General features: G+C 42.7%; 4 protein-coding genes and 1 long non-coding RNA gene across 7 annotated transcripts; 3 read left to right on the top strand and 2 right to left on the bottom strand.

Moving 5' to 3' along the window:
- Positions 1-18463: 18463 nt before the first annotated feature.
- LOC134574571 (oocyte zinc finger protein XlCOF7.1-like) lies at positions 18464-51618 on the bottom strand. Its single transcript, XM_063433696.1, has 5 exons — positions 51408-51618; positions 27292-27438; positions 25460-25648; positions 23731-23854; positions 18464-19808 (listed from the first exon to the last, which is right to left on the bottom strand). Exons 2-5 carry the CDS (start codon positions 27367-27369, stop codon positions 18610-18612), a joined length of 1590 nt encoding a protein of 529 aa, XP_063289766.1. The 5' UTR covers positions 27370-27438; positions 51408-51618; the 3' UTR covers positions 18464-18609.
- A 14-nt stretch (positions 51619-51632) lies between these two features.
- Positions 51633-74165, top strand: LOC134574583 (gastrula zinc finger protein XlCGF17.1-like). Of its 3 annotated transcripts, none has more exons than XM_063433711.1 (2): positions 51633-51831; positions 72262-74165. In XM_063433711.1, the coding sequence occupies exon 2, from the start codon at positions 72509-72511 to the stop codon at positions 73655-73657; it is 1149 nt and encodes a 382-aa protein (XP_063289781.1). In that variant the 5' UTR covers positions 51633-51831; positions 72262-72508; the 3' UTR covers positions 73658-74165. The 3 variants fall into 3 exon arrangements, with proteins under 3 accessions (XP_063289781.1, XP_063289779.1, XP_063289780.1); XM_063433709.1 differs by lacking the exon at positions 51633-51831 and adding an exon at positions 65242-65485; XM_063433710.1 differs by lacking the exon at positions 51633-51831 and adding an exon at positions 65817-66013.
- A 23664-nt stretch (positions 74166-97829) lies between these two features.
- On the bottom strand, positions 97830-113499 carry LOC134574576 (oocyte zinc finger protein XlCOF8.4-like). The gene is made up of 6 exons (XM_063433703.1): positions 113363-113499; positions 102777-102822; positions 101708-101859; positions 99392-99580; positions 99200-99275; positions 97830-98947 (listed from the first exon to the last, which is right to left on the bottom strand). Exons 3-6 carry the CDS (start codon positions 101783-101785, stop codon positions 97836-97838), a joined length of 1455 nt encoding a protein of 484 aa, XP_063289773.1. The 5' UTR covers positions 101786-101859; positions 102777-102822; positions 113363-113499; the 3' UTR covers positions 97830-97835.
- Positions 113500-113684: 185 nt separating this feature from the next.
- On the top strand, positions 113685-120362 carry LOC134574597 (uncharacterized). Its single transcript, XR_010085469.1, has 3 exons — positions 113685-113806; positions 119166-119248; positions 119406-120362. It is a non-coding gene; the product is annotated as an uncharacterized LOC134574597 (long non-coding RNA).
- A 1127-nt stretch (positions 120363-121489) lies between these two features.
- LOC134574809 (zinc finger protein 501-like) lies at positions 121490-123037 on the top strand. Its single transcript, XM_063433875.1, has 3 exons — positions 121490-121621; positions 121724-122010; positions 122107-123037. Exons 1-3 carry the CDS (start codon positions 121490-121492, stop codon positions 123035-123037), a joined length of 1350 nt encoding a protein of 449 aa, XP_063289945.1.
- Positions 123038-128989: the final 5952 nt, after the last annotated feature.

Here is a 128989-nt window from a genome sequence, read left to right as displayed (position 1 = left end):
AGTGAAAACACACACTAACCCCTCAAAGTTTGTGGGGGTTGTACATGAAAAAAAATATATAAAAAAGAACATAAAATAGTGCAATATTGTATATAAGAAATAAAGTGACGTTTATACAGTGAGTGAAAATAAACTCACAATTTTTAGAGCCTTTTATATGGATATAGGCTCTAAACACTTCAGTTTCTGTGCCTTTAAGGTAGGCAACCGTACCCTTCTTGTATTGGTAAATTCCTTTTATTCCTCACAATGGTTAATGTAAAGGAAAAATATAAATAGGAAACTTCTGGGTGTAGTATTTCAAGCTTTGGTATAAATTGTATCCCAAATAAAGTATAAATAGGTGCTCACCTTTTTTTAGTCTTTTAGTAACTGGCTCTACGTTTGGAGACTTTGTGTCAATTTGCAGTGTGACACTACTGTAATGGGTCCTCTATACTCTGACTGAGTACATCCGTTGTAAGTCTCCCAAATCCCAAGTGAAACAGTGATCAGAGCCCTTGGTTGTGGACAGCAGATCTTTGTCTTGAGAAAGTCCTCCAAAGGGGACGAAACGCGTAGACGAACTGTTGTTCCGTCTCCACTGATTCTCAACCCGGCTTTATTTACGGTCCGGGAGGGATTTTCGGCAGCTGTTGAATTTGGACCCGCACCTCCTATCTCGTGGTAGGGAGTTGGCGTGCTCCTCTTACCTTACACGAAGGTCGGGTGAATAGGGTAAGTTGCTCTGACTTACTCCCTAGGTTTTCAACTCTGGGAGATTATTCACAGCGGCACCCTCTACCCCAACCTAGTTGTCTGGCAGGTTTAAGAGCTCCCTCCCCTAGGAACGATGTGTGTGTTTGGGGTCTGATATTCATTTTTTGATGTTTTACATTTTTTAATTTTGATGTGCACAGTCCTTTGGTTTTATTTTTATTTTTGATACACTATCAATATTAGTGTTGGGGGCCCCACACTGTGTATCTTTGAACTCTGGTCTGGACATATACTTTTGTGGTAACATCAAAATTTCTTTCATTGTATTTATGTTTGATTCATTTTATTGTTTATATATGTATAAATAAATACTTTGTGTATATTTAAATTTTTTATTCAACAGCTGCTACTTTGGAGTTTCATTTCTAGTGGTCATATTTGATTTGGAGTGCTCACATACCATTGTTGGTTTATATTTTATTTAGTTGTTTAGTCGCTCCTTTGTATGTGACGCAGCCCTCTTTATTATTTTATTTTTCCTCCTTGCACAGAGTTATTGTGTACTCCAATTCAGTTTCTTTTGAAGTTTTTTTGTATTAGAGCCCTTGGTTACCCAAACATCAGCCATGACTTCATGAAGGTACAACAGTAATGACTGTCGTTTATTTTGTCACACATGGTTTTACAGGCACAGACCCCTACATGGGTCTCCAACACCAAACAACAGGGATTTCAATCCCAAGAAGCTGATTGGGGCTGGAGGAGGGATAAAGCAGCTGGTTTAAACTGGGCTGACAGTGTCCATCAGACACGCCCTGCTGGGACAGGAAAAGGAAGGGGGAGGGGTAGAGGCACAGACAAGCAATATATTTAGAAAAAGAAAAATATATCTCCCCCCATAGAAATAGACAGACCTGTGGCCAGACCCATGTCGGGCCTGCAACAAGTCGGTTCGTCACAACTACCCTCTCCTGATCCAGGAGGCAATATGGAGATGAAGATAAATAGGTTTGTAGAATTTATTTCCAAATATATTAAAATTAATAACAATAAAATATAAATTACAAATACAAATATACAGTGTTAAATAGTTCTCTTTATCCTCTCTGTTACCAAGACGCAATTTCGGCTTTATCAATCAGTATTTTCTCAATTTCCTGTTGTCCGTGTTTCGTGCATTCGAATTGCCCGCCTATTTCCCTCATTATCCAATCGTACGTTGTTTGCTCAGGTGTTCCGTATTCATACGGGATGCTTTTCACATGACCTGACGTCCTCCTCAGCGCAAGCCGTTATTGAGACTTCCTGTTCCCTTATTCAACTACTAATTCAAAAGTGCAATTGGTTCACGGCAAATCTGTCCACATTTCTGTTTAACATCGGCTTTTGGAACTACCATACCCATAATTCATCTGGTGTGTCATAGCGTCATGCTGCTTCCGGGTGAAAGGTTTACATCCTCAATAATGATCATTTTAAAAACAATAATCTAAACTTTATGCATTGTTAAAATGTCCAAAGTATTGTAAATACTATATTTGAAGAGTTTAATTCGATATAGGGAGTACAGGGAAATACTAGATGAAGGGAGGAGTGATGTGAGTTTAATGGTGTGTTTAGATAAAAAGGGGTGGTGCACATGAAGGAAGGAAAATAGTGAGAGGAGATAAAGGAAAGTGCGAGATGAGTTAAGATGAAAGAAATGGGAGATCAAAGTCTTTATTAAGCCAGTTGTGTATACACAATTCCCATGTTATGTTTATATACACAGGAAACTTGTATACACAATTTTAGGAATTGCACAATAAAAAAATATATTGCAAACAAATACACATGCTAACACACAGACACAGATATACATTCCAGACACAATCTGGCATACATATACACATACACCATGCCAGACACACTATGATTGTGTGTGTCAATATTTGTGTCATTTGCATCTCTGCATTAGTGTGTTTACATGTGTGTGTGTGTCTGTGCGCATGTATTTCTGTGTGTGTCCAAAAAGGCAACATGGATGTAATGTGAAGACGATATGGTATGTCATTGTAATGTGGTAACATGTACAATATACATGGAACAACATGTGTACAATATATATATATATATATATAAACTGCAAATATCCCGCACTCAATGTACCGGTCTTGTACTTGCCTCGGTGCTGCCTCAGCCTTCAATATATACAAATGGAAAGAGTGCACTCGAAAGGTCTTCGTAAAAATATAAACAATTTATTGTGCCAAACTTCAAAGACATATAAGTCGACGTTTCAGTCCTCGTAGGAATATTTTTACGAAGACCTTTCGAGTGCACTCTTTCCATTTGTGTATATATATATATATATATATATATATATATATATATATATATATATATATATATATATATATATATATATATAATAAATATCCCGGCACTCTGGGTCTTTAAATCCAAAATACATTTATAAATGCTTTTATTCCATCAAGTTCGACGTTTCATTTCAACTTCTGAACTTTCATCAGGACAGTTAACAAATCTAAATTGCAAAATAAGGTTATTATAGACAAGGAAATCTTATCTCCTGTGTGCAGTTCTTTTTTTTTTTTTTTCACTTAAGGAGTGAAAGGGAGATTTAAAAATTCAACCTGTATATTCTTCCCAGACAGGCTTTTAGGTGCCAGGCCATAAAAGGACTGACTGTGCTGTAAACTAGCCTTATCGGTTGGTTTTCTGGAATTTAGTATATTAATCAGTAGGGAAGCTACTGTGTACAATAAACAAGCTACTGTGTACAATAAACCAGCTAGCAGCAAGCCCTCTCTGCCCCACCAAAATGATTTTGTTAAATAGTTTTGGAGCATTAGTTGTTTGACTGTCTAAAAGTCAGGAAAGTAGATGGATCCAAGAGTGGTCCTTAGTGCTTTGTTTATTTTCCCAGCCTGATATTCAATTTTATGTTTAGGTCAGTCCCTATTTTGGGGATACATAAGTACATAGTCCAACGCATAAATTCTATGTATCATATCATCTTTGATGACATCTAAGCAGTCTAAAGGCATAATCATAGACTGTAGAATATAATGAGATCTCCCTTGGCCCCAGGCTCTCTATTATGTTATGTTAATATTCATAGCTCCAGCAGACAAAACACAAATAATTTATGCAATGAAACAAAAACCACTCTATAACTTTTACATTCCGGAGACAATTTACAAACTGAGAGATGGTGAAAGTACCCCTGATAAATACCTTGCTCTTTGCTGGTGGAATAATCAAGAATTAGCCACGTTCCTGGGGAATTTGGCACTTACCTTATTGTTTTCAGCATAACGTCCCCATCCCAAACATTAGGTGTTCACCAAACCTCCCTAATTTCTTCACCCTACCAGCTGTCCTCCCTTGCCCAGCTACCACCTAACTTCCCCAAAACCTGCCCAGCCTACCACATGTAATGAACATGCATTGCATTTAGTAGTCTACATGCATATGGAACGTTACCTCCTTAAAACCTGTCCAGCCTACCACCTAACCTCAGTAATATATCCCCAACCAACCAACCAATTAATACTTCTACAACATACGCACCCGGCCATCACCCTGATCTAAAAAAAACAAAAAAAACATGATTGATCAGACCGGGGAACCTTCTTTCAGGGGTCATCATAGACTAACAGCATTCTGGTACCTTCAGGGGGTCATCATAGACTAACAGCATTCTGGTACATTCAGGGGTCATCATAGACTAACAGCATTCTGGTACCTTCAGGGGTCATCATAGACTAACAGCATTCTGGTACATTCAGGGGTCATCATAGACTAACAGCATTCTGGTACCTTCAGGGGTCATCATAGACTAACAGCATTCTGGTACCCACAGCAAAAATTACATCCTGGGCCCACTGAAGACCAAGGCACATGTAGTAAGTAACGTTTATATAATTGTGTGTATTTCTTTAGTTGTAGTGTTATGGTACTTTTTCAGTAAACCAAAATGTTTAAATGTCTATCTGTTCCTGTCCAAATTAAAGAGAATTGAATTGCGTATATACGCTGAAGTAATTCAGTCTGACACACAGAGTTCAGGTTAAAATAACTTCGAGGAAATTTATTGGCAAGTGAAGAATCAGCGGGCGCGCAGGCCCTTTTAAGAGACATTTTCGTCATCATTGATTATCAAGATATCAGTAAATAAACATCATTAATTGGATTAATTGTTAAGTGTCTGGATTAGTGTCCACCTATTATTATAATTAAATGGCTCAAAAACTAAGTGGTTAGTTCCGTGTCCACCCACCAAGAGGTGGTATTGTTCTGGACACGGGTGGGGACAAGGGGGGTCTTGAGCATCATTTTACACGGTCTGTGATCTCAGATCTCGTGGTTAGGTGCAAGGTCGCTTATGAATAGAACATTTCATTACTACTGTGTTCTCAAGGCCTTTAAATTATACTATGTTGCGAGTTAGGGGAAACTCAACAGTTCCTGGGTTAGTCATATCCTTATGGAGAATACAGTCTTTGTCTATTGTATTAGATGTGCTGAGAAATTCTGTCATGTAATGTAGTTTTCATATGGAGAAGTCAGGTTATGAGGACAAAATGGAGGATTTGTCACAGTATCAGGTTAATACGGAGTTAGCAGAAACAACAATATATGTGAACACAACCCAGTGAAGAAAATTATATATACCGTATATACTCGAGTATAAGCAGAGTTTTTCAGCACATTTTTTGTGCTGAAAAACCCCAACTCGGCTTATACTCGAGTCAGAGTCTGTATTATGGCAATTTGCATTGCCATAATACAGACCGGGGGAGAGGGGGGCTGTCAGAGCTGTACTTACCTGTCCTGCAGCTCCTGTCAGCTCTCTCCTCCTCCGCGCCGTCCGTTCAGCACCTCGGTCAGCTCCCAGTGTAAGTCTCGTGAGAGCCGCGGCTCTCGCGAGACTTACACTGGGAGCTGACAGAGGGAGCTGCACAGACCGCGCGGAGGAGGAGAGAGCTGACAGGAGCTGCAGGAGAGGTAAGTACAGCTCTGCCAGCCCCCCTCTCCCCCCCACTGAACTACCAATGACACTGGACCACCAGGGAAGGAGCCCCCCTCCCTGCTATGTATCAAGCAGGGAGGGGGGACGAAAAAAAAATATAATACAAAAATAATAATAATAATTAAATAATAATACAAAGAAAAAAAAATAATATAAAAAAAATAATAATTAATAATATATTAAATGCCCACCCCCACCAACACATACACAAACACACACTGCATCACACACACTCACACTTCATTCATATACACACACTGCACTCACACACACTGCATTCATACACACACTGCATTCATACACACACTCCACCACACTGCATTCATACACACTCCACCACACACACACACACTTCATTTATACACACACTGCACTCACACACACACTGCATCACACACACTCACACTTCATTCATATACACACACTGCACTCACACACACACTTCATTCATATACACACACTGCACTCATTATATACACACACTGGAAATAAATATTCAATTAATATATATGCACACACACTGCACTCATACACACACACACACTGCACTCATACACGCACTGCATTAATTATATACACACACTGTAAATAAATATTCAATTAATATAATTTTTTTAGGATCTAATTTTATTTAGAAATTTACCAGTAGCTGCTGCAGTTCCCACCCTAGTCTTATACTCGAGTCAATAAGTTTTCCCAGTTTTTTGGGGTAAAATTAGGGGCCTCGGCTTATATTCGGGTCGGCTTATACTCGAGTATATACGGTATGTGATTCAAAGCAAACCAGGACTTCCCTTAATGTTTCAGGTGAAGTATCCCGATAACTCCCCGAAGACTTCCTCTTGTCTTCAATAGATATATGCACATAGATTAGGGGAAAATCTGCTAAATATAAATACAATAAAGAAACATAGCGTTTAACTGTGTGGGGACTGGCCGTGCATGGTGACAAGCCGTTTGTTTTTTACCTATATGTAAGTCATTAAATACTTTTTTATTCAACTCTGGAAGTGTACTACATTCGTGTATATATCTTTTTCTTTTGAGATACATACATTCTGCTCTGAGAGGAACATGTGAGGAGGGACAACAGATTGGACACTGAAAGATACCACTCAAGGCTTTTTTAATTCTGCAAATCTGTGAGTGACCAATTGTAACTTTAAATCAGTGCCAGTCCCCACACAGTTAAACGCTATGTTTCTTTATTGTATTTATATTTAGCAGATTTTCCCCTAATCTATGTGCATAATACGGAGTTAGAGCAGCAATTCAATACAAGTTCAATAAGATTTTTTAATAATTCTACATCAGTCCCCCCTATGAAATGTTAAATTCTAAGAGATTAAAAAAAAAAAAAACTTTATTTGTTAATACCAGAAGACGTGTTAGCCCAAAGGCACAGAAACCCCGTGGCCGCTAGCTAGGTGTTAATGCAAAGTGCAAGTCTGTCCCTAATTTCTGACCCTACTAGGCTAACTCATCTGTCAGTATGGCTCTCGAACACTTCACACCCATGGGTGGCCCATGGCAGCTAACCCACCACTTCTCCACACGGGGCCTTTACCATTCACTGACAGATGCTGTCCCTAAGGTGGTCCCTTCCTAGAACTCTCGCACTTTATCATCAAAAGGGATAGATTGCAGCGGCAAACAGGGTGAGTTGAGATCCTGGAAATCTTGGTCATCAACTTCAAGATGTGTGAAAGTGGGTGCCGCTTGGTCAACAGTCTTCGTGAAGGCTTTCTTCAGACAAGGGAAGACACAACAAAAGAGAAGAGCAAAGATAAAAAGAAAAATTAGTATTGCCATACCAATATGCATAAAAGCCTTTTGCCAACCCGTCATCCAACCAAACCATCTGTCCCAGGGATCTTTTCAACTCCTCTGAGAGGTAATTTAATTTTGCTATGGCTAATGTAACTTTACCATTAGGGCCTGTGTTTTCTGGGATGTAGGTACAACATGTCATGGTGTCGGGCAAAATTTTACATACCCCTCCTTTTTCGGCTAGGATTATATCTAGGGCTATTCTATTTTGGAAGGCCATTTGGGATGTTGCCTGTAACTGTTCGGCTAATCCCTGGAGGGCATCTCTGGTGTAATTAACAAAACGCTGTTGATTGTAATAAATGTAGTTTATCCAGTTTAAGTTCTTGTTTGCGGTAACTATGGTAAAAAATTGATTCAAATCCTGCAGCAACTTCATCTCTCGCTTTAAACTCATTGGGTACCCCCCTAGGCACCCCAATGGCATCAATATAAATGTGAGGGTCAAAACTTCCTTTTACTGGGGCTTCGCGCTTAACCTTAGTGTGGCTGGACTCATGGGTGTTGAGGTGTGTGTCAGAGATAATGTGTATAGGCATAATGGCCTTGGCCAAAGTACACTCCCCCCACCACTCTATGTCCATTCTGGATCTTAGCTGTAAATCTCCACACAACCAGTAGATATCTCCCAGTGACCTAGTGTGCTGCTGCAGCAAACGTACAGGAACAGTTCTATATGTAGCACAATAACCTGCGGGAAAGTTACCCACAAATTTACCAATCCCATCGTGCTTGGCATAGCAAGTGTAGTTACCTTTATATATGGTAACACCATGAGGAGGTCTTACATTTTTGGCTAGAAGAGGATACTCCGCTGTCCATGCCTGACATAGAGACCTGTTGAAATTATATTGGTAGGCAAAAAGACTTAAAATACAATTTTCTTTGTCTACTGGCAGGGTTAAAGGTACAGTGCCCAGATGAGGCCGGGCACCACCACACACATAGCATGCGGTTCTGTTATGTTTGTTGGCATTATATTTCATCCATTCTAACCATAGGTTAACATCACTAAAACCTGTTTCAGCGGCTATGGTATCTTCAAAGGTGGGGTTAGCAATGGCCATCATGTCCTTAAAAGGACTGGATGTGTGGTTTTAATGGGTTTGTGACCATGTGAGTAGCTCCTTGCCACTCAGGGGAATTACACATATCTTTAAGGTAGAAATGCCCTAATTTAGTATAGGAACCCTTTTTCCAATACATTCCCAATACATACTGGTCTGCATCTGTTGGGCTTGGATGCTCAACATTAAGAATTAATTTCATTGGTGTGCCTCCTCCAGGCTTTCTCAGAGTCATTCTTTGAAGGAGGGACCTACCATGATCATCTACTTTAGATAAGGCACTTTTTGGCTTGTAACCCCAGGAAGGCCCGGCATTCCATCCCGCCGCCCCCCAATGGCCACAATTGTGCCCCCATTGTTTGTCAACTACACAAACATATGGGTCTTTTACATGAGGGATATCTCTATAGATATTCTGGATATGTGCTGTAGAGAATGGGCATTCTACGATGTCCCAATAATCAAAGGTATAGGTAGCCACACGGGTACATGATGAATTATACCAGAAAGTGTACCCACTAACATCTTTGGTGATGGCTACTTGCTGGGCCTTAATTAAACTAATTAAGGAGACAATGTACCAGAGGTACATGGTTGTGCGGTATCTGCTTCCTCTGGGGCAGGAGACTTCTTGCAGTGGGAAGCGTGGATCCAATGTGACCTGCCGGCCAACTTGACGGAGGTTGCGGTGATCAGGAGAACTTGGAATGGCCCGTCAAATCTTGGTTCCAGGGTATTTTTCCGCACGAACTTCTTAACCAGAACCCAATCTCCGGGAAGCAGGTTATGGGTACCTGTGTCCAAATCAGGATCTGGAATTGAAGAGAAAACTTGGGCATGTATTTTGTTCAAGGCACTTGCAAGTTCAGTTACATAGTCTACTAAAACATCTGATTGAAGCTGTAACTGCTGTGGATAATAACAACCTAGCCTGGGTGCTGTCCCAAATAGAATTTCATATGGGGATAACGAGTGCTTCCCTCTAGGTGTGTGCCTAACGCTGAACAAAGCTATTGACAGGCTTTCTGGCCAGGGCATCTTTGTTTCTTGTGACATTTTTAACATTCTGGCTTTTAGAGTGCCGTTCATGCGCTCTACTTTACCACTACTTTGTGGGTGGTAAGGGGTGTGGAAGGCTAGGGTCACCCCCAGAGCAGTCCAAATTTCTTTAGTCACTGTTGCTGTAAAGGCTGGGCCTTGATCACTTTCAATGACTTCTGGAAGTCCAAATCTACATACAACGTCTGTAAGTAGACGTCTTGCGGTTGTTTTTGCAGTGATATTGGCCACAGGGTAGGCTTCTGGCCAGCCTGAGAACATGTCCACTATTACTAGTGCATATTCATGAGACCCACTCTTGGGCATTTGGATGTGATCAATTTGAATTCTCTGGAATGGGTACATGGGTTTTGCTAGGTGCTTTGCAGGCACCTTGATTGGTTTTCCTGGATTGCATTTTGCACAAATGACACAGGCCTTGCAGAAGCTGTTGATCAAAGTTGTGATTCCAGGTGCTTCATAATACTTTTGAATGAGGGCGGCCATTAGGTCTTTTGACAGGTGTGCAGGCCCATGTGCCCATTGGACAACTGCTGGGTATAAGTTTCTTGGAAGGCAAAATTTAGAATTGTTGTAGTAAATTCCGTCCTTTAGGACAGCTCCTTTCTTCTTCCATTTCTGGATTTCTTCAGAGGTAATTGCAGCTTGTTGTTCTCGCAAAATTCTTAGGTCAGTAGGAAGAGTTTGCAAGGTAAAGATAGGAACTTCTTCTTCTTGACCGGACACTTCTTCATCCACTTCCTGCAAATCTCTGGCCGCTTGCTTAGCAGCCTGGTCAGCTAAATGGTTGCCCTTAGCTTCATCTGACTCCAACTTCCCATGTGCCTTAACTTTCAAAACGGCCACTTCTTCAGGGAGTAGGAGGGCATCCATTAGTTCTTTGATTGCAGAGCTGTGTTTGACTGGTGTACCGGCAGTGGTAAGAAATCCTCTTGTCTTCCAAATGAGGCCGAAGTCATGTGCCACACCCAGAGCATATCTTGAATCTGTATAGATGTTGGCACGCTTTCCTTCGGAAATTTTGCATGCTGAAGTTAGGGCTTGCAATTCAGCTTCTTGCGCAGACATTGCTGGCGGTAAAGGTGATGACTTGAGAACTTCCTCTGTTGTGGTTACGGCATATCCTGTGTGATATTTTCCTTCTTCATCAGCATACCTTGAACCATCCACAAACAGAGTAAAATCCGGATCCGGTAACGGATTCTCATGTACAGTTGGTAAGTGTACGGTTTCCATTTTCATCTGTTCAAAACAGTCATGAGGAGTTTCTGGGTCATAGTCATTTGCTATAACCAAGTCTTTAAATTCCTCTTCCAGGAAATGGCGTGGCCATGCTTCAAGAAGATCAGTTGCTGGGTATTTGGCGATGCCATTTTCCTGTAGTTGTGATTCATCCATGGTGGCCCACAATTTTGCCATAGGCCCAAGATCATTCCATGACCTTGTTTTCAACTTGGTAACAGGAATATGTGGAATAGCAGTATCCCAATGGCGGTACAGGTAATTGATTTCTGGGGGCAGTTGGATTAGGACCATGCTGTTGCCTTCAGAGTCACAATAGAAATCTTGGGCAGTGAGTTTTACTTCAAACCAGTGGTAAAGCTCATCTTCATAGCAAGGTTCAGGAGTAATGTCTGGTTTGTACCATATGGTACAGAAGGCATAATCCGGGCCTTCACAGAGAGGTGTCTTGTCTTTGTAAAAAGTTAAATGTGGATGCATTTTCTTGATACATCCACAGAGAAGGTAGATGTAGGTTTCATCTGAGACAAATCCATAGTAGATACCCCCCTCAGGGAGTGGAAGAAGAGTGGATGGGTTAAGAACTTGACATCTTTGTATAGAAATGTTGTCAGGCAGAAGAAGATGACATTGCAGACGCAGGTGTCTAGCGGGAGACACGTGCTTGAGCTGGACTTGGTTGATAATGGCAGAGATGTCATGAGGGGCCAAAACAACCAAAGGGTGGCCAAGGACCAGGTCTGAGGTTCTTTCAATGAGTTCTCTTGCAGCAAAAACTGCCCTAAGACAGGAAGGGGTCCCTCTAGCCACAATGTCCAGTTGGCATGAGAAATATCCAATAGGCCTCTGCCGGCCTCTTAAGTCATTAGTTTGGGTAAGAACTCCTGTAGCATGGCCTAGTCTTTCAGAGACAAACAATTTGAAAGGCTTGGTATAGTCTGGTAGGCCCAAGGCAGGAGCAGAGACAATGGCACGTTTAAGAGATTTGAAATTGTCCAGAGCTTCATTGGTCAGGCCGAATGGGTCTGACTTGAGTGCATCATAGAGAGGTTGCATAAGCAGAGAGGCTTCTGGGATCCATGCTCGGCAATAGGAAATGAGGCCTAAGAAGGCATGAAGAGATTTTGAAGTCCTTGGGGGTGGGATGTCCAGAATTGCTCTGACTCGGTCCCGAGTGAGATGTCTGGTACCTTGAGATAGGCAGTGTCCAAGGAAAATTACTGAAGGTTGACAGTACTGCAGCTTGAGGAGTGAAGCTTTACATCCTTGTTCTGCCAAATAGCAAAGTAGATCAATTGAACACTTTTCAGTAGTGGGTATATCATCTCCACAAAGTAGCAGGTCATCCACATACTGGAGTAAAACAACTTCTGGGTGTTCAGCTTGCCATGGGACAAGGATGGTACACATGGCTTTTGCAAATTGACTTGGAGAATTTTGTGCCCCTTGGGGCATGACAGTCCATGTATATTGTTGCATTTCATGAGTGAAAGCAAACAGGTATTGGCAGGATGGATCCAGTGGAACACTGAAAAAGGCATTAGCCAGATCAATGACTGTGAAATACTTTGCAGATGGAGGGACTCCAGAGAGCAGAGTATTGGGGTTTGGGACAAGAGGGGTGTCCAGGACAGTTGCTTCATTGACAGCACGGAGATCCTGAACCATCCTGTACTTTACAGGCTCACCTTTTAGAGTATTTTTCTTTACAGGAAATAATGGAGTATTACATTCTGATTTGCATTTCACTAGAGCACCCTTCTCCAAGAGTGCTTTGATGTGAATGGAAATGGCAGCAGCTTGTGCTGGTTTTAGAGGATATTGTGGTTTTCTTGGTAACTTAGCTCCTGGGATAAGTTTTACCACCACAGGTGAAACATTTAGGTGACCTATGTCCTCTGGGCCTGAGGACCATAACTTAGCAGGCACCTGTGTTTTCAACATATCTGGGAAATTGGACCTTGGTTCTGCTGCTTCCCTACGGGAATCCTCTAATTGCAACATCAGGGGTAGGGAACACAAGGCTGAGGTGTCTGAAGCAGATAGAGGTGTAGACATTTCTACCTGTCCATTTGGAGTGAAGGTTATAGATGCCTGTAGGCGTGAGAGGACATCAGCGCCTAACAGGTTAATTGGGCATGTGGAGGATACTACAAAACGAGCAAGTAGGCTTGTCCCAATTCGCAGAGGGGTTGTTAAAGGGTTATGTCTTGGTTGGCCATCCACTCCAAGACAGGAGACATCAATATTTGACAAGAAGGATGGGTCTGGCAGGTCTTGTTCTCTCAGAACACTGCGGGCTGCACCTGTGTCAACAAGAAATGTGGTAGGTTGGCCTTCAATGGGTAAAGTCACTGTGGCAAGTGCCCCCCGCCCCCCTTTATCCCCTGTAGACACTGCCATGACAGGGGTTAATGACACAGGTTTGCCAATTTCCTAATCATCTGGTTCCTCAACAATTGGAACCGTCTTCTCGGCCTTAGGGGCCGGGACAGGCTTGGATTGCTTTCTGGGCTCCCCTGGTTCTCTTCTAGGTTCGGGACAGTCACTTCTATAATGTCCTGTAGCCTTGCAATTAAAACAAGTCACATCCTCTAGCTTGACACCCTTGGTGCCAGGGGTGATGGGAGTGGCACGGGCCACCATGAGGGGAGCTGGATTGGGTCTTCTGGGGGTCTGTGCAGATTCCAAACCTCTAGCAACTAGGAGTAAAGTATCCAGAGGAACAACCTTATATTCAGGGCGTGCAGCAATGATTCCCTTGCGTATGGAGTCTTTAACACCTTGGACAAATGCACCTGACAGCATTTGTGAATGAATTTTGTCAGTGAGATCAAATCCCAAATCTGTAAACATTTGATACAGTCTTGCATGAAACCTTTCTACTGATTCTCCTTTGTCTTGCACAACATCAGTAAGACCAGCAGCTTGATCTGCAAGTTTATCCTTAGCCCAATCTTTTAATTGATTGCAAAAGGTGACTCCGGAGGGGTAATCAACATCACTTGTAAGCAGATCTGTACTGAGGTGGCGGGCCATGCTGGGCCAATATGCATCCCCTGCTTTAATAGCACAAATGCTCAGTAGGTCACGCCAGGCGGCGGAATAAGTCTTTTGAATCTGAACTATCCCTCGGTAAAAAGGCATAGGCTGCTTTTCTGGGTCAGGGAGAGATTTCATTAAAGCACTAGCTTGCGTGGGGTTAAAAGCAACATATTTAGGAGGGGCCTGTTCTCCCCGACCCTGATGGCCGAAGGGATCTTCAATAGAACGGTGGGCTCTCGCAGCCTCCATTGAACCCTGAGACAGCCTGTCATCCTCTTCCTCATCTAGCTCTATGAACTGGGACCTTCTGCGTGAGGGGAACACCTGAGGAGTCAGAGCCGGGGGATAGGAGGGAGCCCCGGAGGCAGGAGTTGCCAATGAGTCAAAACCTTGGGATCGGTAATCACCGGGAAGCACCGGCATCAGGGGTGCTGTATGACTGGGGGCCGCCATATTGGAGGTGGGGAAGGAAGCTGCATTGGGGTTAAGGGAAGAAGCGGCGGCCATGTTGGATGTGGGCACATCCGGGGCAGACTGTACCGGACTGGGCATGACCGGAACCTGGGGAGTGGCCTGGGGAAAGGGGTGTGGATAATTTGGATAGGGCATGGACATGGGGTATGGGAAGGGGTATGGCCAAGCCATCTGGGTGGGGGCTGGGGCGGAACCTGGAGTGGGCAGGAATGTTGGGTAGGGATTAGCAAAAGGGGTGGGAACCTGGGCCGTGGTCGGGGCGGGCAAGGGAGAGGATGGAGAGGAATCAGTAGAGGCGGGTGAAGAAGGAGGAGCCGGAGTGGGATCAGCAAGATGGACAGTGGCAGGGGAGGAGGGGTTAGCGAACTGGGCAGATGCAGATGGGAGGGAAGGATTATCAACGGAGAGAAAATGTGAGGAAGGAATGGCAGATGAGATGTTAGCATTAGACACAGAAGGTGGCTTGGGGATGGATGAGGATGATGGGAATGTTAGGGAAGGAGAAGGGGAAAAGTAGGATCCATCAGAATTTAGGACCGGGCAAACGGGAGAGGTGACGGGATGGGGATTGGGAGGATTGGGAGTGGGATACATAGTCAGCTGGCAATCTCCCATTGCTGACTGGACCTTTGGGATAGACATCCCCCGGGCGCCATTTTGGGGCGCTGGCTGAGGAAGAGCCCCAGCAACATAATTATTATGGTACACAAACAATTTCACACCCTTGTGAATTATTTCTTCCTCAACCCAACCTTCTTGCTGAATAGCCTTCGCTACTCTGTACCATGCTTCAGCTGTTTTTAATAAATCATAATTTGCAAGCTTGCCTTTCTTCTCCATCAACAATCTACGCCAACTTTCTGGTTGTAATCTACCACATGTCGGCACAGCAATTTTACAAACTTTTGCAATCTTTTCAACACCTTTAACCATCTCCTCACCCTCTCTGTCATCAACTAAATCACATGCTAACCAGCCCTTGCTGGGCTTACTTAAATCCTGCCCCATAATCCCTTTTCCCCTACACCAGCGTCCTAGATATAGGGAAAGATAAGGAAAATTGAACAGGAGCGTCTACAATGCTCGACTGCCACCTGAGAATTGTGGGCCCTTCTCAAGTGCGTCTTCCCAAAACGTAGACTAGTCACTGAATCCGCCTACCCGGGGTGGTAGACACGGATTGGAGCGAGGTGAGAAGTGTGTGACCAATCACTTCTCTTTTAAGAGGAATGGGAGTGGATAGTATAATAGTACAGGAAGTGTAGAAAAGGTAAAAGGTAAGGAAAAATCCTTAGAGACAGACACAGGAGTTTGAAGGACTCCTAATTAAACAAACAAGACAACAATACAATTGAAATACAGTGCATGCATCACAGTTCAAATGAAATCAACAGTAATCCCTTTCCTTCTACATGTGCTTACTCCAAAGTCACCTCCCTCAACCTCGTAATGTCTCCGCTCGGAGAACGACTTCCTCAAGTCTCACTACCAGCGGCCACAGGAAACAGCAATCATACCCGAATCCTGTCTAGCCTCCCTAGTTACAGCAGTCCACTCAAAAGTGTCCGCCTCTATCCTCACTCTCGTAGTGCCCCTATAAAACCCACTTTATAAGTCCCACTACCACGTGATGCGGAAAACAAGCAATGCCTACTTGAATCCCCCCAGGAAACAGAGTCCCCTGCCACAAGACTAAGTCCCCTACCACAATTAAATAATCAGGAAGCCTCCAACTCAACTAGAGCCGGAGGGTCCGGGTCAGGAAGCCCCCAACTCAACTAGAGCTGAGGGATCCGGGTCAGGAAGCCCCCAACTCAACTAGAGCTGAGGGGTCCGAAAGCGCACAGTGAAGCTAGCTAGGCTATCAAAGTGACACAAAAATGGATCACAGGAACAATGATTCTACACAGATCCCACAATTCCGGAAACTTCTTTTTCCATACAGCCACAGCCACGAGGCTCCTAAAAGAAGCAAACAGGCAAAGAAGACCCCCAGGAAAACTTCCACAGGTCAACCCCCCTTTTTCCCTACAGCCACAGACACGTGGCTCCTAAAAGGAGTAAAACAGGCAACAGGACTCCAGGCAAATCCCCCGGGTCCACCCCCCTCCTTTATCCCAAAAAGGGGAAACAAACAAACACAGGACCCCCAGGCAAACTACCATGGGTCCACCCCCCTTTTATCCCAAAAAGGGGAAACAAACAAACATTCAGCCCGGGCAACCATACTAGACCATGCCAATACAGACACACCCAGGTAACAGATAGACTAAATGCAGGTAATAAATGGGTAATAAGACTCCGGGCAAGATATTACCTGTCTTTGATGTCCTCCCGGGAAGCAGTCACAGACACGTGGACGGGTCACTCAAAGGGGCCGGAACATACCGGTGGCTCTGCAGAAGTCTCTACCGTGTACCTGGAGGTGATCAGTCTCCTTTCCTTCCCCCCGGATTCCTCCGTCCAACTCTGTCTTCCTTAGGACGGCTCACCGGCCAGACATAGCCCGGAGTCCCTGTTCGGGCGCCAAAGTTGTTATGGTACTTTTTCAGTAAACCAAAATGTTTAAATGTCTATCTGTTCCTGTCCAAATTAAAGAGAATTGAATTGCGTATATACGCTGAAGTAATTCAGTCTGACACACGGAGTTCAGGTTAAAATAACTTCGAGGAAATTTATTGGCAAGTGAAGAATCAGCGGGCGCGCAGGCCCTTTTAAGAGACATTTTCGTCATCATTGATTATCAAGATATCAGTGAACAAACATCATTAATTGGATTAATTGTTAAGTGTCTGGATTAGTGTCCACCTATTATAATTAATTGGCTCAAAAACTAAGTGGTTAGTTCCGTGTCCACCCACCAAGAGGTGGTATTGTTCTGGACACGGGTGGGGACAAGGGGGGTCTTGAGTGTCATTTTACACGGTCGGTGATCTCAGATCTCGTGGTTAGGTGCAAGGTCTCTTATGAATAGAACATTTCATTACTACTGTGTTCTCATGGCCTTTAAATTATACTATGTTGCGAGTTAGGGGAAACTTAACAGTTCCTGGGTTAGTCATATCCTTATGGAGAATACAGTCTTTGTCTATTGTATTAGATGTGCTGAGAAATTCTGTCATGTAATGTAGTTTTCATATGGAGAAGTCAGGTTATGAGGACAAAATGGAGGATTTGTCACAGTATCAGGTTAATACGGAGTTAGAGCAGCAATTCAATACAAGTTCAATAAGATTTTTTAATAATTCTACATCAGTAGAACATGTGAAAGTTTATGTATGCATGTTTGTATCCGTGTTTGAAATCAGTGTGAATCCACTTGCGCACTATGGTGTAAAATCATGTGCGTTTCTGCATATAGCGTGTCTGAAATATGATAAAATATAAATACAAAAAATGTGTTTAACATGAAAATATTTTACATGAAAAATGTCAGCAAAATTTAAAGTGAAAAAATAAATAACGTATGTGAGAATGAATAAATTTCTCTCTCACAATTCATTTCGGTATTTAAAAAGGTAGTTCAGCTGTTCACTAAAAAGTAAAGGCACATATAGCGTAATTTTATAACAGCTTTTACTCAAAGACAAATGCATTTATGCAACGCCTCAATATGTGTGAATACAGGGATGTATTTGACCAGCGTGTCAGGGTGTACGAATGTAGTTGTGTATTTATGTAGAGTGCCTCTGAGTGAATACAGGGCTGTATTTGTGTACAATATCCATATGTGTAAACATCGGGGTATTAAAAAGAACCCGTATTTTTATCTCTGCCTTTTTCTCTCTCTCTCAATTTCTACACTTTGACTTTTGCTATATATTTCTTTCTTATTGCTATATATTTCTTTCTTATTGAAAATCATAATAAATGTTTTTTTATTTCATTTAAAGTAAAAATATTTAGCTTTTTGTCCTTAAAGAATTAAGCAGCAACGATCTGCACAATTACTCTATTTATTAAATGCTCAGGTACGAAATGATAACATATTGTTTTAAAAAACACTCTCTGAAGAGATTAGCACAGTTACTGCCTTCTCTATCAGTTCTGGTGTTAGTTCTTTGCTCTACTTACTTCCTGAGGTGTACTGACATTCATAACATTTCATTAGAATTTACAACAAAATCACATAACTCATTCAAGATATTAGCTATATCATCTTGTGTGAATCTTCAGGTGTTTGGTTAAATTTGACTTATTAGAAAAACATTTCCCACATACATTACATTCGAAAGGTTTCTCTCCTGTGTGTATCCTCTGATGAGTAACAAGATTTGATTTTGCATTAAAACATTTCCCACATACAGAACAAGAGAATGGTTTCTCTCCTGTGTGAGCCCTCTCGTGTATATCAAGATTTAATTTATGTGTAAAACATCGCCCACATACTGAGCAAGAAAAGAGTTTTTCTCCTGTGTGAATTCTCTGATGTTTAAGAAGATTTGGGTGATTGCTATAACATTTCCCACAGTCAGAACATATATATGGCTCGTCTCCTTTTCCAAATCGTTGATGTGTACGAGGAGCTGAATCACTGTATAAACTGTTACTGTCATCACATTTGATTAATTTTTCGCTTTCATTAGATTCCCAACACATAAAATCACCAGAGGACGGTTTGCCAAATTCAGATAAGGCTAATTTCTTTACTTCATGAATCATCTTCTGTTTATTAAGACATAAGTTACCAGTGAAACCATCCTGACTCTTGGGACATCTGAACATATTTGTTGTAGTATGATGTTGTGGGTGAGATTTAGAACTTAATCCATATTCTGTGAATGTATTTTTCATAGGTGTGTAAATGAGATTGCAAGCACCATTTTCTTTTCCATTGGAATCTGAATCCTTCTTCGTAGCAAAACATCTTTTCTGTGTATGCTCCCTAGGTATATACATCTCTGTGTCTGTGCATTTCCCTTCTTTCCATAAGTCTGGTTTCTCCAGAACATGAGTTGATGTGTATTTTGTTTGTGTGTATATGTCATTAAGATTCCCTTCTTCACACACGGCTGGCTTCTCCTTGATATGAACAGCAGGGTATTCTGTCTCTGTATATCTGTCAGTGTCCGTGAGATTTCCATCGTCACATAAAGCAGATTCCTCTTTGTTACGAATAGCTATATAATCTGCCTCTGTATAGATGTCAGTGTCTTGGAGACTTTCTTTTTTGCGTGAAGCCAAATCTGTGCCTACTTTTCTCAGAGATCTGCTCAGCACCATCGTCGGGTTACACACTTTCAAACATTTTTCTCCCAGATCATTTTTAATAGATTGTATATCTTCCTTTAGAAAATCAACTGAAGAAATAGGCGTGGGGAATTCTTTATATGCATCATTGAATATGGAGCCATCTATATAAAGCATAAAGTTCTATTTAAGGTTTTCATTTAACAATAAAAAAAAAAAAAAAAAAAGGTAATTTATTTTTGAACCACATATCTTTATTAATTACAAATCTGCATTCCTAATGTTATAGGGTCCCTGTCCCTACTCTTTTTTTCAGGTTCCCCCTCTAGTGCAAAAAAAAAATAAATAAATATATACACACATACATAATTAAAGTTTTACTTACCTTTTTTTAAGCTCCAAGACACTCTCGTAGCTGCTTACCTCTTCCTCTCCCACTATGTAACGAAGAAGGCATGGCCTTCTCTACGATAGTCCAATGGGACCTAAAGCTCACGTGCCGTGAACGTTGTATGAATCCAAACTACCCACTGCAAAGCATCGAATCAGTGCTTTCCTATGGGCTTCCCCAACATGTAACCAATTTTTCATTTTTTAGGCCATAATAGCTCAAATGGAAAGGTTCTCCAAATCAGCTGAATTCTCAGTTTGTTGTACACAGAATAACATGTTATTTTGTCAGGAGTGGTGAATCCTGTGAGATTAACCCCTTAACACCGCAGCCAAATGTACAAGTTGTGAACGAAACAAAATGTAAACAAAACCTGGCATTTGCGCTATATGTCTGTCAAACCATAATTCACCTCTTTCATATTAAATGCACCCCCCTTATTATATAATCATTTTATTCAGGGGAAACAGGGCTTTCATTTAATATCAAATATTTAGCTATGAAACATAATTTAATATGAAAAACATGGGAGAAAATAAGATTTTTTTTTATTTTTTTAGTTCTACATGACATTTTAACTGTCAATGTCATAATACTGTTTGCTTTTACTGCAATAAAATACACATATTTGTATTCAGCAAAGTCTCACGTGTAAAACAGTACCCCCTATGTACAGGTTTTATGGTGTTTTGGGAAGTTACAGGGTCAAATATAGCGTGTTACATTTGAAATTGAAATTTGTCAGATTGGTTACGTTGCCTTTGAGACTGTATAGTAGCCCAGGAAATAAATTTACACCCATAATGGCAGACCATTTGCAATAGTAGACGACCCAAGGTATTGCAAATGGGGTATGTCCAGTCTTTTTTAGTAGCCATTTGGTCACAAACACTGGCCAAAGTTAGCGTTAGTATTTGTTTGTGTGTGAAAAATGCAAAAAACGCCAATTTTGGCCAGTGTTTGTGACTAAGTGGCTACTAAAAAAGACTGGACATACCCCATTTGCAATACCTTGGGTTGTCTACTATTGCAAATAGTATGTAATCATAGGGGTAATCTTCATTCTTGGGCTACCATAGGGTCATAAAGGCAACGTAAGCAATCTGGCGAATTTTAATGTGAAAAAAATGAAACACAAGCCTTATATTTGACGCTGTAATTTTTGAAAACACCATAAAACCTGTACATGAGGGGTACTGTTGTACTCGGGAGACTTCGCTGAACACAAATATTTGTGTTTCAAAACAGTAAAAAGTATTGCAGCAATAATATCGTCCGTGTAAGTGCTGTTTGTGCGTGAAAAATGCAAAAAACTTCACTTTTACTGGCGATATCATCGTTGTAATACATTTTACTGTTTTGAAACACTAATATTTGTGTTCAGCGAAGTCTCCCGAGTAAAACAGTACCCCCCATGTACAGGTTTTATGGTGTCTTGGAAAGTTATAGGGTTAAATATAGTGCTAGCAAATTAAATTCCTTATACTTTCGGCATGGGTTGTCAGGCAGGTCCCGCTAATTGTAATTAATTAGGATACCTAATTATGTAAAATTATTACATAAATATATGTGTAGAATTAATATATGTATATATATATATATATATATATTTTTTTTTTTTAAATATTTTTATTTATATATAGGTATATATAGTGATATATACGTATATATTTATGTATATAGATATATATTATTTCGTTCGTGTATTTTGATATAAATATATATATTAATATCACAATACAGTTAGAACGAAATAAAACACATCTATATATTTAATATTTTATTTTTTTACGTATTTACATATTTTTATTTTTTATATTATTTATAAATATATATATAACAATAATTATATATATTTAATCAGTATCAGTCTACGTGTAATTTGATATTAATATATATATATATATAATTATATATATATTAATATTAAAATACACCTAGACGGTGTATGTGTATGTGTGTATATGTGTATATATATATATATATATATATATAATATATATATATGATCTAAGTATATATATATATATATTTTTTTACACTTTTAACTTTATTTTATTTTATTTTCAGCCAGCAGGGGGACCAACTGTCATTACAGTTGGTCCCCCTGCTGGCAATGCCTGAGCCAGCTATACCGGCCATGTGATTGTGAGGTCCTCGCAAGGACCTCACTCTCACATGACCGGGAGGGACCGGGGGAGGCAGATCTGCCGCGGGGGGGCTCACTGGGAGTGACCCCAACCGCGATCGCCGGCGTGGGACCACCGGCGACCGGGTAAGATAAAAAAAAACGGCGGGCGTATATTTACGTCCTGCGGCGTTTAGAGCCGCTTTTAAAAGGACGTAAATATACGTCCGCCGGACTTAAGGGGTTAATTGTGTTAAGTATCCAATTCCTAAATTCTTTTGAAGTTAGGGGTTGAGGTGAGCGTAAAGATTTCAGTTTGACTTCTCTGGGAAAAAAATAATTTACTTTCAAATTCCATGCAATTCACAATTTAGTTAAATGTACAGAAAGCAACAAAACAGCTTTAGCTTAATGAAAGTGTTGGTGTATAGAACATGCCTCTGCAGTCTCACTGCTCAATTATCTGCCATTAAATGATTTTCTTTTATTTAATTGCTGTTTATGCAGCCATAGTTACACACAACCCAAGGCCCTGACTCTCACCACCTAAATCAAATTTCCTTTTTCATGTTTAATGATGTAATCATATATTACAGAATGGTGTGTTCACATTAGAAGATTGTATCTCCTACTCTGTTAATTAAACTTTAATCACTCACAGTAGGCTCTTGTAGGTAATAAACAGAGCAGAAGATAAGAAATTGTAAATTAAACATTCTGTGCAATAAAGGAGGCAAAATAAAAAATGATATATTTTTAGGAAGTGTATAGTGAGGCTGTGTGGCTAGGGCTGCATTAACAAAATGATTTGACTCTTAATAGTTAATTGAGCAATGAGTTTGCAGGGGCATGATTTATACAACAAAAAACAAGTTCATAAAGCTAGTTGTTTTTATTTTTAGAATATCCCTTTAATACACCAGTTAAAGGGACACTCCAGGCACCCAGACCACTTCTGCCCATTGGAGTGGTCTGGGTGCCGACTCCCACTACTCTTAACCCTGCAAGTATAATTATTGCAGTTTTTTATAAACCGTAATAATGACCTTGCAGGGTTAACTCCACCTCTAGTGGCCGTCTACTAGACAGCCACTAGAGGGCACTTCCTGGATCATAGCACAGATTATCTGTGCTAGAGCGTCGCTGGACGTCCTCACGCTGTGTGAGGACCTCCAGCGTCGCATTTCAATGCTTTCCTATGGGGAGCGCTAATGCGCATGCACGGCATTGCCCACAGTCTCGCCCACCGGCCAACGCAATGCAGAGGAGGAGCGGCAGCAGAGGAGGAAGCAGCGACGAGGGACATTTTTTCACCCCTCCAGCAACCGGGGATTGGGAGGTGGGACCTGCAGTGCCAGGAAAACGGATTGTTTTCCTGGCACTGGAGTTTCCCTTTAATTCAATTTCCTACATTTTGGAGCTTTCTCCAATGTTATACTAATATAGCATCAGTAATAAGGAATTGTTGATATTATATCTTTATTGGTTCAACAAGGAGTTTGAACATAGTGCAGCTATATAATTATCTTACATAAACACACATGTGAGTATCTGAACATCTTCTTACCCATTGAGATGTGTGTCTGGTGATTCTCCATCATCACATCTTTGTAGAGATCCTGGTGTCCTTCTAAATATTCCCACTCCTCCATGGAGAGATGGACAGTGACATCCTCACACCTTATAGGAACCTGACACACACAATGATACAGTCACCATCTGTGGCGAAATGCCTTTTGTCACTGGATTCTTAGGTGACAAGCTGCCCTTTGCCCCTGGCTGTTGGAGGAGCTTGATTGCCAGCCTCCTGCCTCATGACTATGGCCCTGGGTTGTATGGTCCTTTACAAACATTATTTGGGCTAATGGATTTATATTGTGCTGCTGTTTGCCGTTTAAGAACTGCATTGTGGCTTATGGACTTGTATTGGACCATGCTGGCCCTTTAAGAACCGTCTGGGGACATATTGAGACTTTGTGTGACAATGCTCCTTTAAGACTATGTCCCCAGACCTTTAAGACCCTTAAGGACCCATGACACGTGTGACATGTCATGATTTCCTTTTATTCCAGAGGTTTGGTCCTTAAGGGGTTAAAATACATTGTCTATGGCTTTCTCCCACTTGGTTCAGTAAATGGAGCTTACTGAACCAAGTACCACACAGGCGGACCACCCAGAAGTGGAAGTGTGCAGGCAATTTACCTCCCAGGCTGTAGGTAAATTGCCGACCGCTGGGGGGCCGCAGTTCGTGCAAACGAACACGTGGCTGCGGCCATCTTTGTTCATTCGAACGAGGTCAGCGGTATGTGTAGCCAAATTCATGGAACTGAAATCGGCTACACATTTCAACAAACACCGCTGACCCCTACCTTCTCCTACACTCCGTTTTCAGCTACAGAGACTAAGTCCTGTTCGGCAGTTGGAACATACAGTGAGACTAAGCTAAATGCACGAACGGCCCAGTCATTTTTCTGCATGAAATAGACCGACCGCACAGCCTAAATCTATGGAACTGTTTTGGGCAGGAAAATGTGCTTGCAGTCGGTCATAAAGGACTTCCAGCTAACTTTGAACTACAGGAGGGATTTGTATGATTTTTGGTTATGTTTATATTTAAAGTATGCTGATTCTGAATATGTGTGTTTTATGTGAATATGATGCCTATTTTTAAAGTTACAGTATGTATAAAAAGTGTATTTTTCCTGCCTGTAATAATTATATTAACCCATTGTGTTCAGTAATTATATCACAGGTAGATGGGAGGGTTTGTGTGTAATTGCTGGGAGTGTTACAGTAATGTACGTGTTTTATTGGTTGTCCTACAAAACCCTGTGGGCGGGACTGTATGTGTAAAACCTACATAAAAGAAAGTCCTTTGGTGCCAATTAAAGCAGATCATCTTGTACTCTCATGAAGTTTCGGCTCATGTTTGGGGGATTGGAGAACTGCACTCTAGGGATTGCTATAATCACTATACTCCCCAGGGTATAATCACTAAGCTCTACTAAGAGCTTGTTCCTGTTCCTGCTCTCTGGAATTCGGAGAGGTCGACCTACTGGAAGCTGGACCCTGGTCTTGGGTCCAGAGTGGGTGGAGACGGCGAGACCCCAACCATGCTGCGGCGGTTCGTGGGGTCTGCAGTGGTTATGGTGTCAGGTGGAGTGCTTGGAGACCTCGGAAAGCACTAGGAGCATCCGTCGGCGGAAGGTACCCGCTCGGGGTGCCAGCGGTTCCGTTACACCATCAGACACAGCCCTTGGTTTTACTGTATAATATCCCATTCCCAGCAGCCTCACCTCTCCCGTCAGCAGGTGGATGATCTGATTGGTCAGTTCCAGGATCTTCTTTTCATTGTTCCTCTCATGTATCGTTGAGTGAGATGGTGGCACCGTGATGGTGGCCTGGGTCCTACCTGATCCTTCTGAGACACGAGCAGTGCTTCTCTGCATTACATGCTCAGCAATCTTATTCACAATCACATAATCCTATTTAACAGATAGAGTGAGAAAAAACAGGTGAAATTAAAGCATATTTTAATTACTGACTAACACATTAAGACTAACTAACGGCATCTGTTGCACATCATCCCGGTATCGGGTCTCAGTGGAACACAGGCACGGGACAAAGTGGAACACACACGAACATTTCTGATCTAATAACTCCTCACAACACCACCTCCGAGCTGGCCGCAGGGAGGACAATCATTGATCCACTTCAAAACTGCATCCAGAAGATCCTGCTTATCCGATTTCCACCCGATACCATTTCACTCATATCGCAGTGAAGATCCTACCACTTTCAATCTATCACTGATCTAATAGTGATTTTTTACATTTTGTACATTTGGATTTGACAGTACTATACTATCTGAGCCTGTCAGAGATATCACAGCTGTATATCTAGCTGTGATCCTCCTATACAGGAAAACAGATTGCATTGTGACATTTTCCTGGCTACAAAGACTCATTTGTATCAATTTCTCACACTTTTGGACTGTATCCAATTACTAAGCAATATTTATACTGCAGGTCTATTTTATTGCAAACTTCCTATTTTGATTTCTATATATGTAGTGTATTTTAGCTGCATTCACTTCATTTATCTCTAGATATTAGTTGCCTGCAATATACCTTGCATGTTTTACCTTATTTAACCCATTCAGTACTCCACTCCTGATCCTCTACTAGTTTTATCTAGTTTATTTTCATAATGAGGCATAATGCTTACAGCCCTCTTCCTTCTCCTGTCTTGGAGTGCTAAGAAAGCCATTAACGGAACACTATAGTCATCTAAACAACTTTAGTTTAATGAAGCAGTTTTAGTGTATAGATCATGCCTCTCAGGTTTCACTGCTAAATTCACTGCCATTTACGAGTTAAATCACTTTGTTTCGGTTTATGCAGCCCTTGTCACACCTCCCCTGGCTCTGATTGACATAGCCCACATGAAAAAAATAAAATACTGGTTTCACTTTCAATCAGATGTAATTTACCTTAGATACAACTGTATCTCTCTGTAATTGTATTTCTCTGTAAATTGAACTTTAATCACATACAGGAGGCTCTTGCAGGGTCTAGCATGCTATTAACAGAGCAGGGGATAAGAAAATCTAAATTAAACAGAACTTGCAATAAAGGAAGGATAAACTGTAGATGACTTTACAGGAAGTGTTTTGGAATGCTGTGCAAGTCACATGCAAGTGGGTGTGACTAGAGCTGTATAAACAAAGTGATTTAACGCCTAAATGGCAGAGAATTGAGCAGTGAGACTGCAGGGGCATGTTCTATACACCAAAACTGCTTCATTAAGCAAAAGTTGTTTTGGTGACTATAGGGTCCCTTTAAGTTTATCCTGCAATGGCTCATATAGAAACCCAGAGTGTGGAGGAGGTATTTAAAGTTCTTCAGTGGAGACGGTAAAGAACATAGAGCTCTAGGGTAAGAAATTCTCCAAGCTGAATAGCAGTGCTCTAGAAAGGGGGAGCTAATTAAGGTTTTATTGTCTAAATTTCTTAGCAAAACACAACCGAAGTGGAAACGTGTACGCAAGTTGTTGAGCTGAAAAGGATTCATCTTTTGAATAACAATGTTATAGTGTCTGAGATAAAAGCTTTCCCAGAACCCCTCACCTCTCCAGTCAGCAGACAGATGATCTCCAGGGTGAGATTCAGGATCCTCTCAGCCATTCCATTTCTATCATTATTCATTGTTACGACAGCTCAGATTATCCACGGTGGGGGGTCCACATTAATAAGTGATAACTCTTTAATTGACCACTGCAGTTAAGAAGATATATTTTATATTTTACTATGAGCAAAATAAATCTAATGCATTCTAAATAAATCTAATGCATTCATATTAACTGTGGTTACTCTGTCCATCTGCTGTTGGCAAGTTAGACAGGAGTCACCGTGGGCTCATTATGTCAGTGACCATGATAGATTAGATGGAATTTACTGAGAAAAATGAATTCAAAACATTTCTACTAATGTAAATTTTTATTAGTATTACTGCCATTGAGATACATTTGAAGGAAAGAAATAGTGTGCAAGATGGAATTCACCCCCCCCCCCCCCCCACAGAGGGAATAAAAAGGGACACTATATACACCAAAATAACGTTGTGTTAGATAAAGTATTTGCCCCTCTCCTTGACACAGGAAATGGAGCAGACTTAAGCTCCTCCTTTGGTCAAATAAAGTTAAAGGACCAATATAGGCACCCAGACCACTTCAGCTTAATGAAGTGGTCTGGGTGCCAGGTCCAGCTAGAATTAACCCTTTTTTCTGTAAACATAGCAGTTTCAGAGAAACTGCTATGTTTACCTATGGGTTAATCCAGCCTCTAGTGGCTGTTTCATTGACAGCCGCTAGAGGCGCTTCCGCACTTCTCACTGTTAAAATCACAGTGAGAAGACGCCAGCGTCCATAGGAAAGCATTGATAATGCTTTCCTATGAGAATGGCTGAATGCGCGCATGGCTCTTGCCACGCATGCGCAATCAGCCGGTGACGGAAGAAGAGGGAGGAGAGGAGGAGGAGAGTTCCCCGCCCGGCGCTGGAGAAAGAGGTAAGTTTAACCCCTTCCTCCCCCTAGAGCCCAGCGGCTTTCCTGGCACTATAGTGGTCCTTTAAATGTAGGAATAATACACAAGACAAGTAGTTCCTACTTTGTTTACATATATGTTATTATTATTATTATATTTTTTTTTAATTAACACATCTTGCACAGGTCATGATCTTTGTAAGAGATTTAACATACCTCACGTCACACATGATCGTGAGTCCAAACAAAAGAAATGCGTATACATAAGATCACATAAACATCAGCAATATCTTGGTGACAAACATGTCTATATGTAAGATATGAGAAATTAGCATTCATGAGACGTACAGACGTATAACTTTTTCGTTATGCAAAAAAAAAAAAATTCACATAATTCCGGGAAGTTTGTTAACCGTATACATCAGTGATGGCGAACCTTTTTGAGCCCGAGTGCCCAAACCGCAATATATGCCAACTTTTTTTCCCTCAAAGTGCCAACACTGCAATTAAACCTGAATACTGAGGTTTAAGTTTAGAAAAAACAACTTGTACAGTTGTTAAAACTAATTAACAACTTTTGTTTTAAAAGAAGAACACAACAGAGAGTTCAATGATACATATTTTAAATAATGATATCATAGGCGTGCGCAGCCTATTGCATAAGGGTGTGCACCCTAAAACACAAGCACACATGCCGCGTATATATATACACACACACACACACACACACACACACACACACTGCTGTGTGTGTGTGTGTGTGTGCTGTGAGTAGGTGCTGTGTGTGTGTGAAGGTGATGTGTGTGTGAAGGTGATGTGTGTGTGAAGGTGATGTGTGTGTGAAGGTGCTGTGTGTGTGAGGGTGCTGTGTGTGTGAGGGTGCTGTGTGTGTGAGGGTGCTGTGTGTGTGAGGGTGCTGTGTGTGTGAGGGTGCTGTGTGTGAGGGTGCGGTTAGTGTATATGTGTGAGGGTGCGGTTAGTGTATATGTGTGAGGGTGCGGTTAGTGTATATGTGTGAGGGTGCGGTTAGTGTATATGTGTGAGGGTGCGGTTAGTGTGTGTGTGTGTGTGTGTGTATGAGTAAGGGTACTGTGTGTGTGAGGGTGGTGTGTGTGTGTGTGTGTGTGTGTGTGTGTAAGGGTGCTGTTAGTTTGTGTGTGTGGGGGGTGTTAGTGTGTGCTGTAGGAATGTGTGAGGGTGCTGTTAGTGTGAGGGTGCCGTTAGTGTGTGTGTGCTGTGTGTATGTGTAAGGGTGCTGTATGTGTGAGCTGTGTAAGGGTGCTTTGTGTGTATTGTGTGGGGACCGTTTAGTTAATATCCCCCTCCCTTCTTACCTTATGTACGGAGGGGGAACCATGCTGCTGCCATCCCTGGGCACGGGGCTAGAGTTTACTCTCACGAGATCTGAGCATTGCCACGGCAACGCTCCGACCTCGCGAGAGGAACCCGGCGGAGCTGCTGGCTAGAGCCCCCCGGGTCCTCTCCTGCCTCCCTCCTGCCTGTGGGCCAGAGAGGGAGATCTTTGATTTCCCTCACCAGCCCATGGAGGCACATAGCGCAGGCCGCAGGGATTGGGGTGTGCCCAGGCACACCCGGCACACCCCATGCGCACGCCTATGAATGATATAAATAGATAAAATTCAGCTTATATTTATTAGTATCTCCAACAAATGCAATACATACACACAGACTGCAGAACACATTCTCACAGTCTGCTAAATACATACACACACACACACCGTCAGCTAAACACATACACACACACCGTCCGCTAAACACATACACACACACCGTCCCGCTAAACACATACACACACACCGTCCGCTAAACACATACACACACACCGTCCGCTAAATACATAAACACACAGTCCGCTAAATACACACACACACAGTCCGCTGAGTACACATACAGACACATTATATAGGTGGGAGCTGGTTTTATTATTCCTGTTATTATATACAGATTATATAGGTGGGAGCTGGTTTTATTCCACTGTTATTATATACAGATTATATAGGTGGGAGCTAATTTGTAACACTGTTATTATATACAGATTATATAGGTGGGAGCTGGTTTAATTCCACTGTTATTATATACAGATTATATAGGTGGGAGCTGATTTGTTCCACTGTTATTATATACAGATTATGTAGGTGGAAGCTGGTTTTATTCTCTCCGGTTATTATATACAGATTATATAGGAGCGAGCTGGTTTTATTATTCCTGTTATTATATACAATCTGTATATAATAACAGTGGAATAAAACCAGCTCCCACCTATATAATCTGTATACAATAACAGGGGGAATAAAACCAGCTCGCACCTATATAATCTGTATACAATAACAGGGGAATAAAACCAGCTCCTACCTATATAATCTGTATATAATAAGAGGGGGGATAAAACCAGCTCCCACGTATATAATATGTATATAATAACAGGGGAAAAAACAGCTCCCACCTATATAATAACAGGGGAATAAAACCAGCTCCCACCTATATAATCTGTATATAATAACAGGGGGAATAAAACTAGCTCCCACCTATATAATCTGTATTTAACAAAAGGGGAATAAAACCAGCTCCCACCTATATAATCTGTATATAATAACAGGGGGGATAAAACCAGCTCCCACCTATATAATCTGTATATAATAACAGGAGGAATAAAACCAGCTCCCCCTATATAATCTGTATATAATAACAGGGGGAATAAAACCAGCTCCCAACTATATAATCTGTATATAATAACAGGGGGATAAAACCAGCTCCCACCTATATAATCTGTATATAATAACAGGAATAATAAAACCAGCTCCCACCTATATAAATCTGTATATAATAACAGGAATAATAAAACCAGCTCCCACCTATATATAATAAAAGGGGAATAAAACCAGCTCCCACCTATATAATGTGTATATAATAACAGGGACACAAACCAGCTCCCCACCTATATAATCTGAATATAATAACAGGAGGAATAAACCAGCTCCCACCTATATAATCTGTATATAATAACAGGAGAATAAAACCAGCTCCCACCTATATAATCTGTATATAATAACAGGAGAATAAAACCAGCTCCCACCTATATAATCTGAATATAATAACAGGAGGAATAAACCAGCTCCCACCTATATAATCTGTATATAATAAAAGGGAAAGAAAACCAGCTCCTACCTATATAATCTGTATATAACAGGGGAACAAAACCAGCTCCCACCTATATAATCTGTATATAATAACAGGTGGAATAAAACCAGCTCCCACCTATATAATCTGTATACAATATTAGGGGGAATAAAACCAGCTCCCACCTATATAATCTGTATACAATATTAGGGGGAATAAAACCAGCTCCCACCTATATAATCTGTATATAATAACAGGAGGAATAAAACCAACTCCCACCTATATAATCTGTATATAATAACAGGTGGAATAAAACCAGCTCCCACCTATATAATCTGTATACAATATTAGGGGGAATAAAACCAGCTCCCACCTATATAATCTGTATACAATATTAGGGGGAATAAAACCAGCTCCCACCTATATAATCTGTATATAATAACAGGAGAATAAAACCAGCTCCCACCTATATAATCTGTATACAATATTAGGGGGAATAAAACCAGCTCCCACCTATATAATCTGTATACAATATTAGGGGGAATAAAACCAGCTCCCACCTATATAATCTGTATATAATAACAGGAGAATAAAACCAGCTCCCACCTATATAATCTGTATACAATAACAGGGGGAATAAAACCAGCTCCCACCTATATAATCTGTATATAATAACAGGGGAATAAAACCAGCTCCCACCTATATAATCTGTATATAATAACAGGAGAATAAAACCAGCTCCCACCTATATAATCTGTATACAATAACAGGGGGAATAAAACCAGCTCCCACCTATATAATCTTTATATAATAACAGGAGGAATAAAACCAGCTCCCACCTATATAATAACAGGGGGAAAAAAACAGCTCTCACCTATATAATCTGTATATAATAACAGGGAGAATAAAACCAGCTCCCACCTATATAATAACAGGAGGAATAAAACCAGCTCCCCCTATATAATCTGTATATAATAACAGGGGGAATAAAACCAGCTCCCACCTATATAATCTGTATATAATAACAGGGGGGATAAAATCAGCTTCCACCTATATAATCTGTATATAATAACAGGGGAATAAAACCAGCTCCCACCTATATAATCTGTATATAAAAATGATGTAGGATTATTAAAAATCTTTATTGAACTTGTATTGAATTATTGCACTAACTCCATTTTAACCTCACACTGTGACAAATCCTCCATTTTGTCCTCATAACCTGACTTCTCCATTTTAAAACTACATTACATGACAGAATTTCCCAGCACATTTAATACAAAGGACAAAGACTGTATTTTCTATAAAGACATGACTAACTAAGAAACTGCTGAATTTCCCCTAACTCGCAACATAGTATAATTTGAAGGCCATGAGAACACTGTAGTAATGAAATGTTCTATTCATAAGAGACCTTGCACCTGACCACAAGACCTGACATCACTGACTGTGTAAAATGACGCTCAAGCCCCCCTTTCCACCGAGTAAAACCTCATGCTAGGGAAGATGGCGCTTGAGCCCCCTGTCCCCACCCGTGTCCAAAACAATACCACCTCTCGGTGGGTGGACACTTAGCTAACCACTTAGTTTTTGAGCCAATTAATTATATTGATAGGTGGACACTAACCCAGACACTTAACAATTAATCCAATTAATGATGTTTATTTACTGATATCTTGATAATCAATGATGACGCAAAATGCCTCTTAAAAGGGCCTGCGAGCCCGCTCTTGCTTCACTTGCCAATAAATTTCCTCGCAGTTATTTTAACCTGAACTCCGTGTGTCAGTCTGAATTACTTCAGCATATATACGCAATTCAATTCTCTTTAATTTGGACAGGAACAGATAGACATTTAAACATCTTTGTTTACTGCTAAAAAGTACCATAACAATAACAGGGGGAATAAAACCAGCTCCCACCTATATAATCTGTATATAATAACAGGGGGAATAAAACCAGCTCCCACCTATATAATCTGTATATAATAACAGGGGGAATAAAACCAGCTCCCACCTATATAATCTGTATATAATAACAGGGGGAATAAACCAGCTCTCACCTATATAATCTGTATATAATAACAGGGGGAATAAAACCAGCTCCCACCTATATAATCTGTATATAATAACATGGGAATAAAACCAGCTCCCACCTATATAATCTGCATATAATAACAGGGGAATAAAACCAGCTCCCACCTATATAATAAGAGAAATAAAACTAGCTCCCACCTATATAATCTGTATTTAACAACAGGGGAATAAAACCAGCTCGCACCTATATAATCTGTATATAATAACAGGGGGAATAAAACCAGATCCCACCTATATAATCTGTATATAATAACAGGGGGAATAAAACCAGCTCCCACCTATATAATCTGTATATAATAACAGGGGAATAAAACCAGCTCCCACCTATATAATCTGCATATAATAACAGGGGAATAAAACCAGCTCCCACCTATATAATAAGAGAAATAAAACTAGCTCCCACCTATATAATCTGTATTTAACAACAGGGGAATAAAACCAGCTCGCACCTATATAATATGTATACAATAACAGGGGAATAAAACCAGCTCCTAATAACAGGGGGAATAAAACCAGCTCCTACCTATATACTCTGTATATAATAACAGGGGAGATAAAACCAGCTCCCACCTATATAATCTGTATATAATAACAGGAGAATAAAACCAGCTCCCACCTATATAATCTGTATACAATAACAGGGGGAATAAAACCAGCTCCCACCTATATAATCTGTATATAATAACAGGGGAATAAAACCAGCTCCCCCTATATAATCTGTATATAATAACAGGGGGAATAAAACCAGCTCCCACCTATATAATCTGTATATAATAACAGGGGAATAAAACCAGCTCCCACCTATATAATCTGTATATAATAACAGGAGGAATAAAACCAGCTCCCACCTATATAATAACAGGGGGAATAAACCAGCTCTCACCTATATAATCTGTATATAATAACAGGGGGAATAAAACCAGATCCCACCTATATAATCTGTATATAATAACCGGGGAATAAAACCAGATCCCACCTATATAATCTGTATATAATAACCGGGGAATAAAACCAGCTCCCACCTATATAATCTGTATATAATAACAGGAGGAATAAAACCAGCTCCCAACTATATAATCTGTATATAATAACAGGGGAATAAAACCAGCTCCCACCTATATAATCTGTATATAATAACAGGGGAATAAAACCAGCTCCCACCTATATAATCTGTATATAATAACAGGGGCAATAAAACCAGCTCCCACATATATAATCTGTATATAATAACAGGAGGAATAAAACCAGCTCCCACCTATATAATCTGTATATAATAACAGGGGGAATAAACCAGCTCTCACCTATATAATCTGTATATAATAACAGGGGGAATAAAACCAGCTCCCACCTATATAATCGGTATATAATAACAGGGGAATAAAACCAGCTCCCACCTATATAATCTGTATATAATAACAGGAGGAATAAAAGCAGCTCCCCCTATATAATAACAGGGGGAATAAAACCAGCTCCCACCTATATAATCTGTATATAATAACAGGGGAATAAAACCAGCTCCCACCTATATAATCTGTATATAATAATGATGTAGGATTATTAAAAATCTTTATTGAACTTGTATTGAATTATTGCACTAACTCCATTTTAACCTCACACTGTGACAAATCCTCCATTTTGTCCTCATAACCTGACTTCTCCATTTTAAAACTACATTACATGACAGAATTTCCCAGCACATTTAATACAAAGGACAAAGACTGTATTTTCTATAAAGACATGACTAACTAAGAAACTGCTGAATTTCCCCTAACTCGCAACATAGTATAATTTGAAGGCCATGAGAACACTGTAGTAATGAAATGTTCTATTCATAAGAGACCTTGCACCTGACCACAAGACCTGACATCACTGACTGTGTAAAATGACGCTCAAGCCCCCCTTTCCACCGAGTAAAACCTCATGCTAGGGAAGATGGCGCTTGAGCCCCCTGTCCCCACCCGTGTCCAAAACAATACCACCTATTGGTGGGTGGACACTTAGCTAACCACTTAGTTTTTGAGCCAATTAATTATATTGATAGGTGGACACTAACCCAGACACTTAACAATTAATCCAATTAATGATGTTTATTTACTGATATCTTGATAATCAATGATGACGCAAAATGCCTCTTAAAAGGGCCTGCGAGCCCGCTCTTGCTTCACTTGCCAATAAATTTCCTCGAAGTTATTTTAACCTGAACTCCGTGTGTCAGTCTGAATTACTTCAGCGTATATACGCAATTCAATTCTCTTTAATTTGGACAGGAACAGATAAACATCTTTGTTTACTGCTAAAAAGTACCATAACAATAACAGGGGGAATAAAACCAGCTCCCACCTATATAATCTGTATATAATAACAGGGGGAATAAAACTAGCTCCCACCTATATAATCTGTATATAATAACAGGGGGAATAAAACCAGCTCCCACCTATATAATCTGTATATAATAACAGGAGGAATAAAACCAGCTCCCACCTATATAATAACAGGGGGAATAAACCAGCTCTCACCTATATAATCTGTATATAATAACAGGGGGAATAAAACCAGCTCCCACCTATATAATCGGTATATAATAACAGGGGAATAAAACCAGCTCCCACCTATATAATCTGTATATAATAACAGGGGGAATAAAACCAGATCCCACCTATATAATCTGTATATAATAACAGGGGAATAAAACCAGCTCCCACCTATATAATCTGTATATAATAACAGGGGCAATAAAACCAGCTCCCACCTATATAATCTGTATATAATAACAGGGGCAATAAAACCAGCTCCCACCTATATAATCTGTATATAATAACAGGGGGAATAAAACCAGCTCCCACCTATATAAATCGGTATATAATAACAGGGGAATAAAACCAGCTCCCACCTATATAATCTGTATATAATAACAGGGTGAATAAAACCAGCTCCTCCTATATAATCTGTATATAATAACAGGGGAATAAAACCAGCTCCCACCTATATAATCTGTATATAATAACAGGGGCAATAAAACCAGCTCCCACCTATATAATAACAGGAGGAATAAAACCAGCTCCCACCTATATAATAACAGGGGAATAAAACCAGCTCCCTCCTATATAATCTGTATATAATAACAGGGGGAATAAAACCAGCTCCCACCTATATAATCTGTATATAATAACAGGGGGAATAAAACCAGCTCCCACCTATATAATCTGTATATAATAACAGGGGGAATAAACCAGCTCTCACCTATATAATCTGTATATAATAACAGGGGGAATAAAACCAGCTCCCACCTATATAATCTGCATATAATAACAGGGGAATAAAACCAGCTCCCACCTATATAATAAGAGAAATAAAACTAGCTCCCACCTATATAATCTGTATTTAACAACAGGGGAATAAAACCAGCTCGCACCTATATAATATGTATACAATAACAGGGGAATAAAACCAGCTCCTAATAACAGGGGGAATAAAACCAGCTCCCACCTATATAATCTGTATATAATAACAGGGGAATAAAACCAGCTCCCTCCTATATAATCTGTATATAATAACAGGGGGGATAAAACCAGCTCCCACCTATATAATCTGTGTATAATAACAGGAGGAATAAAACCAGCTCCCTCCTATATAATAACAGGGGGAATAAAACCAGCTCCTAATAACAGGGGGAATAAAACCAGCTCCCACCTATATAATCTGTATATAATAACAGGGGAATAAAACCAGCTCCCTCCTATATAATCTGTATATAATAACAGGGGGGATAAAACCAGCTCCCACCTATATAATCTGTATATAATAACAGGAGGAATAAAACCAGCTCCCACCTATATAATCTGTATATAATAACAGGAGGAATAAAACCAGCTCCCACCTATATAATCTGTATATAATAACAGGGGGAATAAACCAGCTCTCACCTATATAATCTGTATATAATAACAGGGGGAATAAAACCAGCTCCCACCTATATAATCTGCATATAATAACAGGGGAATAAAACCAGCTCCCACCTATATAATAAGAGAAATAAAACTAGCTCCCACCTATATAATCTGTATTTAACAACAGGGGAATAAAACCAGCTCCCACCTATATAATCTGTATATAATAACAGGGGAATAAAACCAGCTCCCTCCTATATAATCTGTATATAATAACAGGGGGGATAAAACCAGCTCCCACCTATATAATCTGTATATAATAACAGGGGAATAAAACCAGCTCCCTCCTATATAATCTGTATATAATAACAGGAGGAATAAAACCAGCTCCCACCTATATAATAAGAGAAATAAAACTAGCTCCCACCTATATAATCTGTATTTAACAACAGGGGAATAAAACCAGCTCCCACCTATATAATCTGTATATAATAACAGGGGAATAAAACCAGCTCCCTCCTATATAATCTGTATATAATAACAGGGGGGATAAAACCAGCTCCCACCTATATAATCTGTATATAATAACAGGGGAATAAAACCAGCTCCCTCCTATATAATCTGTATATAATAACAGGGGAATAAAACCAGCTCCCACCTATATAATCTGTATATAATAACAGGGGGAATAAACCAGCTCCCACCTATATAATCTGTATATAATAACAGGGGGAATAAACCAGCTCTCACCTATATAATCTGTATATAATAACAGGGGAATAAAACCAGCTCCCACCTATATAATAAGAGAAATAAAACTAGCTCCCACCTATATAATCTGTATTTAACAACAGGGGAATAAAACCAGCTCGCACCTATATAATATGTATACAATAACAGGGGAATAAAACCAGCTCCTAATAACAGGGGGAATAAAACCAGCTCCCACCTATATAATCTGTATATAATAACAGGGGAATAAAACCAGCTCCCTCCTATATAATCTGTATATAATAACAGGGGGAATAAAACCAGCTCCCACCTATATAATCTGTATATAATAACAGGAGGAATAAAACCAGCTCCCACCTATATACTCTGTATATAATAACAGGGGGTGTCACGAGTGTGGGCTATAGGCCCAGCCGAGACAGTGGGGAGAGTGTGGAAGTGACAGGGTTAATGACACCAGACCCCTGGTTACCTGTTGCTAGTCCCAGCAACCACTCAATTAACCCCTGCAATCCCTTCTACACTAACCCCCTAGTACACACTTTACTGCCACCACCAAGACTTTTAAACCCGGGCGTCTTAGGTTACCCCACACACAGGAGAATTATAGAATCACAGTTCTACTTTTACTAATCAAACACATATAATTAACCCTTTTTGGTAACGTTTTTACCTGAGCGCTCTGGAGAGTAAAGCTCGTAGAAAACAGAGACCCAAGCTGATTAATTAAACATTTAATCTGACAAAAAAGATTCACAGTGCTGAGTACAAAATGCAGAAATAAATGACATACAGATAACAAATTGCAAAACAGTACATACAATAAAATAGGAGAAAACACAAGAAATTCCTTACATGTAGTTACCCTATATAGAATTCTTGCGGGAGTCTTAGATGGTATTGATCTCCTAGAAGTTACTGACAAAAAGAAAAATGAATACTGCCCTCTGGATAGTCCAGCACCCTCATTATATATCTAAACTAGTTATTTCTCAGTGGGCAGACCCCTGGGGGGGAAGAGGGGGTTGGTCTGGCAGTCTATTGCCCACTCTATGAAATTCCTTGTGTCCAGCTCTGGTGATGGCTATCTAGATGTTTTATGGTCTAGGCCTGGTGCAAGATCAAAGACCACAATAAATGCCATCCCAAGGTTTACAAAAAAACAAATCTTAACAAATATAAACACACATCAAACAAGAACTCATGCTTTTGGCATGACACCTCCCCCTTAAGATGGTGGACAGAAAAATTCCGCCACAGGCTGATTTATCTGTCAACCATTAACCTTCTAGTTGCCGAGACAGACCATCTGCATTCCCATGCAAGCTGCCCTTTTTGTGCTGGGCAGTGAAATTATTCTGTTGGAGGATAAGGCTCCAACCTGCACCAGGTTGTGATCAGTCCATACCACTGCTACATCCTCAACAAACATGCCTGATTTGCCTGTTTCAATTTCCCATCGATCTCTGGTAACATCCCTTAAACCACACCCACTGCGCTCATGTAGTAGTTGTAAGGGGAAGAAACCAATGGATTTATGCAGCACTCCCCGGTAAGCACACAAAAGCAGAAAGAACACTCCCAGGATAGATGTGCTCTATCACCACCCATCATCTCTTTCATTTTGGGGTCTATTGGCTGGGCTTGTTCACAATCAGAAATTTGCTTAGGTGTATGCGTGAGTTGTGATAAACTGACAAGGTTCCTGGTTCCTCTAACAGTATGTTTCCCTGCAGCCATCCTTCCTGGACCCACAGGCTGAGTCTGTCCGTGCCCCTCACTTTCACTCCAGGTCATCACACATACCGAACTTTGGAAACTGGCTAAGTCTGGCGCAGAGTAAAGCTCACACACCCTCTGCCCTCCCTCATAGCCTTGCTGTCCCTTCACAGTTTCACCCAGCGCATCACATACATCTGCTTCAGGCACATATTGGCACATATATTCATTCAGCCCCCTCTCGCTGGAAGGCTTTTCCCATACATTTTCACAGGTCACATTTGACCCCCCTTGATCAGATACAGAATTTTGCACACACTCACATAATTTCTTCTCCAAGGCAGGCCATCCTCTCACAATCTCACATAGCCCCTCAGACTCTCCTGCTGCAGCCCTGACCCACTGCTGACTTGGTACCACTGCAACTAGTGGTACACATCCCTTGCTCTTACCTTCCTCCTCTCCCTTACTCTCTGACATCGCAGCCACACAGTATTTTGATACAGGCATATCACTACTCACCCCTATCTCACATTTGGTAGACATCACTGGTTCAGTAACAGGTAGATATTTATCCACACCCTGCTCTCCCTCCCAGCCATCACAGTTCACAATGTCTCCCAAAGTCTCACACAATACCTTAGGTGGAGCAGTCAGCCCTTCTGGCTCACAAACAGTGTCCTGTGGAGCATAGTGACAGAGCATCCTGCCCAAATCATTCCCCAACAGAACATTAACAGGGATATCCTCTGAAATCCCCACTTCCCGCAAACCTTTGCCTGCACCCCAATCAAGGTACACACATGCCAGGGGCACAGCGGGGCGCACACCCCCAATTCCTTTGATGGACATGGTTCTTCCAGGGATTATGTCCTCCGTATTCACCACTTCAGGGCGCACCAGGGTGAATGAAGCTCCAGAATCTCTCAGTCCCATGGTCACTCGGTCACCCACAATTACACTCTGCAGATTATCGTCTTGTTTTCCCACGGACCCACCCACAAGCAAAATTGATGGTGCCCCTCCACGGGCTGGTGAGGGTATATTCCTAGTGGGGCAAGTCCTGCTCAGATGACCAATCTGGTTGCATCGAGAACAACGGCGGGCATCTGACTCACTTGACATAGCCCCGGCTACGCTGGCAGTCGGCGGTGAAGTTCTCACTGCAGATCTTACAGGTGGTGATTGAACTGTAGCTTCTCTCAAGGTCGAAGTAGCAGCTGACACCAGTCCACGCCTGGATGTGGGTGCATGGATGTCGGCATAGTCATCTGCCAGTTCTGCAGCAGCCCTAGCATTTTTTGGCTCTCTTTCCAAAATCCACTCTCGTACATTAGGGCTCCGGGTCTGCAAGAACTGCTCCAGGACCATTAACTCATTAAGGGCTTCATAGGTAGTAGCTTGTACTCCTGTTGCCCATTGCCGGAACGTGGTTTCTAATTGTGCCACATATAGAATGCAGCTGGATGATGGGCATTGCTGCATACTCCTAAACTTTTTCCTGTAAGACTCAGGAGTAAGGTTAAAAGTTTTTTGCAATGCAGATTTGATTGCCTCATAGTTGTTATCAGTCTCTGGGGGAAGGGACACAAACACATCCAAGGCTTTCCCTTTCAATTGTGGAGTTAAATATCTGCCCCACTGGTCTGAGGGTAGTTGATGCTGCCTGCATACTTTCTCAAAACTTTTTAAAAATACATCCAAATCTGTCCCTTCTTCGAGGGAAGGAAAATCATCCTTACGGAGCCTACGTGTGCTGAACTCTGATGTATTGCTGTTCAGTGAGGACTGAAGGGTAAATTGCAGTTTAGCAAGTTCCAGCTCATGTCTCCTTTGCGCCTCCCTTTCGGCTAGCCTCTCTGCAGATTCCCTTTCTGCAGCCTGCTGTTGGATCATCACATGCAGGGCCTCCTGAGGATTTGCAGCCATCAGTTGCCGAAATAAATCAGTTGAGCAAATGTCCTTAATGTTTTGAGGGGTACAACCACCAGGCATTTCAGTAAGCAACACTCCTGCAGTAGTAGGGAGCTCAGTAACCCTTTCAGTGTCCGTCTCTGGCTGGAAAACATGGCTGTCAGCCTCCACAAGGTCAGCAATAAGTTGTGCCTTATTTTTGCCAAAAGTTGGTAAACCCTTTTCTTGGCACAAAAATTCCAAGGCCTCTTTCGAGTGTTTGCGATAGGCCTCCATATTCACAAATAGGGGGGAACTGTTTTGCACTTTGCATGTATTTTAAATCAGCACTGAGCTTGGTCTTTGGAAATTACACAAAAACAAGTATGCAATTTATTTTAGTGCTAAGACCCCCTTTACAGGTAACATCTAGCAAGCACTAAAAATCTCTAAATATATCCCACCAGCTGCCGCCAGTTTGTCACGAGCGTGGGCTATAGGCCCAGCCGAGACAGTGGGGAGAGTGTGGAAGTGACAGGATTAATGACACCAGACCCCTGGTTACCTGTTGCTAGTCCCAGCAACCACTCAATTAACCCCTGCAATCCCTTCTACACTAACCCCCTAGTACACTCTTTACTGCCACCACCAAGACTTTTAAACCCGGGCGTCTTAGGTTACCCCACACACAGGAGAATTATAGAATCACAGTTCTACTTTTACTAATCAAATACTTATAATTAAACCTTTTTGGTAACGTTTTTACCTGAGCTCTCTGGAGAGTAAAGCTCGTAGAAAACAGAGACCCAAGCTGATTAATTAAACATTTAATCTGACAAAAAAGATTCACAGTGCTGAGTACAAAATGCAGAAATAAATGACATACAGATAACAAATTGCAAAACAGTACATAAAATAAAATAGGAGAAAACACAAGAAATTCCTTACATATATTTACCCTATATAGAATTCTTGTGGGAGTCTTAGATGGTATTGATCTCCTAGAAGTTACTGACAAAAAGAAAAATGAATACTGACCTCTGGATAGTCCAGCACCCTCATTATATATCTAAACTAGTTATTTCTCAGTGGGCAGACCCCTGGGGGAATCAGAGGGGGTTGGTCTGGCAGTCTATTGCCCACTCTATGAAATTCCTTGTGTCCAGCTCTGGTGATGGCTATCTAGATGTTTTATGGTCTAGGCCTGGTGCAAGATCAAAGACCACAATAAATGCCATCCCAAGGTTTACAAAAAAACAACTCTTAACAAATATAAACACACATCAAACAAGAACTCATGCTTTTGGCATGACAGGGGGGATAAAACCAGCTCCCACCTATATAATCTGTATATAATAAGAGGGGGAATAAAACCAGCTCCCACCTATATAATCTGTATATAATAACAGGGGAATAAAACCAGCTCCCACCTATATAATAACAGGGGGATAAAACCAGCTCCCACATATATAATCTGTATATAATAACAGTGGGAATAAAACCATCTCCCACCTATATAATAACAGGGGGAATAAAACCAGCTCCCACCTATATAATCTGTATATAATAACAGGGGAATAAAACCAGCTCCCACCTATATAATCTGTATATAATAACAGGGGGAATAAAACCAGCTCCCAGCTATATAATCTGTATATAATAACAGGAGGAATAAAACCAGCTCCCACCTATATAATCTGTATATAATAACAGGGGGAATAAAACCAGCTCCCACCTATATAATCTGTATATAATAACAGGGGGAATAAAACCAGCTTCCCCTATATAATCTGTATATAATAACAGGGGAATAAAACCAGCTCCCACCTATATAATCTGTATATAATAACAGGGGGAATAAAACCAGCTTCCCCTATATAATCTGTATATAATAACAGGGGGAATAAAACCAGCTCCCACCTATATAATCTGTATATAATAACAGGAGGAATAAAACCAGCTCCCACCTATATAATAACAGGGGGAATAAAACCAGCTCCCACCTATATAATCTGTATATAATAACAGGGGAATAAAACCAGCTCCCACCTATATAATCTGTATATAATAACAGGAGGAATAAAACCAGCTCCCACCTATATAATCTGTATATAATAACAGGGGAATAAAACCAGCTCCCAACTATATAATCTGTATATAATAATGATGTAGAATTATTAAAATGATGTAGAATTATTAAAAATCTTTATTGAACGTGTATTGAATTATTGCACTAACTCCATTTTAACTTCATACTGTGACAAATCCTCCATTTTGTCCTCATAACCTGACTTCTTCATTTTAAAACTACCGTATATACTCGAGTATAAGCCGAGTTTTTCAGCCCATTTTTTGGGCTGAAAAACCCCAACTCGGCTTATACTCGAGTCAAGGTCTGTATTATGGCAATTTGCATTGCCATAATACAGACCGGGGGAGAGGGGGGCTGGCAGAGCTGTAACTTACCTGTTCTGCAGCTCCTGTCAGCTCTCTCCTCCTCCGCGCCGTCCGTTCAGCACCTCGGTCAGCTCCCAGTGTAAGTCTCGCGAGAGCCGCGGCTCTCGCGAGACTTACACTGTGAGCTGACAGAGGGAGCTGCACGGACGGCGCAGAGGAGGAGAGAGCTGACAGGAGCTGCAGAACAGGTAAGTACAGCTCTGCCAGCCCCCCTCTCCCCCCCACTGAACTGCCACTGGACCACCAGGGAAGGAGAGCCCCCCTCCCTGCCATGTATCAAGCAGGGAGGGGGGACGAAAAAAAAATAAAATAAGAAATAATAATAAAAAAAAAAATAATAATAATAAAAAAAATAATTAAAAAAAAAGGGGGTATAAGGACCACTGTGGGAGGGGGGGGGGGGATAAGGACCACTATGGGAGGGAAGGGAGGGATAAGGACCACTATGGGAGGGAGGGGGGGATAAGGACCACTATGGGAGGGAGGGGGGGATAAGGACCACTATGGGAGGGAGGGGGGGATAAGGACCACTATGGGAGGGAGGGGGGGGATAAGGACCACTATGGGAGGGAGGGGGGGGATAAGGACCACTATACCACTATGGAAGGGAGGGGGGGATAAGGACCACTATTGGAGGGAGGGGGGTGGGATAAGGACCACTATGGGAGGGGGGGATAAGGACCACTATGGGAGGGGGGGAGGGGGGGGATAAGGACCACTATGGGAGGGAGGGGGATAAGGACCACTATGGGAGGGAGGGGGGGATAAGGACCACTATGGGAGGGAGGGGGGGATAAGGACCACTAGGGGAGGGAGGGGGGGATAAGGACCACTAGGGGAGGGGAGGGGGGATAAGGACCACTAGGGGAGGGGAGGGGGGGGGAGTAAGGACCACTAGGGGAGGGGAGGGGGAAGTAAGGACCACTAGGGGAGGGGTGAGTCAGGACCACTAGGGGAGGGGGGTGAAGGAACATGGGGGTGGGGAGGTAAGGACCACTGAGGGAGGAGGAGGGGAGGTTAGGACATATGGGGGGGGCAAATATCCTTGCACCGGCCCTGCACACACTGCATTCATACACACACTGCATTCATACACACACTGCATTCATACACACACTGCATTCATACACACGCTGCACTCATACACACGCTGCACTCATACACACGCTGCACTCATACACACGCTGCACTCATACACACACGCTGCACTCATACACACACGCTGCACTCATACACACACGCTGCACTCATACACACACGCTGCACTCATACACACACGCTGCACTCATACACACACGCTGCACTCATACACACACGCTGCACTCATACACACACGCTGCACTCATACACACACGCTGCACTCATACACACACGCTGCACTCATACACACACGCTGCACTCATACACACACGCTGCACTCATACACACACTGCACTCATACACACACACGCTGCACTCATACGCACACACTGCATTCATTATACACACACTGTAAATAAATATTCAATTAATATATTTTTTTTAGGATCTAATTTTATTTAGAAATTTACCAGTAGCTGCTGCATTTCCCACCCTAGTCTTATACTCGAGTCAATAAGTTTTCCCAGTTTTTTGGGGAAAAATTAGGGGCCTCGGCTTATATTCGGGTCGGCTTATACTCGAGTATATACGGTACATTACATGACAGAATTCCTCAGCACATCTAACACAATGGACAAAGACTGTATTTTCTATAAAGACATGACTAACTCAGGAACTGCTGAATTTCCCCTAACTCGCAACATAGTATAAATTGAAGGCCATGAGAACACTGTAGTAATGAAATGTTCTATTCATAAGAGACCTTGCACCTGGCCACGAGATCTGAGATCACCGACCGTGTAAAATGACGCTCAAGACCCCCTTGTCCCCACCCGTGTCCAGAATAATACCACCTCTTGGTGGGTGGACACGGGACTAACCACTTAGTTTTGAGCCAATTAATTATATTGATAGGTGGACACTAATCCAGACACTTAACAATTAATCCAATTAATGATGTTTATTCACTAATATATTGATAATCAATGATGACGTAAAATGCCTCTTAAAAGGGCCTGCGCGCCCATTCTTGCTTCACTTGCCAATAAATTTTCTCGAAGTTATTTTAACCTGAACTCCGTGTGTCAGACTTAATTACTTCAGAGTATATATGCAATTCAATTTTCTTAATTTGGACAGGAACAGATAGACATTTAAACATTTTGGTTTACTGCTAAAAAGTACCATAACAATAACAGGGGAATAAAACCAGCTCCCACCTATATAATCTGTATATAATAACAGGGGAATAAAACCAGCTCCCACCTATATAATCTGTATATAATAACAGGGGCAATAAAACCAGCTCCCACCTATATAATAACAGGGGGAATAAAACCAGCTCCCAGCTATATAATAACAGGGGGAATAAAACCAGCTCCCACCTATATAATCTGTATATAATAACAGTGGGAATAAAACCAGCTCCCACCTATATAATCTGTATATAATAACAGTGGGAATAAAACCAGCTCCCACCTATATAATCTGTATATAATAAAAGGGGGAATAAACCAGCTCTCACCTATATAAACTGTATATAATAACAGGGGGAATAAAACCAGCTCCCACCTATATAATCGGTATATAATAACAGGGGAATAAAACCAGCTCCCACCTATATAATCTGTATATAATAACAGGGGAATAAAACCAGCTCCCACCTATATAATCTGTATATAATAATGATGTAGGATTATTAAAAATCTTTATTGAACTTGTATTGAATTATTGCACTAACTCCATTTTAACCTCACACTGTGACAAATCCTCCATTTTGTCCTCATAACCTGACTTCTCCATTTTAAAACTACATTACATGACAGAATTTCCCAGCACATTTAATACAAAGGACAAAGACTGTATTTTCTATAAAGACATGACTAACTAAGAAACTGCTGAATTTCCCCTAACTCGCAACATAGTATAATTTGAAGGCCATGAGAACACTGTAGTAATGAAATGTTCTATTCATAAGAGACCTTGCACCTGACCACAAGACCTGACATCACTGACTGTGTAAAATGACGCTCAAGCCCCCCTTTCCACCGAGTAAAACCTCATGCTAGGGAAGATGGCGCTTGAGCCCCCTGTCCCCACCCGTGTCCAAAACAATACCACCTCTCGGTGGGTGGACACTTAGCTAACCACTTAGTTTTTGAGCCAATTAATTATATTGATAGGTGGACACTAACCCAGACACTTAACAATTAATCAAATTAATGATGTTTATTTACTGATATCTTGATAATCAATGATGACGCAAAATGCCTCTTAAAAGGGCCTGCGAGCCCGCTCTTGCTTCACTTGCCAATAAATTTCCTCGAAGTTATTTTAACCTGAACTCCGTGTGTCAGTCTGAATTACTTCAGCGTATATACGCAATTCAATTCTCTTTAATTTGGACAGGAACAGATAGACATTTAAACATCTTTGTTTACTGCTAAAAAGTACCATAACAATAACAGGGGGAATAAAACCAGCTCCCACCTATATAATCTGTATATAATAACAGGGGGAATAAAACCAGCTCCCACCTATATAATCTGTATATAATAACAGGGGGAATAAAACCAGCTCCCACCTATATAATCTGTATATAATAACAGGGGGAATAAAACCAGCTCCCACCTATATAATCTGTATATAATAACAGGGGAATAAAACCAGCTCCCACCTATATAATCTGTATATAATAACAGGAGGAATAAAACCAGCTCCCACCTATATAATAACAGGGGGAATAAACCAGCTCTCACCTATATAATCTGTATATAATAACAGGGGGAATAAAACCAGATCCCACCTATATAATCTGTATATAATAACAGGGGGAATAAAACCAGCTCCCACCTATATAATCTGTATATAATAACAGGGGGAATAAACCAGCTCTCACCTATATAATCTGTATATAATAACAGGGGGAATAAAACCAGCTCCCACCTATATAATCGGTATATAATAACAGGGGAATAAAACCAGCTCCCACCTATATAATCTGTATATAATAACAGGGGAATAAAACCAGCTCCCACCTATATAATCTGTATATAATAACAGGGGCAATAAAACCAGCTCCCACCTATATAATCTGCATATAATAACAGGGGGAATAAAACCAGCTCTCACCTATATAATCTGTATATAATAATAGGGGGAATAAAACCAGCTCCCACCTATATAATCGGTATATAATAACAGGGGAATAAAACCAGCTCCCACCTATATAATCTGTATACAATAACAGGGTGAATAAAACCTGCTTCCACCTATATAATCTGTATATAATAACAGGGGGAATAAAACCAGCTGCCACCTATATAATCTGTATATAATAACAGGAGGAATAAAACCAGCTCCCCCTATATAATCTGTATATAATAACAAGAGGAATAAAACCAGCTCCCACCTATATAATAACAGGAGGAATAAAACCAGCTCCCACCTATATAATCTGAATAGAATAACAGGGGGGTAAAACCATCTCAACCCTTTATAATCCGTATATAATAACAGGGGGAATAAAACCAGCTCCCACCTATATAATCCGTATATAATAACAGGGGGAATAAAACCAGCTCCCACCTATATAATCTGTATATAATAACAGGGGGGTAAAACCAGCTCCCACCTATATAATAACAGGGGGATATAACCAGCTCCCAGCTATATAATAACAGGGGAATAAAACCAGCTCCCACCTATATAATCTGTATATAATAACAGGGAATAAAGCCAGCCCCCCCCTATATAATCTGTATATACTAACAGGGGGAATAAAACCAGCTCCCACCTATATAATCTGTATATAATAACAGGGGGAATAAAGCCAGCCCCCCCTATATAATCTGTATATAATAACAGGGGGAATAAAGCCAGCTCCCCCTATATAATCTGTATATAATAACAGGGGGAATAAAACCAGCTCCCACCTATATAATCTGCATATAATAACAGGGGAATAAAACCAGCTCCCACCTATATAATCTGTATATAATAACAGGGGGAATAAAACCAGCTCCCACCTATATAATCTGCATATAATAACAGGGGAATAAAACCAGCTCCCACCTATATAATCTGTATATAATAACAGGGGGAATAAAACCAGCTCCCACCTATATAATCTGCATATAATAACAGGGGAATAAAACCAGCTCCCACCTATATAATCTGTATATAATAACGTGAATAAAACCAGCTCCCACCTATATAATCTGTATATAATAACAGGGGGAATAAAGCCAGCTCCCCCTATATAATCTGTATATAATAACAGGGGGAATAAAACCAGCTCCCACCTATATAATCTGCATATAATAACAGGGGAATAAAACCAGCTCCCACCTATATAATCTGCATATAATAACAGGGGAATAAAACCAGCTCCCACCTATATAATCTGTATATAATAACAGGGGGAATAAAACCAGCTCCCACCTATATAATCTGCATATAATAACAGGGGAATAAAACCAGCTCCCACCTATATAATCTGTATATAATAACAGGGGGAATAAAACCAGCTCCCACCTATATAATCTGCATATAATAACAGGGGAATAAAACCAGCTCCCACCTATATAATCTGTATATAATAACGTGAATAAAGCCAGCTCCCCCTATATAATCTGTATATAATAACAGGGGGAATAAAACCAGCTCCCACCTATATAATCTGCATATAATAACAGGGGAATAAAACCAGCTCCCACCTATATAATCTGTATATAATAACAGGGGGATAAAACCAGCTCCCACCTATATAATCTGTATATAATAACAGGGGGAATAAACCAGCTCCCACCTATATAATCTGTATATAATAACGTGAATAAAACCAGCTCCCACCTATATAATCTGTATATAATAACAGGGGGAATAAAGCCAGCTCCCCCTATATAATCTGTATATAATAACAGGGGGAATAAAACCAGCTCCCACCTATATAATCTGCATATAATAACAGGGGAATAAAACCAGCTCCCACCTATATAATCTGCATATAATAACAGGGGAATAAAACCAGCTCCCACCTATATAATCTGTATATAATAACAGGGGGAATAAAACCAGCTCCCACCTATATAATCTGCATATAATAACAGGGGAATAAAACCAGCTCCCACCTATATAATCTGTATATAATAACAGGGGGAATAAAACCAGCTCCCACCTATATAATCTGCATATAATAACAGGGGAATAAAACCAGCTCCCACCTATATAATCTGTATATAATAACGTGAATAAAGCCAGCTCCCCCTATATAATCTGTATATAATAACAGGGGGAATAAAACCAGCTCCCACCTATATAATCTGCATATAATAACAGGGGAATAAAACCAGCTCCCACCTATATAATCTGTATATAATAACAGGGGGATAAAACCAGCTCCCACCTATATAATCTGTATATAATAACAGGGGGAATAAACCAGCTCTCACCTATATAATCTCTATATAATAACGTGAATAAAACCAGCTCCCACCTATATAATCTGTATATAATAACAGGGGGAATAAACCAGCTCTCACCTATATAATCTGCATATAATAACAGGGGAATAAAACCAGCTCCCACCTATATAATCTGTATATAATAACAGGGGGAATAAACCAGCTCTCACCTATATAATCTGTATATAATAACGTGAATAAAACCAGCTCCCACCTATATAATAACGTGAATAAAACCAGCTCCCACCTATATAATCTGTATATAATAACAGGGGGAATAAAAACAGCTCCCACCTATATAATCTGTATATAATAACGGGGAATAAAAACAGCTCCCACCTATATAATCTGTATATAATAACAGGGGGAATAAAAACAGCTCCCACCTATATAATCTGTATATAATAACAGGGGGAATAAAAACAGCTCCCACCTATATAATCTGTATATAATAACAGGGGGAATAAAAACAGCTCCCACCTATATAATCTGTATATACTAACAGGGAAATAAAACCAGCTCCCACCTATATAATCTGTATATAATAACAGGGGGAATAAAACCAGCTCCCCCTATATAATATAAACATTCTGTTTGTTTTTATTGGCTGTTAATGTATATAAATGGGTTCTCAGTGTTACTTTGTTGCTGTGTCTCTGGGTTACACCCAGCATGCTGTGAGCTCTGTATGTGGAGCTCTGGGTGCAGTGAGGATAGGTAGAGGCTATATATTACCTGATATGGCGCTGACATAAGCAGTAACATTCCTAGGACAAGCAATGTTTGCTGTGGGTCTCGGGACGCTCAGTGCTGGGAGAAGGCTGCTGTTGTTGTGAAGCTGTTTCCCTACAGAGCTCCACGAGGCGGCGTGCTGCTCTGAGTGTTCAATTTATCCTTACAGGGACTGTTCATCCACTGCACCTTCCTCTCTATGGTAAGTGGCCGCCGCACATTCTTCTCTTCGGCAAATTTCTATCGTAATTAGTCACCTCTCCTTGAACTTTATGGTAACTGGACACATAGCCTTCCTCTCTATGGTAACTAGACAAAGCGCTGTCCTCTCTATGGTAACTAGACAAAGCGCTGTCCTTTCTCTGGTAACTATAAGCCAGCCCTTCCTCTCAATGGTAACTAGAGACAATGCTCTGTCCTCTCTATGGTATCTAGAAGCCTGTCCTTTCTATGGTAACCAGTTGAACTCTATGGTAATTGGAAACTTGCCCATCCTGACAAATTGTGATGATACAAAATACAACAAACCTCCACTCATGTTTGTGAATCTTAAATCATTTAAACTTTGGAGAAAAAATCCTCAGAAGCCAGTTAGGAAAAGATCATTAACAGCATTTTGGATGGGTCTTAGCCCCTAATTAGGCACAAATACCCAAATATAGGAGAATGTCCCTAAACTGACAAAAACTTCAACAATAAAATTCTATAACTTTATTTCACCTTAACAGACACAAATAAAACCTAAGTGTTAAATGTGTTATGCGATGGTTAACCACTACAGGGGGCTAGATAGAGCATGAGGTAACAGCATACCCAGGGGGTAAAATGCTCTGTTTAAGAAGAAAATAATTATCTAGGGTTCTTTAACCCGCCTATCATAGTAACAATGTCTGCACACAGCTAATAACTCCGCCCCAGTAAACGATAACAGACATGTAGATCCTCACTGTATGCTATCACACAATATTGTAAGTTATTAGTGTGATGTATGGGTGGTTGGGCTGTGTATGACTGTGTGAGTGTATGAGTGTATGTATTGTGATGTATAGGCAGTTGGGCTGTTGTTGGCTGTGAATGATGCACTTCCTTTCTTTTGGTTCACGTCTTTTAGTACACTACGACTTGGAAAAGCCTGTTTCCATTGCTTGTGATGCATCATCTTACGGACTGGGAGCAGTCCTGTCTCATTCCATGGCTGATGGGACAGACAGGCCAGTGGCTTTTGCCTCTAGATCGCTCACAGCTGCAGATTTTTTTTTTTCGCAAATAGATAAAGAGGCTCTGGCAATAGTATAGGCAGTAAAGAAATTCCATCTTTATATATATGGTTGACCCTTAACACTGCTTACGGACAATAAACCTTTACTGACAATTTTTAACCCACAGTAAGGTATTTCAATCACGACAGCAGCAAGACTTCAGAGGTATGCCTTAACTCTGGGGGCTTATCAGTATCAGATACAATATCGTCCAAACGCTCTGCATTCTAATGTGGATGCATTCTCTAGACTTCCATTGAAAATGGATTCACAATTAACTACCACAGAAAGATCTACAATATATTTTAGTGAGGTGATAACAGCCAGAGAAATTGCACAGGAGACAACCAAGGACTCTTTGCTGAGGGAAAACAGCAATTTTACTTACCGTAAATTCCTTTTTTCTTTGTATAGTGGCAGTACTCACAGTTGGGATGTTCCTTCCAATCTGGGACAAGAAGCTCCCCCTTCTTCCGGTTTTTATGCCTGTGCTCCGCCTGCTGCCTCCATAAATCCTGTATGCCCTGTACACACGCGAGTAATAAAAAAGAACCCAAACGGAGACTGAATCATGCAAAATTCATTTAATCTATACAAAAAGTGGAGGGAAAGCCAGTACTGCCACTATACAAAGAAAAAAGGAATTTACGGTAAGTAAAATTGCTGTTTTTCCCTTCGTATAGTGGCAGTACTCACAGTTGGGATATATCAAGATCCCTGTAAAAAATAAAGGGTGGGGACTCAGCAGGCCACAGCTTGCAACACCTTACGCCCAAAATCAGCCTCAGATGATGAGAATATGTCCAGCCTATAATGCTTGATAAAGGTATGCAATGAAGACCAAGTAGCCGCCTTGCAGATGTCTTCAGGTGAAGCCGCAGCTCTTTCAGCCCATGAGGTAGCCATAGCCCTAGTTGAATGAGCCCTTAATGGGAATTTTAGGGGAATCCCTTTGGAGCGATAGGCCAACCTGATGGTATTTGTCAGCCATCTAGCTAATGAGGGTCCAGAGACCGCATTACCCGCACATTTGCCTTGAAAGTAGATGAAAAGATGATCTGAGGATCTAAACTCCTGAGTTTTACGAAGGTAGCATTTCAGGGATCTCCTAACATCTAGGAGATGCCATTTATTTTCTAGCTCAGATGTGGGTGATTGACAAAAGGCTGGCAGAACAATAGGCTGGTTGATCGTAGCACTTGAAATAACCTTAGGCAAAAATGAAGGTCTGGGATGTAGAACTACTTTTTCTTGATGAAAAATGGTGAACTCCGGCGAAGATGATAGAGCTCGGATTTCACCTATTCTCCTAGCGGAGGTAACCGCCACCAGGAAGGCCGTCTTGAAGGTAAGGAATTTGATGGAGACTTGAAACAAAGGTTCAAATGGTGGTTCACAAAGGGCCTGAAGAACCAGAGACAAATCCCATGTAGGAAAGGAAACCAGCCTGGGAGGCCTCTTCAACCGTATGGACTTAATAAACCTTCGAACAAGAGGGTTAGATGCAATATCCTGAACCAGGAAGTGACTAAGCGCAGAAATCTGGCCCTTGAGTGTAGATACCCCTAGGCCGGCTTCAAACCCATCTTGCAAAAAAGAAAGAATTTTCGGAACTGAGGCTTTGGCCGGATCAGAATTCCGGAGATAACACCAGGTTCTGAACTTCATCCAAACCCTGAAGTAGATTCTTGAAGTGGACGAGCAGACAGATGACAGCAAAACGTCACATAGACGGTCAGAAAGACCCTGACCTTGGAGTATCATCCTTGCAGCAACCATGCCGTCAGGTGAAACATTGCTAGGGTTTCTTCTGGAAGCTTCACGTTCTCTAAAATGTGAGAAGAGACCGGGAGGTGCCAATGAGAGATGGCCATGTTTTCCACTTCCGAAAACCAACTTCTGTTCGGCCAGAAGGGCAGGACTGCCAGAATTCTTGCCTTCTCCCATCTTATTTTCTGAACAATTCGTGGTATAAGGGCTATAGGAGGGAAGACATAAGCCATATCGAAAACCCAAGGGATTGATAGACCGTCTAGGACATCTGGGTAATCTTTTGAATGAAGTGACGCAAATCTCTGCACCTTTCTGTTCCTCCTTGTTGCCAACAAGTCCATCTCTGGCCTGCCGAAGCGTGCAACCAGCTCCAGAAAAACTTCGTTTGATAGAGCCCAGTCTGCTTGAGACCAATGGCTTCTGCTGAGGTCGTCTGCAATAACGTTTAGAGACCCTTTGATATGGGTAGCTGATATTGCGAGAAGATTCGCTTGGGCCCAAGCCATTATGTGGTAGCAAAGATCTTGAAGAGCTTTTACCTTTGTGCCCCCTTGGCGATTCAAGTAGGCCACCGTAGTGGCGTTGTCCGACTGAATCCTTACCGACTGATTGGCGATGAGAGAACCGAAGGAAATCAGAGCTTCCCAAACCGCTTTTAATTCCCTGAAATTCGAGGAAGCGCATGCCTCTTCTTTGTTCCAAAGCCCTTGATGGAAACGAGATGAGCGCCCCAACCCGTCTGGGAGGCATCTGTGGTTATCGTAATCCACCGTTTTAGTGCGAACGACAGGCCCTTTGAGATGTTGTCTTTTACTTTCCACCAGTTCAGTTGTCTTTTCACCGTGTCGGATAGGCGGAAGGGAGAGTCCAGATCTTCCTGTTTCCGCGTCCACTGGGACAGAATGTCCCACTGTAACGGTTTGGATTCCGCTTTTGCCCAGGCGACGGCCGGTATAGTAGCGGTTACGAGGCCTAGCAACCTCATAGCATCTCTGATTGAGCTTAAGTTTCTTTGCAGCTTTGATACTGCTTTGAAAATCCCCACTTGTTTCTTTTCTGGAAGAAAAAGAGATAGGGACAGTGAATCTATCCGAAGCCCCAAGAATACTAAACTCCGAGACGGAGTTAATTCAGACTTTTCTAGGTTCAGGATCCAACCGTGATCTTTTAAAACCTTCCTTGCAATCTTGATATGAAGTTCTAGCAGTTGTCTTGACTGGGCTTTCAGGAACCAATCGTCCAGGTATGGAACAATCGCAATACCTTTCAGACGTAAAACTGCTGCCACGGGTGCCAGAATTTTTGTAAAAACTCGAGGAGCTGAAGATAGGCCAAAGGGAAGAGCCTTGAACTGCAAATGGAGAATCCTTCGCCTTCTCGTTAGAACTGCAAATCTGAGAAACTTCCGGGAAGATTCTGCCACTGGTATATGCAGATAGGCGTCTTTGTTGAATCTCTGGTTTTAGCCACTGCTAAAACCAGAGATTCAACAAAGGGTAATCCAGCAACAATCGAAGATGCAAGTCGGAAAAGCAGGCCGTTGTTACCAGACAGGGGATTCTGTTTGGATGCGTGTATATCATCAGGAGAATCGTTGGAAAGAAGCAGTGATAAAGGAAGTTCTGGGGCCGGCGCACTATACAGTTTTAACCTCTGATGGATGTTACACACGGAGACATACAAATCAACTTCGACCACGTATAACAGACAAGCTATCAAAGTGGGTAGGGCCACTCATGCAACCAGACACTGATATCTGGCATGGAGTTTGGCATGATGACATTTCTGAAGTCTGCAATACACCTGGTACAGAGGTTCATGATGTAATAGGGGATGATTTGGAGGAAATACCTCATGAAACTCAGGAACAAGAATTGCCAAGCCACAGTTCAAGTAACCATGTGGCTGTGGTGATGAAAATACTGGCCATTCAACAAGAGAGAGAAGGGCCACAAACCGCTGGCAACCAGAAGATCCATTAAGGGACTATAGTCGGAGAAACTCCACTATGAGAAGGCAGAAATGGTATCCTAGTAGGAGTAGAATAAGCTGTCCTGAAAAAAAAGATTGTAGATCATGAAGATGATGGACAGAATGATGCAGATTAAGGACACATTTTTAAATAGTTCTTTTATTATTGTTGACTTTTTACTATTTTGTTTTGTTTTCTTCCTTTGGTTGAGAAAGGAAGGAGATGTGATGTATGGGTGGTTGGGCTGTGTGTGACTGTGTGAGTGTATGTATTGTGATGTATGGGCAGTTGGGCTGTGTATGAGTGTGTGAGTGTATGTATTGTGATGTATGGGCAGTTGGGCTGTGTATGAGTGTGTGAGTGTATGTATTGTGATGTATGGGCAGTTGGGCTGTGTATGAGTGTGTGAGTGTATGTATTGTGATGTATGGGCAGTTGGGCTGTGTATGAGTGTGTGAGTGTATGTATTGTGATGTATGGGCAGTTGGGCTGTTGTTGGCTGTGAATGATGCACTTCCTTTGTTTTGGTTCTTTACGTCCTGTTCCAGTTGGCAGTTGGTGGAATGTTTGAGGGATTTGAAACCCTGTGTAACAAGGCAGCAATATGATTCTGTTATATATGTATTAATAAAGTGAGTACTTCGTTATACAGGAATTATTGGCTGATTTGTACAAAACATCACAATTAGTGCTTTATACATACATTCTCTTGTTCGGTCAAAGAGGATAAGACTGTGAAAAGGGGGTGGATTCCAGCTATCTTAGTCTTGTCTCTAAGCGAAAATATAAGGGGAATATTTTCAGTTTTTGTTTTTATTTTTCAATAAAAGACAAACTTAATCTTTGTTACCTACCTGACTTTGTTTGGTTATTCGAAATATCCTGATATCCTGAATGTTACACATGCACTGTTGAATGATTTTTGTTGTCTCAGTTTTTCCATATGGATTAATTCACACACACACACCAAAAAAAATTGTTTAGCAAATAACCCTGTAATTGTCCAGTGCGCTAGGCAGGGGCCCCAATCTGAAATTACTTTGTGCAGCAGAACAAATAGATTGGGCTACCGCTTTAGCCTCTTGGTAAGATTTAAAAAAAAAAAAGAGTAGCACTGCTGAAACACTCTCTGCATGGTCCTTGTGCCCTCACTACAGCATGAGCATATATAGAGTATAGAAGCTCTCGATGCACTGGCTGGGGACATGACATGGTGCCCATCTCCTTGCAGCACGCTCACACATGGCTGTATGTGACAGATACCCCACATGATACGTTGGTAGGATTGTGGCGCCCGATGTTCATGCTCCTGTCCAAGCGTGGTCTAGGACTCAACTGATGTACACCATGTCTCTCCTCTCTTCGGTGGCGGCTGGGTCTGAAAGTATTAGAGATGCTAGACACTGCACGCCAGAGCCTTTTAACCCCTTAAGGACACATGACATGTGTGACATGTCATGATTCCCTTTTATTCCATAAGTTTGGTCCTTAAGGGGTTAAGGCTCCATATGTCCTACGTGGTTCTGATGATCAGGAACATGTGTGTAACGTTACGCATTTTCTGATGTCACATGACATGTAGTGTCCATTCACAGATGTTCTTAGGATATTATAAACACATTTAGACATTTTCTCAATGTCCTTTCATAGTTTCCACTTTGGTTATTCGAGAGCAGATTGATTTTATTGATTCCTGTATATTTGACCGTGGCTTGTTATCGGACTATCCTGACTTCTGTATCCCTTGACGTTTGGCTTGTCTACCACTGTTGATTCTCTTTCCACGACCTTGGGCCTGTCCTGTACTATTCTTTATTAATGTTAAATCTGGGCACTCTAAGGTCCAGTAATACGTTTTAGGTTTTCTTTGTTTATCTATTTGTTGCTTAAATTCTGCGTGTTGGGCATTAAGATTATCATTAAAAGAACCGTTCCCTCATATACCCAGATGCAGGAAAACAGAACCAATGGATTTCGGGCTTTTGTCCTGCTGAATCCAGGAATGTTGAGAGGCACGGTTGTATCAATGTGTTAAAATACATATATAGGTAGAAAAATCAGAACACGAAACAACAATATTACAACCAACACAAAACCTCTAAAACATTAACGAGTACTGGACTACATAGTCAAACAATAAAACATACGCAAATAAAAAGACATATAAATAAGCCCTGTGCTCTAAATTCAAATAATTTTAGGTGGCAGAAATGAGTATAATATTCATCAGCCCAAATACATAAAAAAGTTACCTACACACAATCCCTGTGCATATTTAAAATAATGGAGGTTTTTAGTACCACCTTGACACAGTTGAGCTTACAATTTAATGGCCATTGCAATTTTACTAAAGATTTCTATTATATAAATGTGCAGGGACATTTGGCACAGTATGTAGATAACCTTTTTGCCCAGGAAAAAAAAAAAAGGAAAAACTGATATACTAAAGAAAAATAGAGGTGAAAAGGAACAAAGCAGGAATTTTTGAAGTAGAGAGGGAACTTTAAACAGAGTGTTTTAAGTAAGCTGATGATGACAATCAATCCAGAGATCCCATTTGTGGTATTAGGGGTTGTAGTTGAAGAGGGGTTAGACGCTGAAGTTGGGTGGGGGTTATATTGAGTCAGATAAGGGGCTTTATAAATATAAAAATTTGTGGCGACACTTCACCACTGGGGTTTGGAGGGGACTACTTGCCAGCAGGGCCGGACTGGGAACTAAAAGCAGCCCTGGAAAAAAATTCTATACCAGCCCAATAATGCGTCGCGCCAGCATAGTGTGCTGATATAGAGGGTGAAAAAATAACTTGAAATTGAAAACTCTTACTCCAACGAAAGAACGCATATAGGACTTCAAAATAAACAAAAGAGTGCCTTTATTTTAAGTAGACGTACATTTGCATGTAATCAATGTTTCAGTACAACTACTTTGGCATATTAAGGACATTTTAGTAATGATACTGAAATGCTGAATGTCTGCAATTGCACAACTAAACAAAAATGAAGTTAGCTTGTTTATTTTGAAGTTCTATGGGTGCGCTTTAAATATGTTATGGTGCATGAGTATGCAACTAGCAACAAGACTGGGCCAATACGTGCTCATTACATATATATATTAATGACATTTATGTGTGTATTATGCATATATAAATGTATATTACTATATGTGTAAATATTATAGGCATAATTATATGTTACTAATACACACGTGTGTGTGTGTGTATTACTGTCAGGATCACATCAAAGGGACTCTATAGTCACCATATAAAAGCAAGAAAGACAGGTCCCCCAGCCTTCCTTCTTGCTTTTATATGAACTTTCATTCATTAAAAAAAAAAAAATCGGTGTTTTTATATTAAAAACTTACCTCCGTTCCAGCGCCGAGCTCCCCGCTAGGCCGCGCCCCCTTTTTCGTCAAAATGACGAAATCGCGGGGCCCAATGGGACGGCTTCGCGCTGGACCAATCGCGTTCTTCATAGAGCGGCATTGAATGCCGCCCTATGAAGAACCTGAGCGCTTTACCGCGCATGTGCGCGGAATGCGCGTTCGCGAGCTGAGCTGTCTGACTGACAGCTCAGCTCGCTTTCTAAAATTATCAATAATAATTTAGGGCCCCCACCCGCCCTGTGCGGCGGGTGGGGGCCCTAAAATTATAAATGAGGGGGGGACCTACTGTCCCCCCCCCGGCCCCCACCCCTGTGCGGCGGGTGGGGGCCCTAAAATTATCAATGAGGGGGGGACCTACTGTCCCCCCCCGGCCCCCACCCCTGTGCGGCGGGTGGGGGCCCTAAAATTATCAATGAGGGGGGGACCTACTGTCCCCCCCCGGCCCCCACCCCTGAGCGGCGGGTGGGGGCCCTACAATTATCAATAAGGGGGGGGACCTACTGTCCCCCCCCCGGCCCCCACCCCTGAGCGGCGGGTGGGGGCCCTAAAATGATCAATAAGGGGGGGGACCTACTGTCCCCCCCCCGGCCCCCACCCCTGAGCGGCGGGTGGGGGCCCTAAAATTATCAATAAGGGGGGGGGACCTATTGTCCCCCCCCGGCCCCCACCCCTGAGCGGTGGGTGGGGGCCCTAAATACAAAGGGGGGGGGACCCTAGTTAACCCTCCCCCCCCCAAAAAAAAATATCTCCCTACCTACCCCCCTCACCCTAAAAATAATGAGGGGGGACCATTAACTAAAAACCTGTAAAAAAATGAGATAAAATCAACTTACCATTCGATGTTTTCTTTCTTCTAAAATCTTCTTTCTTCAGCCCCAAAAAAGGCCAAATAAAAATCCATAATAACCGACGCAATAAAAAAAAAAAAAAAAAAAACGAGCGCAAAAAAAAATAATCCATCTTCACCCATGGAGGGCTCCGCGCAGACTGAGCTCCGCAGGGCGGGGGAAGGCTTATAAAGCCTTGCCCCGCCCTGCAATTAGGCTAAGAACACTCTGATTGGTGGGTTTAAGCCAATCAGAGTGCTCTTTGTCATTTTACAAGCGTGGGAAAGTTCTTTGGAATTTTCCCACGCTTGTAAAATGACACAGAGCACTGTGATTGGATGGATTTCAAGCCATCCAATCACAGTGCTCTGTGTCATTTTACAAGCGTGGGAAAGTTCTTTGGAATTTTCCCACGCTTGTAAAATGACACAGAGCAATGTGATTGGATGGCTTGAAATCCATCCAATCACAGTGCTCTGTGTCATTTTACAAGCGTGGGAAAATTCCAAAGAACTTTCCCACGCTTGTAAAATGACAAAGAGCACTGTGATTGGATGGATTTCAAGCCATCCAATCACATTGCTCTGTGTCATTTTACAAGCGTGGGAAAATTCCAAAGAACTTTCCCACGCTTGTAAAATGACAAAGAGCACTCTGATTGGCTTAAACCCACCAATCAGAGTGTTCTTAGCCTAATTGCAGGGCGGGGCAAGGCTTTATAAGCCTTCCCCCGCCCTGCGGAGCTCAGTCTGCGCGGAGCCCTCCATGGGTGAAGATGGATTATTTTTTTTGCGCTCGGGTTTTTTTTTTTTTTTTTTTTATTGCGTCGGTTATTATGGATTTTTATTTGGCCTTTTTTGGGGCTGAAGAAAGAAGATTTTAGAAGAAAGAAAACATCAAATGGTAAGTTGATTTTATCTCATTTTTTTTTACAGGTTTTTAGTTAATGGTCCCCCCTCATTATTTTTAGGGTGAGGGGGGTAGGTAGGGAGATAAGTTTTTTTTTTTGTGGGGGGGGGGGGGTTAACTAGGGTCCCCACCCCCTTTGTATTTAGGGCCCCCACCCGCCGCACAGGGGTGGGGGCCGGGGGGGGACAGTAGGTCCCCCCCCTATTGTGAATTTTAGGGCCCCCACCCACCGCTCAGGGGTGGGGGCCGGGGGGGGGGGGCAGTAGGTCCCCCCCCTTATTGTGAATTTTAGGGCCCCCACCCGCCGCACAGGGGTGGGGGCCGGGGGGGGACAGTAGGTCCCCCCCTTATTGTGAATTTTAGGGCCCCCACCCGCCGCACAGGGGTGGGGGCCGGGGGGGGACAGTAGGTCCCCCCCCTATTGTGAATTTTAGGGCCCCCACCCACCGCTCAGGGGTGGGGGCCGGGGGGGGGGGGCAGTAGGTCCCCCCCCTTATTGTGAATTTTAGGGCCCCCACCCGCCGCACAGGGGTGGGGGCCGGGGGGGGACAGTAGGTCCCCCCCTTATTGTGAATTTTAGGGCCCCCACCCGCCGCACAGGGGTGGGGGCCGGGGGGGGACAGTAGGTCCCCCCCCTATTGTGAATTTTAGGGCCCCCACCCACCGCTCAGGGGTGGGGGCCGGGGGGGGGGGGGCAGTAGGTCCCCCCCCTTATTGTGAATTTTAGGGCCCCCACCCGCCGCACAGGGGTGGGGGCCGGGGGGGGACAGTAGGTCCCCCCCTTATTGTGAATTTTAGGGCCCCCACCCGCCGCACAGGGGTGGGGGCCGGGGGGGGGGGCCAGTATGTCCCCCCCTTATTTTTTATTTTAAGGCCCCCACCCACCGCACAGGGGTGGGGGCCGGGGGGGGACAATAGGTCCCCCCTTATTGATAATTTTAGTGCCCCCACCGGCCGCACAGGGGTGGGGGCCGGGGGGGCAGTATGTGCCACCCTTATTTTTAGGGCCCCCACTCACCGCTCAGGGGTGGGGGCCGGGGGGAGGAGAGTAGGTCCGTCCCCCCCCCCCTTCAACCACTATTGTGGCCAGACAGCATCCCTGTGGGTTCGGGCTTCAGCTGTCAGCTGAAGCCACGCCCACAGCAGTGCTGACAGGCTGTCAGCACACAAAGCGCGTTCACAGTGCTTTGTGTGCTGATAGCCCGTCTGATGCATTCACCCAGAATGCATCGGACGAGAGGCCTTTTTAGGGCCTCTGAACTCGGAAGTCCCTCTGGTGGCCGTCTGATTGACTGCAACAAGAGGTGTTCCAAGCTTCCAATGTAAACACTGCATTTTCTCAGAAAATACAGTGCTTACAAGAAAAAGGCTCCGGGTAGCTGTAGCACTCACCTAAACAACCTCATTAAGCTGAAGTTGTTCAGGTGACTATAGTGTCCCTTCAATTTACGTCTATTACCTTTACCTCGTTTAGTGTATCTTGTCTCCAATTGTCTCCTTTTTTTCTCTTACAGCGACCCTTGTGCATCTTTTACTTCATCCCAGTCCCTGTGTGTTTCTTTTTACCCTTCTCCAGCCTCTGTTTTTCTCTTTCCCTAGCCCCTTTTGTGTTGTTCTTAGACCCAGCCAACAAACCTTCTGTGTCTCTTTCTCCCCTCTCCTCCCTGTCTCTCTTCCCCCTCTCCTCCCTGAGTCTCTCTCTTACCCCTCTGTCTCTTTGTACCCCCATCCCCTGTGTCTCTCTATTACCCCTCTGTCTCTTTGTCCCCCTTTGCTGGTGTCTCTCTATTACCCCACCTGTCTCTTTGTCCCCCTTCCCTGGTGTCTCTCTATTACCCCACCTGTCTCTGTGTCCCCCCCCCCTTCTCCTGTGTCTCTCTATTACCCATCTCTTTGTCCCCCCAAAGCCTATGTCTCTCTATTACCCCTCTGTCTCTTTGTCCCCCCCCCCTTCCCTGGTGTCTCTCTATTACTCCTCTCTTTATCCCCCATCCCCTGTCTCTCTATTACCCCTTTGTCTCTTTGTCCCCCCCTTCCCTGGTGTCTCTCTATTACCCCTCTCTTTGTCCCCCGATCCCCTGTCTCTCTATTACCCCTCAATCTCTGTGTCCCCCCTTCCCCAGTGTTTCTATTACCCCTCTATTTGTCCCCTATTTTTGTCCTCCCATTCCCCTCTATTTGTCCCCCCTTCCCCTCTATGTGTCCCCCCCTTCCCCTCTTTTTGTCCCCTTCCCCTATTTTTTTCTGTACCTGCTGCTACAGGAGGACTGAAGGAAGGGGCGGAGCTAACTACCATGCTCCCTCCCGGTTCCCATAATTCCCAGCATCTACACATCATAGAGTAATCCCTACTCTATGATGTGTAGATGCTGGGAATTATGGGAACCGCGAGGGAGCTTGGTAGTTAGCTCCGCCCCCTCCCTCAGTCCTCCTGTGCTGACAGCTATGATGCTGTCAGTATCAGTGAGTGTGCTGCTGGATCGCTTAGGCGGCCGCCCGGCACACTCAGTGATACTGACAACAGCATAGCTGTCAGCACAGGAGATGGGGCTGCCGGCCGCAAGGTGAGTAATCACCTCAGACTGTGCCGCCGGACTGGCCACCCGGCGGCACTGACATGCGGCTGGCGGCCGCAATATTATTACAATATAGGGAGCAGGGCTCCCTCTCTCTCTCCAACCCCCAAGGTGCCGCGGCCCACCGGGAAATTTCCCGGTATCCCGGTGGGCCAGTCCGGCCCTGCTTGCCAGCCTTTTACCCTGTGACTATGGCCCCTTTAATTTGTTTTAGATGACAGACCCTATTTGTGGCTATTGGGACTTTAAACAATGGTTCTTCGAACTCCCGAACAGTTGAACAGTTGGCCACCATTTGACATTCGAACACGAGGTGGCGGCCATCTTGTTCGCATGGACCAAAACCGTGAATAGACTTCAGGGCACTTAGCCGCGATTCTATGGAACTGTTTTGGGCATTAAATCCTACAAAAACTACAACATCCATAGAATTTCTGAACCCCTGATCTGCATATGTTGGTCACCCAGATCAGGGCTATCAGGGGATGTAAGATTTGTGGGGATATGTTGTGTTTTGGGGTACTTATTGGACTTTGTAAAAATGTGTGTTTTTTTTCTGCCTGGGGATAATTAAGTTAATGTATTATCTGCCTTAATTATATCACAGGCAGAGGGGAGGGATTGTGTGCTGTAGGTGGGGGCACTGGCGTACATACCTGTGACCGGATATGTACGCCAGTTTGCCAGGCTCTTCTCCTGGGGGGCCCAGGAGCTGGCCACCTCAGGCCCCCCGAGGCTGGCAGTGATGTCACCGGGGGCACTCTCCCCTGAGCGCTCTTTGATAAGCTCCCTTTAGATTAAGTTGTTTTGGTGCCTGGCGTGTCAGGGCGGGAGAGACGGTCATTTTCCGAACGCAGTCCGACCCAACGTGTAGGTATGTAGCTGACGGATCCGGTCATATATTAAAGGGAGGGAGGAGTTTTACTCATTTTTACATGTATTTATTTAATTTTATATCGATTTCCTTTCACAACTTGCTGTCAGGATTATTAGAATAGTTTCGAGGTGGCGGCTTCCCTCGCTGTTAATTCTCAGTTTAGTGAATATCCCCGTTACCCTCTCTGCCCGGTCTCCCAGCACTGTCTGCACTACCACTACTCCCTCCCTCCCTCAGCACCAGCAGGCACGGGCACGCCCACTGTGACGTCACCACGCCCGCGCTCACAGACTGGTTGTCAAGGTGACAAAGCCTCGTGCACTGCGCGTGACAGGCGGCGCCCGGGGTGGGATTTACCATAGAGAGGGCTAATTACCATAGAGCGGAAAGAGCGGCCGCCAATTACCATAGAGCGGAAAGAGGTGCGGCTACGTGCCATACAGAGGGGAAGGCGGCGGCGAATCAGCCGAGAGGAGACTGTGTGTTCAGATCGCATTGCTGGTGAGTTATAACGGAGATGTAAAGCATCGCTGGGGATTGTGGGAGACTGTGTGTGATTCCCGCCTCACCCCGGGCTGAGCTCCCACACAGAGCAACCCCTCCCTCCCCCCGCTCGGACATGGCGCGCGCTCTGCTCCCTCACTCAGAGCAACGGCCACTCACAGCGCGAGCTCTCCGCGGGCACAACCACGCTGGCACGCACCGCACTGTGACGTCACCGCGCCTGCTAGTCAGAAACACAGCCGCGAGCTCCCCGCTCCAGGGCTGCAATTACCATGGAGAGGGAGGGGAGCTGGGGCCAACCATAGAGAGGCAGGCGCGGCTAGGAGCAATTACCATAGAGTGGCAGGAGCAGCGGCCAAACAGTCCCAGTAAGGCATTTTCGGCCCTTATTGTTGTGAGCTGGGCCCCGCCGCCCGGTAATGCCCGCAGCCCGGGTTATGCAGCTCTGAGACCGTAAACACAGAGCTCACTGACACCAGGGAACCGCCAGCTACATTGATATCCTCCATCCCAGCGCCAGACCAGGTAATAATACCATTACCATCATTATCATTATTATCTCTCACTCTGCTACACAAACTGGGAGTGAGCTCACTGTATGGAATGGCCAAGACACTATTCAGAATGGATGTAAATATTATGAGCTCTGCAATAGAAATATTACTTGATTAATACAGTATCCATATTTCTGAAATAATGAAAATAATAAAAAGAATAATCAATGTTATTAGCTAAAACCCCCTCAGATACTTACCTTAATTCGGCGCTGGTGACCTCTCCTCCCCCGCCGACGTCAGCTCCCAAGTGGAGCGGAATGCCGCGTGTGCATTCCAACAGTTCATAGGAAAGCATTTCTCAATGCTTTCCTATGGACATTCTGCACGCTGGATGCAAATTTCGCATCCAGCATTGCAGAAGCACCTCTAACGGCAGTAAGGAAGACGGCCACTAAAGGCTGGATTAACCCTGCAATGTAGCAGTTTCTCTGAATGTGAGGGGTTAAAACCTTAGGGTCCTGGCACCCAGACCACTTCGTTGAGCTGAAGTGGTCTGGGTGACTATAGTGTCCCTTTAAGTTAACTCATTAAAATTGGCTCGTTTCTATAAAGTAGTACTTCCGAAATGATTTTTCAATGCTTTCCTATGGGGAGACGTAATGCGCATGCGCGGCATTGCCGCGCATGCGCATTAGGTCTCCTCAGCCGGTGGGCGAGATCATTCTCTGCCACCGGCCGACGCAATGTATAGGAGGAGCGTCGCGGAGGAGGAGACAGCGGCGAGGGACATCGCCACTGCCTCAGGTAAGTGACGGAAGGGGTTTTCACCCCTTCAGTACCTGGGGATTGGTGGGTGGGAGGGAGAGGGACCCTCCAGTGCCAGGAAAACGGATCGTTTTCCTGGCACTGGAGATTCACTTTAATGCATTTCAATGGGGATTTTTTAATAAGTAATCAAGGTAATCCATTTTTAAAAACATCTTGTCTCTCTAAAATTTACATTGATTTAAATACACTAGGCACCCATCTGTATTATACATTGGGGTCCAGTGAGTAGTTCACTCATCTTTGTGGGGTGTGTGTGTGTGTGTGGTGTGAATGCCATGGCACATACATAGAAACATAGAATGTCACGGCAGATAAGAACCAATCGGCCCATCTAGTCTGCCCAGTTTTCTAAATACTTTCATTAGTCCCTGGCATTATCTTCTAGTTAGGATAGCCTTATGCCTATCCCACGCATGCTTAAACTCCTTTACTGTGTTAACCTCTACCACTTCAGCTGGAAGGCTATTCCATGCATCGAGAACCACTACATAGGCGGTTGTAGATAAGTGCTGGAGTTGTTTTAAAAATCAGAGAAACATTTATGGGTCGACACACTTCGGAGCACTTATGTGAATCGACTGGCCCTTTATATTAGTCTATTCAGGAATCACCTGAGATTTTGGCGCCTGAACTCCTCTGAAGTGGCAGTGGTGAATTGCCATTCTATGTGGCCATCCACACTGAGAACATGAAACCGTGATACACGTGGCATTAAGCAACCTAGCAGCTCTTGATGGTAAACAATAACTGATGATGTGATGCCAACTTATAGCTTGCATGATATCAATGGTATTAATATACCACAAGATCTGTAATGGGTTTTTCGGTCTGTTGATACCAATGGCAATTTGGGTAAGCCAATATGATTTTGATGTTGAAAAACCTTGGTTGGTTAATCAGAAATGCCCATTGAAATGCATTGAGTTGATGGTGCCAGTTTTTTTTTTTTTTTTTATATCAGACTTAGTTTGGCTCAGGCTAAATGTATCTAGACAACAGGGTTGCCCAGTGTATTGAAATCAATGGTATTTTGGTTGAGCCAAGATGGTTTTCACATGGTAAAACCTTGGTTTCTTGTTTTGAAATGCATTGAGTTGATGGTGTGACTTCGGTGCCAGTTTTTTACATGAAACATGGTTTGGCTCAGGCTAAATTTTGTTGGATGACATAGAGGGGACCCCATTGTATTGGCATTTTGGGTGAGCCAAGGTGGTTTTCATATAGGAAATCCTTGGTTACTTATTCAGAAATCCCTTTGAAATGCATTGAATTGATGGTGCCACTTTGGTGCCATTTTTTTTTTTTTTATATGAAATGTGGTTTGGCTCAGGCTAAATGTATTTAGATGACCTTGTGCAGGGCTTGACAAATTTGCTTGAAATCTAAGAGCCAGCTAAAACAGTTAGGAGCCAGATTTTTTTTAACGTCAAAAATACAATTCTTAAAGGGACACTATAGTCACGAGAACCACTACAGCTTAATGTAGTTGTCCTGAAGTCTATATACTGTCCCTGCACGCTTTTCAATGTAAACACTGACTTTTCAGACTAAAGGCATGGTTTACATTGCTATCTGATAACACCTCCAGTGACAGCCTCTAGAAGTGCTTCCTGGGTCAGTGCTGCACAGCGTGCAGCACCTACATTAAAGCCCCTCAAAGGGATGTATTGATTCAATTTTGCCGCGCACGTGCAATAGTCTCCCAATGTTTTTCTATTGAATTGCCTGAGAGCAATAGAGGCGGGTGCAGCTGCGGCGTCACCAGCACGGCGTGGGGAAAAGGATGAGTAAAAACACCTTTCCCATGTGATTTGGAGGGGGCAGGTAACCTAAACATACACACTGATTTGATACACACGCGCGCTCACTGGCAGACCCACACACGCTCACTGGCACACAGCAACACTCATACTAATTTACAAATCAATACTTTTATTATTTTAACCCCTTAAGGACCAAACTTCTGGAATAAAAGGGAATCATGACATGTCACACATGTCATGTCCTTAAGGGGTTAAACCCACCTAGCTTCACTACCTTTGGGAGAGCTGGAGTGGATTGTCTTTCCCTGGGGTCCAGTGGGGCTGCTGTCAGCGCTCTGCTTCCTAGAACACTGTTTAGTGATGGGTGGCCGGAATGACGTCATTTTCCGGCTCCCGACATCACTGGAGGGCGCTCAAAGGAGCAGAGCAGGGAGAATGCAGCTCCCTCAATCATCCGCCCGCGGCCCGCCTCCCTCAGTCGGCTGAGGGCCGCAGGCTGCTGATTGAGGAAGGCGGACGGCTGATTAAGGAACCCAGGCTGCTGATTGAGAGAGGCGGGCAGCTGATTGTGGGAGGCGGTAAGGGAGCTGTATTCGCTCTGCTCCCTTGTGTGCCCTCTAGTGATGCCTGGTGCTGGAATATGACGTCCCTTAATCAGCCGCCCGGCCCGCCTCCCTCAATCAGCAGTCTGCCTCCTTCCCTGAGCTCTCAATGAGCCTACCGTCTGCCTCCAATCTCGTTGTAGAGGCTCACAAATCCCAGGTGCCAGGACAAATTTCCTGGTCGCCATGGCGACTTGGCACATGGTATTTGTTGGGCCCTAACATATTCGGTTGCCCAGTGTATTGAAATCAATGGTATTTTGGGTGAGCAAAGATTGTTTTCATATAGGAAAACCTTGGTTACTTATTTAGAAATTCCCATTGAAATACATTGTTAATGGTGCCAGTTTTTAATCAAAATTGTGGTTAAAGAGTCTCTTTAAATACAAGGACATCCTCAAACACGTGTGTGTAATGGACCGCCTGTACCCAGAGTAGTATCTCCACTGTAGATTCTCCCAGGTCCCGTAGCGAATCAGTGATTATAAATCTTGCATACCCAAACATCAGTCGAGACTTGAAGGGTACAAAACAAACTGGTTTATTATGGACAAGTTGCCTGTTTGTATACACGACCCCCAGCATTGGGTCTCCATTCAATACAACAGTAAGCCCGCCCAGGCGTCTCTGTGTCTGGGACATAAGTGAGTTTGCTTTTGCTTAAACTAATTATCTCCCAGGAACTCCATGTACAATATAAAACACCCCAAAATACATATGACAGGTGGGAAGCACAACAAGTCATATATCCCCAGATCTGAGCACCCAAGTTGTCCAAAAAGATTGATCCAAAGTTTTGACTGACCGCACACATGACTGCTGCCCAAAATAGTTCCTGGAGAAAAGGGGTTGCAGCCGGTCAACTTTCATGAGTTCCTCTACGAATGCCATCCCCTGGCCCTTAGAGAGCAAATGTTTTCCTCGTTCGGAAGTGTCTTTTCCCTCTGAAAATGCACTCTCCTGGCTTGTCTGTGACAAGGTACAATTTTCCCAGGGTTCGCGAGGTAAAGTATCAAGAAATATAGTTCCACGCACTCTATGACCAAGTACCTGCCTGTGTTCGGCAGACAAGCTTGCCACTCGAGAAAACTCAGAGCACAAATGTGTGTGTGTGTGTGTGTGTGTGTATATATGTGTAATATAATCATATATAATATGAATCGGTTGGTGGAACTGGGTTCCTGTGCACTAGGGATCGACCAATATTGATTTTTTTTTTTTTTTTAGAGCCTGATACTGATAATCTGTGAACTTTCAGGCCGATAACTTACCGATATTATGTACATTTACCATTTAAAAAATATATATTTCTACACAAATCTACTGTTAACTGAACATGTTTGTTTATTTTTTGCAAATCTTTTTATTTTTAATTAAGGTAAATAAACAAAATATACATTCCAGTCAGAATTTTTTGTTTTCAGGAATGTGTGTGTGTGTGTGTGTGTGTAATAGATGCAGTGAGAGTATTTGATGTGTGTGTGTAATAGATGCAGTGAGAGTATTTGATGTGTGTGTGTGTAATAGATGCAGTGAGAGTATTTGATGTGTGTGTGTGTAATAGATGCAGTGAGAGTATTTGATGTGTGTGTGTAATAGATGCAGTGAGAGTATTTGATTAGTGTGTGTGTAATAGATGCAGTGAGAGTATTTGATTAGTGTGTGTAATAGATGCAGTGAGAGTATTTGATGTGTGTGTGTGTAATAGATGCAGTGAGAGTATTTGATGTGTGTGTGTGTAATAGATGCAGTGAGAGTATTTGATTAGTGTGTGTGTAATAGATGCAGTGAGAGTATTTGATTAGTGTGTGTAATAGATGCAGTGAGAGTATTTGATTAGTGTGTGTGTAATAGATGCAGTGAGAGTATTTGATTAGTGTGTGTGTAATAGATGCAGTGAGAGTATTTGATGTGTGTGTGTGTGTGTGTGTGTAATAGATGCAGTGAGTATTAGGTGTGTGTGTGTGTGTAATAGATGCAGTGAGTATTTGATGTGTGTGTGTGTAATAGATGCAGTGAGAGTATTTGATTAGTATGTGTGTAATAGATGCAGTGAGAGTATTTGATTAGTATGTGTGTAATAGATGCAGTGAGAGTATTTGATGTGTGTGTTTGTGTGTGTGTAATAGATGCAGTGAGAGTATTTGATTAGTATGTGTGTAATAGATGCAGTGAGAGTATTTGATGTGTGTGTTTGTGTGTGTGTAATAGATGCAGTGAGAGTATTTGATTAGTATGTGTGTAGGTATGTAGTGTGTGTGTGTAAAATGGGGGGGGGGACATTATATTTTTTTTAACTTAAAAAAATATATATTTAAATTAGAAAAAAATAAAATGTTTCTCTCCCCCCCTCCCTGCTTCTTACTTGGCCAGAGAGGGGAAGATATGGCATTCCCTGGTGGTCCTGTGGCATGGACTGTGCAGAGGGAGCCCAGCAGGCTCTTACTTGCCTTCCCTTCAGCTCCCCCGTCTAACTCTTGCAGCCTGTGTGCTGTGCGGAGCGTTGCAATGGTAGCCCGTGGCAACGCTCTGACGGCCGTGGGACTCGCGAGAGTTAGACGGGGAGCTGAATGATGCTGCTGGACCCCTCAGGACTGCCGGGCTTGTCATGGGCCTGGTGGTCCTGATCGATATCTTTATCGGCTGATACCGATATTGCCGAAAATACCAACTATCGGCCAGGCCGATAATCGGTCGATCCCTACTGTGCACCTTGTGTGTAGGTGCGGTTTCCCTTTCCAACACATTGGTTTTGGTTTGTTCATTCTCAATTTTGTTACCAGCTTGTTCTTGAAAACCTAGGAAGTCTCAGTTCAGCAATACTGAATAAACCCCATTACTTTATAAACCCAGTTCTTGAGCAATATGTATAGCTGATCATGAAAATGCATTATGGGCTCTGCTTTCAGAAGACCTTATACTTCCATGTAGTGGTCAATTGCAGTGGCTCCCTTGAAGCTTTTCCCAGCCCCCTGGCCTTGACGGCTAATACTCCTTCATATTACCTGTAATTCCATATATTTGTGATTTTTTTTTTTTTTTTTAAATATAATTTTAAAATATATAATTTTTTTTTTTTACAGATGGATGTGTACTCAAAGCTACACCTAAAATAGCCCAAATACATGTTTTCCTGATTTTTAAAAGAATAAAGAAAACTGAAAATGTGTGAAAATTAAATAACCAAAGCTATTGGTGATCACATATGAAACGAGTAAAAGGATTCAGCCACACAGAAAATAGCATATAAAAAGAGACTATACAACCCTTAAATATCTTTGAGTGACTGAAGAAGGAAATCTGAGAATTTATACAGTGACCGTTAAAATTATGGAGAATTCAACATGTGAAGCAGGAAATTGTAAAGATACACCCCAAGGAGGTAGACCATCTACTATTAAAAGATCAACCAGTTGCACAGTTCGAAGGTTGAGTAACATTGTTGTGTACACACACATGGGACAAATACAAAAAGAGTACATTGTGGAGGAATTGAATGATGACGGAAATCTCTCTGATACGGACATATCTGAATCCATAGTACAAACACAGACAGAATGTGTAACTACTTCTAGCAAGAATGCACTAACTTTGGATGAAGAAAGTGCGGCAGACGGTTACAGTGACTCAACTATGGAAATTATAACTGTTAATGTTACAGACCGTATCAGTGATGACAATGATGCACAAAGAACACACAAGGAGCCGCCATTAAATAAGCGTAGAGGGGATGGTAAGAACCGTAATAAAGGTGGTAAAACTGAGAAACAAACTCAGACCTCCGTAAAATGTCTGAAAAGTGTTACTAGCAAATCAAATAAGACGGGACAAGAAGCCCAGAATGTGGCTGTACCTGAATGTGTAAAACAGGAAATTAAAACAGAGGAATTATCAATTGATATCAAAAATTTAACCGGGAACTCAGCAACTGTTAAACAGAGAGGCAACAAGCGTGACCAGCGCTTTATATGTAATGACTGTGGGAAATGTTACAATAGCCATTATAATCTACTCGTCCATCAGAGAATTCACACGGGGGAAAACCTCTCTGCGTGTGCTCAGTGCGGCAGGTGTTTTACCAATAAAAGAATTCTTAGTATACATGAGAGAATTCATACGGGAGAGAAACCATTCTCCTGTTCAGATTGTGGGAAACGTTTTGCTGATAAGTCAAACCTTGTTGCGCATCAGAGGATTCACACTGGCAATAAACCATACTCCTGTATGGTATGTGGGAAGTGTTTTACTGATAAGTCCAACCTCATTGCACATCAGAGGATTCACACAGGAGAGAAACCTTTCAAGTGTTCTGAGTGTGGGAAAGGCTTTTCACATAATGTTAATCTTGTGACACATCAGAGAATTCACAGAGGCGATCGGCCCTACGCTTGTTCTGAATGTGGAAAATGCTTTACTGATAAGTCAAATTTTGCCAAACATCTAAGAATCCACATAGGAAAATCTAATGCTACGTCCTGAATAAGCAATGTCTCATTTACTTTTAGTTTACTACTACTAGCTGTTAGTGTTATATAGCTTACTGTTCCATATACACATTTACCGATATGTTTGGGTATTAATAAAGTACATTGAAATGATATCACTACATGTAAGGACTAGTTGTATTTACATCAATATCAATCAGAAGCTATGTAATGCCATTCCGTGGATATATTCGTATATAGTGTCAGAACCCAGCTAAGGTTCTAATTAAAGGGGAACTTATACGTACACAAGGTTCTTTACTAAAATCAGGATTCTATGTGAATTTGAAATATAAGGTCAAATTAACCAAATTGGAAAACATTCTGTTAAAATTCACTTTGATTTCTCACTATAGTAAATGGTCCTGCCTTTTGTACATTTACAACAAACTAACTACACATTAGCTATGTGATATGTTTTGTTGCAGGAGTTCCAATGTTGTGCTTTCAGATCCTTGCAAATGACATGAATCAGTTTGTCATACATTCTTACTCTGCTGCACTCAGTTGACAAACACTTGCAGAGTTACTCATTAAACAATTTTTTTGCAAATTAAATCTGAATGGCAAAATGATCCAAGTTGTCAATGTGAAGGAGAATTTTTTTTTTTTTAGATAAGCTATTTTTAGTTCCGATTTAACATTTATATTTAATTTGTGAAAATCTTGAGTTTAGTGAATTTCCAAATTACTGTATGGTGCAGAAGAAAAAGAAAACTGTCCGTATCAGAAAAGTTACCGATCCTCCACGTGGACTGCAGGGTTATTTCAAAACATCAGATAGTTTAGACTCCAGAATAAAGTATCATGCACAAGAAATCAGTTTATTGCTAGAGAGCAATAGGTTAGGAGCGTTAGATGAAAAAAACGGTGAGGTTTTGTTTTCCTGTGCATTCAGCATTTTCCTGCTAGAATACATTGGAAAATAACTTGTTTAAAAACGTTATTTTGTTTATGTGGTCAGCCGAGACGCCATCAGCTTCCAACAGTTCTTGGACAGTCAGTGCTTCCTTGTGTGATCTAATGAGCTTTGGCAGAGAAAATGAAGACCACCCGCTGCATCCTGACCAGCATGCAATAGCAGTGAGAAAAAAGTATGTGAGAGATGGAGGAGCAACAAATGAGGGAAGGGATATAGAGAGACCACTAGGTGCTGGGATACATGGGTGAAACGTGACCGAGGAGAGACACAATGAGGGTGGCTGGAATACAAGGGAGAGACGGGGGTAGGGTAGGTGTACAGTGTAAAGAACTAGCACAAGGGAGTGGAACAATAAGTAGATGAGGTACTAGCCAGAGATGCAACTTTGGGGACTTGGATGTAGATGGAGAGAGACAATAGGTACAAATGAAGCTGTCGTACAAGAACACGTTGATATATAGACAAATGGGTCTTGGTGGAGAAAGAAATGAAGAGACCAGGAACAAACAAAAAACCATTCGGTGTTAAGTGTGTGACACATTTCTATACTCCTTTATCCACATAGTGTGCAGATATCACTCTGATATGTACCAGAAATTAATCCAGGCTTTTACACTGACAAACACATCTATGCATTAACATATATTTAACCATTTAAAAATTACTTGCCTGAATTTTTCTAAACAAACATTGTCACAGATAACTACCTAAACCATTTAAAGCAGTGGTTATAGAAAACATAATGAAGGACATATCTGCCATTGTCCACCATACCACTTAACATAAGGACAGTGGTGGGTGGGCCAATTTAAGGAGAAGGAGGGCCTCTCAGAAAAGGGCATGTTAGCCTGGTGTGAACAACAGTTGGCCCCACTAAGGACATTGTGCTGTTACAGTGCTCATTTCCCTTAGCCTAGTGTGTGTTCAGTCCACAAATGAGATCGCTGGATTGATTCTCATCATCGGCTTAATTTAGAGAAAAAACTGTTTAGGGTTCTTACATAGTACCTCTCTCTCATTCACCCTCTAATTTTTTACACTCCTTTACGTTTCTTTTTTTTCTTTCTTTAGTATGTCTCCTGGGGTTGTGTGTAAAACAGGCATGTTTAAATGAAACAAAAAACATACCTGCATACTATCCCAAATGTCTTTGAACGTTATATAATAGAGATTTGTAATAAAACTACAATGGCCATTAAAGTGAAAAATCACCTATGTAATCAAGGTGGTACTAAAAACCTCAGTTATTTGAAATATACACAGGGATAGTGTGTAGGTAACTTTTTTATGTATTTGGCTGATGAATGCTATAACTATTGAGATTTTGAGTGCAGGGCTTATTTCTATGTCTTATTATTTGCTTATGTTATTATGCTATGTTTTATTGTTTAACTATGTAGTCCAGGACTTGTCAATGTTTTAGAGCTTTAGTGTTGGATGTAATATTCTTGTTTGATTTCCTGATTTTTCTTCCTATGTATGATATCTACTAATAAAATAAAACATTATTTAAAAACATTAACACATACCCTTGTATTTTAACACATTGACACAGCCGTGCCACCCAACAGGTCCAGACACAGCAGGACAGCAGCCTGGAAACTGTTCTCTGTTTCCCCGTATCTGGGGACAGCACTGCCTAGCCTGCGCAGCGAGAACTCGGTTACTCTATTATGTAGGATCATGCACAGTTTTTTTTATCAGTGCTACTTTAAAAAAATAAATCTATTTTCAAAGCAGTAGTCCAATCTACTTGTCGTAAAGTAATTTCAGGGGCCCTACCTAGAGTCCTGGACAGTATCACGGTTATTCACTAACTTGTTCTTTTGCAAATAGAATGTGTGTCTATAATGTGTGTAGATTAAGTGCTGGCTTTCTGTAATTCGTGTGAGTATCTGATTGGCTGTTCTGTCCCCCTATGTATTATTAGGTTGTATGATCGCTGGTGGACTAGCAGGAGTAAAAGGGAACCTATAGTATCAAAAATAATCCTTTTTTTTTCGGGACGATACAGTGCCCTATGTCCACTACTTTGTATTTCGAAAAACATCTTTGTTACATAGCTGAAAAGAGACTTGCGTCCATCAAGTTCAGCCTTCCTCACATATGTTTTTGCTGTTGATCCAAAAAAAGGCAAAAAACCCAGTCTGAAGTGCTTCCAATTTTGCAACAAAATAGGAAAAAAATCATTATTGACCCCAAAATAGCAGTCAGATGTCTCCTTGAATCAAGCAGCTATTACCCCACTAATTAGAAATTATATCCGTGTATGTTATGTTTTTGCAAGTATTTATCCAATTGCAGTTTAAACATCTGTATAGACTCTGACAAAACCACCTGTGACGAAACCAACCTCGCCACTGGGCATTGGAGAAGCCTGTTTGCCCGCCTCCTACCTGCGGACTATGGCACCTGGGTTATTTGGCCCTTCAAGTACAATATTTGGGCATATTGGATTTGTATTGTGCTGCTGCTGGCCCTTTAAAAACCATCCGTGGACATATTATGATTAGAAACAATGTCCCTTTAAGATTGTGTAGCAGATTGCATTCAGGCGGTCTGCAATATTATATATGCTATTATGTGTTCGGTAAATTGTAAACGTGTAGGTTCTATGTGATAAATGTAACAGTATGTATTTTTATGTCTTTTGTTGTCCTTTGTCTGCCATGTGGCTAATGGAGTTTTGCATCTGTCCTTGGAGATAATTGCATTACTTCTCAATTATCTCCAGGATGGAAGACTCTGAAACCAGTTTGGGCCAGATAGCCATGCTGCCAGCCAGGCCCCAAAAGATACTTTTGCTAACTTCTGAACCCCTGGTCTGATTCATGCCATTTTTTTAATATGTTGTTCCCATGAATGGATTGATTGTGAATATGTAATTTTATGTGAATGTGATGTATGGTTTTAGAGTTATGAAAGTTGGGTAAAAAGTATGTTTTAACTGTATGTGTAATTGAGTTTCCTCTCAGGATAAGGGGAGAGAATATGTGGGATGTAACTGTGATGTGATTGGTTGTTTTATACCTCCCTGTGGGCGGTCCTTTATTTGCAAAGACTGTAATAAAAACCAGGCTGGGTGTGCCAGCACCCGAGTTCCTGTTTTAACCCTCAAAGTGAAGTGTCGTCTCATTGTTGGGGGAGATTTATTGTCTGCTGTTCCAGTTTGACTGCTAGGAGAGTAAACCTATTCGTATGGTTCCTATTCAACTGTCTACAGCATTCATATGCTTGGGAGAATTTAAATGTTTCTCCGGTTCGGTGATTGTGGTGTCTGCTGCAGTGCTTGGAGTCCTCAGGAAGCGCTAGGAGCATCCTTCAACGGAGGTACCCAGTCGGTGTGCCAGGCGATCCGTTACACACCTCTTCAGGCAGAGAATTCCATATCCTTATTGCTCTTACTGTAAAAAAAACTTTTTTTGGCCTTAGCTTAGATGAAATCTCCTTTTTTCCAGCCTAAATGTGTGACCTCGTGTCCTATGTATAGCCCTGTTTTTGTTGCAGCTGCCTGACGAGTACACAGCAATTTGCCACACTCCTCCACCTAATTGTCCATATGAGAAGCATAGTGGTTCTTTAAACCTCCCTGGTTGTCCAGTGGAGGAGCATATCGGCAGCACTTTCAGCAAATGCAGACCACAGTAGTCTCTCACTTGCATGCTGGAAATACCTGTGGCCTCATTCTAACCTTATTAGTGTGCTCCTGGTCTGCAAAAAAGGATGTCAGTCAGCCTGGCATGCATTAACATTAGGCTGACACCCCCATTTTTGGGTCACCTCCTGCCCTCTGTGGTTGCTACCTCCTATCATAGGCATTATTAGTGTCCTGAGTGGCATCACTGGCGCACTATCCTTTATGTCCGCCTATTGCTCTATCCAGATAGCGTACCTCTCATTGTCAGATAGTATACACACTGCATTAGATGCAAGTTACAATACTAAGAATAAAAAAACATTTAAGGCTTGGGGCCTACATCATGCAGAGCAGGGGAGAGACGGCCGTTCTCCCAGCTCACCAACTCGAGCAGCACCCGAAGTATCGGGCCTCCCCCCCCCCCCTTTGGACGGGTGGGGGTTATCCCGGTCCCAACCATCGTGAACCGCATACCAGCATGGATTGCAAACGCTGGCAACAGCCCAGGACATGCACTGGACAAGCAAACCGCTACAGGCAAAATGGCGGCCACGGAACAGGCTGTCGAGCATGCACCCTTACAGCCCCTACACGAGCGCCTGGATGCCCTGTTCCGGAGATTCTGGGAGAAACTGGAGTGTAGGAAGGCCCAACTCACCCCCACTCCACACAGGGTGGTGAGGCTGACAGAATTAAGGGGGCGGAACGGGCAGATCCCGGGCAAGGCCGCGCTAACACTAAAGGCAGAATGCCCATCTGGGCCGAGGGTCACTAGGAGACTGCCTCTGGGACACCGACCACACCGCAGGAAAGCCACCCGCTGCCGGCGGCGGACGACCACCTGGACCTTCCACAGCGCCCACAAAGGGAAAGACCCGGCCTCGAGTCTGTGGCCACATGGTGTCGACCCTCAGTAACACCTGGAGCCGGGGAAAAGCCCCCCGCCACACACAACCCTTCTTCATACCTCAAAGACCACGGATGACCACCACTGCAACTCCCAGCAGGACCTTCCAGACCGACGCCACCATCTTCCCCAACAAAGGTATCGGCTGAACACAGACCTCCCAATTCGCAGCAATCCCAGTAAACCCTCCCAGCTGTGAACTATAAGGGCCCCTCTCAGACCTGCTTACGATGTCACGATGGCGGACTACCGCCTTATGCATGAAGCTCTGATACATAATAAGCCAGTCATTTAAACCTAAACGGAGGTGCGATCTGGGAGGGATACCTGGACTGTCCGTATAGCCTGTCACGATTTCAACTACCTCCATAACCGGCACTAACCTTGCATTGCCACAATGGACTGGCGGTTCCCGTGGCCCACTCCCAACCATGATAACCTGTCCCAGCATAACACTGACTTATGTATAGTGCATGTCCTCAGCCTCCCAATATACTAGCTTAAAAACATCGTGAGAAGGGCACACTTTGGGGACTGGCTAGTTTCGGGGAATGTCATGACAGTGATATAGGCTAGTATCGTTCATCTGAATCTCTATTGTTTAACAACTTGTCTCTTGATGTAGCTAATACTTGTTTACTCCTTCGTGCTAGCTCTAACCACATAATAATCAACAGTAGATAGAGATTGCCTACCTAACCTGTGCACTCTCAGATATGCCTAGCCTGTGATAATCTAAATTAAGCATACGCCAGCTATGGGAAACGCTCTTCACAAGACTACTCCCTCATTGCTAATCGTTATGTCATTTATTTTAATGTACGAATACACCTACACCGTAGTGGAGTTTTACTTGTATAAGCGGGAATATACGCACACCTCAATAGATACCTACAGCAGTAAAACACATGTTACCACTTAAGCAGCAAACCAGCTGGGTAAATCACACTGAACTGCTGTCTACCTGCACACACAGTGGAGCCACAGTTTCTTAGTATGTCCCGAAACTCGCAGCCCTTAAATAATTTAACCACGTTAACTTGTTGTGACAAATAGCATTCTGTTTCTAACTTGAGCGTACTGTTCCGTACGTAGCACTATTGAATTGTTCATGTTCATACAATTCAGTTATATGCATGCCTTTTATTTGCTCCTTATATATAAAAAGAGGCTGACAAACCTCGGAGATAATTGGATAATGTAATGTGATACCCTCACCCTGTATGATCTTTTTATTGTCTCCTCCTCTCTATTCTGTACCTGATTACATTTATGCCTCAATAAAAGAAAGATTGACCAAAAAAATAAATAAAACCCATTTAAAAATCCACTCCACACATAGAGCACAGCATTTTCACAAAACAAATGGGGCTGTGATCCAAAGTACCAATGATCAAAAACTAACCATGAAACTTTTGGGTCATATCCAACCAATCAGCAGCGCCCTGCCCGTTGGCACTCGGCACTTCCTGAATCTCAAAATTCAGAAACCGGAAGCCGCCAGGGGGGATTGCAGATCAGCGGTGGGAGCAACTTTGGGGTTACACCATTTGAGAACGGTTTAAACCCTTGAGGTAAAATTGCCTCTCGGCATCAAAACAGCTTAATTTAGATGAAGTTGTTTTGGTACCTGGAGTGTTCCTTTAATAATTTTGGGAACATTGTTGAAACATGAATTACTCTGCACAAGGTGCCCTTTGAGATATGCAGATAATGCACAACAGTGATTTCTTAAAGGATGCCTGTAACATTAGGAATCCTAACTCTATAGTGCCTATGTCCCTATCTCTTTACAAATGACCCTCCCAACACACATATACATTAACCATAAAAGATAGTAAGATTAAAGTTTTACTTACATATTTCCAGCATCGGTCTCCATTGGCACTGCTCACCTCTCATGATGTCCTCTTGCGATGTCATGGAGGAAGCCTCCTTTGAGATGCTGCAATCTAATGCTCCTCATAATGGATCATTGGGGACCTGATGTGCATGCACAGTGAGTGCCACTCACACATCCAAGCTTTCCTATAGGAAAGCATTGTATTCAATGCTTTCCTATGGGGTTCTTTAACATAAAGAAACCGGTTTAATGTATAAATTTCGCCCCTGCAGTCTCACTGCTCAATTCTCTGCCATTTAGGAGTTAAATCACTTTGTTTTGCCCTGGACACCCCCCCCCCCCCCCCCCCCCCCCGCATGTGACTTGCACAGTCTTCCTAAACACTTCCTATAAAGAGCCATCTAATGTTTACACTTCTTATATTGCAAATTCTGTTTCAATTAAAATTATCTTATTTAGCTTGCTATTACCGTCCATTAGCTTCCTGTGTGTGATTAAAGTTCAATTTACAAAGCAGGAGATAAAATGAAGAACAAGTTGGCATCTGACTGAATATGAAACCATATTATTTCATGCAGTTACAGCCAATGGAGGTGAGTCTAAGGCTGCATGGACAGAAACAAAATTGGCAGATAATTGAGCAGTGAGACTTCAGGGGCATGATCTATACAAAAACTGCTTCATTAAGCTAAAGTTGAGTTGGTGACTATAGTGTCCCTTTAAGCGCTCTAACCCTAAGTCACCATATTGCTATCCTAGCTTCCCATAATAATATACCTGTAATAATATGCCAGCCCTAAACACCCTTCCCAAGCACACAGAGTGAATAAAGTGAACTTTAAGAAAGTGTTAGCAACTGAACTGAAAAGTATTTAGCTCAATGTTTGGGGAAGAACTCCTAATAGGCAGAGAATTGAGCAGTGAGACTTCATGGGCATGATCTAGACACCAAAACGGCTTCATTAAGCTAAAGTTGTTCAGGTGACTATAGTGTCCCTTTAAGATATTTTATGTTATAGAGATTTCACCTTAAACTGATAATTTCATTGTCAGGACTATCTTTTCTCTACCCACATCGTAGGGGATTTTTAGGACTGTTCCTGTAAATCCATCCATCCCCTGTACAAAGGGACACTGCAGGCACCATAACAACTTACTGAAAATGGTTAAACCCCAAAGTCCTGCACTGTCAGCTCTGCCTGCAAACCTCCGTTTCAGTTCGAGGTTTTAATCAGAAAACCTTGGACAGTGATGCCACTGATTGACTCAGCTCCCCTTTCACAAAATAGAGTGAGAAGTGTACTGACTGAAGTCTCAGGCTGCAAGCTGAAGTTTGGGAACAGAACTGACCTGTATCGAACTCAAGACATTGGGTTTAAAGCGTTTATTAACAGTTTAGGTTGGCGGGCGCTTGGGATCACATGGCACCATAACAATTTCAGCAACCGGGTTAGTGAACCCTTTACCCCCTAGATATTCTGATCCCTCCTGCTCAATCTAGCCTCCTCTAGTTATTAACATCGAATAACACACGTATCACTCAACTTTTTTGTGTGTCTCTGTTAAGTTTCCCAAGGATAATTTGCATAGAAGAGTATAAAATATGTCAAGTATATAACGCAAAAAAGGGTCATATACCTCCCAGGTACCAAATACAAATGTCTAAACACATTTCAACATGCACACCAAAAGTACTGCCAATATAAATGCATATTTATTTACCAAACAATATAACATTTCATAGATCCAACATATATAAGGGCAAACAAGGAATGATACGGCTAGAAATTAAAGATACATTATTCATATTCATATCAACAGCCTACCAGAAGCCACAAGCCCTCCTTTCTCAAAGTAAATCTGTAACACACCTTACCTGGCCGTGAATATTTCCCCCTTCAAACAGCTGATGGCCATCAGCAAACAATCTCGTTCACAAAAATATCGATATAAAAAACATGTGTCATTCAAAAAAGAGCTAACTGTTATACATATAGCATGAGGAAAGCATAGACCGAGCTCCAGTGCAGATATGATGTGCATCCCGAGCCCCCGCTTACTCATGTACGATATGCACAACCAGCTAAACCTCGACCACGTTACTATTGGGAGGTGCCCAAAACATATTGGCACCGATTATGCACACACACAGCATGACAAAAGAGGAGGAGAAGGGCTGCGCCACATATACAACAACAATATTAAGATAATCAGTAAAAGACAGGCATAAGTCAGTAGTCGAAATCAAAAGATACTAAATATATAGTCCCAAAGTAAAAGTTCTCACATCAAATGATGCCTCCAGTTTAAGAGGTAAACGCGGCTGTAAATGACCTTTTCGGATAGCTTGGATATCCATATAAAAGACAAAGGAAAAAGCAGGGAGAGAAAATAGTGCAATATGTCAAACCTAGCACAAGTATAGCCCATAAGGCTTAGTGGCTGGGCTATTGTGACACGCCCATGATGTGCGTCACATGATTTGGTTTTAGAAGCCTATTGTCAGAACTTTGTAACCGTGGGCGGTTCCCTTATTTACCTCTATAATGTCTTAAAGCATAGAACTTAGCAGGGCTAACCATACAGATATCTTAGCCATAATGTTATATAGTTAGTAAGAGATCCTCTATTTAACATATGTAAATAATTGAGAATACAATATAAAATAAGGATTGTCTTGGAAGCAATAGTTTTGTCTTTTAGATATTTATTATATAAAAATATAAATATAGACATATAAAATCCATTATAGCAGAGTTTATAAGATGAAATTAAATGCTTGCAAATATCATTAATAGGTTAACATACCCTTCTGAACATGTCATCATGTCAGCCTATCAGTCATTTTAAGATGGAGCAGCGTCTGTCTCCAAGTCTCTCCTCCGTTTCTTAACATTTAAAAGTACACTTATTTATACCTTAAGTGTCGTCATTTTAGAGTCACCATAGTTCATATATGAAAAAGTTACTTGTCTACTTTAACCCCTTAAGACCGGAGGGCGTACTATTACGTTCTTTTAAAAGCGGCTCTAAACGCCGCAGGGCGTAATAGTACGCCCTCCGGTTTTTAGTAACTTACCCGGTCGCCGGCGGGCCCACGCCGGCGATCGCGGTTGGGGGGACTCCCAGGGAGCCCCCCCGCGGCACATCTTCCTCCTCCGGTCCCTCCCGGTCATGTGAGAGTGAGGTCCTTGCGAGGACCTCACAATCACATGGCCGGTATAGCTGGCTCAGGCATTGCCAGCAGGGGGACCAACTGTAATGACAGTTAGTCCCCCTGCTGGCTGAAATCAAATAAAATAAATGTTAAATAAGTGTAAAAAAAATAAATTATACTTAGATCATATATATATATATTATATATATATATGATCTAAGTATATATATACACATATACATACACACACATACACCGTCTAGGTGTATTTTAACATTAATATATATATAATTATATATATATATATATATATTAATATCAAATTACACGTAGACTGATACTGATTAAATATATATATAATTATTGTTATATATATATTTATAAATAATATAAAAAAATAAATATGTAAATACGTAAAAAAATAAAATAAAAAAATAATTAAAAATAAAATATAAAAAAATATATAGATGTGTTTTATTTCGTTCTAACTGTATTGTGATATTAATATATATATATTTATATCAAAATACACGTAGAACGAAATAATATATATATCTATATACATAAATATATACGTATATATCACTATATATATACCTATATATAAATAAAAATATTAAAAAATATATATATATATACGTATATATACACATATGTATATATATACATATATTAATTATACACATATATTTATGTAATAATTTTACATAATTAGGTATCCTAATTAATTACAATTAGCGGGACCTGCCTGACCACCCATGCCGAAAGTATAGGGAATTTAATTTGCTAGCACTATATTTAACCCTATAACTTTCCAAGACACCATAAAACCTGTACATGGGGGGTACTGTTTTACTCGGGAGACTTAGCTGAACACAAATATTAGTGTTTCAAAACAGTAAAATGTATTACAACCATGATATCGCCAGTAAAAGTGACGTTTTTTGCATTTTTCACGCACAAACAGCACTTACAGGGACGATATTATTGCTGCAATACTTTTTACTGTTTTGAAACACAAATATTTGTGTTCAGCGAAGTCTCCTGAGTACAACAGTACCCCTCATGTACAGGTTTTATGGTGTTTTCAAAAATTACAGCGTCAAATATAAGGCTTGTGTTTCATTTTTTTCACATTAAAATTCGCCAGATTGCTTACGTTGCCTTTATGACCCTATGGTAGCCCAAGAATGAAAATTACCCCTATAGGGGGGCGGAGCCTAGCAGCGCAACGGAGCGGTCGCCATATTCAACAGCTCCGACCAGCGAAATTAAAATCGACTAAATATCAGCGGCATCCTACCTCTCACGACCTAACCAACGCCTGCATCGCCATCGGCACATACACCTGAAGCGGCCGATGCCTTTTTTTCAGCCCCAAAGTAAGAAATACCGCAACCGCGGCACCAAGGCCTACCACGTGAGCAGCCAGCCTCTAGTCACCTTAGGCGGCCTCACACAGTGGAGCGACCCGGACACGGCAGCACTGCTGCTAACCCAGCCTGAACCTCACACTGTTGCAGGGATGGGCAGGAGATCCAATAAAACGCCGGCGGGCCACAGCGGGACCCAGCGCGACATCAGCCAGATGCTGCAAACCCCGGCCTCAGTCATGGCGGCGAGCTCCCGGGATCACTCACCCCCGCAAGACCCCTCACCCGCGGGATCAGGCGGTCAGGCCTCACGACAGAGCCCAACACGGTCTGGAGGCGAACAACAACTCACGCAAGAGGTACCAACTCCGGCATCTAAGCAAGACATTCAGGAGATGCTTACTAGCCTACAGCGCAACCTCAGGAGCATGTGGGAAGCGGACTTAGAGGTCCTCACTACCGAGGTTCAGGCCGTTAAGGTACGCACCCATGACAATGAAAAAGACATATCTGACCTTAGAAAAGACCTAAAGGCTCTGAGAGACCAGGTCCAACATCTACAAGCGACCCAAACAGACACAAACAAACAGATGAATATACTAGACGACAGGGGAAGACGGAAAAACATCAAAATACGGGGAGTACCAGAATCCATCCCCCTAGAAGAACTACCGCACTACGTGCGGCGACTGGCAGCCTCCCTCCTGACGGCGACACAAGCCAAGCGCTTTACCTTTGATGGGGTATATAGAATAGCAAAACCACCACAAGCCCCAGCCGCAGCACCACGCGACATAATACTCCGCTGTCAAACAATGACTGACAAGATCACCCTGTTAGCGGCACTGAAGGGACAAACCCCTTACAAATTTGAAAGCAGCCACATATCATTCTTCCAAGATCTGTGCAGAGCCACAATGCTGTGGAGAAAATCTATGCAGCCCTTGACGAAGATCCTACAGACAGCAGGCCTCACATACAGATGGGCAACACCAAGGTCCTTGTGGATTACCAAGGAGGAGAACTCATTTAAAGCCACGGACCCAGCGGACATACCCGCCTTACTCGCGGCACTGGGCCTACCACCACAGAGCGCAGCCAACCAAGGGTCCCACCGTGCACTCTCAGACACAGCGGCTTCCAATCTACCACCTGAGCCCAGAACTCCAAGAGCCCGAAGACCAGACTAAACTCCTGTACCGGGACAATACTTACCGTAACAGATTTTCCTTGGTGTAATGTTTGGCAGGAAAGTTTTGCTCACATCCCCTGCCGACAGCTGTGGACAACGTATAATTGTGTTTCTCAGTTTTGCTTTTATGTTTATCTTTATTTGGTTGTTTTTCTTCTCCCTCCTTAACACTAACGCTCTTTATAGTTAAATGTGCAGAAAAAGGTTAAGTCGACGCACCCCGGACGGTGCCTCACATAGACAGGCTAGACAACCAGAAGTAATAAGAAGGTTGGCCAGCACCATGACGCTTACATCCCCCCCCCCCTACTACCCTGGGGATCAAGGGTAGGTTAAATGAGAGAGTACCACACACAATTCCACTAGACTGACATAAAGGGGCAGACTAACAACTCCAAACAGTCAACCCTGACTGTACCCCAGCTAGACATGGACCATCACGCCCCACCCCACCCACCACTCTCACGCAGACGAAAGTAAGCACACACAATGTCACTCCTAGAGACGGGTGGCTTCACAGAGCTCACCCCCTACCAGAGACTTACCACCATTCAGGCGCCAACCTAAGGCGCGACTTACCATAGTCCACAAACCCATCACTGGTAGAGACAGTAAACGCGCTATAACCAAACAGACGGATATATTAAAAAAGGTGCACAAGACGACTCGACCTCAACGGTAGAATGTTTTGGAAAATGTGAATATTACTTGTATATGCTGTTGTGGCACACCATACTATGTTTGTACCCCTGACATCGCACCGAAAAATAAAGAATTTACAAAAAAAAAAAAAAAAAAAGAAAATTACCCCTATAATGGCATACCATTTGCAATAGTAGACAACCAAAGGTATTGCAAATGGGGTATGTCCAGTCTTTTTTAGTAGCCACTTAGTCACAAACACTGGCCAAAATTGGCGTTTTTTGCATTTTTCACACACAAACAAATACGAACGCTAACTTTGGCCAGTGTTTGTGACCAAATGGCTACTAAAAAAGACTGGACATCGCTTATTTGCAATACCTTGGGTCGTCTACTATTGCAAATGGCATGCCATTATGGGTGTAAATTTATTTCCTGGGCTACTATACAGTCTCAAAGGCAACGTAACCAATCTGTCGAATTTCAATTTCAAATGTAACACGCTATATTTGACCCTGTAACTTCCCAAAACACCATAAAACCTGTACATAGGGGGTACTGTTTTACACGTGAGACTTTGCTGAATACAAATATGTGTATTTTATTGCAGTAAAAGCAAACAGTATTATGACATTGACAGTTAAAATGTCATGTAGAACGAAAAAAATAAAAAAAAAACTTATTTTCTCCCATTTTTTTCATATTAAATTATGTTTCATAGCTAAATATTTGATATTAAATGAAAGTCCTGTTTCCCCTGAATAAAATGATATATAATAAGGGGGGGTGCATTTAATATGAAAGAGGTGAATTACGGTTGGACAGACATATAGCGCAAATGCCAGGTTTTGTTTACGTTTTGTTTCGTTCACAACTTGTACATTTGGCTGCGGTGTTAAGGGGTTAAATCAATTTAGGACCTCCCTTAATTTGGCAAAGATACAAGGCCATAACTAAAGGGTGCATACGTCATGGAAATTTTCCTGACTTAGTTCAAGATGGCATCTTAAAGTCTGAATAGATTATCTGTTGTTTATACGAAGACATAAGTGCACAGTCGTGGGAGATTCCCGGATTTGGGGAAGTTCCATTAACTTGGGGTTACCACAGTATATTGTGTACTGAAAGAGTCGTAGCATAGCCTTGAAGCTTATTTATGCATTATTGTTATTGTAATTCGTCTGGGACAAAATAGCGCAAACATATTATGCACTGAGGTTATTGCTTAAAGAAACATCTATGAAAAACAATATGTTCCATTTCTAACACCTTGTCAATTTGCAATATCTCTTAAAGACAAAGTACACAGTTTAAGAAATACAACATTTCATTCTAAAACTTGTAATATTTGCATTTGCCCATAACAACTTAACTAGCGGCCTTGCCGAAATCCGACACTTCCGCGTTCACGGAACAATGACACACCCCCTTTACTGACGCAGCTTCCTCACGCTACTTAGAGGAACCGCGCCAGATTCAAAGTGCTTGATTATTTTGAAGCTTCCTGTCTTCTGGCCAGCTACAAACTATCTTGCTAATCTACTGAATACGTGTACCGAACCTGGACTGTTTAAACCGCTGATCTCCATTCTCCTAACCTTGACTCAAATTACCTTTTGGAATACTCTTCTTGTTTAAACCTCCAACTTACGGCAACTAAATATTGGACTATTCCTTTCTACTGGCACCTCAATGTCTTTCCGTGCCGTCTGAGTACTATTAATGGAAAAGCTATCTCTGTAATTCATACATGAACTTATCCTCGCAGATTACTCCTCTGCATCCTCTCTGTATTATAATACAAGAAACTAATTCAACTCGGGTTCCTTAAAGCTACAGGAACTCGTCTCAACAAACTACCTTCTTATTGTATTCCTTAAAGCTACAGGAACTTGTCTCAATGTACTACCCTCTTATTGTATTCCTTAAAGCTACAGGAACTCGTCTCAACAAACTACCTTCTTATTGTATTTCTAAAGCAACAGGAACTTGTCTCAACGAACTACCTTCTTATTGTATTTCTTAAAGCTACAGGAACTCGTCCCAATTAACTACCTTCTTATTGTATTCCTTAAAGCTACAGGAACTTGTCTCAATGAACTACCTTCTTATTGTATTCCTTAAAGCTACAGGAACTTGTCTCAATGAACTACCTTCTTATTGTATTCCTTAAAGCTACAGGAACTCGTCTCATTGAACTGTCTTCATATTGCAATCCTTAAAGCTACAGGAACTCTCCTCATCACTTTATTCTGCATGTCGTGTTCCTTAAAGCTGCATGAACTCTTCTCATCAAACTATCTCTATATTGTGTTCCTTAAGTCTACAGGAACCTCCCCATCGACCTATACTCTCATCACTTCCTCAAACACAATTCTACAGTTGAGTTCCACTTCAAATCCATAGGAAGCATAACACCTATACTATCTTTAACAACCCTCGTTTTTACATTCTTTCCACATACACTGATTCACCATTGAAGGCACTTTACACACATGCTTTTATTTTATTTTTGGGTTATATAATAGACATGTTTATCTGTGATTGGAGGCCAGTTAATGATGTAATTTTGGCACCAATTTTAAACGACCCCTTACCTATATAAACCCCATTAACCCAGGTTGTATGTTTTTACTCCAATTGAGAAAGCCTATTTCTAACCAATAGAGGTCTTTATGTCACTGCACTCGCATACTGTGCCAGTTACCTTTTTATTTTACATATTTTATATTTCATACTTCCTGGCATTTTGCTGTCTACTCCAAGAAATCCTGGGTGGGGGATCATACCACCGACACTGATTTCATATAGCAGTGAGTCTGCTCTACACTTGTGAGTACTACTTTTATTAAATCTATTTTGAGAAGTTGTAGACAGCACCGCCATAGGACCTGATCCAAAATATATAAGGTAAAGTCTTAACGGAATTAGAAATAAACTTAGTACACATAATAAGAGCTTGTCTTTCGTACCTACCTGTAAAGTGATTTGGCACATGTATGAAGCAGATCAATACAGATTCTTATGTAACCTATGACTTACAGCTTTTTCTAATCTTCAGATGATGAGGGGAGTATGGGATCCCACTGGGTCTTTATCCAGAGAACAGCAATAGGCAACAGGAGAGACATCTACAGGAAATACTATCCCCACATAAAACCATTCTCAATCCCTGTTCACAGGCCTTCAAGGACCACTATAGTGCCAGGAAAACAAACTTGTTTTCCTGGCACTATAGTGTTAATAGGTCCCTCCCACCCTCATGGCACCCCTCCCGCCGGGCTGAAGGTGGAGGAAGGGGTTAAATTCTTACCTTTCTCCAGCGCCGAACTCCCTCGGCGCTGTGGGCTCTCCTCCTCCTTCCGACGTCATCAGCTGAAGGCGCATGCGTGGCAAGAGCCGCGCGCGCAGTCAGTCCATAGGAAAGCATTCTCAATGAGACAGCCACTAGAGGATGGATTAAACCTATTGTAAACATATCAGATTCTCTGAAACTGCTATGTTTACAGCAAGCAGGGTAAACCCTAGATGGACCTGGCACCCAGACCATTTAATCGAGCTGAAGTGGTCTATGTGCCTATAGTGGTCCTTTAAACCCAAGAGTTCCTTAAAGCAGCATGGCCGAATACCTCTTTTTTTTTTAACCCCCCTCCTGACTCCACTACATCTAACTGACCCCATAGTCACCCCCAAATGCCCCTAAGCTCCCAATATTACCTATTTTTTAATCTTTATTTTGTGCCCGGACCTATGTTCTGGGCGCCGCCATCTTTGTCTTGGTAGATGAAGGCCCTATGGGACACGTCACCTGCCCACACTAGATAGCGCTGTGAGATTCCCGCGCATGCCCAGTTAAACACTTGGGCATGCAAACGCAAATTTAATCTATTCATTCATCAGAAAGACGAATGAATGAATAGAAATGTCAGACAAACAAACTCTGAATATCAGTGTTCGTTGAGTTTATTACAAGGAGGGAGCTACCGGCATGCAGCTCCCTCCTTGTAAAATGTAAAGATAGAAGCGGCAGGGCGCAGTGCTCCCCGCCACTTTCAAAACTCCCCATCACTCTATGGGGGTCAATATGACCCCCATAATAGCATAAGGGAGACTCAAATATCCCGAATGCCCCTACTCGCTATACCACGAGTATGGGGCATGTCTACTAAACAGTGAGAAGCCTGTGGCTGCTCACTGTTAAAAAAAAACCTTTCCCCCCCCCACCCCTGAGCGGTCGGTGGGGCCTATAAATAACAATGAGGGGGGGGGTTTGTCCTCCGGCCCCCACCCCTGAGCAGCGTGTGGGGGCCATAAATGACAATAAGGGGGGGGACACCAATTGTCCTCCCCCCGGACACCACCCCTGAGCGGTGGGTGGGGGCCATAAATGACAATGAGGGGGGGAGCTATTGTCCTCCCCCCCCGGCCCCGACCCCTGAGCTGTGGGCCCTAAAGGATAATGGGGGGGGGGAACTTATTGTCCTCACCCCATGCCCCCAACCCCTGAGCTGCGGGTGGGGGCCCTAAAGGATAATGAGGGGGGGACTTATTGTACCTCCCCCCCCGGCCCCCACCCCTGAGCGGTGGGTAGGGGCCATATATAACAATAAGGGGGGACCTATTGTCCCTTTCGTGCAAATACTCAAAGTTAAAGTGGCGTTCGAATATTCGAACGCACTTCGATTTCTGTCGAAGTGTTGAAGTCTGGAAAAGGTAAAGTTCAGCGGTGTTCGTGCCGTCGCGTATCCGATTTGAGTTCCATGAACTCAACGACCAAACACCGCTGAACGCGTTCGACTGCATTAAAATGACCGCCGCCACGTGTTCAAATGTCGAATGGTGCTCACTTCGACTGTAACCGAAGTGCCACTTCGAAAGTGCAAATCCTTTCCAATAGTTCGTAAAGGGGCAGAAACAGCACTTTAGAATCCAATCTGCACAATTGGAGTTTTTAAAAGGCAATACATCCCAGTGGCCATAGTCACAGGGCAAGAAGCTAGCAAGCAGGCCAGTGGCGAAATGCAATTCGTCACATAGGCCTTCTCTCTCTCTGCGTTGTTTCTCCTCTTCGGGTAACTTAGCGGTTCCTTATTGCAAGGTTCTGGTGGTGGACCACAGGGAAGCAAAGCAGGTAGAGAAGCATAGGGCATAGGGCAAGGTGGGCAAGGTTTGAACCCGCATCCAGTTATAAGACTGTTGCTGAGAGCATCTCTCTCTAATGCGATTGTCTATAACAATGCAATTGTCTATAACAATGGCAAAGACTATTTTTGTCCTTTCAGTAAGAATAGCCTTATAAAATACTTACTTTGTTGCAGAGCTTTGGATACTAAGCAGCAATTTCTCATAGGACCATAGATGGCTGGCAACATTGTTATCTACTTACTATTAGATACATTTCTGATAGAACTATCTCTCACATTTATTTAGTATCCCCTTGGGAGGAACCAGATCGTTCTATACTACAGTGGTACCTCGGTTTATGAATTTAATGCGTTCTCTGGGACTTTTCGTATTGTGAAAAATTTGTAAACCGAAATGTGGTTTGCCATAGGAATGCATTGAAAACCAATTAATCCGTTCTGGAGGTCAGAAAAAAAGTCAAAATGAGCTGGCAAGGAAACCAACCTACAATGCAGAACACACGGTAAAAGGCATGCAAACGACAAAGCTCAGCTCCCTACCTTTTGAGCTTCTGCCCATTTAAAAAAAAAATACAAATTCTAAATTAGTGGCTCATCTTGTTTCTTGAAAGAAAACAATATCCCCCAAAGCAGAGTCAAGCCCTTTAGGATACTTAGCCTATTATTCCGCAGTCCTAGACCCTCCTGGTCATTTAGCCAGTTCCACTCGTGCTGTCGCCTCCTCTTGGGTCAGTTATGTGGCAATCTGGAGATACACTCACAACATTTTAAAAAAATAGCTATTTGTGCAGCTTGTTCTATTTTTACTTTTTTGGGGGGCCGTTTAGATTAAATTGTAGATGGATTTCTAAATAAAATGTATTCTTTGTTGGACAAAGCATCAGCAATATTACTTTTAAATTCTACACTTGGTCTGAGTGAAGCCAGCTCACTATTCTTTTTTAAACTCTAGGTCCTAACTAGATGGAAGGCGACTTCTCCTTATTGATGCTACCTGAGCATAATCAAGGAGTATTAGTTGCAAGGTAACAATGGGTGTTTGTATTCTGAGCGTAGTGTCACTCACTACTATTAACCCCTTAAGGACCAAACTTCTGGAATAAAAGGGAATCATGACATGTCACACATGTCATGTGTCCTTAAGGGGTTAAAGGCTATCCTGAGCTGCTCATACACAACACACTCAAGACACAAACATACACGTCTGCCTTCAGATTAATATTTTTAATTGTTTAATTAAAAAAGTCAACACCACAAAACACATGGAACATCTTGTTCACAGTATTTACAATCCTTTATTTGGGGAAAAGGAGGTGAAGGTAACTCCTATGCCAAAAAACAAAACAAAAAATGTATAGAATTCTGCTAAGCTTTCTATGATGAATTTAAAAGACATGCCGGCAATCTGTACAGGATACAAGAATCCCGAAATATGAAAACCTGTGTTTTAAAAAAATGCGCTAACTACAGGGATAACACAGTCGCCGTATATACAGAAGTAAAAAAATTCTACTAAACAAAAATACATTTTAGTGCTTAATAAAGATCCGCTAAGATCTGTGTATAGGAGCAGAGACTACTTGGTGTTCAAGTTTACATGATTAATAAATTTTATTTATTCAATATAATGTTAGTGGTTTCTGCAGCTAACCTAGAAATTGGTGTTAGCATGTCTGTAACAGCAATGTGTTTGTCAATGATCTAAATCAAAGTGAATTGTTATTCTCTTTAAGAAGGCTTTGTAGGATTATATTAAAACGTGACATATTTGCACGTTGCCATGGCAACGCGGTACATGTTTTTTTTATAAAGGTTCCTAATAATGTCTTAGTAGTCAGGAATTCCTGGGCCCTCTTTTACTTTCAAGTCACATTAACCAGTAATGCAGGGTGTCTTGTGATGATTGATGTAGCAGCAAGTTTAAAATTCTGCATTACAAAAAATTACAAATATGTTTGTTTAAAACCACTCCTACAGCTTTCTTGGTCTTCTCGTGCGCTAGTGGCCAAAATTGTGGAAAATTGTTTGTACGGGGATTACTGAGCCCTGATCAAGTTTTGAGCTCTATTCAGTACCCATACTCCCTCCACCCCACAGGGGGCACATCCCAATTATCATTTGGAAGCTCAACTCTGTTTTTACACATTTATTTTAAAATATATTTTTTAATAACATACATTGCATTACATTCTGCATTTAATTATCTTTTTTTTAACCCCTTAAGGACCAAACTTCTGGAATAAAAGGGAATCATGACATGTCACACATGTCATGTGTCTTTAACCCCTTAGGGACACACGATATGTGTGACATGTCATGATTTCCTTTTATTCCAGAAGTTTGGTCCTTAAGGGGTTGATAAAATATCAGTTTATGGTATTTTTTTTATTAAAAAAAGGACTGATGTTATGAGCCATCAAATCTCAGCAATACACATTTTCCAAAATGTTTCCACAATTTTGGCCACTAGTGTATATTAGAATAGTTAAAGGTTCTAATTCACATTACAGGAGTACACCTAGGTTGTGAAGTGCCAACTCACGGCATCCACAGAGCTTAATGTAACGCGTTGTAATGGAATGGTGGAACCTATCGATAATCCGTTCTGTGTACTCTTGTGATGTGACTTTTAACTTAGATCTCAATAAAAAAAATATTATATTATTCAATAGGACCTCGAAGGTTGTTTCACTAAAGAGTATTTTTCGACAAATATATTTCTATTTCTGATCTTCTGGACATTTTGCTCAACTGAACCAATGGGAGTTTGAATACACTGTTGATTATGTATGAATATGTTTCAAGTTACATATTTATATTACCGATCTTCACAGGAGCAAGCTGACAGTTATAGATTGTGTTATGGTGCAAATAAATGGCTGGCTTCAATAAAGTAACAAATTACAGATCAATTTAGCTCAGAGTGTTTAAATGATCACTATATGGTCAGGAACACAAACATGTATTCCTGACCCTATAGTGTTAAATCCACCACCTAGCCCCCTGGGCCCCTCATGCCTCCATAAATATAGCAAAATCTTACTGTATTCAAGCCTGAAGCTGTAACTCTGCATGCTGTTTGCCTAAAATAACATGCAGTCTGCTGACATCATCAGAATGGTTGCCTGATCCAATCACAGTGCTTCCCCATAGGATTGGCTTAGACTGACAAAGAGGCAGATCAGGGGCAGAGCCAGCATGATTCAAACACAGCCCTGGCCAATCAGCATCTCCTCATAGAGATGAATTACATCAATGAATCTCTATGATGAAAGTTCAGTGAGTGTCTGCATGCAGACGGAGGAGATACTGAATGTTTGGATGCATTTTAGGCAGCCATGGCCCAGGAAGGATCTCTAACAGCCATCTGAGGAGTGCCCAGTGAAGTTATCACTAGGCTGTAATGTAAACACTGCATTTTCTCTGAAAAGACAGCGTTTACAGCAAAAAGCCGGAAGGTAATGATTCTACTCACCAGAACAAATTCAATAAGCTGTAGTTGTTCTGGTGACTATAGTGTACATTTAATGCTGCATGATTAGCCAAAAATAAAAGGCAAGCTAGCCTATGTTTCTGTTAATGAATGTGGTAAGAAAGTGGATCAATACTCAGGGCCGCCATCAGGGGGTACAGGCATTATCCCATTAATTCAATATCTCTCCTAACCAGACTGCATTGGCCAGCAGAGAGTGGACACTTTCTTAGATGGGTTCTTGTATAGCTTCCTCACTGGCAATGGAGCTGGAGGACGTGATATTATAAATATCACTTCCTCCTAGCATTATTATGTCGCAGTCTATTGCAAATGATATTTGAGGGTTTAGACCAGGGGCAGTTTGGAGGGGGTAGGGTATGGCATTTTGTATAATTGCTACTCTCTAGCTTTCACATGGAGATGGCCACACCAGCTTGCTAGTTGCCCTGATGTGAAAAGTGAGCAGCGCAACAAATAGTCTAGTAGGGGTTTGGCCAAACTGCATTTAAGGTGGGACTGCCTGAGAGGGAGGAAGAGAGGGTATAGTACAATTTTTGGCTGATGACTGTGTTAAGAAAAGATTGGGGATCTCTGTCTGTTTGACAATGTGTGTACATATGACTGTGTGTGTGTGCCTGACAGTGTGTACGTCTGTATGTTGGTCTATGTCTGAGTGTTTAACTTTGTTTAGATGTCTGTTTGCATTTGTGTGGCTGACAGTGTGCGTCTGAGTGTGTGACCAGCTTTGTGTATGTGTATTCTGAACGAGTGCATGTATATGACAGTTTATGGGTTTGTATCGGTGTGTGTGTGTGTTGCAAGTAATGTGTATCAAGGTGAGCAACCAGACCATTTTAAGGGAACCCCAAGATATCTGATGGCAGCTCTGTCTATACCAATATTGTTTAGGGGAATTGATCAATAACTAATTATGTAACTAGGTAAGCTAGAGAATGGCTTACAAAAATAGTGTTTTATTGCTCTGGAGGCCAGTGGAGACATTATTATTTATAGAGTGCTGTAATACACACTAACTTTAACCTTAAAGGGACTGCCATTTCCTAAAGGGACATCGTACCTGTATGAAATTTCCTATAACGGGGCACTGCCCATTCGGAGATATGAAATGTCCTAATTTAATTTCAGCTAAAAAAAAAAAAAAAAAAAAAAAAAAAAAAAGGATTTCATTATGACATCACTACGTTTATAGGTTAGTACAGTCTAGTTCTGACATCATCAGTTGTTCTCCATAATACATTTTTACAAGGTAGCTCTGATGATATTACTGTCCTACGAAGATTATGCATATGCATATTTATCAGAAAAGGGCAAACTAATGTATGTATAAAGAATTTATAGAAAAACAACTGGATTCTTTTTTTATGAGCTCACTTTTACGTGAATAGGCTCGATTCAAAAGTAGTTTTTTTTCCCTTAAAAGTGAAACTTGTTTTAATTGCAAAATGGGATTCATAGGAACCATAGTTCCCACATTTGAGATATATATATATATATATATATATATATTTATTTTCTCTGCTGAATATTATCTGGTATGAACGGTCACGTGTTTCCTCCTGGCCAAATTTCCAGAGCCGTGTCTTGTCTAGTAGAATTTTTTTCACTAAACTGAAATTGTGTTTTACAAAAGGACTGCAAAATGTAGATATTTTTACAATATTGTTTGGCTATGTGGCCTTAGTTGGAGAATTATTCCTAACCATTGTGGAGAATAAGCCCCAACTAACACATTTTAGACATTCTCAGTAGAAGTATGGTAGCTTGTCTAAAAGTTCCCTCTGATGATCAGTAGAATGAATTCTATGCTGTGAACAAAGAAACTATTTCTAAAGTAAGGAGTTTATCTCCAAATTCAAAATTTCAACTTATAAAAATATTTTTTCCTGATGTGTGAATAACTTTGTGTCTAGCAAGACTTGAGCTTTGGGTGAAACATTTTCCACATTCCGAACAAGAAAACGGCTTTTCTCCCGTGTGGATCCGCTGATGATGAACAAGGTAGGAACCTCGGGTGAAACATTTTCCACATTCTGAACAGGAAAACGGTTTCTCTCCTCTGTGAGTTTTCTGATGCCGAACGAGATACGAATTGTAAGTAAAAGTCTTCCCACACTCAGGACAAGAATACGGCTTCTGTCCTGTGTGGCTCTTCATGTGTATAGCAAGGTTTGTTTTATAGGTGAAGCACTTCCCACAATAAGAGCAGGACAGACCTTTCACTTTATGGGTCTGATGATGTTTAAAAAGATCTGCGTTATTTGTAAAAGATTCCTCACACTCGCAGCAGTTATACAGCCTTGGAACCCTGTGTATTCTCTGATGCGATATAAAAGCTTTTAATTTGCTAAATGTCTTACCACATTCACTGCACTCCAGTGCCGAGGGGTTTTTGTTTGTTTTTGATGTCACACTTTTTTTCTTTTTCTGTTCTTTAGTCTTTACTATATAGTCTATCCGCGGATGTTCTGCAGGTACAGTTTTGTTTAAATTTCTTTCCTCAGACGGGCAGGATTCCTCCTTAATATCGATATGTAATCCTTTATATTCCGTTGGTCCATACATACCATTGTCCGTAAAATTACCATTTCCCCAAAATGTGGATTCCTCCTCAATATGACCAGGTGTATAGTCCGTAGGCGTATAAATGTCAGTGTCTGTGAAATTCCCTTCTTCATCATCTGAGAAAAATTCCTCCTTGATATGAATCTGGGTATAGTCTAAGTCCATGGATGTATCCTTATCAGCACTTAGTTGATGATCGTCTGTGAATTCTCCTTTAATATCAATAGATGCACGTCTCACCTGTGTACATTTTGTGGCCATTTCAGTTTCAACGTCTGTGAGATTTCCTTCTTCATGTGTACCTGTGTCATTACTTTTTACAGATTTGCTGTGTCTCTGTGAATTATTTATTAAAACATTTTTTGTTCCCTGACTTTTTCTGATGTTTTTTCCATCTTTGATTTGGACATCTGAGGAAGAAATAGGAATGAGAAATTATTAATGAGTAGTTCTTACAACTACCCAAAATAATATCATCTATGCTCAACACAGTTGATATACCAGTTTCAATATATAGTGGATAAAAAAAAAGCACATATAGGTTCCTAACACCATGACAACTTCAAACCGCTGAAGTGGTCGTGGTTCTTGAAGTAACCCTTTAAGTTCAATGCATTGTTGGTTTAAGTTCCAAATAAGTGCACGTAAAAAAAAAGTCTGACCTGGTGAGCTGGAAGGCTTGCGATTTTTCAGCGTGCTGTCACTGTGACGATTCTTTTGTCCTACATACTCCTCTACCTACATGGAGAAAGTGACAGTAACTCCTTATCATACTTCCACACACAATGACACAGTCACCATCCAGACACATCCCTTGGTTTTACAGTATAATGTCCCATTCCCAGCAACCTCACCTCTCCAGCCAGCAGCTGGATGATCTGATTGGTCAGTTCCAGGATCTTCTTCTCATTTTTCCTGTCCCGTATCAGTGAGTGAAGTGGAGGCACCATGCAAGGGCTCTGGTTTTTGCAGGACTCTTCTGACACACAGGGGCTGCTACTCTGTCTGATAGAGTCACCAGGCTTCTTCACGATCATATAATCCTATACATTGAGGAAGATCAAATCTCTAAACAACCAAATCTTACCATATGGGACATGATGGGTTTAGAGAGAGGGATCTTAACGAGTGTGAAAAAGTCATAACAAAAATAATAATTATTATATATACACCCTGAAGTGCAGTCCCACAGCATTTGAATGCTCATCTCCTGTTAGTGGAAAACGATCCATAAATAAACATTTACTAATAAAACTAGAATCTATGCTGTGTACAAAGTAAGGAGAGCTGTGCTCACACCGTCTCCTGTCCAAGTACATGAAGGATGAATGGGAAAGCCAGACTTCCCACATGCCAGTGAGTATGGGGTGGAGCTTGGGTGCTGTAGATCAATAATAGAAATGGTAAGGGAATTAACAGTCAATACTACATTTTTTCACAACCCTATAACTAAGTGAAAGTTAGCTGCATCCATAAATTAATGACAATCCATACTCCACAATCTATACACTGATCAGCCACATCATTAAAACCACCTGCCGAGTAACAAGTAGGTCCCCCTCATGCTGCCAAAAAAGGTCTGATGCATCAAGGCATGGACTCAACAAGACCTCTGAACGTGTCCTGTGGTAGACATTAGCAGCAGATCCTTTATGTCCTGCAAGTGGTGAGGTGGGCCTTCATAGTTTTGAGTTGTTGTTCCAGCACAACCCACATATGCTCAATTGGATTTAGATTTGGAGGTCAAGGCAACACCTTGAACTCTTTGACATGTTTCTCAAACCATTCCTGAACAATGTTTGCAGTGTGGTCTTTATCCTGCTGAAAGAGACCACAGCCATGAGGTAACACCATTGCCATGAAGGAGTGTACATTGTCTACAACAATTTCTAGGTAGGTGGTACATGTCAAAGTAACATCCACATGAATGCTAAGACCCAACATTTCCTAGCAGAACATTGCCCAGAGCATAACCCTGCTTCCGTCGACTGGTATTATTCCCACAATGCATCATGCAGCTCTTCCCCAGGTAAACCACACACATGCACCTGGCCACCTGATATAAAAGAAAACATGATTAATCAGACCAAGCAACCTTCTTTCAATACCCCATGGTCCAGTTCTTATACTCAAGTCCCCATTGGAGGTGCTTTCGGAGGTCGACAGTGGTCATCGGGGCATTCTGACCGATCTGCGGCTACGCAGCCCCACACACACAAGAAACTGCAATGCACTGTGTGTTCTGATACCTTTCTCAACAATCTGAAATACAGTAGCTCTTCTGTGTGATTGGACCAGACGGGCAAGCATCAATGAACCTTGGGCACCCATGGATTTGATGACGGTTTACCTGATGTCCTTCCTTGCACCACTTTTGGTAGGTACTAACCACTGCGTATTGAGAACACCCCACAAGACTTGCCATTTTGGAGATGCTCTGATCCAGTCGTATAGCCATCACTATTTGGCCCTTGCCAAAGTCACTCAGATATGTTTGCTTGCCCATTTTTCATGCTTCCAACACAATAAATTCAAGAAATGACTTCACTTGCTGCCTTACATATCTCACCCCTTCATAGGTGCCATTGTAACAATACAATAGGTGCCATTGTAACAATACAATCAATATTATTCACTTCACCTGTCAGTGATTTAAATGTTGTGGCTGATTAGTGTAGGTTGTACTTTTTTTTTTTTTAAAGCACAATTCTCAGTATTTTTGTTTTTTAATTCACATGGCCTTAGTATGTCAGGTAGTGGAAAAAAGGGCAGTAAGATTGTGGTGTTGCCAAGTTTTCTTTTATTTCTTCTGCATTAATTGGACCCACATCTGACCAATTAGTTGGCAGCTTTGATGCCAGTACAATATCACAAGTAACCTGGTAACTTCTGCATGTGCATGTGTTCATGTCTATGAAAGAATTATGTTTCCACAGGTCATTAAGTCCCCAAAAAAGTATGGAGAAATATTTTCACCTTAAAGGGTAACTCAAAACACCATGACCGTTCATTGATTCCAGGCTAGCTAAAGCTCCTGAGTAGCTAACAAACATTCTGTGCAAAATGAAGACACTGGGTTATAAAAACACTGTTTTTTGGTTGGAGTAACCCTTTAATTGAAAGGCAATTATTTTAATACTGCTCCGACATTTAGGACATTCCAATAATACCTCTCCAGTGAGCAGATAGATGATCTCAAAGGTGATACTTAAGATCTTTTCAGACACCCGATTCTTGTTCTTGTCCATTATCAAAGAGTACGACGTTCTCAGCGTGGTCTTTACCCTCGTAGAAGTTAACTTTTAGCTGACTCGTGCAGATTCTAAGAGAGTTTGTAATGTTCATTAAAAGCTCATGAATAGACAATTAAAAAACTGAATATCAATTAAATGCACAAACTAATTATCATTGCACATAGGACATTTCTACCAGAGCTTCGTGTCTGCAAAAATAAAAGAACTTTGATTGTCCCGGCTGAGGTTGTCCTATTCTTCAAATAAATTGCAAATGCAGACACCAGAATTTATTTAACCCCTTAAGGACCAAACTTCTGGAATAAAAGGGAATCATGACGTGTCACACATGTCATGTGTCCTTAAGGGGTTAAACAAAAGACAGTACAAAGCACATTATGGTGGGTGCAGGAGCACCACAACATTTAATGTATTAAACAATGTTTGTAAATGGCCAGTGTTAAAATAACATTCCATTCAACATTGTTGATTTAGATTCAGAGAAAATAGACATTACCGGTAATCCAGTGGCAAAACCATCTCTTTGCCACAGTTCCAACCCTAATGACGAACCTATCGGCCAATCCAATGCTTCTTGTAGAGAATCACTAGTGACCTTTTGTGCATGCGTGGAAAGCGTCAAGCTCAGCCAAGCAAATGCTTCTCAAAGAGCAGCACTGAATCCAATCCAATCCTTCAGCTTTGAATGAGCACTCTGGCTTCTGACCAAAAAGACAAGCAACCATAACCTGTATTTTGATTGAATGAGTTATCAATATTAGTATGCACTGGCTTTATACACTGTTGTTGATGCAGTTTCCCCCTATGGGGATTTAACTAACTAGGACCAAATCATTAGAAACCTTGCCTTCTTTAATAAGAAGCCAAAATGATTTGACAGATTTATGGTTTATTTTTTAATCGGTAATAAAAATGGCACAATTACATATTAAAATGTGGTATTCAAGACAGACAAAACACATAAATAAATTAAAGTATGAGTTACCTTGCTATGATCAGAGGACCAACTTCAGGTGCAGCAACTAATTATCCTAGAAGGGCAGAAAGATTAATATCAATGGAAAAAGCAAAAACAGGGTGCACATCTAGACCTTTTCATATAGTTATATATTGTATTGTACGTTCACGGTGTCTGGAACAGTCATATATATATATATATATATATAGAGAGAGAGAGAGAGAGAGAGAGAGAGAGCGAGAGCGCAAATCCATGATAAGCCAACACTTAGGAAAATAGTCTTCTTTATTCCACCATAAATCCATCTGTCAACATTTCAGTTCAAATTTAGAATTTTCATTAGGACACAAGTGTGGGCACTATAACCTCGGTCAGGATTAGGCAACTTCGGCACTCCAGATATTGTGGACTACATCTCCCATAACGCTCTTTCAGTCGTAATGCTGGAAAGTTTCAATGGAGGTGTAGTCCACAACATCTGGCGTGCCGAAGGTTGCCTACCCCTGATCTAGGTACAGTGGGATGCCATGTGGGAGAGCATGAATGTGCCCTGTGCCATCATTGTAGGACAGGGGCATTTTATTTAACTTCAGCACCTCCTAAAAGAGATCTAAGTAGTTAGTGAGTTTTTCCTAATAACGAAGAACTGTAAATATATAAAGTTAGCACATACAACTGCTATTTAATAACATATCAATTGGCAATAATGGCTACAAACACAGACATTTCACCCTCTATAAAGCAGGGACACATAGCCATGCAGGTGCACAGATATGAATTGATAGGACTGCCTCAGTTATAGGAGGGCTGGCAGGTGCACAGGGGAAGATATGAATGGATAGGACTTACCCAGTTACAGGAGGGCGGCGGCACAGGGGATAATATGATTGATAGGACTTACCCAGTTATAGGAGGGCTGGGGTGACATAGTGAATGGTATGGATTGATAAGATTTACCCAGTTACAGGATGGCTGGTGGTGGCACAGGGAATGGTATGGATTGATGATGGGGGCACAGTTATAGGAAGGCTGGGGGGCACAGGGAATGGTATGGATTGATGATGGGGCACAGTTATAAGAGGGCTGGTGGGGGGGCACAGGGAATGGTATGTATTGATGATGGGGGGCACAGTTACAGTAGTGGTGGTGGGGGCACAGGGAATGGTATGTATTGATGATGGGGGGCACAGGGAATGGTATGTATTGATGATGGGGGGCACAGGGAATGGTATGTATTGATGATGGGGGCACAGGGAATGGTATGTATTGATGATGGGGGCACAGTGAATGGTATGGATTGATGATGGGGGGCATAGGGAATGGTATGGATTGATGATGGGGGGCACAGGGAATGGTATGTATTGATGATGGGGGGCACAGGGAATGGTATGTATTGATGGTTGTCATGGTACCTGCCACTGATACCTCTCTTGCCTCCAGCAATATCGGCATGTTTAACGCTGGCCGCGATAACCCCGCCCTCTTTTATGACGCGGCGCAATCCCGCCGGCGTCACGACGTTGATGACATCACAACCCGCCTGAATATTCAAACCAGGACGTTTTGGGGGCGTGGGCACCAATTAAAGAGAGAGGGTATAAAAGGCAATCACTTCCAGTGACTCATTGCCCTGTCGTGGTTTCAGCTTGCCTGTTCCCTCAGTGCGTTCTTAGTGTTTGGTTTTTGGTTATTGACTTGGCGTGTTTTCTGACTTTGATTCTCTCTCCTACCCTTGACTCTCGGCTTGGACCTCGCTTACCTGTCTTCTCGTTCCCTCGACCTCGGCTCGCCCCTGACTATTCTCTGTTTATGTGACGTTAGTCTGGCCACTCTAAGGTCCGGTATACGTCTATCTGTTCTAGTACTCTGCATGTTGGATCCCTGTCTGGATCCTGACATTACGACAGGGCCAATGGATCCTGCAGGTACTAGTTCCCAGGCCTCCTCTCAGGACTCTAGATTCAAAGCTATGGATCATAGAATGGACCAAATGGCTATGGCCTTACAGGCATTATTATCTCGGCCGAACTTGCAGCCTGAGACCCGTACGTCTTTTTCTGCTCCTGGTAACACAGGATTAGAAGTAGCTACGGTAGGGGCTCCCTTTCGTGTGACTTCACCACTACGCTATGATGGTTCACCAGATACTTGTCGAGGTTTTTTGAACCAGATTAGTATTCATTTCGAATTAAACCCCGGGCCTATCCTACTGACAGAGGCAGGGTCGGATTTATCATAACCTTGCTGATAGATAAAGCACTTAGATGGGCCAATCCCTTATGGGAGAATGATAATCCGCTAGTTTACAATTATAACGCCTTTATAGAAGCCTTCAAAAGAACATTCGATCCTCCGGGGAGGAAGACTAACGCCGCTAAGGCATTACTACGCCTCAGGCAAAGAAATAGTTCTCTTGTGAATTATGCATTAGAATTCAGATCTTTGGCTTCTGAGGTGAAATGGAATGAACAGGCATTCATAGATGTCTTTCTAAATGGACTGAGGAAATGTTAGATGAGGTAGCTACTAGGGAACTCCCTGAAAATTTGGAAGATCTGATCTCGTTTTTATCCCGCATTGATGAACGTATGAGACAAAGACAAAACACTAGGGATAGAATTCTTAGACCTTCTATTAAATTAGCTCCCTCATTTCAAAACTCCGATTCCATGGCGCTAGCACTACCTGAACCTATGCAGTTAGGAACTACTCGACTAACTGAACAAGAGAGACAATATAGGAGAAGAGAGGGTCTCTGTTTATATTGTGGACAAAGGGGCCACTTACTCATTTCTTGTCCTACTAGGCCGGGAAACGCTCGCACCTAAGGCCCTCCAGAGGACAGGACTTGGGTGATGCGATCCCGTTCTCTATAAACAGTCAGAAAGACCAAAGGCTTCTTATTCCTAACTCTTTGATCTGGGAGAAGGTTTCCGTGAATACCTTTGCTTTAATAGATTCTGGAGCAGCAGAGAGCTTTATGGATCTAGTTTTTGCCAAGAAACAATGCCTTCCTTTTCAATTAAGAGAAACACCCTTGGTCGTGGAGGCCATAGATGGTAGACCACTTTCAGAGCCTGTCATTTCTCATGAAACCTTGCCAATCAAAGGTACTATAGGCATGCTTCACGAGGAGACTATATTGTTACTTTTAATTTCTTCTCCTTCATTTCCCGTGGTTTTGGGATATCCATGGCTAAGGAAACACAATCCTGTCATTGACTGGGAGTTAGGAGAGATAGTATCGTGGGGTTCGGGTTGTACTGGCAGGTGTTTGCTTCGGGTCTGTCAGGATCGGGACAGGGATCCAACACGCAGAGTACAAACAGTAGCCAGATACGTATACCGGACCTTAGAATGGCCGGACTAACGTAAGTAGTACAGTATAGAATGGTCAAAGACAAGCCGAGGTCGAGGGTAACAGAAGACAGGTAAGCGAGAGACAAGCCGAATCAAGGGTAACAGAGATAAGCAGAGTAAGGTAAACAAGCCGGGTCAAAACCAAAAGGGATAATAGAATACACAAGCACTGAGTGACTAGAACAAGCTAGAACCACGACAGGGCAATGAGCTAATGAAAGAAGCTCTGTTAAATACCCTGTTCAGAGCAGTAACCACGCCTCCGAGGCGTCTTGATTGGTCCTGCAGCAATTGACTGACAGGTCGTTCCGGGGGAGTGTCCTGATGACTACTTCCTGCCTAGATGCTGTAAAAGGCAGTCACTCCCTCGCGGCCGGCCTAGCATGACCGGATAGACCGCGGGGAAGGGAGCCATCAGACCGTCTGGATGGAGGAACAGCTAAGTCTCTACCTCTTTCGGAGGTAGAGACCACAGGTACCCTGACAGGGTCAAACCTGTTCCCATAGCTAACATACCCTCTCAACATTCCCAGTGCATTGATTCATGGATACCTCTTCAATACCAGGACCTTAAATCAGTCTTTGATAAAGGAAGGGCTGACACTTTGATAAAGGAAGGGCTGACACTTTGATAAAGGAAGGGCTGACACTTTACCTCCCCATAGGTCTTTTAAATGCTCTATCAAGCTACTACCTAAAGAGAGAGGGTATAAAAGGCAATTTTTACCTGGCACGATGCCTCCCCGTGGTACTGTGTATCATTTATCCACTAAAGAGAATCTAGTACTAGAAGAATATATAAAAGAAAATCTGGAAAAAGGTTTTATTAGAAGGTCTACATCACCAGCGGGTGCTGGATTTTTCTTTGTCTCAAAAAAGGATGGTACTCTAAGACCATGCATAGATTACCGGGGCCTAAATAAAATAACCATTAAAAACGCTTACCCTATTCCTCTAATCACTGAGCTATTTGATAGAATTAAGGGTTCCAGAATTTTTACTAAGTTGGACTTACGATGAGACTATAACTTGGTAAGAATTCAGCAAGGCGATGAGTGGAAAACTGCATTCAATACACATTATGGGCACTATGAGTATACTGTGATGCCTTTCGGGCTATGCAATGCTCCAGCTGTTTTCCAGGATCTCATCAATGAAGTATTGAGAGAGTTTCAAGAGGAAAGCGTAATAGTATACCTGGACGACATACTAATACATTCCAAAAACATAGAAATTCATCACAGACAAGTTAGGAGAGTGTTGCATAAACGATTTAAACACGGTTTATACTGCAAATTGGAAAAATGTAGTTTTGACCAATCCCAGATAAATTTTCTAGGTTATGTTATTTCCAGTGAAGGTTTCAAGATGGACCCATTGAAACTTCAGTCTATCTTACACTGGCCTTTACCCTCTGGACTCAAAGCCTTACAAAGATTTATTGGGTTCTCCAATTATTATAGACGCTTCATTAAGGGATTCTCATCTATAATAGCGCCCATTACTAACATGACCAAGAAGGGGATAATACCAAAGTGTGGACTAAGGAGGCATTGGCTGCCTTCAAGACTCTCAAGGAGACTTTTGCCTCTGCTCCGATTTTGGTTCACCCTGACACCTCTTTGCCTTTTTTACTGGAAGTTGATGCCTCAGAGACGGGTGTAGGGGCAGTGCTATCACAAAGGCAAGGGTTGGGCAAACCGTTACATCCGTGTGGATTTTTTTCTAAAAAATGATCTGACACGGAGAGACGGTATGACATTGGGGACAGGGAACTGTTGGCGGTGATCATGGCCTTGAAGGAATGGAGGCATCTCTTAGAAGGGACTTTGCAACCAGTTACCATTTTGACTGACCATAAGAATTTGTCATACATTGGGGAAGTCAAAAGATTGTCCGCCAGACAAGCTCGTTGGTCCTTGTTCCTTGCTCATTTTAATTACGTTCTAACCTACAGACCTGGCACCAAGAATACCAAGGCTAATGCTCTTTCACGTCAATTCGAACCTAATACTTTTCAGGAAGTTCCCATGTCTTCCATAGTTCCCAAGCAGAATATTGTAGCCAATACCAGTTTGAAAGTTCATTCTCCTTTATTACTCAAAATAGAAAAGGAACAACGCTTGGCTCCAGCGAATACCCCTGTGGGAAAGTACTTTGTTCCCTCCTTCCTCCAGATTGAATTGCTCTCATGCTTCCACGACAGTAGAATTGCCGGACATCCTGGCATCCACAAGACCTTCTCTCTGATTTCCCAAAAGTTTTGGTGGCCTACCTTACGTGGAGATGCTAGAGAGTATGTCATGGCTTGCACCATTTGTGCTAAATCTAAACAACCTCACACGCTTCCGTGTGGCTTACTACAACCTTTAGCTATACCTAAGAAACCGTGGTCCAGTTTAGCTATGGACTTTATTGTCGAATTACCGGTCTCTCATAACCATACAGTTATTCTCACTGTTGTTGACAGGTTTACTAAAATGGCTCATTTTACTCCCTTACCTAAACTACCTTCTGCTCCCGAATTAGCCGTGATTTTTGCTAGGGAGATTTTTCGCTTGCATGGAATGCCTATAGATATTGTTTCTGATAGGGGCCCCCAGGTTGTATCTCGTTTTTGGAGATCCTTCTGTTCCCAGTTGGGTATCCAATTGAATTTCTCATCGGCCTACCATCCCCAATCTAATGGGGCTGCTGAACGTACCAACCAGAAGATCGAGCAATATTTGCGCTGTTTTGTATCCGAACACCAGGATAATTGGATTGATTTGATTCCTTGGGCGGAGTTTGCACACAACAATTTGGTTTGTGATTCTACTCATACTAGCCCCTTCTTCATGAATTACGGCTTCAACCCTACCATTCTTCCGTCGGTATCCCCCTCACAGGGTTTGCCAATGGTCGATGTCCACGTTGGCAATCTGAGGAAGTTATGGGATCAGATTCACCATGTTCTTGTTCGCACTTCAGCTCTATTTAAACGGCATGCGGATAAACGCAGAAGGCCTGCTCTTACGTTCTGCCCTGGGGACAAGGTGTGGTTGAGTACCAGACACTTGCGTTTGACGGTTCCCTCCATGAAATTCGCTCCTCGTTTCGTTGGTCCTTACACAGTCCTACGGAGGATCAATCCTGTTGCTTACCAACTTGCTCTTCCCCCTGGTTAACGCGTTCCTGATTCGTTTCATGTTTCACTTTTAAAGCCTCTCGTTTGTAATAGGTTCACTTCGGTCTCGACTCCTCCCTCTTCTATTCAGGTTGAGGGTCAGGAGGAATATGAGGTGAATTTCATCCTTGACTCCCGTATTTCTCGTGGGAAATTACAGTATCTTGTCGACTGGAAGGGTTTTGGCCCTGAAGAGAGATCTTGGGTTCCTCATACGGATATCCATGCTCCTCGCCTTCTTCGGGCGTACCATAACCGCTTTCCGTCTCGGCCTGGTCCTTTTCACCCAGTGGGCGTTCCTAAGAGTGGGGGTACTGTCATGGTACCTGCCACTGATACCTCTCTTGCCTCCAGCAATATCGGCATGTTTTTTTTTTTTTTTTTTGTATGGTGCATAAGTAAGATTATACATACAGAAAAAACAGAAACATAAACAAATGTCGCTGAGTTGTCGATTAGTACTGGATGAAACATTTCTATCTAAGTGGTCTGAAGCAGATTATACAATCTTAACTAAGATGATTATGCATCTAAAATAGCATTAAATAAGGCAACCAATATCTTGCAGTGCAAAATTAAGCAAAATTGCATGCTTTTTATGCTGCTGGGTCCACAGTCCTAGATCAAAGTCCCTGTCCGGTTACTTATCTTGGCCTGCAGCCAGCTCCGGATTCATAGAGTTAGCCGATGCCCTGGCTAGGCATCTGCCGCACAGACGTGTATAGTCCACTGTGGTGAGCCATGCTGTTTATCGTGAGCGAGGTACTCCCCTTGCCCCAGGCCTGTTTCAGAGCCTGCACTATGGTGCCACGAACTTGGGTCCTCCTTGAGTCCAAATTCTTCCCAGCCGGGAGAGTGCAGAAATCTTTTCCACGTTGAGCTTGGCGTATTGCTCCTTTCCGCAAATGTGGTTTGTGCTTCGGGGGTGCTCCCCGGTTGGCTCTAGGCCTGGGAGGGCATAAGGTAGCGTGGTGTGCCTTTAATGTGGTCGGGTTGCCTTTTGGGGGTCTCTCGCGCCTCTTATCGCTGAGTGCCTGCGTTCTCACCTGTGGCGACGTTGCAGGGGGCACTCTATTCATCCGCTTCATTAGGTTGGCCCAGAATTTTTCAAAGGCTGCATCCAGTCGCGCTTCAAAGTGGCTGAGTGGGTCGGAGAGGTCGGCCTGATGCTGCATCGTTATTTGTGTTGTAGCCGCATCCGCCATCTTGGGCGCCCTTGCGCGGCATTCTGGTTGTCGTGTGGGTAGCTCATAATGGCCCTGGAGGACCTCAGCATGTGTCCCAGCGGGGGCCGGGATAACCCCCACCGGCCCAGAGGGGGGGTAAGCGAGCCTCAGGCTGCCTGCGAGTCGATTAGTGGACAGGAGGCCGGCCGCGCCTCCCGCCCGGTATCCATTGGTAGGCCGCAAGGTGCCCTCTTCTCCACGGGCATGAGCTGCCATCTGGTTTTCACGCCCGTTTGTTGCCTGCATGCTTTTGAGTCGAGGTATGTTCTCGCTGAGTGATTTTTGGGGCTGATTGCCCTTTTTTCGTATAGAAAAGGCTGTAGGGTTGAGGAGCTCCCTCACCCTGCGTCTTGTTCAGCCAGCAGCCAGGCCCCGCCCCGCAATATCGGCATGTTTAACGCTGGCCGCGATAACCCCGCCCTCTTTTATGACGCGGCGCAATCCCGCCGACGTCACGACATCAATGACATCACAACCCGCCTGAATATTCAAACCAGGACGTTTTGGGGGCGTGGGCACCAATTAAAGAGAGAGGGTATAAAAGGCAATCACTTCCAGTGACTCATTGCCCTGTCGTGGTTTCAGCTTGCCTGTTCCCTCAGTGCGTTCTTAGTGTTTGGTTTTTGGTTATTGACTTGGCGTGTTTTCTGACTTTGATTCTCTCTCCTACCCTTGACTCTCGGCTTGGACCTCGCTTACCTGTCTTCTCGTTCCCTCGACCTCGGCTCGCCCCTGACTATTCTCTGTTTATGTGACGTTAGTCTGGCCACTCTAAGGTCCGGTATACGTCTATCTGTTCTAGTACTCTGCATGTTGGATCCCTGTCTGGATCCTGACATTACGACAGGGCCAATGGATCCTGCAGGTACTAGTTCCCAGGCCTCCTCTCAGGACTCTAGATTCAAAGCTATGGATCATAGAATGGACCAAATGGCTATGGCCTTACAGGCATTATTATCTCGGCCGAACTTGCAGCCTGAGGAGACCCGTACGTCTTTTTCTGCTCCTGGTAACACAGGATTAGAAGTAGCTACGGTAGGGGCTCCCTTTCGTGTGACTTCACCACTACGCTATGATGGTTCACCAGATACTTGTCGAGGTTTTTTGAACCAGATTAGTATTCATTTCGAATTAAACCCCCGGGCCTATCCTACTGACAGAGGCAGGGTCGGATTTATCATAACCTTGCTGATAGATAAAGCACTTAGATGGGCCAATCCCTTATGGGAGAATGATAATCCGCTAGTTTACAATTATAACGCCTTTATAGAAGCCTTCAGAAGAACATTCGATCCTCCGGGGAGGAAGACTAACGCCGCTAAGGCATTACTACGCCTCAGGCAAAGAAATAGTTCTCTTGTGAATTATGCATTAGAATTCAGATCTTTGGCTTCTGAGGTGAAATGGAATGAACAGGCATTCATAGATGTCTTTCTAAATGGACTGAGGAAATGTTAGATGAGGTAGCTACTAGGGAACTCCCTGAAAATTTGGAAGATCTGATCTCGTTTTTATCCCGCATTGATGAACGTATGAGACAAAGACAAAACACTAGGGATAGAATTCTTAGACCTTCTATTAAATTAGCTCCCTCATTTCAAAACTCCGATTCCATGGCGCAATCCCGCCGGCGTCACGACGTTGATGACATCACAACCCGCCTGAATATTCAAACCAGGACGTTTTGGGGGCGTGGGCACCAATTAAAGAGAGAGGGTATAAAAGGCAATCACTTCCAGTGACTCATTGCCCTGTCGTGGTTTCAGCTTGCCTGTTCCCTCAGTGCGTTCTTAGTGTTTGGTTTTTGGTTATTGACTTGGTGTGCTTTCTGACTTTGATTCTCTCTCCTACCCTTGACTCTCGGCTTGGACCTCGCTTACCTGTCTTCTCGTTCCCTCGACCTCAGCTCGACCCCTGACTATTCTCTGTTTATGTGACGTTAGTCCGGCCACTCTAAGGTCCGGTATACGTCTATCTGTTCTAGTACTCTGCATGTTGGATCCCTGTCTGGATCCTGACAATGGTAGGGGGCACAGTTACAGGAGGGCTGGTGGGGGGGCACAGGGAATGGTATGTATTGATGATGGGGGGCACAGTTGCAGTAGTGGTGGTGGGGGCACAGGGAATGGTATAGAATGATGATGGGGGGCACAGTTACAGTAGTGGTGGTGGGGGGCACAGGGAATGGTATGGATTGATGATGGGGGCACAGGGAATAGTATGGATTGATGATGGGAGGATAAGTTACAGTAGTGGTGGTGGGGGGGCACAGGGAATGGTATGTATTGATGATGGGGGGCACAGGGAATGGTATGTATTGATGATGGGGGGCACAGGGAATGGTATGTATTGATGATGGGGGGCATAGGGAATGGTATGGATTGATGATGGGGGGCACAGGGAATGGTATGGATTGATGATGGGGGGCATAGGGAATGGTATGGATTGATGATGGGGGGCACAGGGAATGGTATGGATTGATTATGGGGGGCACAGGGAATGGTATGGATTGATGATGGGGGCACAGGGAATGGTATGGATTGATGATGGGGGGGCACAGTTACAGTAGTGGTGGTGGGGGGGCACAGGGAATGGTATGTATTGATGATGGGGGGCATAGGGAATGGTATGTATTGATGATGGGGGGCACAGGGAATGGTATGTATTGATGATGGGGGCATAGGGAATGGTATAGATTGATGATGGGGGGCACAGGGAATGGTATGTATTGATGATGGGGGGCACAGGGAATGGTATGGATTGATGATGGGGGGCACAGTTACAGAAGGGCTGGTGGGAGGGCACTGTGTGATCCATAGGTATCAGGGGATTATAATTTCAATGTGTCTGTTAAATCTCACCCTGTGTTTGCACATCCCAGACCCTCAGAGCGCCATCAGCCCAGTCTGGGGAATAATGGGGGGATTGCCCGAATCCATCATGGTCACTGAATAGGTCTCCTCCATGGACTGATCAGTCTGAAGCTTGGCACCGCTCTCTCTCTGCGTCTCTATGGTAAGACAGTCCTCCGGAGCATGCGCAGTCACTAACTGCCTTCTACTGAGCATGCGCAGTCAGTAACTGCCGAGCCCTGAGCATGCGCACTGCGCGACTCCTGGTGCTTCTTAACTACGATTCCCGTGAGAGCAGGCGGCTAATGTCAGTGACGTCACAATCCAGCGCCCATTGTGGGAGGAGCCTGGTAACAGAGAGCTGTGACAATGATTGTGTTGTGACAGGGAGCAGGAGTAGTGCGGACAGAGCTTGGCGTCTCGGATGAGGAGGGCAGGCGGGATTTACTACAGGTGAGACGGAGAATAGCGGTAAATCACATACAGGGTGTCCATGGCAGCTTGCTGTAAGGGGGACTGGCCCTGTGACTATGGGCACCCACCTGCTATATACACAATGTGTGTCTGTATAGAGAGAGACCCAGGGAAACAATGTCACAGCAAGAAATGGATTACAGGAAACAAACAGCAACACACAGAGAGATACAGTGTCAGATAACCCACATTAAAGCGGCACTGTCATGCCGAATTCCGTTTTTTTTTTAACCCCCCTCCCGCCTCAACTACATCCAATCGACCCCCTAGTCATACCCAAATGCCCCTATGCCCCCCACATTACCTATTTTTTATTCTTTATTTTCTGCCCGATCTTTATTCAGGGCGCCGCCATCTTTGTGTGGGTAGGTGAAGTCCCTGTGGGACACGTCATCTGCCCACACTAGATAGCCCTGAGATTCCCGCACATGCCCAGTGAAACACCTGGACATGCGAACGGGAATTTCACCTATTCATTCATTCATCAGACAGACGAATGAATGAATAGAAAAAATCAGACGAACAAACTAACACTGAGTATCAGTGTTAGTTTGTTCGTTCAGTTTATTACAAGGAGGGAGCTACCGGCGTGCAGCTCCCTCCTTGTAATATGTAACTATAGAAGCGTCAGGGAGCAGAGCTCCCCACCACTTCATAAGCCCCCCAGGTCCCCCCCTCACTCTATGGGGGTCAATATGACCCCCATAATAGCACAAGGGAGATTAAAATCTCCCCAATGCCCCTACTCGCTATATCGCGAGTAGGGGCATGTCCACTAAACAGTGAGCAGCCTGTGGCTGCTCACTGTAAAAAAAAAAAAAAAAAAAAAAAAAAGGGTAATAAGGGGGGGACGGGGGGCCTACTGTCCTCCCCCTCCGGCCCCCACCCCTGGACGGCGGGTGGGGGCCATAATGGGAATGAGGGGGGACCTACTGTCCTCCCCTCAGGCCCCCACCCCTGGGCGGCGGGTGGGGGCCATAATAGTAATAAGGGGGGGGGACCTACTGTCCTCCACCCCCCGGCCCCCACCCCTGGGCGGCGGGTGGGGGCCATAATAGTAATAAGGGGGGGGGGCCTACTGTCCTCCAGCCCCCGGCCCCCACCCCTGGGCGGCGGGTGGGGGCCCTAATGGAAAAAAGGGGGGGGGGACCTACTGTCCTCCCCCCGGCCCCCACCCCTGGGCGGCGGGTGGGGGCCATAATAGTAATAAGGGGGGGGGGGGGATCTACTGTCCTTCCCCCCCCCCGGCCCCCACCCCTGGGCGGCGGGTGGGGGCCATAACGATAATGGGGGGGGACCTACTGTCCTCCCCCCGCCCCCACCCCTGGGCGGCGGGTGGGGGCACTAAGTAAATTCCCCCCCCCCCCCCTCAAGGTGACTAGGGGTGCCCAAGCCCCTAGTCACCCACCCCCCACCCAAATAAAAAATGCCCCTACCTACCCCCCTCGCCCTAAAAAATAGTGAGGGGGGAATAAAATTGCTAACCTGTAAAGTAAAATTAAACTTACCATTCGACGTCTTCTTTTTTCTAAAATCTTCATTTTTCAGCCCCAAAAAAGGCCAAATAAAAAACCATCATAGCCGTCGAACTAAAAATAAAATAAAAAACCCGAGCGCAAAAAAAAAAACCCGACGAAAAAGAAAAAACCCGAGCGCACAAAAAAATAATCCATCTTCACCCATGGAGGGCTCCGCGCAGACTGAGCTCCGCAGGGCGGGGCAAGGCTTATAAAGCCTTGCCCCGCCCTGCAATTAGCCTAAGAACACTCTGATTGGTGGGTTTAAGCCAATCAGAGTGCTCTTTGTCATTTTACAAGCGTGGGAAAGTTCTTTGGAATTTTCCCACGCTTGTAAAATGACACAGAGCACTGTGATTGGATGGCTTGAAATCCATCCAATCACAGTGCTCTGTGTCATTTTACAAGCGTGGGAAAGTTCTTTGGAATTTTCCCACGCTTGTAAAATGACACAGAGCACTGTGATTGGATGGCTTGAAATCCATCCAATCACAGTGCTCTGTGTCATTTTACAAGCGTGGGAAAGTTCTTTGGAATTTTCCCACGCTTGTAAAATGACAAAGAGCACTCTGATTGGCTTAAACCCACCAATCAGAGTGTTCTTAGGCTAATTGCAGGGCGGGGCAAGGCTTTATAAGCCTTGCCCCGCCCTGCGGAGCTCAGTCTGCGCGGAGCCCTCCATGGGTGAAGATGGATTATTTTTTTGTGCGCTCGGGTTTTTTCTTTTTCGTCGGGTTTTTTTTTTTGCGCTCGGGTTTTTTATTTTATTTTTAGTTCGACGGCTATGATGGTTTTTTATTTGGCCTTTTTTGGGGCTGAAAAATGAAGATTTTAGAAAAAAGAAGACGTCGAATGGTAAGTTTAATTTTACTTTACAGGTTAGCAATTTTATTCCCCCCTCACTATTTTTTAGGGCGAGGGGGGTAGGTAGGGGCATTTTTTATTTGGGTGGGGGGTGGGTGACTAGGGGCTTGGGCACCCCTAGTCACCTTGATGGGGGGGGGGGGGGAATTTACTTAGTGCCCCCACCCGCCGCCCAGGGGTGGGGGCGGGGGGAGGACAGTAGGTCCCCCCCCCATTATCGTTATGGCCCCCACCCGCCGCCCAGGGGTGGGGGCCGGGGGGGAGGACAGTAGGTCCCCCCCCCCTTTTTTCCATTAGGGCCCCCACCCGCCGCCCAGGGGTGGGGGCCGGGGGCTGGAGGACAGTAGGTCCCCCCCCCTTATTACTATTATGGCCCCCACCCGCCGCCCAGGGGTGGGGGCCGGGGGGGAGGACAGTAGGTCCCCCCCCCCTTTTTTCCATTAGGGCCCCCACCCGCCGCCCAGGGGTGGGGGCCGGGGGCTGGAGGACAGTAGGTCCCCCCCCCTTATTACTATTATGGCCCCCACCCGCCGCCCAGGGGTGGGGGCCGGGGGGGGAGGACAGTAGGTCCCCCCCCCCCTATTACTATTATGGCCCCCACCCGCCGCCCAGGGGTGGGGGCCGGGGGGTGGAGGACAGTAGGTCCCCCCCCCCCTTATTACTATTATGGCCCCCACCCGCCGGCAAGGGGTGGGGGCCGGGGGGGAGGACAGTAGGTCCCCCCCCCCCTACTACTATTATGGCCCCCACCCGCCGCCCAGGGGTGGGGGCCGGGGGGGAGGACAGTAGGTCCCCCCCCCCCTCATTATCTTTATGGCCCCCACCCACCGCTCAGGGGTGGGGGCCGGGGGGGGGGGGGACAATAGGTCTCCCTCCCTTATTTTACTTTACGGCCCCCACCCGTCATTTAGGGGTGGGGGGCAATATTTTTTTTCTTTTTTTTCTACAGTGAGCAGCCACAGGCTGCTCACTGCTTACTAGACATGCCCCTACTCGCGGTATAGCGAGTAGGGGCATATTATTTACTAATACCAAGTCATTTTTACTTGGTGTTAGTAAATTTGGCTGAAAGACCAATTCAGGTCTTTCAGCCTTTTAGTAGATAGCTCCCTGATACCGTGGGAATTAGGGAGTTATCTACTAAGCGGCTGCAAGATGCAGCCACAGCAATGAATAGGATCGGAGTTTCATTCATTTGAATGAAATTCCGATCCGAACAAAGTACCGAATTGCATCCTAACACCAATGGAGAAACAGTGCTCATTCTGTTAGGATGCAATTCGGCAGTTTTGCCGGCGTTCTGTCTAAGTGACAGGACTTTCGGCAATACTGACAGGAAGTATTGTGGGAACTGGGAGGAAAGCTAGGGATCATGGGAAAATTGCTCTGACCAGCGGAAATGAAGCACACTTTGCTCCTCCGCTGGTCAGAGCTGGTCAAGCGGAGGAATCCCATAAGACAAAGAGTCCCTACTTTGTCTTATGGTTTTAAAGAAAACTAAAGAAGACAGGAAGAAAAGAATAACAGATCCTGAGAGAGGGGGAGAAGAGGAAGAGATTGAGGAAAGGTAAGTTCGGCATGACAGTGCCGCTTTAAAGGAGAGCATAGCACATTGTATGAATAACCCCCCCCCCCCCCACCCACACATTGTATGAATAACCCCCCACCCACACATTGTATGAATAACCCCCCACACACACATTGTATGAATAACCCCCCCACACATTGTATGAATAAGCCCCCCCCACATTGTATGAATAAGCCCCCCCCACATTGTATGAATAAGCCCCCCCCACATTGTATGAATAACCCCCCCCCCCACATTGTATGAATAACTCCCCCACATTGTATGAATAACTCCCCCACATTGTATGAATAACTCCCCCCACATTGTATGAATAACTCCCCCCACATTGTATGAATAACTCCCCCCACATTGTATGAATAACTCCCCCCACATTGTATGAATAACTCCCCCCACATTGTATGAATAACTCCCCCCACATTGTATGAATAACTCCCCCCACATTGTATGAATAACCTCCCCCCACATTGTATGAATAACTCCCCCACATTGTATGAATAACCCGCCCGATATTGTATGAATAACCCGCCCGATATTGTATGAATAACTCCCCCCACATTGTATGAATAACTCCCCCCACATTGTATGAATAACCCCCCCACATTGTAATAATAACTCTCCCCCCCACATTGTAATAATAACTCTCCCCCCCACATTGTAATAATAACTCTCCCCCCCACATTGTATGAATAACCCCCCCACATTGTAATAATAACTCTCCCCCCCACATTGTATGAATAACCCCCCCACATTGTAATAATAACTCTCCCCCCCCCCCCACATTGTATAAATAACCCCCTGGGCTCTGCACACCTCCCCCCCCCCCCCCCCCACCCTCCCCCCCCTTCTCTATAGTGACACATATTTAACTCTTTTTTTTTTTTTTTTTCATATACAATGTGCTGTGTTAGGCACTTCACCTCTCTGCTCCTGTTTATTTCCTTATTCCCACCAAGACATTTCTTACTGCGACATTGTTTTCATGGACCCTTTTCTGCTTTATTTTGTGTATTTCTGTTGTTCACAGATTTGTTGTTTTTAATGCAAAATATGTGACTTCTCTTTCCAACAAGTCATACCGTCGATGTTGGATACCCAGGTAGGAAAAGGCTCCAATATATATAAGGCGGAGCAATGTTTTTATTCAGAAGGAAATCGCACATGCAAAGCCGACAAAGCACTTTACACCCATAACCCCATCGGTTTTGTTTCTACTCCTCCATTGTGTGCCCTGTGTGTTCCTGCAGTTTGCTGGATTGTGACACCATCTGCCCAAATAATATACATTTAAAATAAATGGAGCACCACATGAAAAACAGATTAACAAATTATATGTAATTTTCAATGTTTTATTGTTTGATGTAATTTCCAGACATATGACGGTTCCCATTTAATCCCAGAGATGATTGATAAGGTGTCCTGCAGCCCATAGTTCTCAATGAAGGATGACGATGGGTAAGTTTATGGGATAATGTAAAATGTGAATTTTAAATAATTAGTTTTGCCACATTGTATTGATGAATTTGTTGATCCCTAGTAATATTGGTAATGTTTTCATGTGTCTGCTATTGGAGATAGCTGAGAATTAACTTTTTTTTCCCTCCTACTGCAGAGCGCTTCCTCATTCACCCTGTGATAATTTACTGAACCATGATAAATCACCATGAGAAGATATTTGCTTTCACACTGAAAATCCCCCTCCCTGCTGACTGGAGAGGTGATGAATTCTGGGAATTGTCTGTCTACAAATTCTATCAGCTCAGCTACCTCTGTCAGTAGAGTATAAGTGGTTAACTCCAAAATCAACTCCCCCGTCCATTCTTTTGAAGTTGATACAATTCATAATAAGTTGGGTCCTGATAACATATAGACCACAGAAGGTGCTTGAAAACCGGTGACAAACCTGTGTATTTTTCTTGGTAAAATAATCTTATATTATCCGGACTCACAATTTCCACTTGGCAAAACCGAATGAAAATGTAGCCCTAGATAGTAGAAATTGACCTGTGATGAATGTCCATAGACCCTCCAGGTTTGTAGTGGTGAGTAACGTTTACTGCCTGGCTAGCTGCGTAGGACTTTGAATTTAAATCCCTGAATTAAATTAGCCGCTCAGGGCACTCTGAGTAGATAATTTGGGGAACCATGCTTAATGTGTTATCAAACTATTGGAAATCCTGAAGCAGTAGACTGCTGGCAGGTAAGTTTGAAGAATGAAAGTTTTTGGAAAATGTGCATGTTTTAGAAGAGTTTATTTGGTAAAAATGGAGCTCCTTTGTTTATCCCCAACTTATTTTTATTCGCAAGGCCACTAGATGGCACTGCTAATTCACAAGTAATGATGTATTAATAGGAAGATACAATTTAGTTTTGATACATTCTGGGAGAAACTTTAAAGTGCCAATCGAATGTGGTGATCAGCCAGTAGAATGCCTCTCATAGGGAAGCATTACACTAATGTTTTCCTATGAAGCACTCACTTTATTGCCAGGAGGTTGTTCCTAAATTGGTTCATACAAGTGGCGATTTCTCTCGAATTCTGCACTTTTATGGATTGGGAGGTGTAGTTAACCCCTAAAGCATTGTCCATTGAACAAGCATTAAATTGCAGCTATACATTGTGCTAGCAGAAATGCACACATTGAAATTGTAACATTTTATTATTTTATTGAGGCAATTATCGTAGTGTACACTTATGTTGTAATTGAGTATAGCAATCATGTTTACATGAGGTTTCAAAAAGTCACATTTTTTAACAAGTAAACTTACCAAAATCTACAATCCTTCCAGAACTCATGATTCTACTAATTGGTTGGTTGGTTCTTTTAATTCCACATCCAAACTAATTCTGTGGGCCTGCCATCTCTGTAAGATTTTTTTTTTGTTTTTATTATTTTGTGACATGGACTCCATCCAATCCATTCTGAAAGTGTGGAATAACCTTTTTATTTTCTCACACTGACACACATCGCACTTACTTGCCCATTGGATTGATTGATTCTCCCTATTCTACAAGGAGGAAGAGGAAATGGGAGTTGCACCTTTATGTGCCTGGTATCTATTGGGAAGCACACTCTGTTACTGCATTAGCAAGCAGTTCTTTCTCAGCCCCTCTAAGTCCCATCCCTGATGGGGTGTGAGGTAAGATGCCATATCACCTTCTACATGTACTGGCAGTCAGGGAGACTAAGATGTTTATTCACTAAAGTCAGATTGCTAAATAATTCCAGGACAATTTGGGACATTTACAGACAAACAGCAGATTAACAGGGTTAAATCTCAGTCCTTACACGACACTAGCTCATCCTACAAGGGGATGTGTTGAATACTTATAGTGAAGCTCAGTAACAATTTAAGAATGTTACTGACAACTAGCAGTTAACACTTTATAGATTAATAGTTTTATATGTATTGCACTCTTGCTTTTGACATATTTCGAAGCACCCTGAAGCCAAGCATTATGAAAACTCAGAACGATTGCGTCTCCAGTGTAAGCATTTAATCGTAGGCCAATAATATCTGCAAACTGACAGCTAACATTGAACATTTGGAGTGATTCAACTGTCTTGCTTTCCCTTTCCAACAGACCGATCAAATTCCCCAACTTCCCTGGAAGTATTTCACACTTATTCATCATATCATATTGTATAAACAATTTAGAGGTAATAAAATAATTGTGAGCCCAAACCCTTTATAATGAATACACCTAGAAAGGAACTGATTAGCTATGTTGGAGAGACATCCATTGCCCTTGTTGCAGGAACTCTTCCAGATGCTGACATATATTTGCCCACAAGTCAAGCACAGAAAAACTACCTATCGGCTCATGTAAAAGAGGAGTAATCATGTTATGAAAGAAATAGCAAAGAGATTGACATTTATACACACACAGACAATGTACAGACACAATTTACATCTGTTTCTATGAAGGAGGAATCGGCTTCATGGGAAGAAGAGAATCTCACTGGCAATATTTATACATCAACAGAACATACACAGACCGAATATACATCTACTCAAATTAAGAAGGAACCAGCCTCGATGGAAGCAGTAAATCTTACAGACTCGGATAGGTGTACACACCCAGACAACTCACAGGACTTTTTAGCAACAAGTGGAGAAGAAGTTGTAGATATTAATGCACCCACGGAATATGTGCAGGCAGAAGTACCCACACTTATAAGAAAGGAATCACTCTCATGTAGAGAGTGGCATTTGTAAGACCACAACACATGCACAGACCGATTATACAGCTAAGAAAGTGAACATTGATACACAAACAGTACATTGTAATCTCTTGGTAATGAATGCAGTCAGTGTGGTGAAGACTTTGACAAAGGACCAGCTTTCCTAACTCATCAACTGACGCACAACCCTCTGCGAACGTACAGCTGTTCTGAGTGTCAGAACTACTTCACAAGCTATTTAAATTTTGTTAAACATCGGAGGCTTCACAGAGGACAGAAAGAGCTCTGCCCAGAATGTGGAAAACACTTTTCTTCTAAATCAAATCTGGCAGCACACTACAAAATTCACACTGGGGAGAAGCCATTCTCTTGCTCCATATGTGGAAAAGGTTTTATTAACCAAGCACATCTTATTAGGCATGAGAGATGTCACACAGGAGAAAAAACATTTTCATGTCCTCTATGTGGGAATGTTTTTACTAATCGGGCACATCTTATTAGAGATGAAAGGAGTCACACAGGAGAAAAACCATATACATGCTCAGAATGTGGGAAATGTTTTACTAGTAGGTCAAGTTTTATTTCACATCAGAGGAACCACACAGGAGAGAAACCATTCTCTTGTTTTACAAATCAACCAGATCGTAATAAACATCATAGCGTACATACTAGAGAGAAACCGTTCTCCTGCTCTCAGTGTGGGAAATGTTTCACCCAAAGCTCCCATCTTGTTCGACATCAAAGGAGTCACACAGGGGAGAAACCATTCTTATGTTCTGTGTGTGAGAAACGGTTTAGTTTAAATGAAAATCTCGTTACACACCAGAGGATTCACATAGGAGTGCAGCCGTTTTCTTGTTCCATATGTGGGAAAAGTTTCTCCAGTAAATCTAATTTTCTTACACACGAGAGAAGCCATTTCCTTGTTCTGTGTGTGGAAAATGTTTCACTAATCAGTCAGATCTTCTTAAACATGAAAGGATTCACACAAGAGAGAAGCCTTTCTCATGCACTGAATGTGGAAAATATTTTACCCAAAGCTCTCATAGTTACATAGTTACATAGTTAGATAGCTGAAAAGAGACTTGCGTCCATCAAGTTCAGCCTTCCTCATATTTGTTTTTTGCTGTTGATCCAAAAGGCAAAAAAAAAAAACACCCCAGTTTGAAGCACAATTTTGCAACAAGCTAGGACGAAAAAATTCCTTCTTGACCCCAGAATGGCAGTCAGATTTATCCTTGAATCAAGCAGTTATTACCCTACATTGAAAGATTATATCCTTGAATATTCTGTCTTTGCAAGTATGCATCTAGTAGCTGTTTGAACATCTGTATGGACTCTGATAAAACCACTTCTTCAGGCAGAGAATTCCACATCCTGATTGTTCTTACAGTAAAAAAACCTTTCCTTTGCCTTAAACGAAATCTTCTTTCTTCCAGTCTAAACGCATGGCCTCGTGTCCTATGTAAAGTCCGGTTTGTGAATAGATTTCCACACAATGGTTTGTATTGGCCCCGAATATATTTGTATAATGTTATCATATCTCCTCTCAGGCGACGTTTTTCTAAACTATATAGGTTTAAATTTGTTAACCTTTCTTCATAGCTGATATGTTCCATTCCTTTTATTAATTTTGTAGCCCGCCTCTGCACTTTTTCTCTCGCCTTGTTCGACATCAAATGAGACACACAGGTGAAAAACCGTTTTCCTGTTCTGACTGTGGAAAAAGCTTTACAATTAAATCTAATTTTCTTCGACACCTGAGGAGTCACAGAAAGGAAAAAACATTCTCGTGCTCTGAATGTGGGAAACAGTTACACTGTTAAAATAAATCTTATTAGTCATCAAACGATTCACAAAAGTGAAACATCTGTGTAAATAAACCAGATTTATTATTTTCAAATTTGTTATGCTCTCCATCTTCTGAGTTGTTAAAAAAAAAAAAGTCTGTTGTAAAAATATATATATCCAGCAATATAATATATTTAAATCTATAATTTTTTTTTCTTATTTTTCAATAAAAAGAAATGAAATGAGGTACAACTTTCTCTGGACTCTTAACGTATGTTTCTATAACACGTGTCCCTTGTCTGTGCTATTATTTTTCCTTTTTTTGCATATTTATGGATAATTCTGTTTACGTTTTAGTGATGGTTTCTATTTATTAATTAATAGTTACTAGAATGTCCTGCGCTGTGATCAGGTAAGTAAATAAAGGGTTTTTATCCCTTTATTGGTGGGGGGCCGTAAGGGAGGGAGGAGGTAGAGGGAGCTATTGTCCTAGGTATAAATGTTTTTCTGCCTAGCATGCTGATAAGTCACATTGATCATCATAATCTGATATTGAGGTTGGAGTGCCATCTAGTGGTGTCTCAGCATAGCATAGACTAGAGGAGCAACATGATTAAAAAGGAAACTAAATTGCAATATTTCTTTTTTTTTTTTTTTAAACTATTTAACCCTTGGCTGCAGCCATTGCAAGCCCTCCCCTCTTTCCCTGGCACAGATTTTCTCATTGAGTAGTCTCTGTGCTGGAGTCGCGAACACACACAGGACCCTGGCTTTCCAATGCTTCTCAATGAGCTGTAGTACATGCTCTTGCTTAGCTTGCAAGTGTAAGAAAATATCCCTGGTTGGCAGATTACATAAACATAACGCACTTAAAACGGCTCTGTAATGGCAGCACTCGATTAGTTTTTGTGTTTTCTTTGCCCACTCCCCCCCCCCCCCCCATAACTATCTTTTTATTAGTTTCGTCAAGGTGCCAGATTTCTTACCTATGCGCCGCCATCTTTTTGGCACTGTCAAAATACCCTAGTCCTCTTCTCTTCTCCATGTATGCCCACAGGAGGCTCTTAGAAAGGATGACAGATGGTCCTCCTAGGCATCGAAGGAAGGACTGGATAGAAAGGCGAGTATTCTGGGAAGCATTTACTTGTCAAAGGAAGTTGAGCTTACTTAAGCTCCACACTTTGTCAAAAATTGTCAGGTGTAGCAGAAATGCATGAGACAAAGTAAGTCCTCCTTTGTTTTATGTTTTTAAACAGAAATGAAGAATGGATTTTGATAAAGGAAATAATTGAAGTAAGGTAAGTTTAGGGTGACATAGCCACTGTATGTAAGTGAAGTATTCCTTTAAATACGATTTGAATGCATTTGATAGTGTTTTGACTTGCATGCCCAAATATAGTTTTTGCACAAATAAAACACAAATGTTTTGCAGAATGCTGCACCGTAAGCCCGCCTGCTTAGCCTGTCACTCCACAAAAATACTTCCTTTTTAAATGTAATACACAACTCAGCCATTGACAGTACTGAATGATCTGAATTGCAAAGCACCCTGCATTAGAAGTACAGGACACCGAGAGAGACATGCAGCAAGGATATCACTACTTCTTTCTCTTTCTTTTTTTCTGACTTTTTGCAGACAGATTATGAATTAAAAGCAGCTCACTCAGTGCTGTTGTGCTGAGCTGTGTACATACAGTTGATTTGATTACAACATTCCTATATCAGGCATTGCTCCAAATGTTCATTTGATAGGTTTCAGTCTCATATTCATATTTTTCTCCACATACAAATCTAATTAATTGCTAGATCCTGATCCCCTGCTTTCTAACCCACTCCAAATTGACATATTGCCTTTGACCTTAAATGGGCACTATAGTCACCAAAACAACTTTAGCTTAATGAAGCAGTTACTATTATAATTTAAAGAAAAATCCATGCACAATAACCACTACAGCTTTGTGTAGTGGTTATGGTGCCATGAGTGCCGGGACCCCCTCCCAGAGTAAGTAGTCAAACCGTTTAAGAACAGTTACCTGGAATCTGCTGGGATATGGGGCTGTAGTAAGGCATTGGAGCAGTGGTGTAATGTGAGGGGTGCAGTGTGTGTAAATTTGTACGGTGTGTGGGGGGCAGTATGTGTATGGGTGGGCAGTGTATATGTGTGTGGTGCAATGTGTGAATGTGTATGGTGTGTGTGTATGGGGGGCAGTGTATGTGTATGGGGGACTGTATGTGTGTGGGGGGGGGACTGTGTGTGTGTGTGTATGGGGGACTGTATGTGTATCAATATGTGTGGGGGGCAGTGTGTGTATGGGGGAGCAGTGTATGTGTGTATGGATGACAGTGTATGTGTGTGGGGGCAGTGTATGTGTGTGTATTGGGGGACAGTGTATATGTGGTGGGGGGCAGTGCGTGTATGGGGGGCTGTGTGTGGGGGGGGCAGTGTGTGTATTGGGAGACAGTGTATGGGGGCAGTGTGTGTGTGTGTGTGTGGTGAGGAGGGTAGGGGGTCTTTTTGATTAAAAAAATAAAGCATTTATAAAATGAAATACATTTATGTCCCCCCTCCCAGTGTGTGTATGGGGGCTGTGTGTGTGGGGACAGTGTGTGTGGTGGGGGCTGTGTATGTATGTGTGTGTGTGGGGGCAGTGTGTGTATTGGGAGACAGTGTATGGGGGGCAGTGTGTGTGTGTGTGTGTGGTGAGGAGGGTAGGGGGTCTTTTTGATTAAAAAATAAAGCATTTATAAAATGAAATACATTTATGTCCCCCCTCCCAGTGTGTGTATGGGGGCTGTGTGTGTGGGGACAGTGTGTGTGGTGGGGGCTGTGTATGTATGTGTGTGTGGGGGGGCAGTGTGTGTATTGGGAGGCAGTGTATGTATGGGGGTAATGTGTGAATGTGTGGTGAGGAGGGTAGGGGGGCTTTTTGATTAAAAAAAATAAAGCATTTATAAAATGAAATACATTTATGTCCCCCCTCCCAGTGTGTGTATGGGGGCTGTGTGTGTGGAGACAGTGTGTGTATGGGGAGCAGTGTATGTGTTGTGGGGACAGTGTGTGTATGGGGGGCAGTGTATGTGTTGTGGGGGCTGTGTATGTGTGTGGGGAGGCAGTGTCTGTATGGGGGGCAGTTTATGTGTGTGGGGGCAGTGTGTGTATTGGGAGGCAGTGTATGTGTGTGGGGGCAGTGTGTGTATGGGGGGCAGTGTATGTGTGTGTGGGGGGCAGTGTGTGTATTGGGGGGCTGTGTATGTGTGTTGGGGGCAGTGTATGTGTGTGGGGGCAGTGTGTGTATGGGGGAACCGTGTGTGTGTGGGGGGGGGCAGTGTGTGGGCATTGTGTGTATGGGGGGCTGTGTGTGTGTATGGGGGCTGTGTGTGTGTGGGGACAGTGTGTGTGGTGGGGGCAGTGTGTGTATTGGGAGGCAGTGTATGTATGGGGGTAATGTGTGAATGTGTGGTGAGGAGGGTAGGGGGGCTTTTTGATTAAAAAAAATAAAGCATTTATAAAATGAAATACATTTATGTCCCCCCTCCCTGTGTGTGTATGGGGGCTGTGTGTGTGGGGACAGTGTGTGTATGGGGGGCAGTGTATGTGTTGTGGGGGCTGTGTATGTGTGTGGGGAGGCAGTGTCTGTATGGGGGCAGTGTGTGTGGGGGCAGTTTGTGTGTGTGTGGGGGCAGTGTGTGTATGGGGGGCAGTGTATGTGTGTGTGTGAGGCAGTGTGTGTATTGGGGGGCTGTGTATGTGTGTTGGGGGGCAGTGTATGTGTGTTGGGGGGCAGTGTGTGTATGGGGGAACCGTGTATGTGTGTGTGTGTGTGGGCATTGTGTGTATGGGGGGCTGTGTGTGTGTGGGGGCAGTGTATGTGTGTATGGGGGCTGTGTGTGTGTATGGGGGGGCAGTGTGTGTATTGGGGGGCTGTGTATGTGTGTATGGGGGGCAGTGTAAGTGTGTGGAGGGGCAGTGTGTGTATGGGGGACAGTGTATGGGGGGCTGTGTGTGTATGGGGGGCAGTGTATGTGTATGGGGGGGGTAATGTGTGAATGTGTGGTGAGGAGGGTAAGGGGGCTTTTTGATTAAAAAAATAAAGCATTTATAAAATGAAATACATTTATGTCCCCCCTCCCAGTGTGTGTATGGGGGCTGTGTGTGTGTGTGTGGGGGGGCAGTGTGTGTGTGGGGGGGGCAGTGTGTGTGTGTGTGGGCAGTGTGTGTATGGGGGGGCAGTGTGTGTATTGGGGGGCTGTGTATGTGTGTATGGGGGGGCAGTGTGTGTATGGGGGACAGTGTATGGGGGGCAGTGTATGTGTATGGGGGGGGGGTAATGTGTGAATGTGTGGTGAGGAGGGTAAGGGGGCTTTTTGATTAAAAAAAATAAAGCATTTATAAAATGAAATACATTTATGTCCCAGTGTGTGTATGGGGGCTGTGTGTGTGGGGACAGTGTGTGTATTGGGGGACAGAGTATGTGTGGTGGGGGCTGTGTATGTGTGTGTGGGGGCAGTGTGTGTATTGGGAGGCAGTCATAGGCGTGCGCAGCCTATTGTATAAGGGTGTGCACCCTAAAGCACAAAAACACACGCCGTATATATATATATATATATATATATATATATACTGCTGTGTGTGTGTGAGGGCGCTGTGTGTGAGGGCGCTGTGTGTGTAAGGGCGCTGTATGCGTGTGTAAGGGTGCTTTTAGTGTGTATATGTGAGGGTTGTGTGTGTGTGTAAGGGCGCTGTGTGTGTGTGTGTAAGGGCGCTGTGTGTGTGTGTGTGTAAGGGTGCTGTGTGTGTGTGTAAGGGTGCTGTGTGTGTGTGTGTAAGGGTGCTGTTAGTGTGTATATGTGAGGGTGCTGTTAGTGTGTGTGTGTGTGTAAGGGTGCTGTGTGTGTATGTGTAAGGGTGATGTGTGTGTGGGGGTGCTGTTTGTGTGCTGTATGTGGGTGCTGTGTGTGTGCTGTATGTTTGGGGGATTGTGTGTATTGTGTGGGGGCCGTTTGGTAAATATCCCCCCTCCCTTCTTACCTTATGTAGGGAGGGGGGACCTTGCTGCTGCTGCCTTCCCTGGTGGTCCAGTGGAGGTGGGGGCAGATTTCTTAATATCCCCCCTCCCTTCTTACATTATGCCTGGGAGGGGGGATCACTTCTGCTGCTGCCTTCCCTGGTGGTCCAGTGGAGAGTGAACTCTAGCCTTGCAGGCTAGAGTTCACTCTT

Source organism: Pelobates fuscus, chromosome 10, assembly GCF_036172605.1.
Source record: "Pelobates fuscus isolate aPelFus1 chromosome 10, aPelFus1.pri, whole genome shotgun sequence".
Classification (NCBI taxonomy): Eukaryota; Metazoa; Chordata; class Amphibia; order Anura; family Pelobatidae; genus Pelobates; species Pelobates fuscus.
This window is presented reverse-complemented; position numbering and strand designations above follow the sequence as displayed.

Excerpts from the sequence above, each read along its gene's own strand:
- LOC134574571 (XM_063433696.1), bottom strand. The coding sequence starts at position 27,369 with ATGAATAATGATAGAAATGGAATGGCTGAGAGGATCCTGAATCTCACC. Across the intron at positions 25,649-27,291 it reads TCTGTCTGCTGACTGGAGAG|GATTATGTGATTGTGAATAA; the intron begins GTGAGGGGTTCT and ends TCTGTTAAATAG. Across the intron at positions 19,809-23,730 it reads CCAGACACACATCTCAATGG|ATGGCTCCATATTCAATGAT; the intron begins GTAAGAAGATGT and ends TGCTTTATATAG.
- LOC134574583 (XM_063433711.1), top strand. The coding sequence starts at position 72,509 with ATGGAGAATTCAACATGTGAAGCAGGAAATTGTAAAGATACACCCCAA.
- LOC134574576 (XM_063433703.1), bottom strand. The coding sequence starts at position 101,785 with ATGGACAAGAACAAGAATCGGGTGTCTGAAAAGATCTTAAGTATCACC. Across the intron at positions 99,581-101,707 it reads TCTATCTGCTCACTGGAGAG|GATTATATGATCGTGAAGAA; the intron begins GTATTATTGGAA and ends CTCAATGTATAG. Across the intron at positions 99,276-99,391 it reads TCCAGCTGCTGGCTGGAGAG|GTAGAGGAGTATGTAGGACA; the intron begins GTGAGGTTGCTG and ends TTCTCCATGTAG.
- LOC134574809 (XM_063433875.1), top strand. The coding sequence starts at position 121,490 with ATGAATACACCTAGAAAGGAACTGATTAGCTATGTTGGAGAGACATCC. Across the intron at positions 121,622-121,723 it reads AAAACTACCTATCGGCTCAT|GAGGAATCGGCTTCATGGGA; the intron begins GTAAAAGAGGAG and ends GTTTCTATGAAG. Across the intron at positions 122,011-122,106 it reads TCATGTAGAGAGTGGCATTT|TCAGTGTGGTGAAGACTTTG; the intron begins GTAAGACCACAA and ends TAATGAATGCAG.